General features: G+C 43.1%; 3 protein-coding genes and 1 long non-coding RNA gene across 5 annotated transcripts; all 4 read left to right on the forward strand.

The window, feature by feature from the left end:
* Positions 1-9,852: 9,852 nt before the first annotated feature.
* Positions 9,853-70,610, forward strand: SMG1 (SMG1 nonsense mediated mRNA decay associated PI3K related kinase). The gene is made up of 63 exons (XM_059484143.1): positions 9,853-10,072; positions 18,896-19,059; positions 22,018-22,173; positions 24,687-24,823; positions 27,061-27,119; positions 27,820-28,033; positions 28,770-28,895; positions 28,990-29,062; positions 29,740-29,837; positions 31,304-31,477; positions 32,457-32,681; positions 32,793-32,894; positions 33,336-33,605; positions 34,152-34,282; positions 34,977-35,138; positions 35,572-35,690; positions 36,107-36,194; positions 36,277-36,378; positions 36,885-37,025; positions 37,318-37,517; positions 37,761-37,957; positions 38,613-38,780; positions 39,549-39,703; positions 40,157-40,302; positions 40,970-41,171; positions 42,100-42,209; positions 42,600-42,747; positions 43,114-43,273; positions 43,839-43,959; positions 44,594-44,842; positions 45,127-45,411; positions 46,410-46,554; positions 46,826-46,964; positions 47,256-47,486; positions 47,579-47,756; positions 48,375-48,536; positions 48,816-49,033; positions 49,208-49,362; positions 50,260-50,482; positions 51,191-51,437; positions 52,018-52,247; positions 52,797-53,045; positions 53,427-53,565; positions 53,653-53,762; positions 54,368-54,586; positions 55,017-55,207; positions 55,811-55,983; positions 56,358-56,637; positions 58,212-58,484; positions 59,045-59,279; positions 60,758-60,984; positions 61,652-61,802; positions 61,895-62,084; positions 62,305-62,774; positions 63,729-63,863; positions 64,647-64,799; positions 65,131-65,310; positions 65,513-65,740; positions 66,170-66,381; positions 66,583-66,689; positions 67,014-67,193; positions 67,325-67,431; positions 68,102-70,610. The coding sequence occupies exons 1-63, from the start codon at positions 9,984-9,986 to the stop codon at positions 68,177-68,179; spliced, it is 10,986 nt and encodes a 3,661-aa protein (XP_059340126.1). The 5' UTR covers positions 9,853-9,983; the 3' UTR covers positions 68,180-70,610.
* Positions 70,611-74,465: 3,855 nt separating this feature from the next.
* ARL6IP1 (ADP ribosylation factor like GTPase 6 interacting protein 1) lies at positions 74,466-80,860 on the forward strand. 2 transcript variants are annotated; one of them, XM_059484405.1, is made up of 6 exons: positions 74,466-74,525; positions 76,031-76,164; positions 77,819-77,938; positions 78,753-78,870; positions 79,504-79,588; positions 79,807-80,860. In XM_059484405.1, the coding sequence occupies exons 1-6, from the start codon at positions 74,490-74,492 to the stop codon at positions 79,923-79,925; spliced, it is 612 nt and encodes a 203-aa protein (XP_059340388.1). In that variant the 5' UTR covers positions 74,466-74,489; the 3' UTR covers positions 79,926-80,860. The 2 variants fall into 2 exon arrangements, with proteins under 2 accessions (XP_059340388.1, XP_059340390.1); XM_059484407.1 differs by having other exon boundaries at positions 77,819-77,935.
* Positions 80,861-81,421: 561 nt separating this feature from the next.
* On the forward strand, positions 81,422-85,722 carry RPS15A (ribosomal protein S15a). Its single transcript, XM_059484419.1, has 5 exons — positions 81,422-81,471; positions 82,528-82,665; positions 82,821-82,900; positions 84,364-84,449; positions 85,586-85,722. Exons 2-5 carry the CDS (start codon positions 82,533-82,535, stop codon positions 85,677-85,679), a joined length of 393 nt encoding a protein of 130 aa, XP_059340402.1. The 5' UTR covers positions 81,422-81,471; positions 82,528-82,532; the 3' UTR covers positions 85,680-85,722.
* A 21,624-nt stretch (positions 85,723-107,346) lies between these two features.
* Positions 107,347-118,176, forward strand: LOC132081187 (uncharacterized). Its single transcript, XR_009419644.1, has 3 exons — positions 107,347-107,404; positions 116,640-116,825; positions 118,058-118,176. It is a non-coding gene; the product is annotated as an uncharacterized LOC132081187 (long non-coding RNA).
* Positions 118,177-141,723: the final 23,547 nt, after the last annotated feature.

Here is a 141,723-nt window from a genome sequence, read left to right on the forward strand (position 1 = left end):
TGGCTACTTGGCATGGCTCTCCAGGTCCAAACCCCTCTCATTCTCCAGATCTCCAGCTGGCATTCTGCTGGATTCTGAACAGAGGTGAAACCAAGAAAAGTGCCTCCCTCTAATAGTGCAAAGGAGAGGGAAACAGAACCACTCTGCTGCAGGGCAGGAGGGAGGGAGCAGTGCAGCAGGGCTAGCAGGGGCAGGGAAGCTGGGAGAGAGGATCCCTGGCTGGTTTTGTCAGCCTCCTGCTGCTGCAGATGGGCTGCACCCCCTCGGGGCAGCCCCGGAGTTGGTGACAGTCACACGGTGGCACTTAGGGAGCTGGGGCACAGCTGCACTGCAGACAGCAGCAGCCCAGCTGTAGAAGTGGCACCAGCAGCCTGGAGGAGCCCAGGTGTATGCACTCAAACCACTTTGGCCAGCGCAGAAGTGTAGGCTTTAATGAGAAAAGCAAGGCGTAAGAGAAGTTATCACTTGGGATTTACAGCAGCTGCTGCCCAGGAAAGCTGAGGAGCCTGCAGCAGTGGGTTGGAGCACACCAGAGTATCTTCCTTCTGGGACACAAGGGGAGAAGGATCCTGGCAAAATGGTCCCACAGGGACTTAATGCCATGGAAAGATCCCTTCTGAAGCTGATGCAAGTGAGCAGGAGAAAATAAATGGGGCAGCCTATGAAATAATCAAGTCCCCTGTTCAAGGTGGGAATTACAGCTCTGTGGTGAGACACTGAGGTGGCAGCTGAGGCTGAGGTTCCCTGCTCCCTGCCCTGTTTCCCCACACCAGTGCACAATCTGATATATTAGCATAATCCTCAATTCCAGCTTGCATTAATGTGTCACTCCATGCCCTGCAGTACCTCAGCAGCACACAGATTCTCATTTGCCTACTGGGGCAGGAAGGCTAGTGTAGGAAATGAAAAACATGGCAGGGCTGAGATGGGGACAGTGACTCTGTTACCTTCCCTGGGTAAGTCAGGGTCCATCTGTACCCCAAAGTCTGTAAGTAGCCAGAGAGCCTCCAAATCTCCACCTTAGTGCTACACAGGGCCATAAATATTCAACAGGTACTAGGAACAGCTGAACGCAGCTAACAGAATATAAATAAAATGAAGTAATTAATCAATGTAGTCATTTAACAAAAATGTACAAATTAACATATTTTACAAAGGCATGTGATTTCTAATGAAGTAGGGTTTGGGAAACCCAAAGGATTCACATACACCCTGTCACTTATGCAAATCACTCTCTGTTCACTGATTTATAGCATCAGTTGGCTGCACATGAAATTGCTTTAAAATGCTGATGTGCATCTCCCTGATGTGTATTGGGCTGTTTCCATGAGCTGCACTGAGGCTGGCTCAGCACAACCTGGAGCTGGGCTGGTGTAGGATGTGCACCCCAAAATCTCCCTCTGCATTACAGAGCCAGCACACTCACAGGCAGTGCAGAAGGAAAACAGGAGGGAAATGCACTAGAAATCTACCCTGGGCAGTTAATTTCAGTGTCTCTCAGCAGTGATGGGCTGCTTTGTAATTTGCTTCAGTGCTATTTTTAATCTTGTGAAGTTCAAAAGGTAAAGGATATATTTCACTCAAACTTAGATTTGTTGTTTTCAACTTGGATCCCAGATTTGAAATTCCAATTAGTATCCATAGAAATGTGTGTATGTACACACTACACATGGGATTGCATTTCAGGGAGGTAGCTATGCCCAAGCAGCAATTCCATGTGCAGCTCTGGTTCATATGGCTACCTTTCTCAGACACACTTTTTTTGGTCTCATCATGGGTTTTCTTCTGGGTGTTTAAAGGCTTGGCTTGCTCTTCAGCTGTGTGTTGGTGAAAGCTTACAGCCAGGATTTATGGATTTGCAAACATGTCATTAAGGGGTTGGTGGATTGGGTCGGCATGCTTGGAGCTAAATTCCATTTATCTGGAGAGTAGGTGTTTAACTAATGGCACATCAGACATGAAATAAATGCAGGGCAGCTTCTAGTGTCAGTATTTTACAAAAACATCTGAATGAATGAGCTGAGAGAATAAAACATCGACTGTTTTTATATTCAGTGAACAGAAATAACAAGAAAAAGCACCATGATGAAGCACTATCTTTGTGCATTAGTGATTATTGCAAAGTTAATTTTATTCATTCTGAAGGATCACTGTATCTGTAAGACTGTGGAACAGCAAGTTCAAGAAACTGAAAGAACCAAATAATTGCAAACCATATACAACCTAATTAATATCTCAAATAAGAATTTAAAGGAACTTGTGCAAAAGAAAACAGTAAGTTTATGTAACATTTCTAGCTGAATGAAAGGCTGACTGTGTTTGTTAACAGGGCTGTAATGCTCTGTGTGCATTGGTGCACAGGCTGTGGGTAAGAAGGATGGTCGTGCTACAGCGAGCTGGGAAAAAGTGTAGCATAAATGTGATCTAGGAGAACAATGAGAAAGAGACAGAGAGAGATGTCCTCTGTTTAAGGCCTCATTCTGCTTCAGATGATGAAGCTGTCTTCTATAGCAGAATTATTAGACAATATTATGTTATGTTATGCTTCAAGATGCCAACCTGATCGTCTGATTATTCTAAACATTTAAAAAAATGCAATTTCTGCCTAGAAAGCTTTAAGATACACAGCAGTTTATAGAATACCATATTTTTAAGTGAGCAGTCACAAGTACTGAGGACTAAGGAGTATGACAAAATAAAAATTTGAAAGAACATGTCAATAGGGCTTTATGAGATATGCTGTCTTTCTTTTGCTTATTTCTGAGTAAATCCTTGTAGTTTGCTCTAACATGCAAAAATTGAATTAAAATAATTTTATCAAGGCTGAAAAAAAGCAAAACTTGAAAATCGGAGAAAAGTCAGAAATAGGGTTGACTGGGAATAATGTGTGCTTTTCATGTACAAAAATGAAATGCTATTTTTTCACCCTGGCCTGGGGATGAATCAAAGTTGCTTTTGAAGGAAGCTGTGGTTTGCAAGGCTGTTGTTAGAGAAGCTGCAAATTGTAGTGATTTATACAAGGCGCTATGGGAAGATGATTTGCTGGTTACAATGCGTGTATGTTATTTGGGAAATCAGATTCCCTTTTACATAATGCTAGACAGCTCTCCCACACCAAGCTTTTCATAGGCTCAAAGGAATTCTGAGTCCTTGCACTGCATGTATCAGGCAGTAAAAGGCAATTTATCCTCCTTTGATTCAGACTAAATTGTGTCATTATTGAGCCATGGACACAGCCTTTCTCACAAAAGTAGCATGCAATAACAACTATGCAGGTGAGATTTCAACCAAGCAGTGCCTGGGGCCTCAATCCCCCTTGTGGAGACTTTGAACCCTCCTGGGTTTGCTCTAGATAGTGCCAGTGACTGCTGTCACAGGGATGCCCATCCTCTGCAGTGCCCTCCTTGCAGAGGAACCAGGGGAACTGCTGTTGCTCCCTGTGTTTACCCTGATTTTATCCATATGCCACTATCCAAGTCAATTTGTTTTCTGCTGATGAGTGTTTTCCCACCCTGTTAGCGTGTTATCATGCAAACATCCAGAGATGTGAAAGATTTTGTCTTTTTACCTGGTTTTGTATGAAAGAAGAGCTTACATGGTCCATTGGCCAGCAGATGAACCATAGGCCCTCTAGGAATTCCTCTAGAAATTACTTTTGGTTCCATTGCCAGCTTTGTGGTTGGACACCTCAACTTGTGAGTTTCCACAAAAATGCTCTAGAAAGGTTGTGGGAAAACCTGAGTGGTACTTGAGAAATGTGTGCAAAACTGACAGAAAATTTGGTTGTACATCACATAAAATTAGTCCTACAGAACACTGTCTGGGTCAGAGCACTGAACTTTAAGAGATAAGGACTTGCTGTTTAAATCTCTCTTTCTGGACCCAGGGCTCCTCTCTTTCATGCTCTGATACCGTGTTTTTTCTCACAAAGGCTGGTTATTGAGCTGTCTCACGAAGTATGACTCACGAAGTATGACATCTCTACTGATCTCATCAAAGTCTTTTCCAGAGGCTTCAAGGAAAGATTGAGAGATAAGGACTTGGTAATGTTGAGATCTGGAACACATTAACTAAAACAGGTAGGAAAATGAGCCTAGAAAAAGCAATTAAAGTTAGAGAAGATTAAAGGATAAATACCTTGGGGGAGTTTACTGTATGTTTCACTTCTGTTTGTGCTGCACCTTTTAGACCAATTTTTCTTTTCATTTTCATAGCACTCCACTATCAACATAAGCACCAAACTGATCTAAATTAACAAGTTGGATTCATTACACCATTCAAACAAATTTCCCTGGGCTTATTACACCTAAAGGCTTGATACTTTCCTGCCAGCCTCTTTCAAATTACCCTTTCAACAAACATGACATAAACTTGGGTCTGCAGAGCATGAACATTTATATGCAAGATCAGTTATTTTAACAGGTGGAAATTCTCAGATTCACCAGAAAGGTGAAGCATCAAGTACACCATTAATTTTTCAAAAGGGCTTCAGAGTGTAATAGTCTTTTACTATTGGCATCCATGGTGAGAGCTAACTGCTTCTTGCTGCAACTCTGCCTTTCTCTGCAGTGCAGCACGGAGCACGCCAGCTCTGCTCCACCACTGTGCAGCATTTCATCATGTGCAATTGCTCGTGAGCCCCGATTCAGCTTTTCCCTCCTGCAGCATGCAGTGCTTCTCAGGCTTCTGCCCAGGCTCTCAGGGATCATGCAAGCAGCACAAATCTCCCCACAGCCCCTGAAGAGCCAGCTCTTGCAGCACCATGAACTGATCTGCAGCCAGGCTTGGCTTGCAGGGGACAGAAATCTCGGGCAGGACAGCAGTGAAGCTGAGCAGAGGAGAGGGAGCTGCTGCTCGTGGAGCACCTTGCAGTTGCTGTGAGTAAAAGCACATTTGATTCTCAGCCAGCACTGTCTACACATCTGACATTCAGCTGTTCCACGAAGTTTGATTTTCAGAGACGTTGAAAAAATTTTGTAACGGAGTTGTTACAATGCTGTCAATTTAACTACGTAACACACTGCAGGCAGACTATGACTTTCCTCTAAGGAGCTTTATGTGGATTCCAAAACTCAGAAAAGGATTGCTGCAGTTCCCACTCTCCTGAAACCAACATGGACACTACTGCTTTGGGTTATCTCATCCTTTTTACCCTGGCTGAAATTTAATACATATAATATGACTGCATGTATCCACAAAAAAAAATTACTCTCCTACTATTTTTCCTTGGCTTTCAGGACCTAAAGTTTTAAAGAACTGAAACTGGTTTAAGTTATGTATTTATCAAGTCAAAATTACTGCAACAACTACTTGTTTAGAAACCTGTCACTTAAATGGAAGTGCTCAGTTTTTATGTTATGTATGACTGTTGCTGCTAATATGTAATAATATCTAGGACATTTAAGGAAGTATACACTTAAACAGAAAAACATACTGTTAATAAACAGAATATGAAGAAACAGCTTATATGCACAAACAAGGACTAATGTAGCCCACGATGTAATAAATCTGTGACAGGATGATGTCTGTGACAGGAACTCAGATATTTACTCATATACTGTACATAATGCTAGGGGATGTATATCTCACCTAGGAGATGTAAAATACCTCAAAGATGTAATAATCATAAATAAATTCAGGAGAGCAAGTTCTAAGAAATTTAATGTCTTATATTTGTTGCTCTGTTGTAGAGGAATACTGTTCAGGAAAAGATATCCTCTAAAAGACCTTGAGGAAATGGAGCAGATGGTTGTATGTGCTATCCCACTTAGATTCAAAGTGGCTTTATAAATACTCAGAAAAAATAAAGCAATGTTTCCCCAGTCTTTTATACAAGTAAAAGAAGCTAAAAGTTGTTTTTTTGTTGATATTCAAATTGGAATTCCAAAACAAAAGATTGACTTTTTACACTAAAATGATTTTCAACTCCAAACTGGTGGTGAACTAATAGTTCAATATACATTGTTATTAGAATTATTTGTACGTTGGATTGCTGTATCAATACACCTTATAGGATAAGGAAACATTCCAGTTTGGGATGAGACAAGGTAGGCCTCAACAGGGGCTGCAGCATCAGTTACTGATGGACAGTGTCCCTGCTGGGCAGAGATCTCTGTGGATCCCTGCACCTGCACAGGTTTTTAATGAGAGCACAGTGGGAGTCCTGGGGGAGCTCCACTGCACGCCTGGGGGCTGTGCCTGAGCCGCCAGCACAACGTGTTCTGGACACCCTGTGCTCTCATGCCTGCACAGACTGGCCACACACCATGTGTGCTCTGAGACTGCGCTGCCCAGAATAGTCTGTGGGGCCAGTCAACTGAAAATTTGGGTGGTTGTTGCTAGAAACTGGGTTCTGCCATTAAAACAGTAGAATTGGCAGGTATAGGGAGTAAATCCTCTAAGAATCCTTTCTAATTTTTAAGAGGCATCTATCTGAAATACACAGACTACAGGATCTTGGCGACTGGTGCTTCTCTGCTCTGGTAAAATACTGTTTTGCTCCTTGGCTTCTGTCCTGTTTCCACAAGAGGAAATAGCATCTCTTTCCCTCTCATGGCTGGTGATTGTTTTTCTCTCAATCTGTAGCTTTATTATGAATCAGAGGGAGCCAAGGGCCAGGAGTGACTTGCAATCCTCAGCACATGCTGGTTTCTCCAGACACACTGCTTAGTAAGGAAATAAATTAGTGAGGGGTAAAAGACGCAATATGGTGCTTACCACCCAATTTCAGCACATTAAATATATACAATCTGCACTTCATTCCCACTAAAAATAACACTCAGATTAATGCAGCTTCCTTTGATATATTAAATAGAGAAATCATTAGCATGAATTACAAAGCAGGGAAAGTGTAGTTCACGGTGTCTGTCACTCCAGAGCTGTGCATTAGGATGGATGTGGGCAGTTTGATGGAGCAGAGTGAGCATACACCCAGGAGTGAGACAGGGCACGTATCTCCACAAGTGTCATCGACTCCTTCTGGAATTTAAGGCAGGTCTTTTAAGTACATATATTTCTATTTTGAGAGAGTCCATATTTAAACATTTTAATTTTTAGCAAGACTTCAGAATGTACAGCTCCAGCTGATGTCTGTGCTGGCTACTCAGTATCCGAGTTCCAAACCTGAGGACTGAAATTTAGAAGGCAGTTTTGAAAATCCTGGCCTCAGCTTCCCTGGGTTTCTTAATTCCTAGTGTGATATCTGAATGGCCTTATCCATCTTTGGCTGATTGAAATCTGCTGAGAAAATGCTGTAGGAATAATTATTACTCTATCTCACAAATCTTGATGAGCTTTTTAACTAATATCTTTAATACCATTCAAATTTCATAATATAATAATCTTTGTAGAAACAAATCTAGAATATCTTTTATTTTGGTAGCTATATAATATCTTACAGTGTTAAGGCTGTGCACAAAAGCAGTTTAGAAAGCTGAACATCTCTGATACATTTTCCAAATGGAGACAACTGCACTCTGAAGAGGGATCTGCATTAGACCACACAGACTGCAGCAAATTCGCCACTAGAATACAGGATTTCTGATACAAAATTTACTTTACTGAACACTAAATCAGCCGTTCTTAAACTCCTGGTGGATACAGGCAGTTGTTTGTCATAGTATCCAGGTTGGTTTCTTGCCTCCCTTGGGAAAATTAATTGGAAGTGTAGTTAAAAATAAGTCGCTACTATTGCCTTTTCCCTTAAGTGATTCATGTTTGTTACCACTGGGATGCTACTCAGTAATGAAACGAAAAGAATCACTTGCTGCATCACTGGGGCAGAGAATATGCTTGACTTAATTGGGAAGGGTCAGCAAATTTGCAGCAAGTACTGTTGTTATACTTACAGAAAATAATTTTGTGGTGTATTGTGTAATTTTGGATGTCTATCTCAATTTTGAAGGACAGGAAAAAATCTGTCATGGCTCACGGAATTGATTGGTTTTGCAAAATTAATTCACTTAAGATACACAAATGTACATCAGTTGAAAGTCAGACTGATGGCCAGGGGTCATTGCATAGAAGTGGCATTTTATTGTGATGAAGCCTTGTGATGCATTTTTTTCTTTTTGTCCTGAAATTGATCTTGAAATCGCTGTGTCTTGCAGGCATTGCTAAGTGAGTGCAAGGCAATAGGAGTGTATCAGCAGGGTGAGGGCTGCCCAGCAGAGTCCGAGGGAGGCGGCAGGATGCCATCTGTCTGAGGGAAGACTCCAACAGAACCCTGGCATAGTACAAGGATTTCTAATATGGAAATAGGCACAGGAGATTTTCAGAAGTCTCCTCAGGTCTTGCAGTGGTCTCCAGCCTCAGATATTGCAATTAAAAAAAGATTTTGTCTACTCATGTCTCTTTGCTGAATATCTAACTAAACTATTGTGATTTTTCATAACTAAGGAATAGTCTGCTGTCAGGAATTGGACTTAATGAATCAGCTAATGTAAGTTTCCAGACCTTGCAGGAAAAATAAAAATATGCCAGAGACAGTGTACACACCTTTTTTTGGGAAACGTCCTTAGAATATCTACCAAATGGAGATGACCTTTTTTCTCTTCTCGGAATTGTGTGCCTCCCTGGTAAGAGACAGACTTTGCCAACAGTGGGCACCAAATGCCCTTCCGGCAGCTGTGAAGATAGCTTTGGAGGACAGCACGGACAGCCATGGAGATACATGGATGTGCATCCGGGCTTAGAAGGACACTATTTGGCTTTTGAAATGCATTTTAAAAGGTTCCTGTAAGGAAGATGGGGAAACCTTAGGGATTCAGTGTTTAATGTGGGCCTGGTCAGCTTTCTGCTGATGGCTGCTGAACATTAGACTCCCCGCTATTCATGGACGGGCGGTGTGCCCTAATGGAAGAAGCGTGGGGATGTTCCATCCGGAGGGACACAGCTCCCCACAGACTCCAGCCGGGCGTGGGGCAGCACGGACAGACCCGTGCGGAGGGAAGGGGGGATGGCAGCAGGGCAGGATCCGCCCCCCAGCCCCGCTCCGGTCCTGTCAGCCCCGGCTGCTCCCGGATCTCAGGGGCCCCAGGCCCCCCTCACGCCTGGGAAACCTCGGAGCGCCGGGGGTCCCCTGAGGACTCGGGGCGTGAGATCCCCTGGCTCCCCTCAGGACTCGGGGTCTGGAATCCCCGGGCTCCCCTCACAGCTGGGGACTGGGAGCCGCCGCCTCCCTCTGTGTCGCGGGCACACCGGGGCTCCTCAGGCGCCAGGGTGCCCTCGAGGCCCGGGGTACCCTGACCCTCAGGATATCGTCTTAAACTGCGCCCAGGGGGGGTTTAGGTTGGATATTAGGAAGAAGTTCACAAGAAGGATTAGACACTGAAATGGGCGGCACAGGGAGGTGGTGGAGTCACCGTCCCCGGAGGAAAGACTGGACGTGGCACTCGGTGTCATGGTACAGTTGACGTGGTGATGTTCGCAGAGAGGTTGAACCCGATGATCTCAGAGGTCTTTCCCAACCCCAGGGATTCCGGGATCCCTTCACGCTGCTGGCGTTGGGACGCCCCGGCTGCCCTCCCGCCCGGGCTCCCCCGGCAGCTGAGGGCTGTCACCGGCTCCCCGCAGGGCCGGGGGCTGACACCCCTGTGACCGCCCGGGGCGGCGCCGCCGCCGGCCAGCCGCTCCCGGGGGAGGCGCGGGCGGAGAGCAGCGGGGACCCCCGGGCGGGGATCCCGTCCCGCGGCTGCCGGAGGCGGAGCCGCCGCCCCCGCGCCCCGTGCCCGCCCTCCCGGCGTGCCCCGCGGAGGGGCGGGCGGCTCATGTCCGCCATCCCGGCGTGCTGCGCGCCCGGGCAGCAGCCGGAGCAGCCGCGGCGGCCGCGTCCCCTCCCTGCGCTGTGAGACAGCAGCACCGCCCGCGGAGCGCGAGTGAGGAGCCGCCGCCCGCGCCTCTCCCCCCGCGTCCTCCTGCTCCTGCTGCTCCTCCGCCCTGTCCCGCGCCGCTGCCCGGCCGGCCATGCCGTCTCGGGCAAGGTAATGAGCCGCAGAGCCCCGGGGTCTCGGCTGAGCGGCACCGGCAGCAGGCAGCACTACCACCCGCGGGGCTGGAATGACTGGCAACCCAGGTGGGCAGGGCTGGGGCCGGGGGCGCGGGCTCGGCGCTGTGAGAGCGGGGCGGGCGGCTCGGCCGGGCCCCACCGCCGGGCCTGGGGGAGCGGGGCGGCGGCGGAGCCACTTCCTGGCGGCCGGGCCTAGCGCGGGAGGGCGGGCGGGCCCAGGCGGCGGGACGGGGCCGCGTCTGCCGGAGGCGGGACGGGGCCGGTGTGTCAGCGCTCGGCGGGGTGGGAGCTCCCGCGGCCTGTAACGAGTGCGGCCGGTGGCCGGTGTGTGCCTGCGGGCAGCGCGTCCCTGCCTGGCGGCCGCGGCGCGGGGGAGCGGGGGTGGGCTCGGGTCCCGTATTCTCAGCCTGGTTTTCAGCTGGAGCACAGCCAGGGAAGAGCTGAGGCTGCAGGAGTACTCGTGGTTTTTTGAAGGTTAACACCATACTACATAGGTTTATTTTGGATTTTTTTTAAACAATCTGGGTAGAACAGTTGATCTATATAAGCTCTCAACCCAGCCTAGTAAAAATGTGTTGTAAGGCTTTAGGTGTGTTTACATCTGGCACGTTTTAGTAAAATTCAAAATCTGTTCATTTCTTTAGTTAGATGTAGAGAGTGTCTTTCAGCTCCTTATTATTTCTAATCTATCTCATGCTAGTGTATTTGCTCTGCTCCTCAGTCTTGCTGTTTTCAGCGTCAAAATTGTCTTGTAGAAATCCTAAAAAAAATTGGTGTTTCTTAGGTTCTTTAAAAATATATGTTTTTAGAGTTTTTGAAAGTTTTACACAACATGGGACCCTACTTACAAACTTTGCAGTAGAGACCAGAGTGGCACATGCTTGGGAATGTATTGACAGGTGATGGTTCCAGTCTCATGTAGTTTGGACTAGAAAAATTGGGTAAATGAGAAGGTCACTTCAGCATTTACTGTGAAAGAAGCTTTCCTTTTGCTTGAACAGCAAACAGGCTAACAGCTCAGACTCTAGGGCCAGTGCTAGAGGGTGTTCAATTCTTAATGGTATATGGGGCATGGTTATTTAAATTCTAATTTCTTCTGTGATTGAGATACTTGGTCACATAACTTACTCTTTTTTCCTCACTTAAGAACTTATGAACATTATTGGTGACATTTTCTTAGTGCATCTAGATTTTTTTGGGAGAGAATTAAGAAGACTGATCTCTTACTCTTTACCTACTTCTTCACTTCAGTTTTCTTGGCTGCAGTCTGTAATTCTGGGCCCTAACTCATGACCTTTCCACCTGGAAGAAATTGGATGTGTCTTTGCAGTGGATGACTTCTATAAATGGATTTTTCATGAGTTCTGTCTTTTTATCTAAAAAAATACATCTTCTGAGGGCTAGGAAGCTGATTTTATCCAATGTAGTATTGCCTACAGAGGCTTCAGAAGAGTTAAGGGTGACAGTAAGAATGTAGCTGCAGAAATGCTTTGCCTGGTGGAAAGGTTTGAGAAGTTACCTCCATGTGTGGCTCTGGTGTGTCCCCTGTAGTCTGGTGCCTCTGTAGCTCTCAAGTGCAGCTGTGTGACCTGGGCTGCTGAAATAATTGTCACAAATTGCCTCAAAGCCACAGCAGAGCCAAAGCTCTGAGAGCACCAGGGGAAGTGTGGCAGCCTAAGGGAGCCTCAGCATGGATGGGGCCTTGTTCTGTTTCCATCACACTGTGTGAGCAACAGCTTCTGCTAAGAAATTGCCAACACCTCTGTGCTGGTCCTGACACTTCTCAGAACTTAACTGTATAATTTCCTTTAAATTTATTATTATTATTATTATTATTATTATTATTATTATTATTATTATTATTATTATGGATACCAGGAATCAGAAACATTGACACAATCCCAAGCACAGCACATTTTCATCTATGTGCAGTGCTCCATTTTTTTTTTACATCTCAGAAAGATTGGTGATGGGAAACCTGAGTCTACACTATGAATTTAAGGACAGTGCAGAGATTAAATCAGTCTGTCTATTTGGTGCTAACTAATTTTTAAAAGTGATTCACATGCACGGTTGAAAGGAGATCTGTTATATAAAACTGACAGTCTTTGTTTCTTTCATAATTTGAAATATGATCTTGGACAAACCCCACAACACAAATATACCCACATATTCTTTCCTTCTCCTTTCTGCTGGCTGTTTGTTCCATTTACTTCAGGTGATACTGGTGAATGCTTTCTTGCAGGGTGTGGAAGAGGTGAAGGAAGTGGCCCAAGCAGTGAAAGCTGTAATAATTGTAGCTGTCTCAAGTTCCTAAGGGTAAAAAAAGGAACTGCTGATACATGGGTGTATCATCAGATGGATTGTTTTCAAATGCACTTTTTTGTGTGTGTAAAAGTGACTTTTTGTGTGTGTAAAAGTGACTAGATTGATTTTCATTAGTAGGTCCAGATTTCCTCTCAGTTTTTAGTAATGCTGATCAGCACTGGAGCTTGTGGTGAACAGTGTGAAACTGAAAGTTGGAGTGCACAGCTTTTTTTAAAGAAAAAGTAGTTTTTAATGAAAATGAGATTTCTTTTGTGTATGTGTGGATGCAGTCATACATCATGGACTGGTTTTCCAGCAGTGTGTGTGCAGATAGAGCTGCCTGTGTTACAGAGGAAGAAGCTGTCCTGATGTACAGGGGGTATCACTTTGTGCACTGCTGTGTGCCAGACTCAGTTAATAGCAACACAAAAACTTTGTAGGCAGATATTGGATGGATGTGACAGAGAACACTGAAGGATTTCTTGAGAAGACTTGATAAGATTTTGTTCCCCCTTCTCCTAATCTTTGCAGCTGTCTAGACCTTTGCTTCTTTCTTTCTTTTCTCTTTGTTCAGCAGATCTCACTGCGTTTTCCCTGTTACAACTCTTGGGGCAAAAAATTAAATTATTTCAGTGTGCAGGCCTTGTGTGTGAGCAGAGTTCACTTGTTAGAGTGCTGAGGGCTAATTATGGACTGAAACAAGCAGTCCTGCTCTTTGGGAGGAAATGCAGGAGTGTGAGTGCAGGGTAGCAGGTTAGCAAGTGCAGGGTGCACCATGGCATGCTTGGGTGAAAGTGTGAAAAGGAAGACAATATTTTAATTAACAGGACCTCTCTCTCTCCCTCACCTATCATAAATGTAGGTTAACAGGAGAGGATGTGAAAATGTGTAAAATAACATCTTTTACATCTGAGCAATTTTCCAGAAGTGTCCTATTAGGTTTTAGTACTGAAATAATGAAAATGGCATGTGTCCTCTCCTACAGCATAAGTCAGTGTTACAAGTTACTATTTCTGTTAGCATGGTGCTTGCCAAATCAAGTTACTGCCTGGTCCTCATGGGTTTAAATCCAATGAGACAAGACAGTAAAATATGGTCTCCTTCCAGGTAGATTGTGGCCCAAGCAGCCCTTCCAGCAAATTGTCTGGAAGTTTGTAACTGAGGACAAGTAAGTACCCTGTCTTTAATTCAGACAGGTTGGGAGATACTGGCAGGGAGCAAAAAAACTCATTAGACCAAATGGCCCAGGAAAGTGCTGCTCAGAGCAGTGCTTTGCACATGGCTGTGAGGGGCAGAGCAAGCACTCACTGTGGAAATTGTCTGGTCATAATGCTGCATCCAGGCAGTGAATGACAAACAGGTGATGGTAGCAGTGCTGGGTAGAAGGAAAGTTGAGACAGAGACTCTGTTTCTTCTGTGCTTGCATGTACAACAAAGTACCTGTAAAATTTGTTAGCAATAGGCTGAAACTGTTGTTTGCATAGGTGGGAGACCTGAAAGTTGGCAGCATAGAGGTGTTTGAGGATGTTGCTGTGATTACCTAAGAATGGGTGTAGAGTCATGCAGGGTGAAAGTGGATATGACTTCTGCCCCTTCAGGGGTAGCTGAGAGAGAGGAGAGCAAAGGCTGAGATAGGGCAGGACGGAGAAAAGTTGTCAGTGATGTTAAGGCAGCTTAAAGAATGAGATGTAGGATCAGTTGTAAGGTTCCATTGTGAAAACATCAATGGAAGCCTTGGGAGGAGATTCAGTGGGCTGCATGTGGGAGATGCTGGACAGGAATGGGTTCAGTTCTGGAGTTGCCGCCATAATTCTTGATCTCCTTTCACATTTGTGTTAAGTGTGATGATAACTCTTTGATCTCACACCTTCCCAAGCTTATTTTGGGTTTTGGTAAAATGGAGGAGCTGAAATTTGTAATGTAAGAACCTTTGTTTTTAATGTGAAGTCAGAGGAGAATGAGATGTGAGAAAGATTAAAGAAGATGAAAGTGTGTCAGTGGGAAGCAGAAGAAACTTGGAATGTGGGTTGTTTTCCATTCAAGAACAGCCATACTAAATCAGCCCAAGGGTTCAGCTAGTTCAACATCCTGTACCCCAAAATGTCTGTTGGAATTCACCTGTGGAAAAAGAAGAGGATGTGTAAATGTGATACCCTTCCCTGACATTCCCTTCTCATAATGCCCAGTGTGGAACAGAATGAAATTGGTGAGAAATTACTGTCTAAGAAGAGAGGGACACAGAATCAGAGGTGATTTGAAATGCTGCTGTGATGGCAGGTAATTGTCCAGCAATGGAGCTGGCAGAATTGCAGTAGGAAGATAGTTAATTAGTTATTTCATGAATAGAAAACACAGCCACTTGTATTTTCTCAGCACAGAGAAGAAGCAGAAGTTGGCTTTGGGGTGGGCTCTGGCTTGGCAGGATGGACCAAGTGATGAGAAGATCATGGCAAAAGGAAGCTCTGCATGCCAGTGGCAGAACAGGCAGAAACTTGGTGGGAAGCTGTTAATTTGGGTGAATACAGTGACTCTTTATAGTTTTAAATATTTTACTGATAAAGAATTTCAGTAATGAAGAATTTATCGACATTACTTCAAATAAACTTGGCAAATAGAGCAAGTAAGCAAATGACATCAACTGACTTGGGTAATAATAGAGCTCACTCAGTGGAGTTGCCTTGGAATAAATCTTTCATGTAGGTTCTGTACTTGGAAATAAAATCAAATAGAATAATTAAGTGATTTTTGTCTCAAAATATTGTCCATATGGCAGGATTGTTCTGAAAAAGCTACACATAATGAACAGTATACACTAGATTGTAGCAAGTTTCTTGGACAAAAATTATTAAGGCTTCCATATAACAAAAATAACAACATATTTTTGATCTATTTTTCTTTTTTTTTTTTCTGGGTAAGTTAAACTAGTTGCTTTTAGCTGTGCTCTCTTCAGTCAGACAAAATGGTAAGTCAAATTATATTTATATTTTTGATGAAATAAGATCGTAGACTTATTTTTGAAAAGTCTGTTTCCTTTTGTATGCCAGTGGAAAAAAAAATAAGCAGCCTTTTTGGAGAGGGAGGACACACTAGTGGCTATTTCTGCTTATTCATGTGGGTGAACTATTTTCTTTTCCTGTTGGACAAAGGCAGGTTTAAAATCACCCTGCAGAAAACTGGATGCAGTATCTTCTGTTTAAAGATATTGCTAAAACAGTGTCTGCAGCCACTTGGTGGTGATGGGCAATCTTCCTCCACAACCAGACACAGATGAAAACTCTCATGTGAGCTCTTGTAGTGCTTTGTTTACTCTCCAGCAGTGGGCTCTTCAGGTAGAAGTAATGCAGTGTAGGCTCTCATAAAGTGCCAAATAAACTTTGGAAGCTACAGTATAAGGTAATCATAGTCATGTTCATTCTTGTAGTTTCCCATTTTGATTTCATCTAATATAGCATTTGTATTTTTGCTTTTGCTTATCTGTTGCTAACATTGTACATTGAGACTATCAATATATGATGTTTGTTAGATGTGTGGCAATGTCAATGTATTTAACTTAAATTTGTTGTTACATAGGATAATGCTGAGCATTAGGTCTGTCGTGTAACCTGCCATCTGCTTGGTGCAATTTCAGTGTAAATATCACCATGTGAGCAGAACTGTGCCCTCCTGAAATGCAGGCATGGGCTGAGGTGACCAGCCCTACAGTCCTGCCCATTGCCTGGGGGAATGGCTGGAGGGAGGCAGAAAATGTAATTATTTTAAAACTTTGGCAAGTACCTTCACACAGAGTGCCTGCCTTTGAGTTGTGAGGGGCTGTCTTTCAAAATAGCAACCACATTCCTGTCATGAGAAATGGGTTTGGAAATGGAGTGTGTCTGCCTGTGAGTGTGCACAGCAGTGTCACCCAGGTGTCTGGAGCACAGGGGCACGTGGCAGGTGCTGGGACACAGCCCCAGCTCTTGATGAGCCCTTGCCACAAGTGCCCAGAGTGGTGTTGCAGGAGCCCACAGTGCAGCTCTGGAGTTCCCTTCCCCCTGAGGAGTGGTGAGTGCCCCTGGGCAGCTGGAAATGCACAGGTCTGTCAGTCCTCTGCTCTGCCTCTGCTGTGCAGCTCCTTATGAGCTCCTTCCCATTGGAAATCCCCTTTCCAGGCAATACAGGCCACAGCAGTTGGTTGGTCACAGGATACCAGCATCTTTCTAGGATGATTTTTGTCTCTGCCTCATAAAGATAGCCAGGAGTTTCTATCCTATTGAAGCTAAGCATTTATTGTAGTGGGAACAGTGTTGTCAGTGGGCATTATTGTCTCTTAAATTGATATATAGGAGAACAATTACGTATTTTTTACTAAAATTGGACTCGCCTTTTAGTTGGTGATAAAGTGTGAGCAGGTTGGCTTGCAGTTGGCTGTTCCAGAAGCCAGAATGAAATGAGTGTGTGGGTTTTCCTGGGGAAACAATAGGCTCACGTATTTTACCACAATGGAAAATTTTACAAAGTGTTCACAGGCTGTCCTGTGGGAAGTGGGGTTAGCTGAGAACATGTGTAGTCCTTCAGCTGATAGGGATGTACAGAACAGTGTTAAAAATTGTACATTTAATCAGCTTTTCTACAGATGTAGGAATTTCAGTGTTAATGGCTGACAATTAGAGATGATTCAGTTTACAGCACATTGCCTAAAAAAAAGCGATGCCCTTTGGGAAGGTAAAGGTAAGAAGCCATCAGTACTTCAATTTGTCAGCTGAAAATTTGTCAGCCTGTTTCATTGAAAGGCTAATGTAATTGCTCAAAGTGAACTGGGAGGTTTTAGGGCAGGGAGATCTGGGGTCTCTGTGTATGTCTGTACATGATTTGGTCACATTTGAAGTTCATACCATGTGAAGTGCAGAACTTTCCCTTTCAGCATAGCTTAGGTGAATGATGGTGGAACAATTGAATAAAGATTTTTACAATCCTAGTTAACTGTCATGAATAAAGACTTTTACTAAGGCTTTGCCTCTAGAGTAGCATAGCCTATTTTTGAAATAGTCCAAGCAAGTGCCCAACAAAGCAGTAGATGTGATGGCACAGTGGATACTGAGTGAGAAAAAGTGTCTTACTGTGTATGTCTAAAAATGAACTTGCTTACAGTGCAAAAGTGAATAATACCTGCCAAGCAAATATAATATCAACCTGCACTGTGAGAACATGGAAAAAGTACAGTTTTCTTATTTTTCCAAACTGATAATGTCTTTTAACATTCTCAGGAGAATAAAATGGGTGTCTTTAATTCCAGTTAGTTTTGCAAGTGTCAGTGCTCATGGTATTCCTCTTCCAGTTGTACTGAGGCTGAGCTGTGTTGGACAGTAGCAAGGCTTTAGTACTGCTTAAGTAACAACTGCTTATCAAAAAGTTTACCTGTGCTTTTCCCTTTTGGCCTTGAGATGTATTTCCCTTTTTCCTGAATTTGTCTACCAGTTCTAATTACAGTGTTGTCTTGCAAAGGAAAAATGAAAGAAATTTTCTTTAAGGACATGTGGTGTTTATCCTTACACAAATTGTAGTTAATTTACAGAAGTGATCTGTCCTGCTTTTTTGTTAAATAATTAAATGAACTATCCAAAACTTTAAGTAAAAATAGTAGATCTTTAGAGTAGGGAAAGCTTGTTGTGAGTAATCTGAATAGTCTGATTCTAAATACACTGGAGTTGAGTGAAATTTTGCTGACTCTCCCTTTGGATGGGTATTGCTTTATTTGTTTTAATGTCATCCCCCCATCATTGCTTGTAAGAGTGCATTTGAAGTGATTGGTTGAGTTTGTGTTCTGAAGTCTCATGCACACATGTTTATTATTAAAGTCCTGTATGTTTAAAAATTAAACCACTTAGTGTGTCCAGGGAGAAGAGTTGATTTCATAATTCTAATATTTTCCCTTAAAAGTTTAGTCTGGTCTATATCAGTTTTCTGATATGAGAGTGGTTCAAACCTAATGCAGATTTCTTTTTAAGTTGCCTTTTATCTGCAGACATTTACACTTAAGGATCACAGCTCTTAATTTACCTTTCAGTATTTTCACAGTGAAGTCTGCTTCCTTCTTTTTTTATTTTGTAAAAACTTCAGATGTGATTTTTGTGCTGATCATCAGTTACATTCTTCCATCTAATAAGAGGGTTTATGTTGCTGAGTAAGGCCCATGGCATATTACATAAAAGTTCATCTGTAGATCAGTGATGACTTTCACAAATGGTAGGCTGTGTCATCCAGCTGTGATGCATACCTGGACCTGGTTGTGTTTTATTTGTCACCTCTGGGAAGTAATGTTTTCCTTGTACAGACATGCAACTGGAAAGAGACTTGAGAAGGTCATAAGAAAAGGCACTGGCACACTAGAATGCATTTCCTTTGCATGTTGCTGTGATAATTAGTCAATTCCTGTCCCAATGTGAATTTAAGGTAATTTTTTAAGCAACAGGTTAGACAAACAACTTTTTTGACATAGTGAAATACATTTGGGATTGTCATTTAAATATGCTGCATTTATAAGTGAATGTGAATCCCACTCCTGTTATATCCCTACATAAAAAAAAAATATTTTTCTCTTTGTAGAACTGACAGTGCATCAGCTGACCAGGACAATTTAAAATATTCTTCATCCAGAGATCGGGGCAGTTCTGCCTCCTATGGATTACAACCCTCAAATTCAGCTGTGGTGTCTCGGCAAAGACACGATGATATCAGAGTCCACACTGACATACAGAATGAAGAAAAAGGTACCCAGATTGCTGTTTCGTGTGTGATTGTGAGGGGATGAGCAGGGAAAGGCAGGAAACTGAAATGGTGGAGAAACTCTTGTTTTGTTTTGTTTTTTTTTTCCCTTCCCCCCAAAAAAGGCTGTGAACTGATTTGTCTCATTGCCACAGTATCAGTGTTTGGGAGATTTGTCAGGCCTCAAAGAATTGCTGTGGTTGTTGTGAATACTGAGAGAAACATGCAGTTGTGTTAGGAGAAGAATGCAAGAAGAGCTTGATGTGTTAACAGAATTAGTATTTTTTTCTGAAGAGTGATATTCTGGATGTGTCTGGTCTTCAGGCTGTAATTTCTTCCTGATTGGTCTCCAGTACTTCTGGTATTGGATTAAATGGACTACAAGGCTGATCTATTGCCTGTTGCAGCTTTTCTGCACCAAACTGGAATCTTTATTCAACAATCAGTTCTATATTCTTGTAATTAATGTCAGTTTCTACTTTCATGTACCTCAGTCTGACTTCATGTAAATCATGTGATGTGTGATTCATACATTTTTACTGGTTTTGGTTTTTTTTTATCCTTAGGATGTAAATACTATCTCTAGGAAATAACTAAACAGTCAGAATCATATCTTTTCTGTAATTATGAAAAGTCTGTATTCTGATTTTTTTCCTTTCTTTAATTGCCAAATACAGATATCAAATTGGAGGATTTCTTACTTGTAGAGTCAGTTTTGACTATGTAAATCCTCAGGCAGGCCAGACTCAAGAACCAATCTCACAGGAATAGTAGTGTGGGAGTTTTTGTTCAGGAACCTAAAAGGTATTTGAACTCCCCCCACTTCTCTGGCCTGTAACTGACTCTAAATAATTGCTGTATCGTAGGGGAAATTACAGCTGGATGCAAATTAATATTTTATAAGTAGAAGGTAGTGTTAGTAGGTGGGAGAAGCATGAAGCATGTTTATCTGCATAGTTTGAGAACCTTAAGATTTGTTTTACTTCAGTTGAGAAACTGCTTAGGAGGTGAGTGTATTTGTCTGTCTGCTAATGTGGAATGTTGTACTGTGTTTAACACAGACTGGCATAGGGGGTTGTTCTTGTAATTTGAAGGGTGCTGGTATTTAAAGAATGTACTGGCAGTGCAATGAAATAGTAAGTTTTGGACAAATTCAGAAAGGTAGTTTGTGAAGTTGCTGGGGAAGTGCCATTTGAGAAGAAAAATGTACCTGGCTCTCCCTCCAGTGCTGTGTCTTGCAGGGCATGTCTCTGCTAGCTCAGCACTTTGTGCTGTTCTGTTCAGGTGTGACTTGAAAAGAAGTGATTGGGATATTCTAACTATAAAACCAAGTTCCAGGTGTATCTAGTTCATTTTTGTTATTGGAGAAATTTGTAAGCATAAAGATGCAGAATAGTTTCTCTGTTTACTAAGATTTTTCAGTTCATCTGTTGGAGTCTGTCAGCATGGAATTTTCATTTGAGATTTTCTGTCCTGGCTTCCATACGCCCCCTACCCACCTCCCCCCAGTTTCTGGTGTTAATAATAAAAATCACTTACAAATTGATGATTTTTGGACGTTTTTCAGGTTTGAAAACCTCCAAGGATGTGACTCTTATGTTTAGGCTCAAATGCATTATTGCTGTTGGAAGTTACTTCCTTCATAGGACAGTGTGGTTTGTTCCGACAAAATAAAGTGAAAATGGCACACTTGTTAGTTTCTGTTTAAAAACTGAGCTGTAAAAAATAATGTTGTAAATCTAAATGGATACAAACTATCTTTGCTGTAATTGTAGTTAACCAATTACAAGTGAGACCTTGCACAGGGTTTTCTGTAATGGTAGGGCAGCCCCACGGGTATAGGGATGCACAAATGTATACTGGTAGTTAATATCTGCATTTTATCAAATGTTTTGCCTTAAAGAAACATTTGTTAAATCTACTAAGGTCCAGGTTCACCTCAATGTTTGAACTCTACTTTTTTATCAATCCTTTAGTCTCAGTAGGCAGCCTCTTATGGGGAGCCACCTCTCCTTTTCGCCAGACCTTTTATACATTGAAGCAGGTGGACTTGTGGGAATATCTTTTCTAAAGGAAACCTTGCATGTTTTTTAATGTTCTAGATTTAATTTTATTGGCTGATTCTTCTCTGTCTTGGACAGGGAAGGCACTTCAGAAATGTTCCTTGGAGCTCTAATACATTGAGTGAAGGATTGGGCAGGCTCAGGGAACAGTTTCACTTCTCTGCAGTGTTGAGGGGAAGAACCTGCTCCTCAAAGTGGTGTGGCAGGCTGGAAAATTTCCAGTCTCAGCATTTGAGTAGGTTTATTCTGGTGGATCTAGGAGTAAGATCAACTGAATTAGTCAAAATTATGCTTTTATTTTCATTTTCTATTGTTACCAAAGATGTATCTTAAGTGGGAGAATGTAGAATATAGACTCCTTGATTGAGAATGATACCAGTATTACTGAAAATGTCGACCTTTATGTTTAAGGAGAGTTGTTCCATCTGTGCAAGCAGATCATATTTGTCTTTTCAAAAACTGTATTTTTTGGCCATTTTACTTAGCTTGTGTGGTGGATTCATAGGAAAAGCAGAATGAAGATTTCATGTACATAAAGGAGCAAGTAAATTAAAATACCTAGCCATGTGTACTGGCAGTTTGACCTTGTATTTTACAAGGCCTTTCATGTCAAAGTAATAATAAGAAAACATTAAATGCAACAAAATTGATATTAAACTTTATGACAATAGTGGGTTTTTTTCATGTTCAGAAGAAAAAGATGAGATTCTTAATGTGTGACCTGGAAATTTTCAGGAAATAACAAAACATTGATGCATGTGGAAGTGAAGAAGGAAGCTAAAGGAGATGGTAGAAGATAGAGCTGCTAATTTGCATATGAATTGAATAACTCGCAGCTCAGCACCCTGGGAAATGTGTGTTCTGAGAGCCTGATCTAATGTCACATTGGTTTGTCCACAGGTGGCTACAGTGTCAATGGAGGATCTGGGGAAAATACTTATGGTCGGAAGTCGTTGGGGCAAGAGCTGAGAGTTAACAATGTGACCAATCCTGATTTTACCAGTGTTCCGCATGGGAATCGTGCTTTAGCCACAAAAGACATGAGGAAATCACAGGGTAAGGACATGGCTGATTTTCAGGAAGAGGATATCTCTTTTGGCAATATTTCTCACGTTCAGAATGTGAAAAGAAGTTCTGTGGTTATGCAGTCTGTATGGATTTTATTTTTTGTGATACATGATTAGATGGTGTTGATGGAAACTTGTTTTGCTCGTTTTTTGTCTTGTTTTATGCTGAGGCTTCCTCCATAGGTTTGGCAGATCTCTCAATGACCTGGCTTAGGCTGTAAATCTTTCAATTTCCTTTAGATGGCTTTTGAACTCTTGCTTAGATTAGCCAGATTTGGCAGAGACATCTCCAAGAAGGAGAACTTGCTTTGGATTTGTCGCAAATGGATGCCTGAGTAAAAAGTTGTAATTAATGAACCCCAGTGTGGGAAGAGCAGCTCAGCTGTTCCTGTTCTCCCTGGGCTGCAGGATAAGCAGTGGTCACGTCCTGTCACTGTGTCCTGAGCCTGCCACTGCTCCTGCTCGCTCTTGCTGAGGAACAGAGGCCAGGGAGGAGCTGGAAGCATCCTAAGAATGTGGGCAAGGTCTGGGGAGATGCAGCAAGAACAAATTTGGAGTTTCAAGAGGGTGCAGGAATGCTGGGCTTGTGTTTTTGAGGAAGAAGGCTTCATTCTTCCCACTATTTGAGGTTTGAGTCATAGTTAAAAAAAAAAAAAAGTTATTCTAAGCATTTTTTGAATGGAAATAGAAACTTTATGACTAAGCACTGTCACTTATTGCATCACTTAGTATAAGTAGTAGTTGAGCCACTGGTAAAATCTGCCTGCTTTATGCCAGGCACATTATAAACATGAGGACAGGCTGTTTCTTCTCAAGAATTAATATTTCAGAGGAGAAAAAAGAATATTCAGTGTACTTTGCAGTGGAAGAGCTGAGGTGTAAGTGGTGCCATGACTGTTTCAAAAATGTGATTTTTAGGAATGGATTAAACTCAGACTTTAGAATCCCATTCTGGTGTCTTGGTCTAAAGTTATGTAGTCCTTTTAGTGTCTTTTTATGTTTATGTAGAGGAAATAGAACACTCTTCAAATGAAAAAACTTTCTGCCAGTACTAAATAATAGTTAATTCAGACTGTTTTCCTGGGTATGTGAGCATCTCTTTAATACTTAAAAGGTTAGGATATATAATTTTGGATTCCTGAAGTTGCTGCCTATGACTTGCATATTTTCTCTCCTTGAAATGTCAGATTTCAAGAGTTTGTCCTTTTGAACGTGGCTGTCTTTGATTGTTGTAGGTTTCAGCAAGTCATTTTGGTTTTTTGTGTCTTTAAAATACAATGGGATTATGCTGCAACAAGATTTTGGGTTTTAAGTTCTTTGATGTTTTCTTGTTAGTGTATTCTTTAAACTATTTTTAAAATAGTCTGTTGTGAATTAGTGTGTGGCTGAGACCTTGCTGAATTTTCACAAAGTGGATGTCACAGGTATTTGTTACCTAGTGCTTTGATTAGTGTAGCTTCATTTGTGTTCTTGGTTAATATTTTTTGCTTCTTTTTTTTTTCTTAAAGTTGTAATTGTGACTTAACAATTACCTGACACTATTGGGGAGTAATGCCAATGTAGATTAGCTATGAACTGAATAAAGAGAAAGCTGCTTTAGTCACACCAGATGAGTGATGTCTAGCAGAGTAGAGCAGAAAGCTCTGTAGCTGTCTTGGATTTTCTCATTAGTCATGTTGACTAAGAATGCCTCATCATACTCCATGAATCCTCTGATTTGAACCACCATGAAACATCTAATGTTAAATTTATTGAAAGAAATTTTGCTTCCTTTTTTCAAATGAGGGCAATTAATTATTTGTATGAATTCATAGGCAATTTGTCCCTGAGGCAGGTGAGCTGCATTGTGACCATCTCTGGTATTGTGTTGGCCAGGTTTGATGAGGTGTTGCCTTAGGAAGGTTCATTCTCCCCCATCGTGATCTGCTTAAGTGAGCAGCCAGGTCCCTCTTCATGCTGGGGCCTTCTGTTCCTCAGTAAAGGAAGAGCAGATCTGTTTTCCTGTTTGAAACAGAACCCTGCTGCCTATCAAGAGAGAAAATATTGTTTGTTTGTAGTTGCCTGAACTTAAATCTGGTTCTTTGCTTCGGGAAGCAGCTTGTTTTTTCCACAGGGTTTTCTCAAAGTATTGTTTGTTGAATTATTTTTGTTTATTCTACAATAAGTCTGGTTTAATCTTACCCCACACCATTTTTTTTAGTTCCATTTATGTAGAAGGAAACTAAGTCCAGATTTTTTGTGTAGAAGTAAGACACTTCTGCTTAGTTCTGAATGAGTTCAACAGGTACTGGGCTGTGCACATGAGGAAATGAAATATTTTGGTGGCTAAATTGGATTTTACATTTAACTTCCTTTTATGAAAGTTTAAAACCAATCAGATTTTATTTTTAATTATTTTCTTAAATGACTATTATGACTTATTGATTCCACTCATACATGTATTGGACAACACAGTACTGTTGATAAATGCTGTAGGAACAAATAAAGAATTTCTTTTTCCAGAGCGACCGTTGTCTTATTCTGACGAGTCTCGACTGTCAAATCTTCTTCGGAGGATTACTCGGGAAGACGACAGAGACCGAAGACTGGCTACTGTAAAGCAACTGAAAGAATTCATTCAGCAACCAGAAAACAAACTGGTCAGCAATTCTTCCTTTTCCATTGCATTGGGTAGTTCTTGTTTTATAAAATTGTCTTTTTCAAATCTGAGTATTGGCATGTGTCTGCAGGAATTATCTTGTATACAAAGAATTTCATTCCACACGAAAGGAGAGTGTATTCCTGGATTGTCTGTCTTGTTTCCATAATTCAGGAAATGTTTGATTAGGATGTATTGCCTTAAGCTAAACTGATGAATGCCTAAACTAATGTAGATTAGCTGTTATAGGAATTTACATGGCATGTGTGTGGCTTTGTTTGACTGCTTTAGGAATAGCCTCTGGATCCCTCAGAAAGGAAACAGTGAGAAAGGAAAGTGTTGTTGTCTTTTTCAAGAACTGCTTCTGTATTTTAAATCAAAAATTTATTCTTTTTTTTATTCTTGTGAACAGCTCATCTTAGAGCTACTCAGCTTTCTAACTAAACATCTCTGTATGTGGGAAGAGAACCAAGTAAATCTTTGTTTTCATTACATCTTGAGGAGTTCTGGTGGTTTGCTGAAGTCTCTAATGTCCTCAAGTGTTTTTTAGGGATATGGGGATGGGAAGGGAAGTATCCCACTGTGGGTATAAATTTTTAATATTACGTATTTTGAAATGAAATATTAAAGAGCATATTGTCTGGCACATCTCCCCCACTGTTTTGGAAAGCTTAAGAGTTCTCCAAGTACTGAAAAAGCAGGAAGTGATGCTTTATTATCCTGCCACTCATTTGCAAGCAGTGCTCTGATACTTTAGCTGTGGGATCTGTGTCTGTCCTTACTCATAAGAAATTGGTTCATTTTCTCATTGTATGTTAATTAACCAGTGATAATTGTGCTCTTTTCCAAAGGACATGAGACTTGAATATGGGGAATATTCTGGTCTGTGCACCTAGGTGTAAGCAGCCCTTGTGCAAGCCTGGTTAACACTTCAGCTTTCCTCTTGTTGCTACAAGGGTTTAGGAAGTAAATGCTTTCCACAGTTATTCTGTGGTTACTTTTAGTTACTTCCATTATTCTCCATGAGGTTTTCCCCATTTTAAAATTTTATTTTGTAGCTGCATTTATTTAGGTTTATTGGTATCTCAGAATGTACTGAAATTGCCATTGTAATGTGTAAGTCAGCAATGACAAACTTTGTTAGTGGTCAGAATATTAGAAGTTTGTCACTTAGAAGCTCCTCTGAGCTCACTAATGAGAATAAGATCAGATGTCAAGTGATATCAAGGCCAAAACTTCATAATGGACGGTGTTTAACCTAGCAGTAGTTCCTGCAGGTCTTGACACTACACAGTGTACTTTAACTTTGGAGTTCTTTTCATCTTCAGTGCTGAAATATGAGTTCAGAGTCAAGTGGTAGAAGTCAGTAGTCTCTTGTTATCTAATGGAGTCCAGCTTTAGCTTCTAAATTATAGAGATGTCTTTTTCTTCTTAGCCTGTCTTGCAGGTACCAGACACATTTTCAAAATGCCCTTATGAGTTCTGAGGGGTCAAGCATGTGGATCTCTGTCCCTCCAGCCTCAAAAGCATGATGTTGCTCAAAACTTTTAAACAAAAACTGGCTACCATCCACAGTGTTAAAGAGGAATGTCTTTCTGAAGAAAAGAGAATGAACCTTTTTATTAACTTGTCAAGAAAACTTCCTGTTAATATGTTACACAGTTGCAGCTAATGTGTGATTTTTCAATGAGATCACTAAAGTGGCAGGGGTTTAGTGCATGTTAGGAAAACAGGTCTTTCTGATTATGGTTACTGAGAAGCACTAGTTCATCAATAATGCTTCACCTCCAAAATTGTATTCCATTTCACTAAAATGCAGGGTTGCCTAAATAGAAACTTTAATACTTCAGGTTATGACTTCCATAAAATTTTCTAGTGATACAATTGATTTATTAGTGTTAGAAATTTGGGCTTTAGTAGATGCTACTCATGAACTGTGTGATGTGTCTTCCATGGTGATGTAATGTTATCAGCAAGAACTAAACATGGAACAGACCTTGATAGCAGGCTGCCAGTATTTTCATGGCTACTGTAAATAAATATCAAATATAACATCTAGGATAATATTGCAGTGTTGCTTAATATAGTTGATGCTAGTCTGCAGTGGCCATGGAAAGCATAATGGCATTCAGAGAGAACTGGGAGTGTTGTGTTTAATGTGGGTGTAAGCAGGACCTATTGTGCAGGCAGTATTGGGCAATTGCTGTGCTTATGCCTTTTATGTATCTTATATTACAGGTACTTGTTAAACAACTGGATAATATCCTGACTGCCATTCATGATGTGCTCAGTGAAAGGTAAATTGAAAAAATACTCTAAAGGGGAAAAATAATGTCAGTATTAGTTTGAAATAGAGAGGGAAAAGTTTGAGAGAAAGTGATTTGCTAGTTTTGCATGGGTGTCCCATGCAGGAACAGAATGAAATTGGGGGAAATAAAGGCTCTTAGGCATATCAACAGTTCTGTTGGGCTGTCTAGAGTACATCTCCCTTGGACAGAATGTGGAGGCACAAGTGTGGCTTTGGTGCTGTGGGTAGTGTGGAGTCTGTCTCAGGTGTGTTCACTCAGCTGGTGGAGCTGTGCACTGCTGTGCTGGGGTGGCTTCCAAAGTGAAATGAGTTTTTTTACAAGCTGAGTCATTTACATCTAATGAAGAATGTGTGTAGAGGATGCTGAGGTTTGTGTGGGCTTTTAGGTGCTTAGGTCAGTGTTATTTCCCTGACTCAGCTGCATATTAAGAACTATTTCTATTGGGTAGTGTGTTGCTAATAAAACAGCACATTTGTGTACTTTTATTCCAGTTGATTTACTCCATAGAATTAATATTTCTTAGAATTTTACCTTAGCTTTGCCACTGCTGCCGTTAAGTAGGAGAGAAGCAGCTTCATTTCTGCATCTATTTTCTTTTGCTTTAGAAAATGCATAATTCTGTTCATGCTTCTGTTTTGCTGCCATGGCTGGAGATCCCAAGTTTCTTTTTTTCTCTCCAAAATTACAGTAGCAAATTGCTTCAGGAATTGAGACAGGAAGGAGCTTGCTGTCTTGGCCTTCTTTGTGCTTCTCTGAGCTACGAGGCTGAGAAGATCTTTAAATGGATTTTTAGCAAATTCAGTTCATCCACAAAAGATGAAGTTAAACTTCTTTATTTGTGTGCAACCTACAAAGCACTAGAGACTGTAGGAGAAAAGAAAGCATTTTCATCTTTAATGCAGGTAAGACTACAAGTTAAAACATGATTATTAATGATTTTCTCAGTGCAATGCTTGAATGAAGTTTTTAAACTGGAATGAACAGTAAGTAATGCTATATTGACATAATAAATAAATATCATTACAACTGGGATGCAACTTTCTGAATGGGATTATTTGATTCTGGTTAAATTAGAAAAGAATGACAAGTCACATACTTTGATGCAACTTTCTAGTATTTATAGCAAATCCAAGAAGAATCTTTTTGAAACAAAAAGATAAACTTATGTGGAATGGTACACAAAACCCAACCTTTTGATTGTTATATGCCACCTCCTATTTACAATTTCTAACTGGAATTGTGGGCAGATCTGAGAAGGAGTAGGATGTGTGCAGACAAGGTGATGTCCCTTTGTACAAGTTTTAGGGTTTCTTATTTTGGGTGTAGAAGAGCTATGGCCAGGTCTGTGCTCCAATTTAATAGTTACTTTACAGAGCCAGAAAGCTTTGACAGAAGAAGTAGGGCTTAAAATTACACAGTTGTTCTGTGGCTAAAGAGCTAAAGAAAAGTGTTCCCTGGCCCTGCCATATATCAAGCAAATGCCCCCTTGAAGTGATTATTTTCATGCAGTGCATGTGATGCCTTTTACATTTTGTTCCTGCAGAAGGAGTAGAGTTTTGTTGATTGAATCAAAGCAGTTTGTTAGAGTGTGTTGTCTCTCATGTTTAATGTGAAATATCTGGTGCCTTTGCTTTTCAGCTTGTAATGACCAGCCTGCAGTCCATCCTAGAGAATGTTGATACACCAGAGTTACTGTGCAAGTGTGTCAAGTGCATCCTTCTGGTGTCTCGATGCTACCCACACATTTTCAGCACCAATTTTAGGGTAAGCTTTCTCTGTGCTTTGTGTTTTCTTTCTACAATGGAAATGTTGGTGCATTAAGTTGGGTAATGACTCTGCTTTCACAATTGCTTTGCAGGACACAGTGGACATCCTGGTTGGGTGGCACATAGATCATACCCAGAAACCTTCTTTGACACAACAGGTCTCTGGTAAGTTTGGCCAGAGGAGCTCATGGAGGGTCTCACAGCCTGCTCTGGCTTGCAGATGTTGGGGGTTTATTTACACCAGTTTGGGTCTTCTGACACGGAAGTTGACACAAAACCAAACTGAGTTTTTGGCTGTGTAGCATGATACTTTGTTCCTAACTTTTTAGCAAATTTACATTTTCCATTTTTTGCTGATTCTGGAAAAATGGGATGCTTTATTCAGGGTACATTTAAACACCAATTGCTTTGTGCAGTCTTATAACAATCTTAAATTTATAGGTCTTAATATATCCTCCGTGAAAGGATATATTTTCTCCATATGTACTTTTAGAAAATCTTCCTCATAAAGATACTGTACTGGCATTTAAAAAATGGGGAGAGTTTTTCCAATAGCTTTATCATTTTTCTATGATTTATTCACAGCAAGTTTATTATTCTTGTGTCATAGCCCTAGATTCTATCCTTGGTGTTTACTGATGTGGGGCGGAACTGAACCTTAAAAGGATTTTTGCAAAAGGACAGAAGAGAGAGATACAATTTGTATTTCTTTTAAAACATCTGGTATTAGTATTTTCATGTGGATGACCTCTTAGTTCAGCAACTTTTCCCTCAGAAATATGCAACTAAAATTTAATGATTGTATGTCACCCTGTATTAATTGGCTTGGTATTTTTGTACAGGATGGCTGCAGAGCTTGGAGCCCTTTTGGGTGGCTGATCTAACTTTTTCTACCACACTTTTGGGTCAGTTTTTGGAAGATATGGAAGCTTATGCTGAGGTAAACAAGACTTTATGGTATATAACAGAGTTAATTGTTATGGTTTTATTAATAAACCCACAGCTGTGATTTTTATGGCTGTATTAGGCTTTCCTGGGGAAAAGAGGACCAAATTATGGAGTATAATTCAGTCATGTACAATGACCAGCTGCACAAATACTCATGAATTATTTAATTAGTATCACAACCAGGTTTTTAGCCATTGTTGATTGACAATATAGTGTTGTAGTAAAACTATAAACAATTGACCAAGCAGGAATGCCTTTATTTTTCAGGAGCTGATGTGAAGACAGCTCATGACTTTTCCTTGGTGCTTTCTCTAATTGTCCAACCTCTGAGTGTTTCAGAACTAGTAACTGTTGGGGAGAGAGAGGAAATCTTAATTCTTCAAAAGACTAATGATAAATCTGTCTTTTTAAAATAATGCAGCAGATTACATTGTGCAGGAAATAATACAGCAGGAATTGATGGAAAATGAGATTAAATTAATTTAATGTACTTCATTTTGACTTTGTAACCTTTGCTTAGTTAACAGGGCATAGAGTTTGTCTGATGCTGTCATTAAAGGAAGAGCTTTCGGGCTGGGGGGGAGTGCTGTCTTGTAAGGTGTATGTGCTCATATGAATATGTACCTACAGGTCAATTATACTGCATTGTCTATGTTAATATACAGGCCCTGTAGGTAAAATTGTACTTGCAGCATAATTTGTGTCACTCAAAGCAGAGTCAATAATTTGGTCAGTGCCCTTCTCTGTGCAGCAGGGCCTTTGCTGGGGCAGCTTTAGGATTCTCAGGGCAGAGCAGTAAATCACTGCTTATCAGGCTGGCTGCTGCTCTGCTCAATGTGTGTATTCTTAGTCACGGAAGAGTTTCAAGATAACGTGTGCTAATGTGGAGGAGGTGCTTCCAGCCAGTGTGTTTATCTCACAGTGGGGTAGAGCAAGGCTACAGCTCTGCTAATGAGATCAGCACTTCTGGGAATGTTCCCAGGCACTGGTGCCAGCTGGCATGGGGTAGGCTGTTAGTGAACTCTTGGTCTCCAGATTAACATAGTTCACGTATGTGATGGGAATGGCCAAACACCTCCACTCCAGTTTGGGGATGGGAATTTTTTGGAAGAGTGGTAAAAGTGTTCAGAAAACTGTTGTAACAGTGCAGCAATACAGATGATCATGTTCCAGAGACCAGGAACTTCATAAGCCTAAGGTTTAATTTACAAGATATAGTCTGAGTACTTTGTTTCAGTGGCTAAACTCAGTGCTACTCTGACTTCTTGTTGTCATTGTGTGCTTATATTCCACCTTCATGTGTGTGTAGTTAAGAGATACTGGATAAATACACCTGTAATTGGAATGTACAGTTTAATGTCTGGAAAAGAGATGAAGTACTTTCAGTCTCACATTTGGATATTTTACCCATGTGTAAGTTAATGGTGTGTGCTGATACACAACCCTTGTGTGCTGCAGGACCTGAGCCACGTGGCGTCAGGGGAATCGGTAGATGAGGACATTCCTCCCCCGTCGGTGTCGCTGCCCAAGCTGGCCGCCCTGCTGAGGGTGTTCAGCACCGTGGTGAGGAGCATCGGGGAGCGCTTCAGCCCCATCAGGGGACCACCCATCACAGAAGCTTATGTAACTGATGTAAGAGCTCCATTGCTGTGCCTTTCTTGGTTACTCAAATGTTTTGTCACCATCCAGCAATGCATGCCATTGACTGAGCTCGTTTAGGCTTTTTGAACGTTACATGAATGTGTATATTCTCAACTTTGAGTAAATCTATTTTTTCCAAGAAATATGCTACAATACTTTAATAAAAGTATAGATTGTGATAGTGGCACATGAAAATCGTATCAGAAATTAACTTTTTTAGACATTTTAACTTCATGTGGCTGGGTTTGCTTGTTATCTTTGAGACCATGTTATTGTTTATTCAGATAACTATGCCACTATGGAAACTTGAATTCTACTTATGAGTTTGATTTTATAAAATGTGATGGTTTTTATTTGTGTTGAAATTTTATCTATTGAATCTGATAGCAAACTTTTCTAGCTTTATAGTATAGGATGGTGGAAACTCAGAATAAATATTATATAATATGCTAAGTAGCTGATGTGGTTGTGTAATGGGTGAGGAGATAAGATAAAAATACCTGCACTCGAACTCTTGTGGCTGCTGGATGACCTGCCCAGCTGGAATTTATGTCCTTGAGAATTTTGTGAGAGACACAACTTCTTGGGTAAATAAGTGTATGGATTTCCCAGTTGAAGACAAGACAGTTATGTAACTTCTGCATTAATCTGCAGGGGATTCTCGTGACAAAAGTTCAAGAAAACTCATCTGTCTTTTTCAAGGGGAGTTCTGTTGATGTTAGTTGGAGCTGAACAGAACTGTGAGTCATAAATTAGGTTTTGTAGATCTCTAACTGAATTGGAAACCAAGCAGTTGAAAGTTTGTTTTTTCTTACACTTCTAAAGTGTAATGTCAAGATGACATTTTTCAGAATAGAATCGAACAAGCTGCAGAGCAGGTGATGGGACAGGATATCAAATGGGTGTGAATACAATTAATTAGCATCTCTCTTTAATGGAGTTTAACTCAGTTGTGTTTTTGATTTTGCAGGTTCTGTACAGAGTAATGAGATGTGTGACTGCAGCAAACCAAGTGTTCTTTTCTGAAGCTGTGCTTACAGCTGCCAATGAGTGTGTTGGGGTTTTACTTGGCAGCCTGGATCCCAGTATGACCATACACTGTGACATGGTCATCACCTATGGATTAGATCAGATGGAAAATTGTCAGACTTGTGGCACTGACTACGTCATTTCAGTCCTGAATCTGTTGACACTGGTTTGTACATGTTTTTATTCTTGTAAGGGACTAGAAAAACAATATTTTGATCAATCTTTAATAATTAGTAAAAATTCAGGTAAAGTTACTTATTTTTGTGTTTATCCCCAGATTGTTGAACAAATAAATACAAAACTACCATCATCATTTGTAGAGAAATTATTTATACCAGAGTCTAAACTACTTGTTCTTCGTTATCATAAGGAGAAAGAGGTAAGAGGAAGTAACTTCTACAGGTGTGTTCCAACAGCCTTCATGCACTTCCTAGAATTAAGCTGTAAAACTTAAGCTGTAAAGCTCATCTTAAATACATTTTTTAGTCTTAACTGAATATCTGAAACTTCTGGAAAGGCGGATATAGCTACTTCTTTGTTTTAGCATTTAGATTTGATAAGAAATTGGAAAGTTTTTGTTATTATGCCAGGTAGAGAAGCCTTAGTTCATCTGGCTTTGATACTCAGTGTGTTGGGTGGATGATCTAGAAAATAATTAGTAGAGTCTGTAAGTAAGAGGTACAGAAAACTGAAGATAGGTATCTGTATCAGATTAAGCTATTCATAGATAAAGAAGAGTGATCTTAAAGTCTTTGTTGCTGATTAGTGTGTTTTATGATTGTTTGTTTTAATCAGTTATTGCTGTAATTATGTTCTCAAGGTCGTTGCAGCAGCCCTTGCTGTATACCAAGCTGTATTGAGCCTGAAGAACATTCCTGTTCTGGAGACTGCTTACAGGTTGATTCTAGGAGAAATGACCTGTGCTTTAAATAGTCTACTCCATAGTTTACATCTTCCTGAGGCCTGTTCTGAAATCCAGCATGACTCTTTCAAGAAGCTTATATCCAATGTGGATAATGCCAAGTTTGTTGTTATATTTGACCTCAGTGCTCTAAGTACGATTGGAAATGCTAAAAACTCATTAATTGGGGTGAGTAAAAACTCAACAGACAGTTCATGCAATAAGTGTAAAAAATACTTCTTTACTTAAAATTAATGTATTACACCAGTAGGGCACATATGTATGACTAAAATGATCATATTTGTCTCTCAACTTCCTAAGTTTTAGAAAAACTCCCAATGTTACAACTCAGGGGAAACAGTGGGTGGATTGTATCTCCAGTTGTTGCATAATGAAAAGCAGTTTCTAGGGAAGAGCATCTTATCAGGGTTATTAAGGGTTTAATGCCAAGATCATCATAGTAATTGCTTTTGAAACTCAAGACAGATAAAAGCAGCTGTAAAGTGTCCTTTGGTAGTATATCAGACATATGAAAAAGCTTTCCAGATCTTTCCATATAAAAACATTAACTACTTTTAACAGACTTCTAAAAATGGGAAAGAAAATAGTTACAGTCAGAAAATAATAGAGTTAAATTATTTCCTGTGGGGAAAAAGGGAAAGATATTATATGATGCTATGAAAATTACAGTTAAAAGTAGATCCTAGTTTTTATGTTTCTGTGATTGTTTTATAGATGTGGGCCCTTTCACCAACTGTGTTTGCACTGCTGAGTAAAAACCTGATGATTGTTCATGGTGACATAGCAGTTCACTTCCCTGCTGTCCAGTATGCAGTGCTCTACACACTGTACTCACACTGCTCCAGGTATGGGGTTTGATAATTCAGCATATTTTAAGAGCACTAGGATGGACTGATGTGAATAGAATATATTGTTGGAGGGGTGAAATGGAATAGGCTGTTACAATCAAGCTTTTGCCCAAACTTCCTTAATTAATTTTTACTTTCATTAGTTGCAGGGAAGCTGTATCTCAGCCAGGAAAGCCTATCCTGCCTTCTTAAAGTTGGCCTTTTATTCAAAGGCAGATTAGAAATCTTGTTTGAATAGAGAAAACTGAGGGAGAACTCCTCTGAAAGTAAATTGTGACAGATTATTTACTATTTTGCCTTAATGAGAGTTCTGGGAGGGGTAATGAGATGTAAACAACAGATGTAAATACATTTTAGACCTTATTAATACAAACTGTTGTTAAAGTAAGGGAATATACAATTTTAACTCTTACTCTACGTTCTTAGCTGTGGTGATTTTTCACTAAGCTTTGGATACCAGATGCAGTTGAGAACGTGTTACTGACCTGCATGGACTGATAGCAAATTGTAGCTTTTTCTTTTAGGCTAGGGACCAAAATATTTAGGTTTTGAGCGAGTATAGTGTGTGTGTGTGCATGTGTTCATTTAACTTTCTTGCTGAGTGTTGATGTTTTTTTTCCTCCTGTAAACTTCAGGGAAGTATCTCAAATCTTGGGGTGGTTTTACAGTTTGTTTTTCCTTGCCTTTCCAGGCACGACCATTTCATATCCAGTAGCCTCAGTTCTTCCTCTCCCTCTCTGTTTGATGGAGCAGTTATAAGTACTGTAACTACAGCAACAAAAAAACATTTCTCAATCATACTGAACCTTTTGGGGCTACTGCTTAAGAAGGATAACCTTACTCAAGATACCAGGTAAGGAAAATATTCTTAGAAATTGGGAAATTTTTTTTTGCCCAGTAGAATACATTAATTCAGAAACCAGGGTAATTTGAATTTGTAAAACTTGGGGTAAATTTAACCTGTCAAATGTTTGAGTTTTTTATACGCTATTAGTGAAATTGTGGAAAAAAGTAGCTGCTTGTTTTATATATGAAAACTAGAGAAGTTGAAGCCTTTCTATGATCTATCCAGTAGAAGCAGAACTATCAAAATTCACTGAAAGAAAGGGTTTGCTCACTGAAAGTATCCTTACCAAAATGCTGTGAAAGCTGGGGACATCTTTAAAGTTAAGAAATAACTTGTTTAGAAAGTGTGAGCTATGGTGTGATACTGATGTACAACGTGAAGTAGTTTAAAAGAACCTTTCTGTAACTCTGTAGAGTGACTAAACTCTTGGTTTTTGAAGGAAACTACTTACAACATGGGCTTTGGAAGTGGCTCTTCTGATGAAGAAGTCAGAAACATATACACCGTTATTTTCTCTCCCATCTTTTCATAACTTTTGCAAAGGACTTTTAGCAAACAGTAAGATATTGCATATTTTTACTTAACTGTCTTTTACATTTCAAAATTAAGTGCATAAATAGCCTTGTCCCACTGATAGTAGCAACTGTACTTGTTTCATTTACTTTAAGGATGCTTCAAGGTTGTATTGTGCAAGAACTTAGACTCTTTTAATGATTCTTTTTTTAAAGTAACTCCCTGTTACTTAATTAATTTTCTTAAGCTAAATTGCAATCTTAAGAGATTTGACACATCACTGACATTTTTGATAGATCAATTTCCCAGTCACAAACCATTTATCAAAAGCACTGGAACAGTTCTGTGATGTATTCAATTCCAAGATCTGTAAATAATATGGGAACAAATGCAGAGCAGTGCAGAAGTTACCTAATTCCAGCAAGAATGACTTTTTTTCTCCTTTCAACTCCTTAATTCAGCACTTCTGGAAGATGTGAACATTTGTCTTCAAGCATGTAGTAGCCTCCATGCCCTGTCTTCCTCCCTTCCAGATGACCTTTTACAGAGGTACTTGCACAGAGTTCTGTAAGTTATTAGAATTCTGCTGATGATGGGGATATTCACCCTTCTTTCCTTCTTGGTGCTGCAGGTGTGTTGATGTGTGTCGTGTTCAGCTTGTCCACAGTGGTGCTCGTGTGAGACAAGCTTTTGGAAAGCTGCTGAAGTCAATTCGTTTGGATGTTGTGTTGAGGTGAGTTGCTCAGACCAACTTCAGTGTAAATAATGGTTTAGTTTCTTCAGAGAGACTTAACCTGAAAAATAATGCCAGCGGACTTAGTTCAAAATCAAAAAGCATGAGCTTACAAAGGTAGTTCTGGGTTGATGGTTGGGCTTGATGATCTTAAAGGTCTCATCCAACCCTCTATGATTCTAGGGTTATCTCTCCTATGCTTTTACTGGTCTAAGAACAGTATGTAGTACACAAAGTAATTAATAAATTTGATTAGTTCTGCATCACTTCTTGAAGTAAACTCTGAGTGTCTGTAAGGTCCCTTTTGTCCAGAGCTTCAGCAGTATTATGTCCTGTAATTTGCCTTGAAGACCTGAACTCTGAAAGAACTTGGTATTAATACCAAGGCACGTAATTACTTGTAGTCATTACCTATAGATATAATGTGTGTGTAACTCTGTTACAAACCTTGTTTTGGTTTATTCAAGTACATTACAGCGTGGGTTGTTTTCCCTCTCTTCTTGCAGTAACCGTACCCACACTGAAATACAAGAAATTTCTTTGGCTATAAGAAGTCACATGAGCAAAGCTCCAAGTAACACATTCCACCCACAGGATTTCTCTGATGTCATCAGTTTTATTTTGTATGGAAACCTCCACCGAACTGGGTAAGAACTCCTTGTAGAACTGAAATCTATCAATGCTGAATTTATAGTAAATAAGTCTAAGTTACATTTAAAATCTGTATTTGTTACAAACTACGTTGCTTTACTTTCAAACTTTTTTTATACTTTTTGTACTTTTAAATATTTGTAAACATCTTACATACACACCTTTTGGCATATTTTCCTATGTACATTGCTGCTTGGAAGTTAATTTTGTGAGGGATCTGTTTGTGAACAATAGGGAGATGAAGTGTGTACAGTATGAACTTATCAATGCACTGATGTTTCCTTTCAGGAAGGATAACTGGTTAGAAAGGTTATTCTATAGCTGTCAAAGGCTGGATAAGAGAGATCAGCCCACCATCCCTCGGAACCTGCTGAAGACTGATGCTGTGCTGTGGCAATGGGCTGTCTGGGAAGCAGCTCAGTTCACTGTGCTCTCAAAGCTAAGAACTCCTCTGGGGAGAGCCCAAGATACATTTCAAACAATTGAAGGTAAAGTAAGAAATATACTTTATTTTGATGAGATTTTTTGGTAAGGTTGTGAGGCAAAGGTGTTCATGTCTAAGGCAAGAGGCACAATGGATTTATTTTTCAGTGCATAGAGATTTTAAAGATTCTGCATAATTACTGTTAACTTGTGGTAGATTTTGAGAGCTAGCATTGCTATCCCTTTGCACATTTAAATACAATACCCTTTGGTAACTCTTTTTTCCCATGTTTTGGTAAAATGTGCAGGTATTATTAGGAGCCTTGCAGCCCACACATTAAACCCTGATCAAGATGTCAGCCAGTGGACTACTGCAGACAATGATGAAGGACACAGTAGCAACCAGCTCAGGCTTGTTCTCCTTCTGCAGTATTTGGAGAACTTGGAAAAACTGATGTACAATGCGTATGAAGGATGTGCCAATGCCCTTACCTCTCCACCCAAGGTTTGTTTATCTTGCAGTGCTGATGTTGCTTGGAACAGTCTGGTGAATGAACAGTGTCTTCAGGATTGTTCAGTTCTTAGCCATGGAATTCCAGAAAAACTTCTTAACGTTTGAGGCTCCTAAAACACTTTGGCTTTAACTTTGGCATATTCCTACAGAGCATGTTAAACCAGGCTTTGTTTCTGGAGTACCAGCTTGCATAGTGGTACAAATCCAGCAAGACTGTAGTACCTCTGATTTGTACCAGTCACTTATTTGTAGATCGTCAGCAGCCCTATTATACAGTAACACAGTTATTTAAGGCTTTAATTGCTTTTTGGGGACTGTAGTAATTATTTATAAGCAACATACCCCGTTGTGTATTTCTAAGTGCAAAGCATTCTTCACTGTAGAAACAAGCTGTTTAATTACCAGACTTTGATGTGACAGTAATACATGATTTATAGTCAGTGCATATTAAGACTTCTGGCCTGCCAGTGTTCCTGGCCAGTTGCATTCTACATGTGATTTCACACAACTTACATTAATAAAATTAATGATTAATTGAAGACTGGAGAAAACAAACCTTCCTGCCTTTGATATCAATCTTAAGTACTTAACTGTTTAGGTTTGTGCAGAGGAATGTTGTTGTGAAACTTCTTTCCTGTCTCTGAAGGTTATCAGGACGTTCTTTTACACCAACCGCCAGACGTGCCAGGACTGGCTGACACGGATTAGACTGTCCATCATGAGAGTGGGACTGCTGGCTGGCCAGCCTGCTGTCACAGTCAGGCATGGATTTGATTTACTCACAGAAATGAAAACTAATAATAGTATCTCTCAGGTACTCTCTTTTCAACCTCTGTGGACTACTGCAGAAATATTCACAATGATATTCTAAAAGAAGTAAGCTAAGGCAACCAATAGTTACTAAACCAAGTGGTATGTAAAAGAATGAGTTATTTAAAGCCACATTTTTAATTTGTATGTTTTTATTGTGGTTGTGATACTGTGGATTGGAGGTTAAGATGTACTGAACACATGTGGTCAAATACTACACAGGAACGAATGCTAGAGTTAATTCACAGTTTTAATTGAGCAATTTCTAATTTAGTGGAAACCTTGTGAAACTGGTGCTGCATTTGTGTGAGGCCATACCAAGCTTGTGGTAGTGTGATGTTTTTGTGTCATGGGAGTACCCTTCCTCTAACTAGCAGCAGCCAAGTTCAAGGGTGGGATGGAAGGATAAAGTAGTTAAAGCCTTCTTGAAAGGGTTGAATAGTTTCTTCAGTACTTGATTTGATTTGCTTAAATGTTTTACCAGAGGAGGTTTGCTAGTTCTTTGTTACTTTGTGCTCCCTTAAAATTCTCATGCAGGTACAAAGCCACCACACAGTGATTGCTCACCATTGGTGTTCAGGCTGTGGGTTCACAGCACAAACTCTTCCCTTGGCTCCCCTGCTCTTCCAAAAGCAGTGCAGTGGATGGGATCAGGAGCACTTGTAGATGTGCATAGTGAAATACTGCTTCACCATTTCTGAGCATTCACCCACAGACAGGGGGCTCTTGCATTAGATGAGTTTGTTAAATAATGCTTTTGGTTTGCATTTAGGGAAATGAATTGGAAGTGACAATTATGATGCTGGTAGAAGCATTATGTGAGCTTCACTGTCCTGAAGCTATTCAGGGGATTGCTGTCTGGTCTTCTGCTGTAGTTGGGAAGAGCCTCTCCTGGATCAATTCTGTAGCTCAGCAAGCAGAAGGACGGTAAGCTTTCACAAATTATTGGATGCTACAAACTTGGATGTTTTTTCCTTCTAGGAAAAGTTCTGCTTCTGAGTCTTTTAAACTGTGGCATGAGTCAAGGCTGCTGATGAACTTCCATGTCAATTATACTCAGTGAATCTTTTCAGAGATGTTATATGTATTTAATCAGTATTCAGATTAAAATTGTGACAGGCAAATATAAAACTCATTTATTTCTTTCTTTTTCTACTTGATTTGAAGTTTACATTGAAAGTTTCATGGACAAGCTTTTATCAAATGCTATAACCTGGAAATTCAGCCAGCAACCTCATATCCTATCCTAATCCCTTTCTTTTGCTGAAGGTGATATGAGTATTGGAGTAAAATAATGCTCAAAATCTAGTTTATTTACAAAAAAACCAAAAACCCAGCCTCGTTCTTTAAGATGCTGACTGAAATATTGAATTGTTTTAGGTTTGAAAAAGCAACTGCAGAATACCAGGAGCACCTCTGCTCCATGACTGGAGTGGATTGCTGTATAACAGGCTTTGACAAGACTGTTCTGAAGTTGGCCAATTCCAACAGTGTGAACAATGCCAGCCCAAAGCATTCCCTGAATGGTCAGTGTTTGTTTTCTTTTTAAGAGAAATACAACTGTGTAAATGTGTACATAAAATAAGAACATTCAGTGATACAGCTATGGTGATGTCTGACTCTGAAATCTGAAAACCTGTTTCTGTCTGCAGTTAAACTGAACCACTTAATGCCCTTGAAACCAGTATTATATGTAGATAGGAGGGTTTACAGTACTGAGGTCTAGCTGAATGAAACTAAAGGTAATAGGTAAAATATTTTGTAACTTACTAATTTAAATCTAGTTTATTTTAGATCATCATAACGTAAACCTTAGTGTTTATGATATAATTGTATCATAAACGCACTAATTACTCAGGGATTTTTAACTTCTAAGACTTGGTTGCAGTATTCTGTTTCATCTTTGAAAATGAACATCCTTTGTTCCTAATTTAGTAGTTCTGTTTTTCTGTTTTGATGTTCCTTTACAGATATAAACTAAATTTTTTCAAAACCTCATCTGAAAAGATTCTCTTTTCCCTTAGAAAAAGTGTCAGTGGAAGAATCCTGTAAAAGTTGTGTATCTTTGATTTTTTTTTTTTAAATTAATAGTTTTTCTTGACAAAAGACACAGAAATAATGTTTCAGTAATAGAACTGCTGTTTGAAAAAATATATATAATGTGTGTTTATATAAAATTTTTTCATTCCATAGGAGAAACTAGAAAAACTGTTCTGACTAAGCCAAGTGAGTCTTCACCTGAAGTGATAAACTACCTGGGTAACAAGGCATGTGAATGTTACATTTCCATTGCTGACTGGTCTGCTGTTCAGGAGTGGCAAAACATGGTCCATGAACTGAAGAAAAGCAATAGTAATACCTCAATCAACCTGAAAGCAGATTTTAACTACATAAAGTAAGGTTATAATTCATTTTTTCCACAGTACCTAAGAGTTCATTGTTTTGCAGCTGAAATATTAAAGTTTTAATGGATTTTAAAAATTGGATGTCAGTTTCTAAGTAGAGGCATAGAAAGAAGAGAGGGGTGTTCTTGGGAGGGTGAAAACTTGGCCATGGCATTTACAGATGAAGAGATAACATCATTCTAAATAGCTACTGTAGCTTTCTGGCTGCTGAGGCTGCTTAGTATTCAAGAGATAAATCTTTCATTGAAGGAAAAAAGATGCCAAATTTATTCTGCTTTACTCAGCAAAAGATGAATCCTTTTGCACAACTTAAATAAAATGTATCTCAGTGGTTCTTAAAAATATCTTAATATACTAATTAATGGAAAAAGTGGCCAAGACCACTTGTTTCCTATGAGTTTTTTAGTTTTGTTTTTTTTTAAATGAAATTTAGAATTGTAGCTTGTGCATTTATTTCCTGATCTTTGATATTTTTCTAGTTAATGAAAAAATACTTGTGACATTGATTAGACCTTCAAAGTTTAAGGATAGTCGCTTTTTATTTGACAATTTGATTGCTTTCCATTCCTGCATGATTGTGGTAAACATAGTAAAATCCGTTTGGCTGAAATTTCTTGACTTGAAAATAAAAAGCACAGAAGGAAGCAGTGAAATAAAATCTGCAGATCTGAAAAGATGACTGCTTCTGTCAGAGAAAGGAGCTTTTCTTTCCCTTTGGTACTGGATTCTTTCATTTGTTGCAGAACTAGTGCCTGTTATTGATGTGTGTGATAATTGAGATTTTTGCTTAGAATTAGTCATAAGTGCTCTGTAGGATTTGGAGTTAGTCTTGAGTCTTTTCTTTTTGCTGTGTAATAAACTTGGCAACTGGAGTGAAGTAAAAAATACGAAAATAAAACTATAAATGTTAAATTGCAGATCTTTGAGCAGCTTTGAATCTGGACAACTTACTGAATGCACTGAACAACTAGAATTATTACCAGGAGAAAATATCAACCTGCTTGCAGGGGGATCCAAAGAAAAAATAGGTATAAATGCATAAATTAACATTTACATCAAATGCAAAATAAGTAATTCTTTGTGCATCTCTATAAATGACAGACTGAAACATTGAATGCAGTTTGCTGTGTTCAGTGGACTGACCATAACCCTTAATAATCAAGCTTCAAAATGTTTGGCAATGGTCATCCTAAATGTTGATGCAAATGTGTTTTCTGGAGTTAATGTGACTGTTTATAAGTAAACTATGATGAATATTCAGAATATAATATTATGAATACATACACATATAAAAAGATATGTTTTTAAAAGAGGGTTTTTTTGCTAACTTCCTTACTGAGAAAAATGCATTATCAGATGGTGAAACATGATAAAATTTGGCAGTTCTAGTTGGTTTCAATTGTTTAATCTCCATGTAGACATGAAGAAGCTCCTTCCTAATATGCTAAGTCCTGATCCAAGAGAACTTCAAAAAGCAGTTGAAGTACAGCTTTTGAGAAGTTCAGTATGTCTGGCAACAGCTGTAAACCACATAGAACAGGAGCAAAAGTGGCAGTCAATATCTGAGTAAGTTGAAATGTGCTATGAATTAATGTGAAAACTGTGAAAACCTGTTCTAGTTTGTTAAACATAACTTTGTGTAAAGCTTCAGCATCCATGGCAGTTCTAGCTGTTGTGAGTTATAAGCTTACTGAGGAAAAATAAGATTGCTTAACATGGAATTCATGTAGTTTATAAAGTACTTGAGTTGATAAAGTACTTCTGTGTCAGTGTAATAATAAAGTATTGTAACATAGCATGTATGATATTGCAACACTTTCTCACCATCCTTTTAAAGATACTGATTTTGTTTTTTCTTCAGTAATTTTGATATCACTATTTACTCTTACAGTCTAGCTAAGAAAAATGACTGTCCTGACCCTTTAATTTCAGAAATCTTATCAAGTACCTGAAGCAAACCTCCCGCATTGCCATTGGGCCTTTGAGGCTTTCCACGCTCACCGTGTCTCAGTCTTTACCAGTGTTGAGCACTCTTCAGTTGTACTGTTCTTCTGCTTTGGAAAACACTGTATGCAACAGGCTGACATCAGAGGTAATTCTTTGTGTTTAAAACCTAAATTGGGAAAATGTCTTTTGCCATGTCATATTGTGGAGTATTGAATATAAAACATAGATTAATTGTTTTGATTGTTAATCGTATTGTAAAAAGACCACATTTAGTTTTCTAATGTGCCTTGACCCTAGTTTTTATAAGTTTACATCTTAATTGGACTTCTCTCTGTAGTTATAAATATACCTCTCTTTGAATTATACTTACAGTATTTTTGAGGTGTTATTGATAGTTGCCTTTTAGAGTGTTGCTATTTCTTCTCTGAATACATTGTAACATGCACTTAATTTACTTTCAAAACAACTTAAAAATATTCTAATAAAAAAATCACTTCAGCAATTAAGAACTGAATGTCAGACTTCAACCACTATGAATGTTCTGGATGTAATTTCTAATCCCATTGTTCAGAAGACAACAGTTCTTAGTGTTGTCCTCTCAAAATCAAACATAAAACATATCTCTTAGTGATAAAGTGTGGTCTTTGGTTTTAATTAATGGAAATGCATGGTAGTAAAGTTGTCTCTCAAGACAATTGTGCCTCTTGCAGGACTGTCTGATACCTCTCTTCAATGAAGCGTTGAGGTCATGCAAGCAGCACGATGTAAGGCCATGGATGCATGCCCTGAGGTACACGGTGTACCAGAATCAACTGATGGAAAAGCTTAAAGGTGTGTGAGCTCTCAGTATGGTGCTGTGAAAAGCAAATGCAGAATTTGAATTTAAGTTTTCTGCTGAAAGCAGCAGCTGTCTTTTTCTAGTATTGTAGATGAAGTACTTTTTAAAAGCCAAGGTTTTTTTCCTTCAGGTGTCTTGTTTTACTAGTCATACATGTCTTGATTAGTCCTGTGATGTAGACAGTGTCAACAAGAAAAACAACATTCTGAAGTGTTTATACTCCTCTCCTAATAACCCCTTAATTGCTCATCACTTCATACTTTAACTGCTTTCACTTTTGAACATTTCAACATAATGAATAATGGGTCTTCACAAACAGTCATGAAAGCCCTTTAAATGTGCAGTATGAAAAGAAGTAATGGGAGAAAAAAAGTTCTGTCAGAGGAAAAGTAGGCTTATTAGCTAAGAAGAATGATTACAGTAGAAAAAAAATCTTTTGCCTAGCAGATAATCTATGGATAGAATTTTGGTTTCAGATGGGGTATATAAATATTCTAGACATAAGTCATCTAAATCTCTGAAGCAATTTTTACTGATGCCCATGTACACAATACATTGGACAGAAATTTCTGTGTGCCAGACAGTGGTTTAATACTTTTGTTTACCATGTCTTGCTCCCTTCTTTAGAACCAACAGTCCCAATTAAAAGCCATCTCATGGAACTGGGCTTAACAGCAGCGAAGTTTGCACGGAAGCGAGGAAACATCGCCCTGGCCACGCGGCTGCTGGCGCAGTGCAGCGAGGTGCAGCTGGGGAAAACCACCACTGCACAGGACCTCGTCCAGCACTTTAAAAAACTGTCTGCACCAGGTCAGATAGATGAAAAATGGGGTCCTGAACTTGATATTGAGAAAACAAAGTTGTTATACACAGCAGGTGAGCGTTATGTTGTAGGGAATTGTGGGTTTTTTTCCTTATAACCAGGCTGGTTCCCCTCACCTTGAAGTCACAATAGGGCAGTATCACTAGGAACTGATTTCATCCCATTAGCCGTTGTCTGTCTGAACGTGTTTTCATAAGTTTTTTCATGCTTATCATTCTTCAAAAGAGAATTTTCTGTGTAAAAATGTATTGCTACAAGTTTTATATGAATGTGCTGACTTTCAGAACAGTTTTAAATAATAGCAGTGTACTGAACATCTGCTTTCCATGATATGCAGGTCAGTCAACACATGCCATGGAAATGCTGAGTTCTTGTGCCATATCTTTCTGCAAATCTGCCAAAGCTGAGTATGCAGTTGCTAAATCTATTCTCACACTGGCTAAATGGATTCAAGCAGAATGGAAAGAGATCTCAGGACAGTTGAAACAAGTATATAGAGCTCAACAGCAGCAGAATCACAGTGGCCTGACCACCTTGTCTAAAAACATATACAGTCTGATTGAGCTGCCAGCTGTTAATACACTGGAAGATGAATATCCTAGGATTGAAAGTGAATCTACAGGTATGTTTGTTCTCATTGTTCTTAAAAATAGTTACTGATAAATACAGTGAGGGATATAACATCAGTTATATTGATGAAGACTAAGTGCTCCATCACTCATGTATTTGTTTTCCTAATACATGTGTCAAGGGTGTGTATTTTGTGCAAAAGGTAGCTATACACAGTTTAAAAACCTAAACTTCTTAATACTGATATTTCATATTTCTGTCACATTTTTCCCATTCAAGTAATGGTGGCCGGAGGAAGAAACTGGGATATGTTTATTTTGTATTGAGGATATCAGTTACTGTCCTGTATGTGTTTGCTTTCAGCTTGTGTATCTGCTAAAGTCTGAGTTAGATCTTTGAGGTTTAAGCATGGAGAGGATTTGTTATGAAGGCCCCCATAAGTGTGAAAAGTACTTCAGGATTTTTCATTATCTTTAATCTGTAATTAATCTGAACACTTCTGCTGTTACTGCAGAATGTGTTCTCAAATTCCTAATTTCCAGCATTTTCTTTAAATGTTAAGATAAATTCTGTGTTTCTTTAAACTTGGATTTCATAAATAACTTCATTCCTCTCATGCAAAGTCAGAATTATTGTGGAGCTGTTTGTGGATGTTAAACAGTAGGTGCTTTCTGACTTGATGGTAAAGAACATAAATACATACACAAATAAATACAACCACAGTGCCCTGGGTACTTTATAAAGTCTTCTCTCTGAAGCACTGCTCCTCTGGAGGTCATGAGTTCCTTCCTTCAATTCCACCTCTCTGTGAGAGAGGAAGGAATTTTAGAGTGTCAGCAGTGGTTGTTGGCAAATGGAAACTAAACTTTATTTTGAAGCTGTGTCAGAACTGAAAAATAATTGCATTTTGGAAAATTTTGCACTGTTGGGTATTAATTTTACTAAAAAAATACTGTATGCCCATAATGTTTTAGTGTTATTTTCTGTGCTAAGGAAGGCCTAAGTAGGTTTTACACTGTAACACATATTACTCTATTTCTCCCATCACAGTAAACATTGGAGTTGGAGAACCAGACTTTATCTTGGGCCAGCTGTATCACTTGTCTTCAGTGCAGGCACCTGAAGTAGCCAAGTCTTGGGCAGCCCTGGCTAGCTGGGCTTACAGATGGGGCCGCAAAGTGGTTGATAATGCCAGGTAAATACAGCCTAGTGCTTGAATTTGTGCAGTACAATTGCTTTTCTTAAGATAAACTTACCTGTGTATTTATGATTGCTGTTGTATGTGGTCTGAAGTTTGATGTGAGCAGAGAAATGAGTTTTCTCCTGGTTGGTTGCCTCTGTAAAACAAAGCAAACTTAATTCTGAGATAAAGATGATTTCTTCCTTCAAAAAGTTTTATAGATAGACTTGCAGTAGCTCCACAAATACTCATGTAATGGGGATCAATAATTCATTGACTGTTACAGTCAGGGAGAAGGTGTTCGGCTGCTGCCCCGGGAGAAGTCCGAGGTTCAGAACTTGCTCCCAGACAACATTGCAGAGGAGGACAAAGAGAAAATCTATGGCATTCTTGGGCAGGCAGTGTGTCGGCCTGCTGGCATCCAAGTAAGTGTAGATTTGTTTGTGTGAAAAAATGTTCAGCTTCAGCATGAACTTTATTTTCTTCTTCTTGCAGTTCATGTTAACTCTTGTAAATGTCTTAAAGTTAAAATTCATACAGCACAAGAAACTATCTGTTAGCTATATGGTAACCACCTGTTGGATGAACTATGGTAATGTGATCAAGTAATGCAGTTGCATGAGCTGCTAGGCAAAAAACTGACTTAGGAGCTAAGACTGCTTGTAGAAATTATTGGAGGACTTAATCAAACCTGCTTTCCCTTTATTTGCATTTAGGATGAAGATATGACTCTACAAATCACTGAAAATGAGGACAATGAAGAAGATGATATGGTGGATGTGATATGGCGTCAGTTATTAACAAGTTGTCCCTGGCTTTCAGATCTTGATGAAAATGCAACAGAAGGATTAATTAAAGTCTGGAGGAAAGTTGTAGACAGAATCTTCAGTCTCTATAAACTGTCCTGCAGTGCATACTTTACATTCCTCAAACTCAATGCGGGGCAGGTTAGTGTTGATGTGGAAGCCAAGTTACAAAGTTTTTTAAATGAGGATATGATCTATATACTTAATTTAGAGGAGTATTTCTGTTTTTCAAGGTTCCACTTGATGAAGAAGATCCCAGACTGCACTTAAGAAACACCTCTGAACAAAGCACGGATGATGTAATCGTGATGGCAACGCTGAGACTGTTACGGTTGCTTGTGAAGCATGCTGGAGAGCTTAGACAGTATCTAGAGCATGGGCTAGAAACTACACCTACTGCTCCTTGGAGAGGTAAACATATGTTATCTAGCTGTTAAAATTATTTTGAGACATTTTCTCTAAATGCAGAAAGCTCTTTATTGCACATTGATAAAATTTTTATTTAAGTGTGAGACAGGAGACCCTGTCTTTCAGTAAATGATGTCACTGAAGATGCTAAAGTGTGCCACACGCCCTGATTGTGAAGTAGATAAGTAGCACAGATTTTGATCCCCTCCTTCCCCCACCTGAAGACATAGAAAAGAGAAAGGGGATGTGGTTTGTGAAGTATTACATCACATGGCCACTCTATAAAACAAACGAGGTGGGTTTTTTCTAGTTACATTTGAGAAAGATGTGTGACTAAAGCCACACGTTTCAGAAGTAGTTGTTTGTCATTACACTGCAGGTTCTGGTTGTTCAGGGACTTTCCCTCAAAGGTTATAGTGTTACTGTGGGAGGCAAAGAAGAGGAGGCCACCTATTGTAAAGTTGCACTTTGTTTTGGGCTTTTTTGTAAATTGGTAAATTTGTACTTCTTTGATTTACATTCTCCCTATGCAAAAATAATGGCATGCTTTTAAAATAAAATTCTATCTCATTTGAAGAGAAATGAAGTGAATTAGCACATTTCCCTTTCCTCTTTCTGCAGGAATTATTCCCCAGCTTTTCTCCCGCCTCAATCACCCAGAGGTGTATGTTCGACAGAGCATTTGCAACTTGCTCTGTCGAGTTGCTCAGGATTCTCCTCACCTCATCCTCTATCCTGCAATAGTGGGAACCATTTCACTGAGCAGTGAATCCCAGACTTCAGGTATGGAGAAAAGGAAAAAAGTATTCAAATAAACTTTAGCTACTATATTTTTATATACTGGGTAGGATGATGCTGAGGTGTGTTTTTCTTTTCTCAGTTTTGATCTTAAGAATATTTTTGTTATGGGAACTCAGTGATATCCTTAATCTGATTGACCAGATTTTGCAAATTTTTCTTATACTTCACCAGTACTTAATGGGGACCTTATGCTGAATAAACTGTGGTGTGGAGTGGTACATCTTACTGTAGCTAATATTTTATCATCTGATTTTAATTCAGGAAACAAGCTGCCTTCTGCCATCCCTACTTTGCTTGGTAATATACAAGGAGAAGAACTGTTGGGTGGTGAATGTGATGAAGGGAGTGCTCCAGCTTCCCAGGAAAGCAGTAAAGATGATACAAAAGCTGGATTAAATGAAGACCAAGCAATGATGCAAGATTGCTACAGCAAAATTGTGGAGAAACTCTCTGCTGCAAATCCAACAATGGTATTGCAGGTAAATAATTCAAATGTATTGCTTGGGTGCTTGAACCACAAATATGTAATTTATGTGTCTTGGGTGTTGGCCTACTGAAAGTTTGCTGTGTCTCTGTCTTTCTTCCAACTTGTTCATGTACTGAAACAAATCTGAATTTTAGTTCTTTTGAAAAGTGACCCTTGCTTTCTGCAGGTTCAGATGCTTGTGGCTGAGCTGCGCAGGGTCACAGTTCTCTGGGATGAGCTGTGGTTGGGAGTTCTCCTGCAGCAGCACATGTACGTCCTCAGACGGATTCAGCAGCTGGAAGATGAAGTCAAGAGGGTCCAAAACAACAACACTCTACGGAAGTATGTCTGTTTCAGTAACACAGGGGATAATCATTTTCTGGGGAAGTAAACAGTCAAATGAATCAGCAGTGGTGTTGTTTCTGAATCCAATACTATCCCAGCTGCATCTTTGTAAGCCTGGGACCTTATTTCAGGAACATTTTATGCTACAGCTACTTCTCCAGTCAAATAGGTGAAACAGTCTACCTGTGAATCCATGTTGTGATTTTTTTAGCAATAACATGTTAAAACCCAATGTATATTGTACTGTGGATGATGAGATCCTATAGTTCTCCATTTCCAAGTCAGATGAAATGAGCATACACCATTCAACATGCTTAATCTATTTAGACATCACTGTAAATGCAGATATTTGGAGTAAACAAGAATATCTTAATCTGATTTTAGTTTTCAGTGTTGAGCAAGTCTGTCTTTTTCCCTGGGTTCTCCTGTGAGCAGAGTAGTGGAAGAGCAGATCCATTCACTGGGCACCTGGCTAAGCTTAAGAATGCCTCTTGTATTCTGTAGTCAGGACTGACATGGAATGGGGGAACAGAATGATCTGAATGTCTCTTCTTTATAGTGTGGTGCATCCTCAACAGGTAGTAGTGAAAAGGTCCTCAAATGAAAAGGAAATCATTTGCTTAAAGTGATTTCTTCTCAGAGCTTCTAATCAGGGTTCCTGGTAGTGAACAATGCATTTTTAATGTTTTTATTGAAACATGTGTGGTTCAGAGGAACACTTACTCAATATGGAATGAAATACTCTTCATTTTAATATGATCATAACTGAAGACCTCATTTTAGAGAAGTAATAATTTTTGTGCGTTCTTCAATGTCTGTTATTGTTTAATGCTGTCCTTATGAGAACTTGGTTTTATGGCATCAAGAAGAGTTTTTTGTGTTTTTTTGTAACAGGGAGGAGAAAATAGCAATCATGCGTGAGAAGCACACAGCTCTGATGAAGCCCATTGTGTTTGCCCTGGAGCACGTGAGGAGCATCACTGCAGCTCCTGCAGAAACTCCTCATGAGAAATGGTTTCAGGATAACTATGGAGATGCAATTGAAAATGCACTAGAGAAGCTTAAGAATCCTTTGAATCCTGCTAAACCTGGAAGCAGCTGGCTCCCATTTAAAGAGGTATCACATGCAAGAGGAAGAGTACAATGTGGGATGCTGTCAGTTTTGGGAGCAGAGGGCTTTCTTTTAAATACTGTCTTTCTGAAACTCTGGTATTTGTGTTTAGTTAATTCAAGTTTTAACAAGTTAATTCTGTTTATCTAAGCATAGTCCTTGGGCTGTGCAGCAACCTTCAAATGATCAACCCTTCCCAGAGGTCCTTTGTCAATGATGTCATCTTCTCTTAGTTTATGGATCTGAAGAGAAACTAAATATTCACTTGTCTCTCCAGAGCCAGCCTGGTGTTTTTAAAACCAGAACAGAGGTTTTACAGGCAAATTGACCTTTTTTGCTTGTTCTTCCTCTTCTGCTTTGCAGAACAGACAAGCATTCAGCTATATAAACAGGAGGTTGCTGAATGCTGCTGCATTTAACTACAGCTCAGATATTTATAAATACAGGAGCAGACCTCTTGAGGAGCATGATTTGTTGTGATTTTACTCTTGTCACTGCACAGGGTATATTTGCTGCATAGAGGATGTTTAGTTTTTGTAATCTTCATCCTAAACTTTGGATTAGCAGCATGGCAAGGGTGCCAAGGAGTTTAGGAAAAACCTTTGTTTTCTAGAAGATGACCATCATTAAGTCTGGTTTGATGGTGTTTTTGTTCTTACTTCTAACTGTTAAGGTGAATGTCAGCCTAAAAGGAAAAAACTTTCTTTGGAATAGGTAATGCTGAGCTTGCAGCAAAGAGCACAGAAACGGGCCAGCTATCTCTTAAGGCTTGAAGAAATCAGTCCTTGGCTGGCTGCCATGATGAACACTGAGATAGCACTTCCTGGAGAGGTGTCCACCAGGGACACAGTCACCATCCACAGTGTGGGCAGCACCATCACCATCCTGCCCACCAAAACCAAACCTAAAAAGCTGCTCTTCCTGGGTTCAGATGGGAAGAACTATCCCTACCTGTTCAAAGGTAAGTAATAGAACTTTTCTCATACCAGCTACTGTCTGTTGTTATAAATTGGACTGTATTAAAGCTAGGAAGATTGCGTGGTGCAACTCTAGTTTTATTTGCCTGAATGATAAAGAGGAGTTTGAAGCATTTGCTCTCTCTCTTCCCTACCTCCCAACTTCTCCAGATATTTTTCAAGGAATTTTGCCATGTGAAACTGTAAGTCAAATCTCTTCTTTACAAGGCTTTCATCAGAAGCAATGCTCTGCTTGGATGTTGATAGGATTAGCTGGATGCAATTTTCCAGAAGCTTAATGTAGCCCCTAAAAGACAACTTTAGAGACTTGTTTTGCCTGCAAGGGAAAGGCCTGTTTGTTATGTTGGAATGATTGTGTGTGCTGCTCACACAGCAAGCTGGCATAAACTGGTAGGTAAATGCCATGTAAACACTTTGCTTTAGGCCAAACAACTCATCCTTAATCTACATATTATGAAGATATTCACAGTCTGAAATGTAGTAGGTTTAAAAAAAACCACTAAATTTTGGGCTTTAGGAGAATTCTTTTATCTAGATGCTAAATTTTAAACAAATTTCTTGCAGGTTTGGAAGACTTGCACCTAGATGAGAGGATCATGCAGTTCTTATCCATTGTGAACACCATGTTTGCCACGATCAACCGGCAAGAGACGCCGCGGTTCCACGCGCGGCACTACTCGGTGACACCCCTGGGGACAAGGTCAGGCCTCATCCAGTGGGTGGATGGAGCCACGCCTCTGTTTGGGCTGTACAAGCGCTGGCAGCAGCGGGAAGCTGCTCTGCAGGCACAAAAGGTAACACCTCTGTTCTGTGCTAAGTGGAGCAAGGCAGAGGAGAAATGCTTGTTTTGATTTGCTTTGTGATTCTAAGTCACGTGGTCTCACAAGGGTTTTGTTCATAATAATGCAGGAGGGTTCTGTGTGTTCGTGTATCTTGGGACTTCACCTGAAGTCAATAAAATTGCATGTCTATTATTTAAATATAATCACAGTATGTAACATAAAAATGCTCTTCTGGCATGATAATTCAAGAGAACTGTTTTTTACAAATAGAATTAACCTTGATTGAAATCATTTTAGTTCTATATCTTGTTTACTCATTTCATTCTAAATGCAGTCTTTGCAGTTATATTTATGAGATCTATTTATTTTGAGAGTAGAATTAGGCCAAAACAATGTGTTTTCAATCTATTTAGACCTTAACTACTGAATTTTGAAAGCAGTCTTTGAGCTGAAGAAGTCATGCTCAGTCAAAGCATTGATTTCATATTTAATTCTCACCAAAACTGAATTTGGGTTATATTTCTGTACTAATACATCAACTACCATTTTTATCTCTTCTAGGCCCAGGACTCTTACCAGACCCCTCAGAACCCTGGAATAGTTCCTAGACCCAGTGAACTTTACTACAGTAAAATTGGACCTGCTCTAAAGGCAGTTGGGCTTAGTCTCGATGTGTCACGTCGTGACTGGCCCTTGAATGTCATGAGGGCTGTTCTGGAGGAGCTGATGGAAGCAACTCCCCCGAATCTCCTTGCCAAGGAGCTCTGGTCATCCTGTACCACACCAGATGAGTGGTGGAGAGTTACACAGGTGAGTTACAACAGCTGTATTTTACATAGGAGAGGCTGTGGTTTTAATGGGATGAGGGGCACCAACTGCCTGAGGTGTGGTACTTGTGAGTTTGGAGAACTGGTGCTGCTGTGAGTTTGAGGAAATGTTGGCAGTTGTGCCATTGAATTTAAACATGGGTATAGACCAGATAAGTCTATGTTATTATACTAGAGTTACCAGCCAAAAAAAATGAGGACTCTTGTAAGATACCATCAAACAACAAATAGAAAACTGCTTGGAATAAGTTGGGCTTGATTTGTTTTACACTTTAACTTAAAATAATGTTTTAAGATGGTAGTCAGTCCAATGTGTTGGCAGAGGATTCCCACAAATAATTTTTTCCTGAAACTCTCTTTTAAGTCGTATGCAAGATCCACTGCAGTTATGTCCATGGTTGGCTACATCATTGGTCTTGGAGACAGACATCTGGATAATGTTCTTATAGATATGACTACAGGAGAAGTTGTCCACATAGATTATAATGTTTGCTTTGAAAAAGGTAATTTAAAAAATGCTCTATGTTATTCAAATAAAAGGTTTTCTTTCTTGGCAATTAAAAGAAACAACCTAATTTTTTATCTTGAAGGGAAGAGCCTTAGGGTGCCAGAGAAGGTTCCGTTCCGGATGACGCACAACATTGAAACAGCGCTGGGAGTGACAGGAGTGGAGGGGGTGTTCAGGCTTTCTTGTGAGCAGGTATGGTTGGAGATCTGAAAACTGAGGGCCATCACTGGCCAAATACTGGCTTAGAACTTTGCTACATTTTGCTGCTGGTTTATAGAGCCTTCACCTTTCTGCTGTGATTTTAATTGGCCTTACTTTAGCTATATCCTGTGGTAGGTATTTAAGAAACATGAGATTGTCTGATAAATGCCCATGCAAGTAGTGGTACAACTAAAATTTAGGGTGAAAGGGGGACTCCTAGATATAGATTAAAATGTTATGGTTTTCCTGAATTTTTTTTGAGATGTTTTGCTTGCCCTCTTCCTTTGGAACTCATTCTGTAAAAACATGACAGATATGTTTTTAAAAAGAAAAATGCTCTGAAGAAGGGAGATTTTTCCTCCTTAAGCGTCTGTGGCTTGTGCATAGAGTTTGTGTGGAAGGCTAGATCTTCTACAGGCTTAGCTGCATTTGTACCTCCTGTGGTGTTCTTCCTGTCTCTGTAGTAGTTAGGCATAACTACTACTATCCATGATGGATTTCTGTACCTACTCAAGTACAGTATTTTGCCTCTGAGTTTCCACTACTCTGCAAGGATAGCGCAGAATCACAACGAGTCTGTTTAAAATACGATGCAGGTCCTTCATATAATGCGGCGTGGGAGAGAGACTTTGCTTACACTGCTGGAGGCTTTTGTTTATGATCCACTGGTGGACTGGACAGCTGGAGGAGAGGCAGGATTTGCTGGGGCTGTCTATGGTGGTGGTGGCCAGCAGGCTGAAAACAAACAGAGCAAAAGGGAAATGGAAAGGGATATTACACGGAGTCTCTTTTCCTCGAGGGTGGCAGAGATAAAGGTGAGTTTACTGCAGGAATTTTCTATTTTTAATCCAAAGTAGACTCTGCACTTTCATTTTGTTTATTTGCATTTTGGGAATGGGGGAAGATGAGATCATATATCAGCAATGGTTAATGAATTTTATTGTGATGAATTCAGTTTATGTGAAGGGAGGTATTTACATTGAACTTGCAAGTATTTAATTTTCAGTTTCTGCATGCTTAATTCTAAAATATGTTTTAGTGCTTTGCTTGAATCTGGGCTAGGGAATAACAATAGAGGTTTAGAGAGCAGTTTAAATAAAGAATGTCTGTTAAGATTTGGCAGTTGTAGCACTGGAAGCAGTGCTAGATGAATGGCATTGTTGAAGGGTTAAGTTCTGCCATATCCTTACCTTCTGCTGCCAGTTGGATTTAGTGCAGTTGGTAACATCTGTGTCTTGATTGCAGGTTAACTGGTTTAAGAACAGAGATGAAATGCTTGCTGTGCTGCCAAAACTGGACAGTAGTTTAGAAGAGTACCTGAACCTGCAGGAGCAGTTAACAGATGTAGAAAAGTTGCAAGGCAAACTACTGGAAGAGATAGAATTTCTGGAAGGTGCAGAAGGAGTGGATCATCCCTCCCACACACTTCAGCACAGGTATGGAGGAGCCAGGGATTCTGCCAGAAATCTCACAGTTCAATACAGATGGTGTTTTAGCAGTGTGCTTATGGGTTAAATGTTAGAAATCTGTACATGAGTGAATAGCTGGGTAAAAGCTATTGCAGTAAGCAGGTCTCTCCTGGTACAGAACTACTGAAACCTTTTCCTACTGAATAACCTTATTTATGTCCTGCACCTCATACTCCATCAATATAACTTGTGCTAGTCCAAGTTCCCCACTTGATCCTCAAGACAAGAGAGAGAATGTTCTGAAAGTGGTGTCTCATCAATATAATTCACTTAAGGGAGCGATTGATAAATAGCATAAAAATATTTTCTTGTAGGTTTCTAATTATTTTTTTGAAGATTATTTTAAATGAATCAAGTACTTCAGAATTGCATGAATAGGCACAGGCATGAATTAGTTTGTAGGAAAACAGAATTAATTAATAATGCAACACTGTTATTTTAATGTGATTGATGAGAACATGTTCATTTCCTAGTTAACAGTTGCATTGTTCAATATTCTTCTGTATTCTATAGTGTTAAGTATTTTCTTTCTCATAGTACTTACTTGATTCTGTGGCTTCAATAATTCAGGTATTCTGAGCACACTCAGTTGCAGTCTCAACAAAGAGCTGTCCAGGAAGCCATCCAGGTGAAGCTGAATGAGTTTGAGCAGTGGATAACCCATTACCAAACTGCCTTCAGTAATTTAGAGGCAACACAACTTGCAAGTCTGCTCCAAGAAATCAGCACACAAATGGACCTAGGTACAAAATAGTATTTCTGGGGGTGGTTTTAATGGTTTGAAAATAACTTGAGTTTAATATCAGGTGGCATTATGAGTATCCTCTAACTTAAAGGCAATGATCTGTATGTAATAAGTTCAAAGAAAGGGGCTTCTTCAAAGGGTGATTGAGAACACTTCAAGGTCTCAGTGCCAAGCTGTCTGAAGGAACTTGTCTGTCTTATCCTACCTGGGCATTACATTCTCTTACCTTGTGCTCAAAATTCTCAATATGAATTCTCTATGCTTCCTTTATCACAAGTTAAAAAAAATTGAAAAGGTGTTAATGCTCAGTATTTGTATGGTATAAAACGTGTTTTCAGACATATCTTTATTCATAACCTTCTTTCTTAAAAGGTCCTCCAAGTTATGTCCCAGCAACAGCATTTCTGCAAAATGCAGGCCAGGCACATCTAATCAGCCAGTGTGAGCAGCTGGAAGGAGAGGTTGGTGCTTTTCTGCAGCAGAGAAGATCTGTGTTACGTGGCTGCCTGGAACAACTGCACAACTATGCAACAGTGGCTCTGCAGTACCCAAAGGCTGTGTTCCAGAAGCACCGAATAGAGCAGTGGAAAACCTGGATGGAAGAACTCATCTGTAACATGACAATAGAGAGATGTCAGGATATCTTTAGGAAGTAAGTTGGCAGAATAATGGCTTGTTCAAAGAACATAATTTTCAAGCTACTACCCTAATTTTGTCATTTAAATAAATACTTTTGCAAGGACCTATCTAATTGTAAAGCAAACCAGCATTAAATTGTAATTCTAGAAATTTGGAGTAAATATGTAAAACTGCTTTAAAAATACCATTCCAGAATTTAATCTATGTACTTCAACAAGAAAATCAAGTAACGTTGTCCTGTAACGATCAAATGGAGCATTCATGTGGCTTCAGAGTAGTGATATTTTGAGTTTTAGAAACTTGTAATATTTAAAAATCAATATGGAAAGGTTTTGTTTAATCTAGTAGATTTTCAAGCAGCTTCTGGTTCTTTTTTTCATCTTGAATCAAGTTGTTTCAACATTATTATGGCTTGGCTTAAGAGATCTAGATTATATTTGAGCATTTCCTCTAAAATCTTTTTCCTTTCTTTTTATCTTCTATTCATTCTTTGCTTCAAGGACAGCTGTCTTATGTCCTTGCAAATAGGTGTGGAATATGGTGCATTTTAGGACCTTCCAAAAGCATTGTTAGGGAAGTTATCAACCTCTTGCAGTATTTAGAGTTAAGAATCACAGAATAATGAGGTTGGAAGAGACCTCTAAGATCAGAGTCCAACCTATGCCCGCCCCAACACCTCAAGTAGCCTATAGCACCAAGTGCCATGTCCAGTCTTTCTTTAAACACATCCAGAGATGGTGATTCTACCACCTCCCTGGCAAGAGCATTCCAATACTTTATTATTCTTTTGGTGAAAAAATTTTCCCTAATATCCAACCTATCCCTTCCCTGATGTAGCTGGATACTGTGTCCTCTTGTTCTGTCAGTGCTGCCTGGTGGAAGAGACTGACCCCACCTGTGTGCAGCCTCCCTTCAGGAAGGTGTAGAGAGCAATGAGGTCACCTCTGAGCCTCCTCCAGGCTAAACCACCCCAGCTCCTTCAACGTTCCTCATAGGGCTTGTGTTCCAAGCTCCTCACCAGCCTTGTTGCCCTCCTCTGGATGTGCTCAAGCATCTCAACATCCTTTCCAAACTGAGGGGCCAGAACTGGGCACAGTAGGTGATTTAGGAATGGTTCAAATGTGGTGTTTCCAGGGGTCCCAGGACGAGCGAAGAGACGAAAATCTTGACTCCATGTTTCAGAAGGCTGATTTATTATTTTATGATATATTTATTATATTAAAACTATACTAAAAGAATAGAAGAAAGTATTTCATCAGAAGGCTTGAAAGGAAAGGAATGGAATGATAATAAAATGTTGTGACTGACCAGACAGTCTGAGACAGCTGGGCTGTGATTGGCCATCAATTAGAAACAACCACATCAGACCAATCAAAGATGCACCTGTTGTATTCCACAGCAGCAGATAATTATTGTTGTTCTTTTCCTCTGAGGCGTCTCAGCTTCTCAGGAGAAAAATCCTGGCAAAGGGATTTTTCAGAAAATATCATGGCTGCAGAACAGGGAGTGTTTTTCCTACCTGCAGAGCAGAAAGCAGTCTGTTACCCCCGAGAAGGGCAGCGTGGTCAGTGTGTGTGTGTTGCACAGGTACGAGATGCAGTACGCGCCCCAGCCCGCGCCCAGCGTGTGCCAGTTCATCACGGCCACGGAGATGACGCTGCAGCGCTACGCAGCCGACATCAACAGCCGCCTGATCCGGCAGGTGGAGCGCCTCAAGCAGGAGGCCGTCACCGTGCCCGTGTGCGAGGAGCAGCTCAAGGAGATCGAGCGCTGCATCAAAGTGTTCCTGCACGAGAACGGCGAGGAGGGCTCGCTCAGCCTGGCCAGCGTCATCATCTCCGCGCTGTGCGCCCTCACCAGGTGAGTTCCCTGGGGAGAGTTCCTGCTGGAGGCCTGTTGTATTGCACTAAAAGTTTGTTTAGTCGTTGTTTTGCACTGGGTGATTGGAAATTTGTACTGAGTATGTTATGTCACATAGATTGTTATTTCTCTTCTCCCATCGCATGGTCTTTCCCTCTGCTATACCTACCCCCTGGTGGTTTGGGCTCTGGTTACCCCTCCCTTCGCCCCTCCTCAGTCGTATCCCACTGGATATGGTTCTCTTCCCCTGCCCCCATTGCCTCAGGTATAAAGGTCCCCTGCAAGAAGGTCACACCCTCTTTTCCACCTGGGAGGTCACCAGGGCCTGAAGTGTCCCTTCCCAGGCCAATAAACGGGACACTTGTCCCCACATGGAGAAGAGCGTTTCTCTTTGTCCACGTAAGACCGTGTGGGCCAGGGTCCATAGCTAGCCAGAGTGGACTCCAACAACAGCCCAAGAGACAGTTTCTTACAGAGGCCACATCACAGGACCAGTCAGTGATGGATTCTGTGAGGAGAGCAGCAGCAGGCACCGTGTCTAAGTGTCTCTGTTCATCCAGGCGAAACCTGATGATGGAAGGTGCAGCATCCAGTGCTGGGGAGCAGCTGGTTGATTTGACATCCAGAGATGGAGCCTGGTTCCTGGAGGAGCTTTGCAGCATGAGTGGCAATGTCACGTGCCTCGTGCAGCTGCTGAAGCAGTGCCATCTTGTACCCCAGGACTTGGACATTCCCAACCCCATGGAAGCATCAGAAGCTGTTCACTTAGCCAATGGAGTATATATCTCACTTCAGGTGAGTCTTTTGTTATTTTTTCCCCCATCCTTCAAGGCTTCAGTGAAGTCATTCTTAATAGATTCTTCCTTAGTGGGCTAAATGTTTGTCTATGATGCTGCTGAGATTTTTTTCACAAGTCTTGCTCCTGATTGCTGTATTTGATTGAGCTGAACAGGCATTTGCTTCTGTTATTTACATTTTTATTGGTTATAAGAAACTGTTTAGATCTATACATGACAAATTACAAAAAACTGCTGTCAAATAAGTAACCATGAGGAAGATGTTGGTATCAGCTTTATAGGCACACCAGCTTCATGTCTCCTTTTCATTTTTCTGTTCTGTTGCTGGCAGTCCAGATCTACTTCCAAACTCTTCAAAATGTGTTCTTTCTGTTTTCTGCTCCTGCTAAACTTTACTTATTTTCACCTCAATCAAATAGTTTCAAATAAACTCAGAAAAGCTGTTGTACAGGCCCCTGTCTCCAATATTGGGTAGGAGAAAAATGCATTTATAATTTTGTGATTCGGAAATGTTTCCACATTAATAAAACATAAAAAACCTATGAAGGGCAGTCTGAGTGAAATATCTGCTGAAAACTAATGTGCTTTATACACTCTGGCTGGTTAAATAGATTTGTGAGGCTTTTGGTTCCATTGTATTGATTTAAGAAATATTTTCCTCTTAAACTGCATAAGTGCATTTGGATTTTCATCACTTTTTTTTCCTCTCTTTGAAGTTGTAACATTTCAGAACTGTTTCAGAAATGTGCATGGCAGCAGTTTCACTGCATTGCAGTGGGGATCTTTCACCCACACATTGTTGTCCTCCCTGTGAGCTCTTAGATAAGATGTACTCACTGAGCTCCCTGCTTACTTGGCAGTCAAGATAACCAGTCCTTTTGGTGTGTTTCATCTCCTCTTGGAGACAGAGCACATTGGTTCTTTCTATAGCTGCCTTTAGCCCTCTGCTGCATTCTTCCTGGGGGGAATTGCTCTGTGCCACTTAAGGTACTGTTTTTCTTCCTTGCATTGATTTCTGTGGCAAAATTATCACTCCCTGGCAAGTTTCTCTATTTTTTTTTCTAGTCCAATCAGTTTAAGAAATCATAAATTCAGTAAATAATTTAATTTGCTCATAGTTATGTAATGGAAAAGAAAAGCCTACATTGATGAAACCCAATTCACAAATTATGAACTCTGTGTCCCCCAGCCTCTGCTGAGGATAACTGCCAGGTATTGCTGCTGGTGCTGTGGAGATGGTTGTTGCTGTGTTGCTGCAGATATCAGACCTTTTGCTTTGTACAGGATTTAATATATTCTTAATTTATTCAAAGTTGATCCAAGAGCAGACTTTTGACTCTTGGCTGACCACCATCATGTTATATTTAGATGATGTCTGCTGCATGGTAGTGTAGTACTAAAATGACAAAAGATGTTGCACGTGATATTTTTTTGAGGGGGAAAAGTTCTTACTTTTTCATACCTACTTCCCAACAGGAATTGAACTCCAACTTCAGGCAGATCATTTTCCCTGAAGCACTGAGGTGCTTAATGAAAGGAGAGTACACTTTAGAAAGTATGCTCCATGAGCTGGATAATCTCATAGAGCAAACAACTGATGGAGTCCCTTTGCAAACGTTGGTTGAATCTCTTCAAGCCTACCTAAGAAATGCTGCTATGGGTATAGAGGAGGAGACACACACTCATTACATTGATGTTGCAAGGTAAATCACTTATTTTTCAGTTCAGATATGAGAGAGTGAAGACTGAAGAACATTAGTTTGTATAAAATTATTTTTTGAGATACAGGCTTTTCTTGCCCAAGAATGCATCGATTGTACAGTATAAAGTGTGCACTTGTTTCCTTCTCTGTGTTTGTGTGTTTATCCACGTGCATACACAGAAATATGGAGCTGTGGCAATTTACACTTACATCTGCTTAAAACTGACTTTTGGTAGTCAACTTCTTCCAAATATGTAATTGTGATTTTATATTTGAAGTGAAAGGATACTAAAAATAGGAACTTGTTTATTAGTTTGTGGGAGGAACCTGTGAAAGGGAGAGCTTGTAACCATGGCACTGCTCATCAGGAGTGTTTGATGAGCAGCTTTTGCTTAATGAGTCAGTGACTTGATTAAAAAAGCAAAATGAGACAAAACACTGAGCAAACGAAGACTTGTGCATCTTGTAACGTGGGACAGTAAATTTTGGGTAGGTGCTTGGTACACAACAAACCAATTCAAAATCTGCAAGTGGTGTTCCCCTTGAGCCAGTTGTGGTGGGTCCATCAGTGGTACAGTGAATCTGTGGAATCAGTCAGTTTAAGAAAATTCTGTTTATTGTGGACTAAGCGAAACCATGTAAATTTTCTTTCTTTTTTTCCTGTTAAGAGTACTTCATGCTCAGTATGGTGAACTGATTCAGCCCAGAAATGGTTCAGTTGATGAAACTCCCAAAATGTCAGCTGGTCAGATGCTTTTGGTAGCTTTTGATGGAATGTTTGCTCAAGTGGAAACTGCCTTTGGTTTATTGATTGAAAAGGTATGGATTTGTTCTTTTTGGAGCACTGTTTGAGTCAGCATTAGGAAACCTCCAAAAAAGCCAAACTAATTAATTTCCTTTACATTGCTCAGCTAAACAAGATGGAGATACCTCTTGCTTGGCGTAAGATTGACATAATCAGGGAAGCCCGCAGCACCCAGGTTAACTTCTTTGATGATGACAACAATCGGCAGGTGCTGGAGGAGATATTCTTTCTGAAGAGACTGCAAACAATTAAAGAATTTTTCAGGCTCTGTGGTACCTTTTCTAAGACACTGTCAGGTAAATAAATGTCATTATCAAATATTCAGTGTGCCTTTATCCACTTGTCATCCTGTTCAGGAGAACATAAAGTAGTAACTTACCCTAAATATGGGGTAAGGAAGCAGCAACTAAAAATGAATTCCTGTGCTTTTGCTGTGTTTGTAATTTGGGTATTATTCTTCTAGATGCATCAAATGTGTCATTTATAACAAAAGTACTATTTCTTTCCCTTTAAAAGGAATCAGTTCAATTGAAGATCAGAATGCTGTAAATGGACCTGTTCAAATTGTCAATGTGAAAGCCCTTTACAGGAACTCTTGTTTTAGTGAAGATCAAATGGCCAAGCCAATTAAGGCTTTTACAGCAGACTTTGTGAGGCAGCTTTTAATTGGCCTTCCAAATCAAGCTTTGGGACTGACCTTGTGCAGTTTCATCAGCGCTCTGGGTGTCGATATCATTGCTCAGGTAGAGGCTAAAGACTTTGGAGCAGAAAGCAAAGTTTCTGTGGATGACCTGTGCAAGAAAGCCGTGGAGCACAACATCCAGATTGGCAAGTTCTCCCAGCTGGTGATGAACAGGGCCACAGTCCTGGCCAGCTCCTACGACACGGCCTGGAAGAAGCACGACCTGGTGCGCAGGCTGGAAACCAGCATCTCCTCGTGCAAGACCAGCCTGCAGAGAGTGCAGCTGCACATTGCCATGTTCCAGGTGAGAGCCCAGCACAGCTGGGGCTGGGCAAAATCAGCCTGAGTTACAGTGTCAGAGCACAACAAACATGCTATTTTCTTGAATAAGTTCTAAGGTATTTTAGTGGGCTTTATAAGGTATTCTGGTTATAATATATGAGGAACAGTGTTACTGCTGGCTTTTCTGGAAGACCGTCTGCTTTACAGAAGCAAATTCTGCAACGTATAAATTTTTTTTGAATCAATACATGTAAATTTTTTCAATAGCTATTAAGTTGTTTTTTAGAAAATAGGTCATTCTCTGGCTTTTTTACCAGCAATGCTGTCCTGTTCTCCCCCTTTTTCTCAGATTATGATTTTAAGGGAGGAGATGGCTTAGAACAGAGGGTATGAGGTGCTGAATGTCATTTTGTACCTTTCCTTCAAAGTTTTAATGCATTGACTGTCCCCTTGCTCCACTCTTTATTTCATTAAAAATACAAATAGCAGCAGTATCAGTCCTGAAAAATGCTCCTCTGAGGCTTTAGATAAATGCTATTGTGTACCTTTACACAGGTATCCAGTTGTGTTGTACTATCAGAGATCTTAATTTTATAAGGGACAAGGCTTTCTCCTGGTCAGTTGTTAAACCATTTCATAGACCAATAAGCAAAATTGTCTTGGTTTTAAGGTATCACAAGTGAATTGTTTCTGAATATTGATGGCTTTTCCTTTAGATTAAAAAGATGTGTGTAAATCACATCTGATTAATGGTATAAACATCTAAGCCAGCAAAACATAATTTACAACTACTTGTATAATTTAATACTCTTGAATGATTTAGGACTTTGAGATGTTCTGGTACTGTCTGATGTGCAGCCCTTTTAAGTGCCCTTATTGATAAAGGGTACCAGAGCACTGGAATTGCTGTTTATGATGTAAAGTATTTTGTGCTGAGCAATATTGATAATCAAGTGTTGCTGTTGCTTTCTTAAAGTGGCAGCATGAAGATCTGCTCATCAGTCGTCCCCAGGCTATTTCTGTCACTCCACCTCGTTCTGCAATTTTAGCCAACATGAAAAAGAAACTTCACACGCTCAGTCAGATTGAAGCTTCCATTGCCACGGTCCAGGTATGGCTGTTTGGGGAGGGTTGTCCAGCAGCACATTGAAATGTGGCAAACACAAACTGCAAAATCATCTGCCACATTCGAATTATGGCTTGCTGTCTTACACAAATATGGGGGTGTTGTCGTTGATCTCTTTCAGTTTGTGTGATGGATACTGTTACATTGTTTGATTTTGCTGTCTCATCCAAAATGTTCTTTGGAATAGCAGTAAATGTCTTTCACAGATTTGTATTTTTCTGCAAAGTACCTTTCTTTCTGAAGGCTACTAATGCTCCTTTTCTTTAAGTTTGTGTGCCTTAGATCATCCTTACTGTCATTTTTCATAGCTAAATGTCAGAAGTTCCCTTTGTAGAAATGGGCAGATTTATTCTTCTGTGTGTTAAGGTTTGTATGCTGTGGCTTTGCTCAGTATTTTAGATTCCTTTGGTGCCAGTAATAGAGAATGTTTAATTGTTTGTTAAATACTGCTTAGCTTCCTGAATTTTAATGTCCTTTTTTAGTTGTGAAGGTACTGTTTATAATAATTTCTTGAATTATTTGCAAAATAATGGAGGGACTCTTTGATGTTATATAATTCTTAGTCTAGAAATCTGATTACTTTCGCTTTTTTTTTGGTGAGTTAAAGTCTACCAACATTTGTCAATTGTGAATGCCACAGTATTTTACATATACGGCATAAGAAAATGTCTGCATGTGTTATGTATGCATAATTTATTTAAAGCCAGGCTTAGAATGCTGTATATCACTGTGAATTATCTATATGGGCTTTTTTCTTCCCCAATGCAGGAGAAACTAGCAGCACTTGAAGCAAGTATTGAGCAGCGTTTAAAATGGGCAGGAGGTGCTAATCCTGCACTGGCCCCAGTCTTGCAAGATTTTGATGCCACTATTGCTGAAAGAAGAAACCTTGTACTGAAAGAAAGTCAAAGAGCAAGTCAGGTACTATGGATAAGTACAGTACTCTTGATTCCATGAGTGTATTCACTCTTCATTTCCTACTCGAGGTTTCTGTAGAAGATGTGTTTCTGCTCTGCATCTAAAGAGCAAGCATAGATAATCAAATACTTCTGGGAATCCCACTTGAAAGCAACAGGAATAATCTTTGTGAGAATTGCTGCAGGGTTGGATGACCCTGGGATGATACTGCTACTGTAACAGAGCAGTTTCTGTCTGTTTAAAATCCTCACTTCAAAGCACATGAAAAAAACAGTGTTTGTCTAATAGGCAGTTGAAGTGAAATAATTTTTCTCACTGTGGCTTTGCTTTCCAGGTCACTTTCCTTTGCAGTAATATCATCCATTTTGAGAGTTTGCGCACCAGAACAGCAGAAGCCCTGAACCTGGATGCTGCCCTGTTTGACCTCCTCAAGCGCTGCCAGCAGATGTGCTCCTTCGCATCCCAGTTCAACAGCTCTGTGTCCGAGCTGGAGCTGCGCCTGCTGCAGAGGGTGGTGAGCACAGGGCAGGGCCTGAAACCCCTCAGAGTCACTGCAGGGAGCTCTCAGCTCTGCCTTCATTCTCTGGGTTATGTACCTGCAGATGGAGTGTGGCTGCAGAATTCATGCTGTCAGTTAAACACTTGGCAGTGCTGTCTACACAGCAAGTGCATTTTATCTCTGGGTACAGATAAAGAAATGTTTCTGTTATTTTTAGGGCACTGGTCTTGAACATCCTATTGGCAGCTCTGAATGGCTTCACTCAGCTCACAAGCAGTTGACCCAGGAGATATCCACACAGAGAACAGTACAAACAGAAAGAGAACAGCAAATAGAAACAGTTTGTGAAACAATTCAGAATTTGGTGGATAGTATTAAAACTGTGCTCACGGGTCATAACAGACAGCTTGGCGATGTCAAACATCTACTGAAAGCTATGGCAAAGGTATGCCTGAAACATCCTTAAATTTATTCCTCAAACCTGTGTCAGTACAGTTTAAGAAAAATAACAGTTGTAGTTTGTGCTTTGTAAAGTATCTAGAAACAGTAAAATGTTTGTGTATATGGCGTTCAAGACATAAAGTTCATGTTCAAGAATTCATAAAACTTTCTAGCATTAGCTTTAGCAGGCTTTGGTTGAACTGAACCTTTTCTCTCTCTTGGCAGTTGAAACATTGTGTTTATAAATCCTTTTGGTTCTAAATCTGAAAAAAATGTTATCATTTAAAAATTTATTTATTTATACATAACTACTGAACGTTATAGTTATTTGTAATCAGATGACAAATTGAAGGATTGAAAGGGCTTAGAAATCTCCACTTTATTCTCTTAGCCAAAATATGGCAGTTGACGTTTTTGCACATCTTGGTTACAGGATGAAGAAGCGGCTCTGGCAGATGGTGAAGATGTTCCCTATGAGAACAGTGTTAGGCAGTTCCTGGGTGAATATAAATCATGGCAAGATAATATTCAGACAGTTCTGTTTACATTAGTTCAGGTTATGGGTCAAGTCCGCAGTCAGGAACATGTTGAAATGCTGCAGGAGATAACTCCCACCTTGAAAGAACTTAAAACACAGAGCCAAAGGTAAGAGTTAACTTGTCTCAGGTGACAAAAGGCATTTTGCAGACCTGCTTTCATGTAGCAGGAACATATCATGGAGCACATGCTTGATGATTTTCGTAGAACTCAGAAATCTTCTTGCAAAATTTGAATTAATTGAATTTTTGGGTTTTCAGTAAGTCAAGTAGTTGCATGAGTATTTACCAACTGTGTTATGTTTCCCAGTGTCTACAATAATCTGGTGGGGTTTGCATCACCCTTAGTCACGGATACAGCAAATGAATGCTCCAGCCCAACTTCAGCTGCTACATATCAGCCAACCTTTGCTGCAGGTAATACTTGCACAAGTATGAACATGAAACCACCAGGAATTGATATTAGAGAGGGAATCATAGCTCTTACTGAACATTGAAATACAGACAATTTGCTTAATATAAATAAATTCTTAGCAGTGGAGTAGAACTTGTTTATGAAACTAAAGAAATTAGAAAATTGAAAGATTGAAAACCGGTGCAGAATTTAAAATGCAAATTTAAAATGCATTTTTTCTGAAAAACGGATAGGTCTACTTGCTATGCATTTAATTGTGCTTTTTCTTGCTTCTATAAAATGCTATTATTTTGAAGACTTTAAGCACTTTTAAATTTTCTTTACAGCTGTACGTAGCAATACAGGGCAGAAAACTCAGCCAGAGGTGATGTCACAGAATGCAAGAAAGCTAATTCAGAAAAATCTTGCAACATCAGCGGATACTCCTCCAAACACAGTCCCAGGAACTGGCAAAAGTGTTGCTTGTAGTCCCAAAAAGACAGCCAGGGACCCTAAAACAGGAAAAGGTAAATACAAACCTTAAAAAAAACTACTAGGAAAAAACCAACAACCCTACCACTGACAGCAACAAAAAAATACCTCTGTGAGTTTCTGTGCAGGAGTGTCAAGTTGCATTAACTTTGTTTTGTACCTGTAGCTGTGCAGGAGAGGAATTCCTACGCAGTTAGCGTGTGGAAGCGGGTCAAAGCCAAGTTAGAGGGCCGAGATGTGGATCCCAACAGGAGAATGTCTGTGGCTGAACAGGTGAGTTAAAAATAAAGTTTCAGTAGTGGTCCTTGCTTTAAATACATGCTAATTAGCAGGTGTGTGTGCTGAATTGTGCCTTCAGGGCTGAAATCCTGGTGTGAATGGGGATTCCTTTGGGGATGGGAGCTATTGCAGTGCAAATCAACGTTGCTGCTACTGCCTTGTATTGCTGCATTTTTTTTTTTAACTGTCATATGCTTTTTTTTTTTTTTTTGTATGGGAGGTTTATGTGGAGCCATGAATCAGATAAAATTGTCTTTTGTCTGTCACTAAGCTAACATTTATTCCACAGCTGCTGGTAGCCAGGGAGAACACGAGATCTGTACAGCTGCCCAAGGGACAGAACTTGTCTGTGTTCACTAACACAACACACAGCTCTTGTCTCTGGGCAGCGGAGTCAGGGGACACACAGAGTCAGTTGTCCAGTATTTGAGAATGGTATGGCTACTTCCAAGATAGGGGCTGTGAATGGGATGATAATGTGATTTTTTTTGCAGTATAGCTTCCTGTTTCTTATGTGGACTGCACAAAGTTATGTCTACAGTTACTTCAGGTTTTTTTCAGTGAAATATTTACAGGTGGCATTCAACAGTAAATTCTAAGAATTCACTTAAACTCTTTTAAAATTCTAGCTTATTTTTAATTCCTTGTTTGACCTTTTTAATAGGTTGACTTTGTGATTAAGGAAGCAACTAATCTAGATAACTTGGCTCAGCTGTATGAAGGTTGGACTGCCTGGGTATGAGTAGGGAGACAGCAGCTCGGTCTGGTTCAGCGAGGTCAGACATCCACCAGAATCAACTCGGCCTCAGGCATCCGTAGCCGCACCACAGTCGGTGGTGATGCATACTGGGGCTTAATCTGAGGAAACCTAGGAAATCTCGGTGCACTGGGAAGTGAATCCTGCAGGATAGCTGCACTCAGGGATACGCTAAACACAATGGTCTGCAACCCCCACGGTCAAGGGTGAACGCTCACCGCTTGAGCAACACGGTTTGTCTTTCTGCTACGGAAGAACTGCAAACGTGTCTGGGGGTCAGCTGCAGAAAGAAATCAGGATGCTACAAACGGCAGAGTGATTTGGAACTCAATTCCACCTGACCCTGTGAACAATTCAGGAAACACCGAACCCTGTTCAAAGAAAAACAGAAAAATGGGGCCATGAAGAAGTCACAGCAAGGGCAGATTTGAGGCGTTCAGATCCTCGTTCCTCTTGTTCTGTGGCAGCAGTGCTGGTTGAGTTGACCAGTTAGTACGGGAAAAGGCTACAAAATGTAAACTTCAGAAATGGACTGAAAGCAAAGAGCTGTACATCAGATACACACTGCATTGGAAGAACTTCTGAGATAGAAGAAAAAGCCTTTGTTCTCTTCTCCCTTTCCTCTTTCCTTTCACTCCTCCCTCCCAGCCTCTCCTCGCATACACCCCTCTTGGCTTATTCTTGTAGGTTAGGCGTACTTCCAATATACTTTTTATTTCAATCCTTCTACTTCACAGTTTAGTCAAATTAACAACTTAAATTCTGTTTGGTAAACAATTTCTCCAAAAGCACTGAAAATATAGAACATCAACGATTACTTATGAGTTGGATGGTCAAATGCAAAATGTAATTTTGGTTATTTTAAAGTCATTTTTGTGATTCTATTATGTACAGTTTCTCAAAATTGTCACTGTGCATTTAAAAGTAATGATTCCTACAGGCATTTGATTTAATGTGCACTTCCCTCTGCTTGCAGTGTACACTTTTTTGTAATTCAAATTGTCCCTCCAATCTCATTCTACTGTGATTGCTGTAGTTTCTTTCGTACTACGTAGCTAATCCAATGTAATCTTTACCTTTTTAAAAACCAGGATAGAGTATCTAGTAGAGTTTTACATTGTTGATGACAGATAAACAATAAAGTGATGTTCTGGTGGAGGTAGAGTGATATGCTTTTTACTTCATTTTCCTAATCCTTTTAGTTCACACTTGTGAATTCCAGTGCTTCACTTCACAGGGGTATACATATAATCCAAGAAATGAAGGACTCTCAAATTTTTGTTCGACTAGATCTGTAAAGATTTCTGCAAAGTAGTTTTTCCTTTGCCATATTTCTTCTATTGATGGCTATTCAGTAATGCATCCATAAGGAATCTTCCACCAAGGTTTTTTTTAATCAGTTCTCAAAGTGTGATTATGGTCAGAAAAGTCTCTCTAAAAATGGCATCATCTTCCTTGGATCAAGGTCCTGCTTGTCTGCTGGTTGTCTGAAAGCCTTCTTGCTTTATTTTTTAAGCAGGACACGTTTAGGAAAAGGCAACTTCCTTTTAGAGAAACAAACCTAACAAAATTCAGCTACAACTGCAGCATTGTAAATGTGCTGATAGCTAAAGCAGAAATGCACTCTGGCATTCTGAACCCAGATAAATTCGCTGAAAATTGTGGGAAGATCCTTAATGCCATTTTAGTCACTTTTCAGAGTAAAACCACACTTTCAATACAGCATTTTTCAGTCAAAATCCAAGTATTAAAAGATTTGAGCCAAGCCCACTACTGGCATAAAATTAATTTAATTGAAAGGGTTTGCAGCAGTTCATCTGAGTAGGAAGCTTGGCTGGTGATTTTTGGACAATGCCAGCAAACTTCTCTTCCTTTCGGTATTTGCACTATGCTGACTGCTCTGCCTCCGCAGTAGGTCTTAGAATTCACTTTCTTCTCTGTTGCCAACTTTTTGTGGACATGCACTTTGAAGTGTAACAGTTTTCAACAGTCATATGGCCTTCCTTGCACTCTGATTGCCTGATTACCTCTAGGGAAGTCGCAGGCTTTGCATCTACCAGTCCCCGTGCAAACGCATTCCACTGCCGCCGCTTCCTGACCCTCTGCCACGCTCGCCGCGGGAGCGCTGCTGGAATGCTGCAGTGAAGAACGTTCATGTGCACAACAGGACGCTTGGCACTGTTGGTCCTTTCCATTTTTCTCCAGTTCAACATGACCTTATGAACAATCTGTTGGAGAAGTGTAGTGACAGGAGTGTGTTGTAGCTGCTGTTTTGTTTCTTGGAAGCTGGGGGGAAGGGAGGGGTAATGCACTCACCTGTGGCTCATGTATTATACCTCTGCCATCCAGAAATGAAACACTTGTGTGGAGATGGGTTCTTACTGCGTAATTTAATAAAGTTTTAAAAAATAAAAAAGGATACGTGTTTCTAATTTCCTTCTGTGCAACACTGTGTGGGTTGTGAAAATTAACAGGGAGGAATAAAAGTGCCTGATACAAACAAATAACAAACCAAACCCCAAATTAGAACAGGATTCTCTAGAGATTTAAATTTGCATAACTAATGCAAGGGAGACAGCTCAGATGTGCTGGAGCTAGTGGGACTTGCACTGTTCACATGTGTGCTGACACATTTTTCTTGGAAATGTTGACAGTATGGGAGGTTGGAACAGTCTTGATGAAACCTAAAATTCAGGTTCTGCTCACACACCCTGCATAGTAAATAAGACTGCATTAGTTACATTCTCTTAAAAAATGCTTCTTACAAAGACATAAGGGTCCTTCCTTTATTTTCAGTAGAACTGGTGTTTATTTTCTGTGCAGTGAGCCACACCTAGAATAATGCAATTCTAGAATCACCTCTCTAAATACAAACCAGCTGAAGCTATAGAAGTGAAACAATTCAACTAAGGGCAATTTTGTACCTGCAGCTTACCTGCAGTAAATATTAACCAAGGGACCATGCTATAAAGTGATTTCTCAAAGCCAAATTCCACATATGTTCAGCAGTTTTGTTACCCACTCACAATTCTATAGGCTCATGGTTGAGATGAAAATTTGAAAATGGAGTTGGTTGTTTGCCTCTCTTCCTTCTCCCCTTTTGGAAAGCCATGATGTGAGCATGGCTCTGCCAAATGGGTTGCTGGGGTGTGTTAAACTAGAATTATTAGTGGTGTCCTAGGTTATTTTGGTAGGACAATGGCACAGACAATACAACAAATGGAAAAGGCAACAGATCTATACAGTTAACAGAAATTAGTTTTGTACTTTTTAGGGACTTCATGGTCTGGTTTTGCTTTGCAACAATTGGTTTTGCCCTCAAGGATTATCCTATTTAAATAGAATAATGTTTTGTCTAATTTTTCAAATGTGTGTAAAAGACTCAAGTCCCTCAAGCTGAAGCTCTGTTTTTCTAAGTGCTGTAGTCTTTAAGGTTAATTTACTTCAATTATTCATCATTGTTCTGTGCCTGGTACATTAGCCATTCTGTTTTAGTGCACTCAAGTACTTCAAAGGTTTCTTTGCTTTCTTTTTTTCCTTTTTTCTTTTTTGTCAAGCTTTTCCTAAAATTAGCAGACACGCTTTATACGTTAAAGAATTTGACTAGGAAAAATAGTTCAGAGGACCTGCCATCTGTGTGTTTGTTAATGTGGTCCCAAATTATAAAATGCATTTTTTCTTTAGTGAAGTTGCGAGCATACTGTTAACATTTTAGCTGAAGGATTTCACAGAAATTACAGATATTAGCTACAAACTACTGCTGTGTACATAAATACATAGCTGATTAGAGCAATTCTGCCATTCATCAGGCTAATTTTTTATTAATAGCATAATAAATGTATATTAGGTATGCTGAAAGGGTGGAGGCTTGACATGTAAACTTTGTGTGCCTGTTCTAAGTGCACAGAGCAATTGCACTGCCCCTTTTAAAGGTGCTTTGAAGCCAGCTTGGGGATTTAATGTTCTGTGCATCTGCTAAGAGAGAATCTTGGTGCAGGAAGAATGGATCCCATTGCAGCATGGTCTGTGCCATGCATCCAGGCAAGCAAAACAGCTGGGTGTAGCTCAGGTAGGAGGTGCTGAGCTGCTGCTGATCCTGCACCATGGCTCAGATTTAACAATGGAATTTATGAATACTTCTACATTATGCACACATTTTTTAATGTGACCTGGTGCCTCTCCAGGCCTGGCTGCTCAGCGAGGGAGGGGTGGGCAGGTGGCAGGTGCCCTGTGCTGTGTGCCATGGCCTCTCTGGCATTGCTGGGCCTGAGGGCACTCAGACCTGTCCCTCTGCCCCTCTGAGGCACGGAGCAACACCTAATAGGAGGGAAAGGCACCTCCACGGGCCCCCTGGATGGAGGAATGCTGCAGTGCCACCTGGCTGGGGTGAAAGACTGGCTGGAGATGATGGCAGTGCCTGCTTTTCCACTGGTAAGTACTTGGGTCTTTTGTGGTGAGAATCACATAAATGGATGAAACCAGGAGCTGGCTGATGGTATCTCATAGCCAGAGCAGTGTTGCTGCAGGGCACTGCAAATATCTGTAGAAATTGTAATGCATGATAGAATCACACAACGGTGAGGGGTTGGAATGGACCTTAAACACCATCTGGTCCCAACACCCTTGCCATGGGCAGGGACATCTCCCAGCACTGAATCTCCCTGGGCAAACCTGTTCTCACCACCCTCAGTAAAGAATCCCCCCTAAGGTCTAACCCAAATTTCTCCTCTTTCAGTTTGTACCCTTTACTCCTTGTTCTGTCACTACAGTTCCTGATGAACCATCCCTCTCCTTGTAGGCCCCTTCAGACACTGGAAGGTTGCTATGAGGTCATGCCTCTGTATGGCTCCATGCTCTTTTAAAAGACTAATAAAATTATTGCTGCCATCATCACTTACTTATGAAATCACCTTTTGTGTGAGTTTGCTGTGGTAAAATTACAGATTTTGAGAGTGAACTCCACAATTTATAAGTGTAAAATGTTACATGAAAATACTGTTAGCTTTTAGTGGCATGTGAACAAATTTGAAAGTTATTCAGTATAGCATCTGTTCTTTACATATGTTCTAGAATGAGTGAGAAGCACCCTGTGAAAGACCAAACCATTCAGGACAGACATGAGTTCGCTTTTACGCTATCTTCCTTAGTCCTCTTTTTTGGCTCCCTCAAGCTGGTGCCAGAGCAGTTTTGGTGCCCGAGATGTTTTCTTTGCTCTCATTATAGCCTTGCATTGCATCCTGGGCACGGTGATTACGCTCATTAACTCACGTGCCTGAAGCATTTAGAGAGCTGAGTCAGAAACAATATTTATATCCCAGTGCCTTTCTCCTGTATTTATTTCCATGCTGCCACAAGTTCTGAAGGAAATAAAACACCTTGCTGGGCTTTGATGTTACTAAGAGAATTGGCCCAGTGCTGGGCACTGTTGAGGCCGCACCTCAGGTGGTGTGACCAGGTCAGGGTCCCTCGGTTCAGAGCGGACACTGAGGGGCTGGAGCGAGCTCAGAGCTGGGGAAGGGGCTGGGGAAAGGGCTGGAGCAGCAGCTGAGGGTGTTGTTCACTGGGGACACAGTTCAGAGCAGGGCACGGAGCTGGGGAAGGGGCTGGAGCAGCTGAGGGAGCCGAGGGTGTTCACTGGGACACAGGGGGCTCAGAGCAGGACACGGGGCTGGGGAAGGGGCTGGAGCAGCTGAGGGAGCTTAGGGTGTTCGTGGGGACACAGGGAGGCTCAGGGTGACCTCAGGAAGGTGGTCAAAATGGGACTGGAGCCAGCTGGGCGTAGGGCTCTGCTCCCAGGAAACAAGGGACGCGACAAGGGGACAGAGTCTTAAGCTGAGCCTGGGGAGGTTTAGGTCGGACATTAGGAAAAATTTCTTCACAGAGTGATTAGGTATTGGAACGGGCGGCACAGGGAGGTGGTAGAGTCACCGTCCCTGGAGGTGTTTTAAGGAAAGATCCGATGTGTGTCACTCAGTGCCGTGGCGCAGTTGACAAAGTTCACCCGCAGAGCTGGAATCAGAACTCTTTTTCCAGCGTGACTTTTCGGTGGGGGTGCCGCCGCTCCCCGGAGCCCAGCAGCTCTCCCCGCGCGGGCCCGGCGCCGCCTCAGCCGCACTGCGGCGCGCAGGGGGGCACGCGCACGCCCCGCGCGGTTCGAATCCCAGCAGCCAACCAGCGGCCGGCAGGGCTCAGGGACTGGCCAATCACAGCGCTCAGTAGGCCGGCGGAGGCTATAAAAGGCGGCTGCGCGGCGGGCGGAGGGAGGGCGTGGCCGGCGGTGCGGGAGCGGCGCAAGATGGCGGAGGGGGACAACAACAGCGTCTACCAGCTGGTGAGGGCGGGCGGGCTGGCGGCCGCTCGGGCCTGCTGGGGGCGGCGGCAGAGCCGGAGCCAGGCCCGCTGTGCCCTGCCCTGCCCGCAGTGCCCTGCCCTGCCCGCAGTGGGGGCTGGCGGGGGCGCTGTGTGTGCCGCGGTTCGACGCTGGGGGTTCGGTGTGGGGTGGGCTCGGGGCCCGCGGCGAGTGCGGGCCCGGGGCGCGGGAGCGGCGGCTGCGCTGCTGCTCGCGGGCCGGAGCCCCCAGCAGCGCTCGGCGTTGCGTGATCTGCGGCGGTTACAGCCTGTGTCCGTCTGTCAGTCCGCGTCCGTGTGTGTCTGTTTGTGTGCGTGCTGCCTCCCGCTGCGCCGCAGCGATCCCGGAGAGCGGCAGGCGTTGGGTGATTCAGCTTAACTAAACGTGCCAAGATATGCTGGAATAGTTAAATAAACACAAGGCTATATATATAGTGATGCCTCAGTTGGTAAGCGGCTGCCGTGGGAAATGGCAGTAAAAAGCTGTGCAGGGGCAGAGGCTGGAGGCGTTCGAGCGCTCGGTGCTGCACACCCAGCCTGGGCACAGGGAACAGCTCCAGGAGCTCGGAGCTTGGGGGGAGGCTCCGGAATTTGTAGAAAATCCACGAGCTGCGTTGTGCTTGTTATTCTAGTGCCGTCGGAGTTCTCATTGGAATTAAGTGTAGCGCATAGCTGGGAGTGAAACCTGTTCTGTTAGCTCTGCGCGGCCGACGTGCGAGTCTTCATGGCTTGTCGCCTCTCACTGCTCGGGCAGCAGTCGGTTCTGCTCACGGTTTACCTCAGTTTTGTAATCTCTGAGATGCCATCTCGCACTGAGGGGACACTGTTAAGCTCTGTTAAATGTGGAACACCTCAGGTGAACTGCTTAGCAAGCTGGTGGCAGCACAGGTGGGGCCTCATTGCTGGAGGAATGTAGGAATCACATAGGAACTGGAGTTGAAAGGTTGTCTTGGGCAGCTTGTGGGAGAACTTGCTGTCCAGATGTCATCAGTTGGGTTACTGTACTGTGGATTCTGAGTCTTTATCCATCTTCCTCATAATAAACTAGCATTGGACAGCAGCTAGAAAGCTTCAATTTAATGTGGTAGAGTTGTCTTGGAAAATACATTTATTTTTAAACAGTTCTCACATTACAGTTTTCCAGTCATTGACACTGAAAACTTGAGAGGCTTTAAAACTTGACATTCTGGGGGGGAATGGGTAAGGTAAATGGGGTATGGTAAATTAGGGGAAAACACCTTGGCAAAATCTGGGAGGAGGTATTGTTTGGCCTATACATGCTGCTAGGATCTTAACTATATAAAGGCATCACTGCTACAATGTCATAACTTAGTACAAAACTCACAATATTATTACTAATTTAATTACTCAAAAAAATTTGTGTCTGGGATCTTTAATTATTACACTGTTTTTTTTTTAGCAACTTCAGAGCGGGAATTAATTTGATAATCTGGTTAGTTAAAGGATTTTTCTTCTCTTTTTGTGTAGGCAGCTGAAACTGCAAGCTTGGAAGAGCAGTTGCAAGGATGGGGAGAAGTGATTCTGATGACAGATAAAGTTCTGCGCTGGGAGCGAGCCTGGTTTCCCCTGGCACTGATGAGTGTTGTTTCCTTCTCCTTCCTGTGAGTACCTGCAGGAGGGAGCTGCAGCATCATTGCATCTTCATGGCTCTGACCAAGCCTATTAAGAAAATTAGTGAGACACCTGGAGAAGTGTAATAGGAATGGTTTTACTCTAGGTTCTTTTTCTTAAAACGTGTGAACTTTGTTGGAAATTAAAAACAAAAGTAGTGAAAGCAGGAAGTCACATGATTCATATCCTGCTCAGAATGGTTTCTGCAAAAGCTGTTTGCCAGCAGTAGTTGCTGGGGTTTTTCCTGTGCTCAGCTGAATGTTCTTCAGTGCTGCATTCATGTTCTGCCCTCGTTCTTTGTCCCCTGCTTCTTGGTCAGATCTCATGATCTCCCTTGGTTCCCCCCACAGCACCAGCAGTATCCTTACAGAAAGCTTGTTTCCACAGAGCACAATATCCTACTCTCCCTCTTTGCTGTGGGTTCAGGATAAGTTCAGGGGTTTTTTCCACAGCTAGGGTTTTTTAATAGTCTCTGTCATGTCTTGTGAGAAAGGAGAAAAGGGAAGACTGCAGGTAACTTCAATCAGCAGGGTGGAAAGATGTTGCCTGTCTGATTGGAGGTGCTGGAGGCACTTGGATGTGCTTTTATGTAACATGGTAGTAAAGATGACCTGACAGCCTTGCTCAGACAGCTGTTTGTGCCAGCTCTGCAGTTTGCCAGCTCTGTCTGTTCCTGCAGTAAGGAGAGAAATTACAAAAATAAATGTTCAGCCAGGTGAGGCAGGGATAATTGGTCTTTTGGCTAATATAATTTTTTTTCCTTTTAGGGGAGATGATGATGGAAATCAAATGGAAACTGAGAAGTAACTTTTAAAAGAAGTAATTGTGTGAAGTTGAGGATATTCTGTTATAAATTCTGTGATTATAGCAGGGAAGATCTTGTGCTGAGAAATACTTTATGGAAATGCAGACCTACTTGAGGTTCTGAACTCACCACAATGACCTTGAGCACCCAGCACAGTGTCAGTGTGCAGATGTACAGAGCACATGGCCCTGCAGTGGCACTCTGCAGATGTACAGAACAGCCCCACCATGGACTGGGTCATTTCTTTGCTTTTACTGTTTCAGTTTTCAGCAAGTTCTGTGAAGTGCAGTTGGATAGCAGAGGGCCCAGCTGGTGTTATCAGACACTTGGGAGATCAGCTGCTTCTTATCCAGTTGCCCTTCTGCTGTGTTTGAGTGATGGCAGACTGAATATGGAGAATGCAGCACTGCTTTAAGTGGAGATTGATGGCCAGAACAGGTTTGGCTGGCTCTCCCAGGAGAGACAGAGCAAATGACAGCCTCTAGTGGATCCTAATTCTGTGACTTGAGCAACAAAATAAGAGCTTTTACTCTGCCTGGTTATTTCATTTGTTGACTCATCACCATCATCCCTCAGTCAGTGTTAAGTTCACTGTTGGTCAGTTTCTGAGAGAATAATAACAATGAAATTTTACTTCTACTGAACTTTGTACCTTATTTGCTTGTAGCATATTCTTATCTGGTCTATTAAGAGAAAATGGCGTTATTTGTAATTTTGTTTGAGGTTAGGCAAGAGAGAGCTATGGTGTAGGAAGCTCTGAGCCAGTCTGAAGAAGTGACCAAGCATGTCTAGTATTGAGCAGTTGGAGCACTCAGAAATAATTTCTCTTCTTTCTGCAGGATGATCTACTATTTGGACCCTTCAGTTCTCTCAGGTGTCTCCTGTTTGGTCATGTTCCTCTGTTTGGCTGATTACCTGGTTCCTGCTCTTGCTCCTCGGATCTTTGGCTCTAATAAGTGGTGAGGAAAGCTTCAATTGAAAGTTTACTGAGTGTAATTATGATCTTTATCAAAATGGATATCTGATTTGTGGATATCAAATAGTTACTTTGTAGAGTCATTGTAGAGAGAAATCAGCAATCTCTATAATACATGAAGTGAAGACAGTAGCAACATGTTCTTCATTCTTTTTCTGGAAGAGAACTACTACTACTTACTTGTTCTTTTTCTTCTGGAAAAATCAGATTGTTTTTTTTAAGAAGTAGGCACATTCTTTACTCTCCATTAAGCATGCTAGTTAGTTCTGCTAGACTAGTTTTTAGTAATAGATAATATATACTGAAAAGTGAAATTATGTGGAAGAGTACTGATTTCATGTTTGGAAAAAAGCAGTAGTAAATGTGATAAAAAAGAGAATAATGCAGAGAGAGTATGAATGTGATTGTGAGCGAAACAGATTTGAAAAAGGCAAGCCTTGTATAAAAGAAATAACTTGAAGAAGAACCTAATTTGAACAACATTTTGAGTTAAAGGTGAAGTTTAGTGTATCTGCTTTAGGATAAATGTTCTTATGTAGATAAGCATTATTTGTGTGTCTCTCACACTGGTATCAGATTAAGGTCAGGGAGTCAATTTAATTAACATTCAGCATGCAGGAAAATTACGTGGGCACTTCCTTGCAGTGCTCACTAAGGTTCAAGCTAAGCAAAGCAAGTGCCAGGATAAGCACTGGGTACTTCTTTACTGCTGGAAAAATGCCATGGAGGATTTTTTAAAATTTAAAATTGAATCTTGAATTCTTATTCTGGCTTTTTCCCCCTCCCTTTAATAAAAGGACCACGGAGCAGCAGCAAAGGTTTCACGAGATTTGTGGCAATTTGGTGAAGTGTCGCCGCCGGATTGTTGGCTGGTGGAAGCGTCTCTTCACTCTGAAGGAAGAAAAGCCTAAAATGGTACTGAGTTCTAGGGGTTAATCCTTGTTTTCTTAAAATTTTGTGTGATTTAGCTTTGTCTGAAGTATTTTAGCAAGGCCTGAATGAACTGGTGTTCCAAACCAGCAGCTGGTGCTTCTGGCTGTGACTTGGTCACACATTTATTCAGACCTGGAGTGGTAAGATACAAAACTTAAAAACTTGCACTTCTATGTATTTTATGAGCAAACCCTTGATAATTAGATAAAGGAAGACTGGATTTCTCTGGATAGGTAAATTTTTGGAAAAAAGCTGTTTCCAGTGTGCACAAACTCCAAAAACCTGGATCTTCAATAGTGTGTCAGCTGGTGCATGAGCTAATGAGCCCCTGTCCCAAACCAGCTGTGGGTGCAACACTGGGGATGGCACAGTCTGGCATTAAGGGATACCTGGGCAAAAAAGAACATGCACTGTTCAGCTGATGGTCTGAAAATAAGTGAGAATGGCCAATTACAGATCCTGTAATCTCAGTTTGAACATGGCTGTGCATAGGTATCATGGGTGGAAGAGCCAGAGAGCTTCATGTTAGTTTGAAATGTTGAAGTTCTGCCAAATACTGAAGGGAAGGCAGAATCCCCAGCAGCTCTGTGGTAACTCTTCCCTTTTCACTTCTAGTACTTCATGACCATGGTCTTCACTCTTGCTGTGGTTGCCTGGATTGGACAGCAGGTTCACAATCTTTTTCTGACCTATCTTATTGGTAAGTGTGGGCATGCAAAACACAAGGAACTCTCTTGTTAGCTGCCTGAAATGGATTGAGACTGGTAGAAGTAATTTTTGATTAAGTGTGGTGGGGTGTTTTTGTTTTTCTCTTTTCAAGCAATTAATGGGGCTTAAGGGAAGCAAAGAATTGCAGAGTGACAGAAGCTTGTTAAGAGAGTATTAATTGTTTATTTTTTTCCTCCTTCTCCTCTTTAGTAAGCTTCTTGTTGCTGTTTCCTGGACTAAACCAGCATGGGATCATCACAAAGTACATTGGAATGGCAAAAAGGGAGATCAACAAACTTCTCAAGCACAAGGAAAAGAAAAATGAATGAAGGCTTAAGTGCTGTTCACTCTAGTAGAAGGTTTTCTTGGGAACAGTTTTGAGAATTAATGTATAATTAAGACAATAGAAGTTGTATTGCTCACTGACTTTTTTTTTTTTTAATTGGCTCCCTGATGAAGTGAAAAAGTCATTCCAGCAGCTGCTGTGGGTTTGTCTCTTCCTGTGCTGTGTAGGGCTCTGCAGCCTGGAGCTGATCCTGTCTGAGACATCCTCTTTGATGTATGGAGCTTGTTAAGTGTCTTCATCAAACACCCTGGGCATAAGCACCCCAACAGCAGAGCTGTAATGCCTTGATAGTGTTTCTGTGACTGTGTTAGATTTGCTGATCATTAATTGTGGCTGCAGCAAGTGTGAGAGGCAGTTCTGAAGGCTGATGCTTCTTGGAGACTTGTTACTACTGATCCTTGTGGCAGGAGGACAATTAGCAGAGTGAGAATGGTCATGGCTGAGGGTGCACATCCAAAATGGGGCAGAAGGTTCCATTGTCTCACTGAACCTGTTTGGCTGCGTGTACCTGAGAATGTGTGGAGTAGGGGTCTGGAATATATAAATTTGTACTTCAGTTATTAGCTGTAGTGTAAACTCATTGCACTGAGACTGTAGAAAATGAGTGAGGGTGTGTGTAACTTTAAAAGCTGATTGTTCTGGGAACTGCTGTTGTCATGGAGCCTTTGTAGCACGTTTGGTTTTATGAATGTTTGTCTGTATACAAAATCACTCTGAATATGCTGAGTTTGACTCTGTAAATAAGCCTGAATTGTTTGTGCTTTTCTATGATCTCTCCCTCCTTTTTTAAAACTGAACTGTTTTTCTTTAAAAAGCTAAAACCTGTGTTAATGTTTTAAAAGTTTACTGTTTTAAATGAACTCTCTTCAGTGTCTATTGTAACTGTTGAATAGGTAAATACAGACTAAAGAGAAACTACTTGAAGACTTGCTCCTTGTCCCTGTCCAGAGAAGGGTGTCAGTGCACTTTTCAGTGTATCAGGAGGTCTGGGAAGGGTTGAGGGAGTGCTGAAGGGCACAGCCAGTCGGTGGGGAGACCCTGGCTGTGTGCAGCCGGGCGGTGACACGGCGCGGTGTCCCCAGCTGTGCGAGAGTGGAGAATGCGCTGACACTGGCTTGGCTGCTGCCCGGCTGCTGGCACAGTGCAAGTGCCCTGTGCTCCTTTGGAGTGCGAGCGCACTACAGACACAGCCCATGCATCGGCGGGGGCTGTGCTCACCGCAGCCCCGTGTCCCCGTTGTCGCGGTGTCCCCGTGTCCCTGCTCCGCTGTCCCGGCCCGTGGGCTCACCTGCGCGCTCTGCCCGGCGGAGCGCAGCTTTTTGTCCTTCGCGCCCCGCCGGACGCGAGCGAAGCGTCGCCGTTGCCATGGCAGCCGGGCGGCGGCGTCGCTCAGGAAGTGCGGCGCGCGGTCTCAGCCAATGGGGAGGGCCAGGCTTGAGGGGCGAAGTCTCGCGATATTTCCGCCCGCCGCTGGCCCTCCCATCAGCCCGCGCGGCCCGGGCTCTTCCTTTTCCGCCATCGCGCTCTCGGTGAGTGGGGCCGGAGCCGCGGGCGCGCAGCATCCGCCCCGTCCCGCCGCCATCCGCGCCCCGCGCCCGCCCCGCCCGCGCCGCCGCGGGCAGCGGGCACCGCGCCACCCTCCTGGCCCGGTTTGAGCCGCCGGTACCGGCCCTGGCGCCGTCCGGAGCCGCCGGAACGCGGGGTGGGGGGCGGCTCCTCCCGCCGGTGGCCCCGCGCTCTTCAGCGATGCGCGGCGGGAAGCGGGAGCGGCGGCCGGGCCCGGGCCGGAGCTGTGGGGAGCGGGGCCGGACCGGGCGCGGGGCAGCAGCGGAGCCGGTGCGCTGAGGGGCCGGGCGGAGCGCGGGCAGCGGGCGCGGTCGGGCCCCGGAGGAGGCGGCCCCGGCGCGCGGGGCTGGCGGCTCTCACCGCGGGCGGGAGTTGGCTGCGCGGGGCTGGTGTCCCGGTGGTGAAAGTCCCCGTGTGCCACAGGAGCTGCCCCGGTGTCCGGGCAGGGACAGCTCGGGCGGCGGCCCGGCTCTGTCGGAGCGGTGGCCGTGCCAAGTCATCCCCGCCGGGCTGGGGCTGCTCCGAGGCTCCTCCTGCGAGCCTCTGAGAGCTGCTGCCGGGCTTCCTTTGCGAAGCGCTGTGTTTGTGCATCCTGCAGGGTTTTTGCACATCAGTGAGCCGAGCAGCATCTGCTGATTTAATACCACGTAGGATGTAGTTATTGCACAGGATCGGTACTGTGCAGTTGGGTGTTAATTGGGTTTTAAGGGCAAACTGATTTACCTGCGGAGCTGTCACACTGCTGACAGCTGTCTGGATGGTGCTTTTGAAATCCTGTGTGTGCTTTGATAGAGCCAAATTTAACCGTGTCAGGTTTCCTGACGTGTTATGGTAGTGGTGACTCTTATTGATCACAGTTGAGCGTGTGATCGCTTCTTTAGCTTGAGACTGCTTTTCGAGGTTTAATACAACTTTCTGTCAGTGTTGGATGTTTTCGGTGTAAAACCAGCCCTGACAGGGGCGCTGCTCGGCGTTTCCGTGCCGAGGAGCCGGTGCAGTAGCTGCTGCCGTCCCTGCAGGCACCATGGTGCGGATGAACGTGCTGGCCGATGCTCTCAAAAGCATCAACAACGCAGAGAAGCGCGGCAAGCGCCAGGTGCTCATCCGGCCGTGCTCCAAGGTGATCGTCCGCTTCCTCACCGTCATGATGAAGCACGGTGAGTGCCGGCCCTGCTTCCCCGGGTGTCCGTGGGTGCTGCTGGGGTAAAAGATGGAAATCGAGGTGCTTGAAGTAGCTTCGTGTAACACAGTTAAATAGATGTGTTATTGTAGCTAAGTGTTGTGTGTGTCTCTGTCTGCTGGTCTCCTGCAGGTTACATTGGTGAATTCGAGATAATTGATGATCACAGAGCTGGGAAGATTGTTGTCAACCTCACAGGCAGACTCAACAAGGTAGGATTTGTCTTCCTGAATTCAGTTCTCTAAAGAAGTGTTTAAATAAGACTTTTTTTAAATTTTATGTTTGTCTGCTCTATTTCTAAAAGAACTTGTTGTAAAGGAGGTGGTATTAGTTGAATCCATGTAAAGAAGAGCAGCATGGATGTAATCAGTTAAAAGGGTGGTTAATTTGGGATGTTATCAGTTAAAAGGGTGGTTAATTTGTCTGGATTCAAAGTGGTGTGGGTCACTAATTACATTTCTTTTAAACTCTGACTGTGTAAGATACGCTCTCAGGGAAGTCTGCTTGCAAGTGCTGTGTACTTCTCTCTGTTCAAAGGCTTTCTGGCCATGTGGTGCTTTCTCAGTTTATTTGATATTTAAGCTGTCTGGAAGACTTGTCTTAGAGATAGGGGCTGAGTTGGTTTCCAGTTGATGTTTGATAGCTGCAGTTGTGAAGACAAACCTTTCTCCTGCTGCCAGCTGGGCTTTGCTTGCAGTGAGGAGAAGTTGAATGTTACATTAATTGGTGCCTGTGAGGTTCCTGGGGCATATGAGGCATTTGTGTGTGTTTTGGAAGTTCTTAAATGCTTATGTCTCAAACTACTGAGCTGTGTGGTTCTGTGTGACTTGCTGTGCATCCTTGTTTACAGCTGAGCTCTTCCAGTCAGAGTTGGCTTTTCAGTAAAGAAATAAAAAATATTTCTTGGTCAGAATATGTTGGGGCTGTCCTCATGATGAAGATGCCATGTGAAAATTGCAGAGTGTATAAGGCAGATAATGCTGACACCCCCAAATTACTGCAGTAGTTACAGTAATTACAGTAGACGCAGTGTTATGTGTCTGTAATAAAAGTGATGTGGGTCAGGTTTGAGGGTAGTGTTCCTTGAACTCTTCCAGGATGATACGGATCTTCCAGGCTCATGGATATAATGTTTCTCCCAATCATAGCAGTAAGGGAACAATTGTTTAGTTCAGAGAAGTGCATAGTGCAGGAAGGTGTGCTTCTGGTTTGGGGTTGGATAGTTGTTAAAATGATTGGAGCCAGTGAGGTAACTGGTCGTGGTGCTGGTGGTCTTGGTCAGTGATACAATTACCTTGAAAATTCCAGTAGCATGGTAATTCCTTCCTGGTTAAAATCCACTTTTTTTTTTTGCTAACTTTGTATAATGGTTAGGGGTGGAATATCCCTGAGCAATCCCAGGAATGTTGCTGATGTTACAGCCTGCTTTAGTGCTTGCCCCAGGTGTGGGCATTATGTGAGTGGTGTGGCTTCAGCAGCAGTTTAGGCTGTGCAGGTGAGGAGGAGGAGTGAGGCTGAGGCAGGAGCGGGTCTGGAATTGCTGGGTGTGAGGTCCTGGTGTAACAGAGTGTGTGTGACAGCACTTGGTGAGGCCCTGCAGGCAGGGAGCTGGGATCACACATCTGTAAATCCATGAAGTTCTTCAGTTTATAATGGAATCCTCTTTTACTTACAGTGTGGTGTAATCAGTCCCAGATTTGATGTGCAGCTGAAGGATTTGGAAAAGTGGCAGAACAACCTGCTGCCTTCCCGTCAGTTTGGGTGAGTATGAGGAAGGGTCAGATGTGTGTTGTTTGTAAAAATGTTACACTGACAAACTGCCTGGGTTACACTCACCTGGCAGCTTTTCCTCTGATAGCCTGGAGTTAAATTCCAGTGTCAAAATCCATCCTCCATATAAATGCCCTTTTAAACCAGTTTTACAGGGGCACTGCTAAGCAAGGATATGTTTGTTTGGCTTTGGTAAATCCTTGTTTGACCATTTCACAGTTTAATGGAAAGCAGGACTTGTCTCATGTTTATTTTGGTTTTGTGAATGGCTGTTTTTAAGTGGGGAAGGAGTTATGTAAGTTACCAGGTCAGTGAAAGTAAATTGTACTACTTGAATTCACACATCCTGTGTGAAAGTTAATCAGATATGAAGTGATGAGGAACTTGGAGTCTCTGTTAAACAAACCTCCACAACACAGGAAATCTTACTATTACACAATGTACCTTTCCTTCACAAAGTGTGAGGAATTGAGAGCTGTAATTCCCAGTGCACCAGGATGGCAGAGCTGGAGGAGTCTCCAGGGCCTCAGCCAGTCTGTCCCATCAAAGGAAGGATTGATTAAAACAGTTCTGTGCTGTTTCTGTTCTTAAGGCTCCAGCAGTAACTCCTGCTTCAGCTGGCCCTGTGTAGCTACTCTGTCATTGGGAGCTTTAAGAGCATTTACAGTGAAGGGACAGGAGGTTCTGGGGCTGTGGGTGAGTGTGTTGGTACTGCAGATGTTGGCTTTAGCAGTGGCAGCTGCTGCAGGTGCAGATCCTGCCCTGCACCAGGCAGAGATCCCAGCTGAGGAGCTCTGGCACTGTGGCACCTGTGCCTGCAGCAGCATCTGTGGGGATAGAAGTGAAGCTGGGCTAGAAACCTGTCCAGCAGCTGGACAGGGAGTGCCCAGTGGGAATGTGCAGGGAAAGAGGCAATAGTTGGAGAGCAGAAGTCTGTTACTGCCCTGTGTGTGCTGCAGGGCTGTGCTCCTGAGAGGAGCTGCTGTGCACTGTTGGTAGTCAGGCTCACTGTGCTGGGCCTGTTACAGGGACAGGCCCTGCTGCTTGTGACAGATGGAGGTGGTGCTCTCAGCTCTGCAGCAGCCTGGAGCAGGGAGATAACCTGAACATTTGCTCTCTCTTGGCAGGTATATTGTCCTGACAACCTCAGCTGGCATCATGGACCATGAGGAGGCGAGACGAAAACACACAGGAGGCAAAATCCTGGGATTCTTTTTCTAAAACTTGTAAAAAAAAGAGGATACTAATAAATTGTTCAAATGGACTCTGGTGTTTCCAGTGGGTATTTCAATGACTTCAAACACTGCCTGTGACAGTGCTTGTAACAGCTCTTCAGTAGTGCTGGAGGTCCAGCTTCACTTCAAATGATGTTTGGGTACCACACCATCCCTGGTCACAATTCAGTTTCTGTTAATGATATAATGTACTTGTGAAAGTTACCACTGGAGTGGCATTTGGGGGTCACTGTACAGGAGAGCCTCAGCAGGGGAGCTCTAATGCTAAACTAATGCTCATCCCAGTTGTCCTGCTTGGGCTCACCTCCCAGGTGTTCAGTACATGTGTCTGCAGTTAGTTACCTGTGTGTGATTCTAGAGTTTCACCGTTTGCCTCAATAATAGAAGATTGATAATAATAGAAGATTGATAATAATAGAAATAGCCTTGCCAGAAGCTATTTCCTGTTTATGGTTAGAAAAGTTGTGGGATGTGGGATTCTGGAATAATTAAAATGGTTGGAGTTTAGATTTCAGATCACAAACTTGTTCCACATCATATGGTGAAAGGAGTAACTGAGGTTGGGAGGTGAATCATTCTTTTCCTTCAAATTTCTCCTTTGAAAGTGTTTTGAAACCCCAGAATTTCGGGTAGAGTAGTTGCTCTGCAGCTGCTTTGTATGTTGGCACACAGAAACAACTGTTTGGGATTTCTTTACATTTTCAGAGTGAGGAAATAAGGTGGTCTGAACCTATAGATAGGGAATATTTAGTATTGAATGAGTTGGTGTTTTCTTCAGGCACATGACAGCACAGTGTCCTTGATGCAGAGAAATCAGATGTATTGCAAGGCAGTACCTGGAGCAGTACAACTTGGTAGAGGATGGGCAGCAAGCTGGGCTGGTGGCATTGTCCAACAGCAGCTGGACCTGCCCTGCCCTGGTTTGGAGTCAGTCTTACCAGGAGGGAGCCTTTGGAGATGTAGCAAGTGTTCCATCACACTCTAAACCAGCTGCTGAAATTTGTGATTCTGATACAAACAGGTGGAACCCAAGTTTTCCTGATTGGTGATACACCTCCATGCCCTCCATGTACAGTTGCTTGCCTTGAAGGTGATACTTCATCACAGACCTTGCTATGGAAGGGGCTCTTCAGGCACTGGGTCTGAGCTCAATAACTCTGTAGCCTCTCTTGGTTCAGTCTGTTACTCTTTATGGAGAAAAGGACAAGGTGTTACTGTTAAGCAGGTTTCACTCTGGGCAGACACTGCAGTGTCGCTGATGTGGTTGGTGCTCCCCAAGGAACATGAGAGCCGGCAGAGCTCTGAGAGTGCTCACAGGGGGTGTGGTGGCAGCAGCACCCTGACCTGGGCCTGGCTGAGAAGAGCAGGGGCACAGGATGAAACTGGTCTAGCTGCTGGGTCACAGCTCTGATGGACTGGAGACAAAACATTCAAATGGCATCACTGGTTCTCAGTTTGGCTGGAAACAAATCTGCTCAGCTGCAGGTCTGTACACTGAATTAGAGTAGTTACAAAGTCGAGGCTGTTTCAAACTGTTTGTTGTCAAATGGAGCTATTTAGTGACAGGTGGGTTTTTCCTATCCTTACTGGGTTTCATTCTGCAGTACCAGGCAATGACAGCTCAGATTTTGTTCTTGCTCAGAGTAACCCTGAAGATTGTATCAAGATTCACTATTGTTTTTATAAAACCTTGATTTTCTCAAGTCTAGAATAGAACACGTTTCTCATACCTAGTAGAAGAAGGCCAATGACAGTTTCAAAGCTTCCTTTGGATGAATTAACTATGGCAAGTTTCCTGCTAGTTTGACATTTGTTTTAAATCAGTTTTACACAGGACATACATGGCAGTTTTCCTGACCTAGCTTAGCTGTGTGTCCTTTACTCCCACAGAGACTCCTGAGGTAACAATTTCTGGTGTTCTCCGTTGACAGATCAATTGGGAATGAACTGTAAATTTATTCCAGCAGCCTGCCCAGTGACTTTTATAGACTTATTAAATGGAAATTAGAGCTGTGATGTAACAGGAATGACTTGGAGGAAAGGAAGCAGCAGCAGAAGCACCTTTTCCACAGCATATCTACAGAAGTGACTGCATCCAGGCTTACCACATGTGGAAGCTGATGTGGCTGATTGGGGTTCATGAGATGATCTGTGACCTTGACCCTCACTGGTGAGAGCTTTGCTGCTGGCTGAGAGCCATGAACTCTGGAAGGTGGCCTTGGGAGCTGACAGGAGAGATCATGACAACACAACAGCTTTGAATGGGTTTGCAGGAATTCTTACTCCCAGATATGTTTAAAATCTGAAAGTGGTGTAATTTTTTAAACCTCAGTGATGTTTAGTGGGCTAAGGGCATTTATATGCCTTGGGCAAGCAGTCTGGAGGTAAAAGCATTTTGGGTAAAAAAAGGATTGCTAGAGATGGGAGGGAAAATGGCACAAAGCTGAAGGTGCAGTGTGGATTGCAACAGGTGATCAGGGGCAGGTGAGAGTTCAGAGAAGGGTTTTGGTACCTGTGGGCAGAGGGAACATCAGGATGGAGGAGCTGAGGGACAGAGCAGCTGACAGGGCAGGGTGGGAATCCCTGAGGAATTCCTGAGTTACCAGCTTTGCCCTGGGGCTGTCCTGGGTCCCCTGTGGTCTAACACTGAAGGTGATGGTGTCACCTCTGTGCCCTGCACACCCATCTGAGCCGTCTGTCCATGCCTGGAGCAGCCCAGAGCTCACCCTGAGCCCGTGCTGGAGCTGCCCTGCCTGCAGCCCCATCCTGCTGTCCCCTGCTCACAGCCACGTGTCAGCATCACAGTCCAGCCCCAGGGGCACAATGGATCAGAACTGAATTTGGATGTGAAAATGAGTAAATTGGATGCAGCTGGGGGAGGGTTGGTGATGCCCCTGTGAGGTACAGCCCATTCTCCCCTTGCAGTCAGATCAGTATTTTGGGGTGCCCCTGCTCCTCATGCCGTGCCTAAAGAAGAGGATGAAGGATGCTCAAACTGGCTGGGTGCTGCGGATCCAAACAGCGATTTACTGGTGCCTGAGGAGGTGTCAGCAGAGGGCAGCAGCCGGCCTCAGTCACTGGAGATGGAAAGGAGGATCCTGCTTCCTGTGCCCTGGTCCACAGTGAGAGTTTTCTCTGTCCTTGATGCTTTGAGCCTACTATAAGGTAATATTGGAGGTGAGAATAAGTGTGGATCTGCAAAATACTGCAGCAGGCTCAGGAGCCTGGTGTGTGACTGGAAATGCACCTTTTCCTCCTCACCCTTTTGTCTAATGTTATTTAGCTAATTTAGATTTACGACAAAGCTATGTCTTAACTGCCTATTAATGTAAGTGTCCTGCTCTCAGTAAATATCTGGGTGGATTTAACCACAGTTTGGTCTGGGGAACTGTTCTAGTGAAGTTGGAGGGTGCAGAGGCTGGTGGCCTCCATTCTTGTTCGTGCCTCTGATGTTTTCTCTGCTCAGGTGCTGCTCTTGTGTCATTAATGCAGTAATGGGCTGTGATTATCCTCATCCTCAGGACAGCCCATCTGATCAGGGATGTGATGGAGTTGGGACACTGATTCTGTTGGTACATTTGTGCTGGGGCAGGATTCAAGTTCCTAGTCTGGTTTTATTTATATTTTATGAGGCTTTTATCTGCTGGTGGTGCACTGAATCATTGTGTGTGCATTCCTGTGGCATTGTCTGCTTTTGGACAAGATGCTCTAGCAGGCTATGTGACTCCCTCCCTCCCCTTTCAGACTACTTTTTTAACAGATTGGGGATAACTCAGTGTGAGGGCCATGGAAATAGAGAGCATTCCTACCACTCTGTAATCCATTGCTATTTCCTCTTGGACTTTTATAATTTATGACTAGGTGTTGATTTTTTTCATATTTAATTCACTTGATTTATTGTTCTCACTCTGTGAACAAACCATGCTACACATTCTCCAGAAACTCTTTCTCCAGGAACTTGCAATCCCCTGCCTGCCATCTCTAGATGTCTCTCTTGCCTTAATGTAAGAAAATATGAAAAAGACAGAAGTACCAAAATACTTGGTATGTGATCCTGGATAGAAATGTGTATGTGCAGCACTCCTCCATCTTCAGCTCCCCATTAGATCAGAGTGGGATTGGCCCCTTCATTTGTGGGGAAGAAATGTGGCACAGCCATTCTTGTCTTCCCCTGATGCAAGTTGACTCTGCTTTCAGCTAGACCAGGCTGTAGGCAGGAAGAGGCAAGGATTATACCTGGGAGTAGGGGAAGAGTAGGTGATGGATGAGGTTAGAGAGAAGCTGCAGCTGCAGCCACCTCTGGGCACTGTCTGAGGTTCATTAGATCCATGGATGGAGCTCAGTTTGTGTATGGTCCACTGCTGTTTGTGCCAGTTTAAAAAGCAAAGTCCAGGAACATCAATGACAACTTTAGGTTTTTGGTATCTTTACAAATCAGGCCTTTAACCATAAGAATGAAAATAAGGGGAGAAATTAAAGGTTATTTTTTCCTTTTCTCCCTACCCCTCTGCAATGCACATGGGTGCTTGTCTCCTCACTTGCAGTAACATGCCCAGGTGTATTCTTGCACAACAGGATCCTCAGCACATGATCCCTGTGTCTGTGTGAGCAGGAAATCAGCTCTGGCCTTTCTTCAGTCCCCGGGGTTCCTTCCTTAGGGCAGCAGCATTAGCCCCTCAGTTATCACCTGCCCTCCTCATGTTTGAAACCATTTCCACCTCACTGGGGAGGCTGTGGGTGTCAGAGCTGACTGCACACCTGTGGTGTTTGTGCTGGGACCCGTGCTCTGTCCAGGATGGGCTCATGGGTCTGTCCCTCTTGGGCAGAAGCCAAAGCCTTGCTTGATTTCCATGACTGGTGGTGATTTCTGGTTCTATTTCCAGTTTATAGTCCAGCTCAGGCAGCAGGAGTTGGGGTTTTATGTGAAGCCTTGTGCAGTGTGTGTTACATCAGGGGAAAGAGGAGATGTGTGCATAGGACCACTGAATTCATCTGCAGGCAGGTGTTTTCTCTGGGAAGGAAGCAAAAATCAGGAGACTATTTTTAGCTCTGAAATACTTTTATTGAATGACATTCAGTCCTTGCCAGCCTTTGATGAGCAGAGAAATAATCCCTGAAGGGAAGAGCCAGAGGTGCCTGGATCTGTGCTGGGCTGCTGGCAGCTCCCAGTGTGGCTAGGACAGCTCCTGGGACAGCTGCAGGGACAGCAGCCACCTGCAGCCACCACCTACCCAGGCATGGGCTGAGAGAGAAGTGCTGGAGTGCAGGAAGGCATCTGAGCATGAACAGAAATGATTCTGAGCCCATTTCCCTGAGAGAGAGCCTGTCCTATGGAGCAGGATGTGGGGCTGAGAGCCACAAGCCCGTGGCACATCAGGAGCCAGCCCCAGCCCCAGGCCAGAGAGCCCATCTTGCAAATTGCTGAATTACAAAGCCAGTGCTGGTAGGTGGTGGCTCCAGAAATAGATACAGAGATAGCACATAACACTCCCTGATAGCTGAAATAAAAAGAATTAAACTGTACAAAAGTGTGCTTTAATTGCTAACTCTCTCCTGTCTGCTTAAATCACTAGAAATAAAGGTCTCCTCCTTAGTGATGAGCAGTTCCAGGCAGAACAGACGTGATGGGGGAAACATGTTTGGAATAAATACTGATGTGAATGACACTTATTAGCTACAGTGTGGCATATTTATTTCTCTGTAGTTAGCATAATAGCACAGCTTGAAACGAGAAGGGTTCTTTACTTGTGTCTGTGTGTGCGTGCATAAAAATAACAATGCCTTGTTTTGGGCAGAATGCAGATGATTCTGCTGTCTCTGCAATTAGCTCTGGTGTTTGGGTGGTGCCAGCTGCTGTGGCACTGAGAGAGGGGCCCAGGCATGGCTGAGCTTTGGGCAAACCTTCCTTTCCTGAGCTTTGGGGAAACCCTCCCTCTCTTTGCTTTGGGCAAACCTTCCTTTTCAGAGCTTTGGGCAAACCTTTCCTGTGACAGTGTTCACAGGGGTCTGAGGATGAGGGAAGAGACGAGGATCTGACTCCATGTTTCAGAAGGCTTGATTTATTATTTTATGATATATATTATATTTAAACGATACTAAAAGAATAGAAGAAAGGATTTCATCAGAAGGCTAGCTGAGAATAGAAAAAGAAAGAATCATAACAATGGCTTCTGTCTCGGAGAGAGAGTCTGAGCCAGCTGACTGTGATTGGCCATTAATCAGAAACAACCACATGAGACCAATCAGAGATGCACCTGTTGCATTCCACAGCAGCAGATAATCAATGTTTACATTTTGTTCCTGAGGCCTCTCAGCTTCTCAAGAGAAAAAATCCTAAGGAAAGGATTTTTCATAAAAGATGTCTGTGACACTTCCCAGCCTGTGCTTTGGGCAAACCTTTCCTTGCTGTGGCAGGCAGGACTACTGTGGATATTTTTGCCCTAATGAGGGGGAGAGTATTATGCATTGACTCCATCTTCTCAAGAAGGCTAATTAATTACTTTATTATACTATATTATTCTATACTATATTACATTGCATCTAAACTGAATCTGCCAAACATTCAACTCTGCACACCCTGCCCAGAATCTCGTGACTGTCAGCGACAGTCCCGACACACACACACTTACACACACACACACACACCTGGCCCTGACAGGCCAAGAAGACAAAACACAATCACTGTGGGTAAACAATCTCCACACTGCATTCTACTTTGGCACAAACACAGGCACAGTAAATGATAAGAATCGTTTTTCCTTTCTCTGAGGTTCAGAGAACGTGAAACCCAGAAATATTCTTGGGAAGAACTGTGCCTTGCTTTTCTCTGTGAAGGGAAATGTGGTGACACAGGACAGAAAGCAGAGCAGTACAGCTGGCTCCTGTACCCCCTCAGTGCCTGCCCCTGGGGGCTCTGCTCTTCTTTGGGTGCTGCAGGGCTCCTGTAAGGGCAAAGCAGCCCCTGCCAGCTCCCCAGGGCTCCTGGCAGGGAGACCACAGCCAGCAGGCTCAGCTGGAACTGTGCCTGGATTGGGAAACATTCTGATTATCTCACAGGAATCAGCCCCAGGTGTGAGGGTGACTTGCTGAAGGCTTTCTTGTCTCCTGAGGAGCCAGGTGGGGACAAGTTTGGCTGCTGGGATGTGCAGGTTACCTTCCCTCCTGCTCCTGGGAACCTCAGTCTTGTCCTGCTGCCCTGTTCCTGGTGCTGGTGCTGGGGGTGCTGCCAGTGCCAGGGTCTGGCTGCCCTGCCCCTTCTCCTTCCACAGGTTTGGCATTTCTCACCCCCATGGATTTCTCACCCTGCAGGGATTTAAAAAACATTGAGCAGTTCAGTGAGGGCATCAGACACTGTTGCTGCCATATCCTCTCTCCCCAAGGTCCTGGAGCAAGGAGGGAGGGAAAGCTTTGCTGGGAGTCTGTGCTGGGCAGACACTGCCAGCCAGCACAGGGAAGAGCTTGCAAGAGCTCTTGGAGCTCCTTGCAAGAGCTTCCAGACAAATCTGGCATGTGAGTGGTTCAGTGAGCATCACCTTTGTGTTGTTGCTTTGAGACAGCAATTTCTGCTCTCTTCTGCATTTTAATGTCAGAATGTGTGGATATGGACAGTACTGGACCTCTGCTGTCCTGCTCCAGCTTGGAGTGAAGGGGTCTGGTGGATTGCACAGCTCTTGGTGAAGGGGAGACAGCAGGGTGGACAAAGGGACTGCTAGAGCCCTGTTTCCTTAGAGGCATTTCAAATAAGAAGCCAAGGTGCTCTCAGGTGGGCTGTGAGCGCTGAGCACTGTCTCAGGAGCCATCTCACAAGTCTTTTTGTTGAGGGGAATAATTATACTGTGGTAAAAGTATTTACTTCCTAGGTATTTCCCTGCCTTATTGTACTGTACTCTTCCATTGCTGAAATGTGAGATGAAAAATCTGGGAGTAACAAACTTTCTGTTTTAAGCCCACTTGATTGAGTGCTTGGTTCAGAAATACCATAAAAGTGCCAGACCAGAGCTTGAAATATCACATTACCAGGTGTCAGGCTGCTTATAACTTCCACTCTGGGATTGTTGAGGAATTTTTTTCCTGTTGGTCTTTTAATGAAAATGCCAAAGGGGGAAAAACTATTACACAAAAATAAAAAATGCTGCTTTGATTGAAAATAAAAATGCTGAGGCAGCAGCAACTTTCAGTAGCACTTCCTCTGTTGCACTGCCCTGACAAAGATTATTTCCCAAGCCTGGGGGGTGCTGTGAGGGTCTGCTCTGGGCACAGCCCTGCTGGCTTTGGTTTTGCAGGGAGGGAAAGGTTACAGTGCTGGCTTGGCTGGAGTCACAGAGTGTCCCCTGCAGAGCAAGGGCAGTGTGACAGCTGAGGGAGCCTGGCTGGATCTTTGGTGGCTGCTGGTGACCTGTGACAAGGTGGGGACACTGCTTTCCTGCTTGTGCTTCCCTTACAGGGCTGCTCTCCCAGCTGTGCCAGTGCAGGGATGTGAGAGAGCTCCTGGCACTGCCAGCCTCTGTGCCAGGGCTGGGACAGAGCAGGGAGGGACTTCCACTGCTGGAGGCTCTTGGAGGCTCTGAAATGTGGCTGGGGAGCAGCTTTCAGCTCTGAAAGGTGGCTGTGGAGCAGCTCTCACCTGTGAAAGGTGGCTGTGGAGCAGCTCTCACCTGTGAAAGGTGGCTGGGGAAGGAGATTTCACCTGTGAAGGGTGGCTGGGGAGCACCTGAGTGCTCTGGAGCACAAGCACCCAACATTGGTGCTGGGAAAGAAGGGTGGGCAAGGCTAACACAGAGCGCTGCTGGAGAGGTGGGGAGGCCGTCTCTGACTGAAAGGAGGAGGAAGATGCTTAGTCAGAGTTGGAGATCCATGTGGCAGCTCAATAGCCCCCCTGGGGTGGAGAAAATGATGCTCTAGGGAGATGGCCTTGGCCAGGTCCAGCTCATGGTGACTTTGTGTGGCATCAGTGCCTTCAGTCCTGACCTTCAGCAGTGTGTCCCTGCTGCCTGGGCATTTTCCCAGTAGGGTGGAGTGTTGGGGAAGATGAAACAGGAAAGCCTTATAAATATGATTGCTTGGCAAAAGATTTTGAGAATATAGAAACTATAAGTGAGATTGAAATGAAAGCAAGCTTTGAGATACTTTAGCTACTGAACAACTGGAAAACAATGGTGTGGCCAGCTGAAAGTCATCTCTTTTTGATGAAACAATACCCTCTGCTTGCAGACAGGTCCAAAGATCAGAGCAGACTTTGTTAGCTTAGCAGAAGGGGTCTAAAGAGTAGTTTTTAGGGTGTAAAATGTAACACAGTAGGGTAATGTAATGATTCTTCTAACCTGTATGTAAATGCTGTAAGATTTGTATCTTGTATTGGATTGGTTATTTTGTGCTGTCAAGGATGGAGGTGTCCCTGCCTGTACCCCAGCACTGGGACAGGCTCCTGCTGGGAGCTGTGGTCCCCTGGCTGTCCTGTGCCAGGACCTGTGCATGGCACAGGAAGGTCCCTCCTGCCTGGGACACACACAGAGGTGCTTGGGGACACCAGGAAACCACCTGGGGAGGGCATGGTGCCCCAGAGCAGCCTGGATTTGTGGGGGTTCTGTGCTCCTCTCCAGCTAAGCAGCCTGCATTTGTTCCTGTGGCCCTCTCCAAGTGAGCAGATTGCTCCTCTGGGGCTCCAGAGGCTGCAATCCCTCCTGCAGGAATGCTGGCACCTTGCACAGCAGGAGAGGGAAACTCCCAGACGTGGCAAACAATCTGCAGCAGCTAAAGCTATACCAAAAGCATCTTGCATGGAAAATCAGACAGAGCAGGAAAAACAGCGCTTACCATCAATATAACACAGCTGAAATCTCTTTCTTGGAGATAATCATCTCTGACTCCAGCAGTAAAAATAAAGGACAGAAACTGGAAGAAGCCAGAAAACGTGGTCGTGGGAGTGAATCTCAGTGAAGTGAAAATTAAAAACACAATGAAAAGCATGGAACTGCCTTGAGTGAAACCAGCTGGCTGCCCAGAACTGCACCCAGATCCTGTGGGAGGCACAGGGGGTGTGGGGAGCAGCAGGGCTGGGCTGTGCCAGTGCTCAGCTGGGAGGGCACAGAGGGGGCACAGAGAAAGATCAGGGTCTCAGGGTTCCCTTGCAGCCTGGGGGACATCCAGGTGCTTGTCTTTGGCACCCAGTGTGAAAGGATAAAGGGATTTCTTCTGTCTGAGGGACAAGGCTGATCCTGGCTCCTGCCTGAGATCTGCCTTGAGCTGAGCTGTCCTTCCTCAGCAATCTCCCACATTTAGGGCTGTGCAGGCCAGGCCCCTTGCAGGGCTCCAGCAGTGGAAGGAAAGATTTCTGCTGGCCCAGAGAGGCAGCACTGCCAGCTGGGCTGACCTCAGAGCAGCCATAGCCTCCTTATTGTCCCTGCAAGGTGGGACCTATGCAAATCAGAGCCACAAACCTGGGCTCCTCATGCTGTTTCCTCCTTAATTTTTAAGTGCTACAGGAGATGTGCAGCCTTTTATCAAAGGATGTCAGTGTCGGGTGTGAATATGTATGTCTTTTGACTATTCCAGGCTGACCTTGATGTGTTTGTTATGCTAAATGTCATAAAAATCAAACTGCTAAATTAACTGGCTGCTATTTCCACAACACCAAGGAAGCACCTGGGGCCCTTTTGCTCCCTGCAGACAATGGCTGAGGGAGGATTATGCAACTCCTGCTCTGCTGGTGGCTGCTCTCTTCCAGAGCTGCCATGGTATTTTTAGATGCAAAGGAGAAGTGTCTCCTAACTATATGCTAATCACATTTTCAAAGCTTCAGCTGATATTAAAATGATTCAGCCGTGTCCTGAATTCACTCACTTTTGTTTGTTGCCTTTTGTATGCTCTGTGTAGCTTTTCATACAACTCTGCCTATTTTCTACCAAAATCATGGCTTGGGAGCTGTTGTATGACAAAGGATGTTTTTATCCTTTTTTGAAGATCTTTGGAGTTTTCCTTAGCCCCAGCTATTAGAAATACAGACTCATGCATATATATTCTCTCTGCAGGCAAAGAACAGAGGCAGGAGCAGACTTTACAGCTGTGATTCTCAAATTTTATTAAAGGGCTGCCTGACCTTCAGGGGAAAGGAAAGTATTTGAGAGCCATCATATCTGATGCTGCCACCCTGATGTTCATTTATGGCCAAATAACTTTTTGATGGGATTTTTTCATTAGTTTTTCTTGCCCTTTTGTGTACTCTCTTGCCTGGTGGAGAATGTGCTCAATAAATGCCTTTGTGTGTGTCTCCCACAGCACCCTCAGGCCTGTGCTGAACTCGGGCCTGCAGCCCTTGTGGCCTCTGCCCCCTCAGCCTGATGTGCTGTGTGCCAAGCTGAGGAAAAAAGTCACTTTACTGAACATAGTTTGCTGAAATTAGTCCTTTTCTTAGCAAAAAGGTGCCACATAGTCCAGGCCATTGTCTGGTGCTCAGGAAGTGTCCCCAAATCCAGTGCAGCACACCATGCAGTGCTGATACAAGCTGGGAACACAGCAAGGGAGGGTTACAGCTTCTCCTGGTGAGAATGGCAGCTCAGAGCAGGGCCCATGCTGGGGGTGAGGGGGAGTGATGGAAGACTCAGCTGGGCTTTACTGGTGTTCACTGGTGTCCCTGAGCCCAGCTGGGCCTTACTGGTGTCCCTGAGCCCAGCCTGGCTTTGCTGGTGCTTCCAGGCCCAGCTGTGGGGCAGAGGAGAACCATGAGCAGCTCTTCACAGAGGTAGGTGATGCTCTGGGGATCCCTACATGGGATGGTGCTTCCAAAACCATGAAAATGGCCTTTCTTTCTGTGGCCATGAAGCACCTGGGTTTGCTGTTCCCTCCCGGGCCACCTCTGCCTGTGGCTGAGGGGACACTGGGCCCCTCTCCCAGGGATTTTGGGGTCTTTGCCCTTTCCAGGCTGCTCTCCTGGTGCTGAGCCCAGCCTGGGGGCTCAGATGGGCCAGGCACCTCTGGAGGCCCTCAGTGCCCCTGAGGAGGATGAGCTGATGGCCCAGCACAGCTCCTGGCCCACACAAGGTTTAAGGGGCTGCAGGCAGGACCCCTCAGCCCTGCCTAGCTGGAGCTCCCTCATTGCTGCTCTCCCATCTCCCCCATTCCCCCTGTCCCATCTCCCCCATTCCCCCTGTCCTATCTCCCCCATTCCCCTGTCCCATCTCCCCCATTCCCCCTGTCCCATCTCCCCCATTCCCCCTGTCCCATCTCCCCATTCCCTGTCCCACTCCTGCTGTCCCTGTAGCTGAGTGCTGCTGGAGGATCTGTGCTGTCCCCCCTCTCTTCCCTGCTCTTCTCTTTTTCCCCTCCTCCTCTTTTAATCCCTGTCTTGCTTGGATTCAACTTTTTTATCCTGATCTTCAAGGACCAAAGCAAAATGCTTCCAACAGCTCAGGAAGCTGGTCAGATTTGCATTTAGCACATTTAAATATTTAAATGTGTAACATATTTAAGGTTGAATTAAAGCAAAGGCAGACAAAATTGGGAGCAGACTGAAGAATGAGTGTGTGTGTGCATGTAGGGAGGAATAAAGGCAATGTGTGCAGATACACAGGGAAAATAAAACATGGGAAAGGAGACAGAGAGAGCCTGGTCCCTCTTTGTTGTTGTATCAAGCACACTGTGACTAATGGTGATAATTTCCCATACCCCCCAGTACCATAACAGAAGAAAAAACCTAATTGTCATCTGCCACCCACTGCTTGTAAAGCAGCTTCTCTTAAATAGTTCTTATGTATTGAGTTCAGCTGTCAAAAGGAGCAGCTTTTTTTCATGGTCTGCAGAATGCATTTCAGTTTGAACACAGCTCCATGCAAAGGTCACCCCATCAAAAACGTTTCCCTCAGCAGTGAGCATAATGGCAAAGCCCAGCATTTTGCAGTCTACTCTCACAATTTTACTTGATATTTTTAAAATGTTAGACAGCTGGAGATTAAATTCCCTTTGATGGGCAGGATTTGAGGGAGAATGTTTTGTAGAATACTTTGGGTTTCCCCCTCCTCTCTGCCATGCTGTGGTATGGGCTCCTTAGTAGCTACTTATGACAGGTAGTATGAGCCATAAAAAGAGCAGGAGACAGAGGAAAATTGCCCATTGTTCTTCAGATTGGCTGCAGTTCCTTAGGATATCAGTATGTGCTCCTGTGTGTGCCAGTGTTTTAATGGTACTTTGGATTCTGGATGCTTAAATTACTCTCCCTGTCAGTGTTTCCATTTACTTGACACGTTCCAAAACGAAAAGACTTTGGGAGTCAGCCTACAGTGAGAGGGACCACAGGAGTGAATGTCACTGCAGGCAGTGGGCAGGGGTCACACAGCAGCAAGAGGAGGTTTTCTGCTGCCATTTCCCCAGGAGCTGGGGCTGGGCATACGAAAGTGGTAATTACAGGGGTGCCTGCTCTGTGTGTATGCCCTCCCACATAACCTGGCAAGGGAAAACAAGGCATGGTCAGGCTGGTTTCTGCTGGGCATTTGAGGGTGGCTGCTGCATCTTCAAGGGTATAACTTGCATGTTTCATCCACATTTTTACAAAAACTTTGCTATGTTGTTGGGCTGTGGAGGGGAAGGTTGGAAAAGGTTTTATTTGCCCCTAGAGGAAATGTTTTGTGCTGTTGTGCTGCCTGGGTTAACCTGTGGTGACTCTTGCCCAAAGGACTGTGTGTAGACCATGAAAACTGTGCTCTGCATCAGCTCCTACCACATATGTGCTGAGTGAACTTCTGAGACAGCAGGGCAGCTGGGACAATGCCAACAGCACCTTAACTGCAGGAGATGCTGCCCAATACACCCTGAACAAGTTCTCTAGTGGTACAGGTGTTGCATTTTCTCAGCATGCATCAGGACTGAAAACTTCGTGTCTCTCCAGGCCTTATTCTTCTTGTAAATGTTAAAGTTCCCTTTTTTAAAGGGCAACTGTACCACAGGTAAAAAAATCTTAGTTACAAGTGTGCTTTTAAGGCAGCAGAACCTGCTTTGTTCTGTTGTACTGGTAAAAATGTCTGGACAGGCACCGGCATCAAAGTCCTGGCCTGAATAAACTGGCCTGGAATTAGGCAGGGGATGTTTTGCAAGGGTGCTCCAGCTGGGGAAAACTACACAGTCTGATCTCTTCTTGCTCCTATGCCACTGTGCAGCCCAGAGAGCTCCTTGGTTTTTGCAGTGTTGTTCATGGCTCAGTGACAGGAGGATCCTTTACTTGGGCCCCTCTGCAAGTGACAGTGCCACGAGGTGGCAGTGGCCACCAAATAATGTCTGGCCACAAGCAGGGTGTCCAGGAGTGCATTTGTTGAGCTCTTTGCTCAATGTTTTAAGAGTGGGAGCACAAGCCAGCCCCCAAATACCAGCTGAAGTGCTGCTCTACCTTATAGCTGTCCTTTGACTTTCAAGTAGACCCAAAAATTCCAATTTTGCCATTTTTTTGAGCACCTCATCAAAGTCAGGGTGAAAGGAGACCACACTCTTGCTGAGCTGTGCCTTGCTGTTCTGTGTGCACCCTCAGAGCCTTGCTGCCCCTGGAGAGCTTGATCTTGTTTAGGCTGCACATTCCCTGCAGGATTTTTTTGGTGTTGTGCTGCTATCCCTTTTCCAAGATATCTCGTTTTCCATTTCTGGGTGACATTTTGTTCTCCTGTGCCTGGGCTGCCTGGGATGGATGGTGGGAATTGCAGAGCAGATAAAATCTACATTGCTTGAGTGATGGTGGCTCCACTGCCTTCTCACAGCTCTCTGTGACTGAAGGGGCAGAGCTTTCCTGCGGTTTGCTGGGACAGAATTTTAGAGTAGTAGAATCTTTCAGATAATTGGACAGAATCTTTAAGATAATTGAGTCCAACCATTAACCCAGCACTGCTAAGTCCACCATTAAACCTTATCTCCCACACATCTTTTAAATAACTCCAGCATGATGACTCCACCATTTTCATGGCATCCTGTTCCAATGCTTGACAACTCTTTCAGTGAAGAGATTTTTCCTAATGTTGAACCTAAAACTCCCTTGGTGCAACTTGATAGAGACATCTTTACCATGCTTTGATATTTTTTGCCATCTTTGATGTGACCAGTGTAAAGCAAGAACCAGTCTAAGAGAGAAAGGATTTTGCATTCTGCAGTCCAGTTACTGAATAATCTGAAGGCAGGCCAGGAGGGTGGAAAGAAGGCAGGAATCACCTCTATTCTCTTTTTGTTGGTGATAAATCAAGAACAACAGCAAGACCTTAATAAAACAGTGTGACATTTTAGGTAGAATGTTGCACATGGCTTAAATGAGTTGCCCAGCTGTGATGGGAGGCCTCACTTTCCAACAGGGCTCTGCTGCTGTGACATCAGATTCTGTGTGTCATGGATTTCTGCAGGCACAGACCCCATTTCATGCTCCTCTCTGTAAAATGGATTTTGTTTCACCCAGCAGAGGTGATGTGAGGAAATGTTTGTTGATGTTTTTGGGGTCCTTGTCTATTTTTGGGAGAGTGCCATGAAGGGCTTGAATGGCAAATTCTTTCTGTCAGAGCACACCTGTAATTAAACAGGTCTGCTTATCCGTGAGACAGGCTTATTATTGCTTTTTCTAGCCTTGATCTAACAAGTTGTGCAATGTGCTCTGGCACACATCTGCTGCTCTGTGCCTGCTGGGGAGGGTGGACACCTGGTGCCGGCGCAGGAAGAGCAGTGGAGTGGAAGCAGTGGCCTCAGTGGGAATTTCCTTTGAAGGTAAAAGCCCTGCATGGCTGTTTGTGAAACCCTGCAGCAGGGGTAGGTTTGTTGTCAAGCAAGAGACACTGTGAAAGCAAATAACTGCAAATTGGCCAAGTGCTGGCTGAGGATCTGAGAGCTGTGACAGGTGAGCTCAGCTGGCAGCAGCCTGGCTGTGTCACACGCTGGTGGCTGCTTGGCACAGACACGTTTGTGCAGGGCACCTGCTGCACGTGCTGCTGCTGCTGCCCAGGGCCAGACTGGGCTCTTTGTCACACTGTGTGCTGGGCTGTGGCATTCACATTCTCTGGAAAAATCCCAGGATTTTTCTCCTGGGAAGCTGAGAAGCCTCAGAGAAAAAGAAAACAATTCTTATCTCATTTGCTTCTCCTCTGTTTTGCTCATGTGGAATGTGTTTGGAGATTGTTTACCCACAGGTGATTGTTTCATTGGGTTCTGCTGTGAGTTGTTTTCACTTTTTGGCCAATCAGTGGCAAGCTGTGTCAGGACTCTGGAAAGAGTCACGAGGTGTCATTATTATCTTTTTAGCATTTTAGTAAGTGTCCTTTCTGTATTCTTTATAATAGAATTAGAAATTCTTTATTCTATTATATTATATAAATATAATATAGTATAGTATACTATACTACATTGTATTTAGTATAATATAGTATAGTATTCTTTAATATAATATTATAAAGTAATAAATGAGCCTTCTGAAAACATGGAGTCAGATTCATCATTCCTGCCTTTGTCAGGGCATTTCCCAGCAAATACAATAGTGGGCCAGACAGGAAAATGACATACACCATCATGTGCCTGGTTCTGCTCTCCTGAAGCTGAAGGGAGAAAGGGGAATATCCCCTTGTTGGGAGAAAGGGGAAGCAACTGGTTGGAAGAAGGGTGGATGCCAGAGTGCTGCATCTGCCAGCGTGGACACTCCAGCCTTTGTAATACATAAATCATGGAAAATGTGTGTGCTTTTCTCATTGTATCAGTCAGAAAGCCCTGACCCAGCTGGAGGAAAATAACAATTTAAACAGAGATGTCATCAAGCAGGATGTTCCAGCTCGTTAGAAAACAACTTACAGTATGCTTGAAAGGCAATGCATAAAAAGCAACAGCTCACTCCTGCACTGGAAAATCTAAAGCAGAATAGGCAGATATGACCTCATCTCTTCATGATGGAAAACTACTGCTTCTTAACCTGATGTTCTTGCCATTCTAAAGCAGTTAGTGGGAAATCTGTGATTTAGGAGCAAGTGTAAATGTGGCTCAGCTGCTTATCTAGTTGGAGCAGTCTCTTGGATCTAATGGAAAAACAGTTGAACAAGCAATATTGTCCCCCTCTTTTTGCTGGCTCTTTCAGGTGTCTAAGGAGCTTGGAAGGGAAGAATTTGAAGTGAACTGTGTTGCCGAACCCTTGCATTGAAGGCAACTCTGGTCTAGCTAGCCAGAGTACACACTTGTGCTGGGTGCCCTAGCAGTGCACTTGGGAAGCACATTCCAGTGCAGGCACTGCCTCAGTGTTTGGGAAAATGAGCCAGTTCCATGATGCAGGCACAGTGCACAGTTTGGGGATCATCTAAGTGGTCTAGCAGCAGATGGCACAGATGGCTGTGTCTGTCTGTCCTCCCCTGTGCCAGTGCAGAGTCCCAGCCTTTTGCTTTCACTGCAGAGCTGGGGCAGACTTGCAGGTGTGCTCAGCTCAGGCTGTGTGCTGCTGGCAGGGGACATCACCTCTCTGTGCTGGGCTGTCATTCTGGGAGCTTTTGGCTGGAATATGACCTTTGGGAGAAGACCCTTTTATGAGGAAAGACAGCAAAGTCCAACATCTCTGGGACCACAGCCACTTCCAGAGAGTACACCTACTGAGAGAGTCCTAAGGAAGGGGAGAGTGGTGGCATGGCTGAGGGACCTGCAATCTGTCATGTGATTCACTTATAAGTGCTTGGATATAACTTTTTATTCAGCATAGTTCATAGTTCTAAAAACCCCAAACAGGATGTGTCTGTGAGTGTAAAAGCTCAGGAGCTCCAAGCCTGGAGGTCCCCAGGTTCCCCCTGGCTCAGCCAGGGCAGTGGGGGCTAAGCCCTGCCTAGGGAAGGTACCCCTGGGCTTCACATTGTTGGTTCACTGCAGGACCCAGGTAAGCCCTCAGCCCTGGGCCAGGCCATGTGGGATGGGACCAGTGAACAATGTCTGTTTGGCGTGCTTGGATGTGCAGGGATAGGTGAAACAGACCAAAGGATAGGAGGGAAACACTTTCCAGTATGCCACTTCCCAGAGAAGCTACAGTTTAATTACTCTCAGTGCTGGGAAACAAGCTTTTATTTTAAAGCTGGATTTCTTTTCTGCCCATCAGGCCCTGTTTGCTGAGGCTCACTCTTGGCTCTTCCCTGTGCAAGCACTGGTGAGTATCATTTGAGTTGTGCCTTTGTTTTACTCAGACACATTAAATTCCTTATGTCTGTCTGCAGGAATGGTTCTCCACGTTCTTCTTTCATGCTGCCTGGCTCTTCAGTCATGCAAAAATGACACAGCATTGCAGAGACCATTACTTTCTTCTCTGAATCCTCGTTTTCTGTCTTGTAAAGAAAACATTGAATTTTTGGATCCCAAATCTACAGCCTTGTGTTGTACTCTGCAGAGGAAATCCAGCAATGCCTGAGCCCACCTCTGCAGACAGCACAGCAGGGCTGGCTGGAGCTGGGGTGTGTGGCTCTCATGGGTCTGGCACAGCCTGCCAGGCTGCTGCTTTCCACCAGCTCTGTTGTCTGGCACTCCTGGAAATGGGCAAGTTCTCCCTGTGGCCTCCATTCCACAACAATTTGCTTTGCAACAGAATTGGTGTTTGTCAGTGTTAGAAAATTCCCAGCTAGAAAATGTCTTCAGGCTTGGAGAGGTTTCAGCAAAGGGGGAGCAGGAGCTGCTCTCTCTCCTTTGACTGGGCTTTGGGGGAAAGTGGGATGGGAAAGAGGAGGGGGAGCTGTGTCTGAGACCCGCCATGGAGCACGAGGGCACTGCTGGGCTTTGGTTTGGGCGTGAGAGGTTTTACAGGCACCTCCAGGGAACAGCTACAGAGTGTGGCTCAAAGCAAATCTGCCATGGGCAGGCTGTGCTGGGGTCAGGGGAGCCACCTGTGCTTTTGGTGAATAATTTTCCTTTGCTAGAAACTCTCTTTTATTTGGCACCTTACAGCAAGAATTGGTGAGCCTCTTGGAAGCTCTCAGAAGATGAGTGGCACACCCAGGAGCTGATGTTTAAGGAAAAGTTAAATTGATGTGTCTGCTCCCTTTACAGTGAGCAAAATCCAGGGGCACTGGAGAAGGCCAGGTATGTCCTGCAAGACCCAGTTTGCAGATGAGAAGAGTAAATGTCTGAAGAAATCAAACAGGGAGGGGATGAAATGTAGGTCTTGTTCCTCCCACCTGTTCTACATCTCCACTGTCTGCAGGGTCTGAGGCTCACTAAAGCTGCTGGGATTTCAATGCAGCTCTTGGCCATATGCAGAGCTTCTGATTTCTCAGATTTAGGAGGGACTTGTGAGATTTAGTAGGGAATGTGAGATCTTTCAGCAGGAGGAAAAGGTACAGAGATCCAAACCAGAAGGCAGGTATCTTATATATAGCTTATATTTTCCTGTTTAAATGCAAATATTTGTCCTTGACACCCTGCTTGAGGACAAACAAAGTGATTGCTCCTTGTGACTGTGCTGTGGATTTTCTCATTTGAGTCTGCTGCTATAATGGCAGTCAGATTAAGAAAAAATAATAATAAAAAAAAAAGGCAGAGGATTGGGCAGAGATGGGATGTTAAATGTTGTGGAGAGCATGGAAACCCTATGTCAGCCCAGAACTTGTAAAGGGAAAACCATTCTTGGCAGAGACAGCTTAATAGGCTTGTAAAGTGTGGCACCATCAAAACCACAATTTGGGTTTTATCAAAGCATGGCAGTGGAGCCTTGAGAAATTACAGCTGTATTATCTGTCTCCAGATCATTCTGAGAGCAACATCAGGAACAGGCTGGGAACAGTTCAGGAAATCATTTTGTACTGAGGGTTTGCTGGGGGCAGAAATGTATAGGGGAAATTGAAATGAAAGAATTAATAACAGTATCAATAACCTTCCTACCACAGCTATCAGACATGACATGAAAATTACTTGAAAGTTGTCATCTACTGTGTATTTTACTCCCATCAGGAAGATTTGAGGCATGAGAGGAGAATCCAAACAAGGCAATTAGAAGACTGGAGCATGTTGAGAAAGGAAGAAATGACTAGTGTGGAGAACCTTTGAATGCAAATTTCCCTGCCAGACACAGAGGCTGGGCCAGATTCTGATGTGTGGAGCCAGCATTGGAGCCTGCAGATTCACAGAGCGGCAGCAGGGCCTGCAGTGTCAGCTGTGTGCACAAGGGTGGTCTGTGCAGGATGCTGATTGTTGCAGCAGAAGATAAAATGCAGCTTATCCTGGAGGTGGATCCTAGGGGCTGGAGATCCCAGCTAGGGTTTCTCACTCACCACCAAAGTGATTTAAAATCACTGGAGTCATTGCCAATATTTCCAGTACTTTTTCTGGGCTGTGGACCAATCCTGCTTAGTGCAGTCCAGTTTGTGTGAGTGCAGGGGATGGTAAAATGTCCTACTTTTTTCTATCCCTGTTTGTTGACTCTGAGCCATTTGTACTCATTCTCTTGCTCCAAGATGATTGACTCCCAGCCAGGAGCTCAGTGTGCTTGTCCAGAGCTTTGGGACTCTGGACCCAGGCTAGAATTGTCCATAGCTACTGGGAAAGAGAGCCCAGCACGTAGGTTAAACCACTTATAAATGATGGCATCACAGAGGCAGCCAAGCTCTATTTCTGCAAGTGACATAGTCACCTAAGCACTGAAACCACACTGGGAACACTCCCCTTCCTGTGGAGCAGATGCTTTTCAGACATTACCTAAGCCCTGAAGCTGGGATGGGACAGACTGCTGGGATCCCATGTGCCAGTTCCAGGTCATTAATGTGCACAGGAGAAGGGATTCAATTTTCAGACTTTCCCAGAGACAGCAAGTTTCTACTGGAGTTTATCTTCAAGCTTAACCAGTAAATCACCCAGAATCAATGTTGTTTTTTGACCTCTATTTAGGTATATTTTTTGCCACATAGCTGGCCAAACTTGTGGTGCTACCAAGGGAAAAGGGAAGAGGTGAAGCTTGCAGTCTGCATTTTCTGAATTAGCAATTGTATGTCTGAAAGGAGCCAGTGAAGAAGAGAAACCACTTGCAGGAATGATGGTGAATGCCAGGGCACAGGCTCAGTTGCACAAGGCTGAAAATACAACAATCTTTATGTACAGAAGAGAAAAATTGTAGCTTGCTTGTCACTTTAGGAAGCTGGTCATTACTTTCTTTTTGGTTCCCAGAGCAGTCTCTCTACAATTAATTGGTTGAGACAAATAAGAGTTTTATGCTATCAGGTGGAGCACAGGCACTGAGCTGAAGAGCAGGTCCTGTCTGTGCTGCAGGAGATGGGCTGAGGGCTGCCCAGGAGGTCACTGGGGAAGTTTGACAGCTGGAGGGAGGTGGGACACCTGTCTGCAGCTCAGTCCTGGGCTGGTGACAGCACCCTGGGCTGCCCTGGTGGCTGTAGGCACACAGTTTGGGGTAATTGGGAATGTGGCTGTGGCTGAACCTCATCCACAATGGGCTACAGCTGTGAGAAGCAGGTGAGCAGCATTGACAGCAACGAGCCATGGAGTGCCCAGGTGTGTAATCACTGAGCAACCACCCTAGGGAGCAGAGGGCACACAGGTGCAGGGCATGAGCCATGAGGGGCACACAGGTGCAGGGCATGAGCCATGAGGGGCACACAGGTGCAATGCATTAACATGAGAGGCACACAGGTGCAATGCATCAACAGGAGGGTATAAAAGGCTGGGCTGAAGGACAAGTAGGGCAGATGCTTGCAGCCTTCCAAAGGGATGTTGCTCTGTGTGGGCAGATGCCTGAAACCTTCAGATGAGGTAAGGTGTTTCTGTGTTTGGGGGAATGCTAAAAGCCTTCTGAAACTGTGTGGTGATACTCTGTATATTGTGACCATCTCAGCTGTGATATGTGCTGCCCTGGTGACATGGTTAGCCCTGGCCCAGGTGTAGCAGCCTCAGATGTGCTGGTGCCCAGAGCTCTGATGGGCACAGACATTCCTGGGGGATGTTTGTGCTACTTGGGAGCTGGAGTGGCTCACAGGGAGACTGGGATGTTCTAAAGCAGAATGGGCCTTTCTCCGTGTCTGTTCCTGAAAGCCTGGCAAAGAAGAGAAAATGCCATTGCAAGGGAAAGTACTCAGTGTATTCACTGGTTACAGCATTTGGTGGGCTCATTTGCTAAAGTAATCCGTGCATGCCCAGAGTAAGAAAAGACTGCTGTGGCACTGAGTCTGTGATTCTGGGTCCTTTCTCCCTTTGAACATTTGCTTTTCTTCTGCAATCTGTAGTTGGTTGGGACTTATTCAAAGGTAGCTTCAAAAGATCAAAGGCAGATGCAGTCTTTATAGCATTCATGGCTCTGCCATTCAGTTCATGCAGATATTAATGAGGTGTGTTTTATATGGCCTGACAGTCATGTCTTTCTGCTCACCCTAATGAGATTGTTCTGCTGTTCCTCTTGTTCTAATAAGCAACAGAGTCTCCAAGATCAATTTCTAAAGAGATATTTTTCCACTTAAATATTATCAAGAACAAAACTAGGAATGATAATTTTAAAAGACATAAGGCACCAGGATCTTCGTCTGATGCCTTCAAAGCAGTGCATTCTCCTCTGCCTAGCCTACTCTGAATTATCAGAGGTTTCAGGCTAACACATAAATTTCTTGGCCTTTTATCTCTCTAATTGTTTTCACAAGTTCATTAATGATTTTGCAAAAGCTGCAGTGAAACGAAATGACATGCTCATAAACCTTTAAAGGAGAATATACCCATCTGCTGATGGGAAAAGTCTCATTAGTCTTTTCAAATTGCTCCCAGCAGGTTCAAACTTGTTAGGTGCAGATTCAGATTCAACTTGTTAGGTGCATAAATATGCTTCTCTAATTCAATTGGCTGTGCTGATTGTGTGACAATTGGAGTTTGCTCTGCTTTCAAGTAGCCACAAAAATCACCTTTGTGAGGCAGATGTTTTGAGAGCCAAAGCTGTTCTGAAATCTGAGGGGTTCTTAAAAAATCTGTGGAAGTTCTTGGGCTACTGATGTCACCTGTTCTTTTGTTACAAGAAAATCCTGTGCTGGCTTTTTGGAAGAACACTGGGTTTCTAACTGAGCTGGGAATATTTAGGTGATGATGATAAAGCTTTTGCAAGGTATTTTCAGGGCTGCAGATGGTGTGGGATTTTTGCTGGGACAAGGACTAAATGCTGTGTTATTAATCACCAAGTGATTTGGGGTCTCTGACACCTGTGGCAGGGAGGGGAGCAGAGCTGGGTGTGGATCCAGGCAGCTGCACCTGTGGGAAAGGTGCAGGGTGTCCCAGGGGACACAGCCCAAACCCCAAGGAGATAAGGGAAATTAAAGGTGTTTCTTAGAGGTGTTCCTCAGCAGGGCTTGGGGCATTATCAGTGGGAGGAGAGCCTGGTGCAGCAGTTTCAGCACAGCAGGACATGGGAGAAGGAGAGGAGCTGAGGGCAGCCAGGGCCAGAAGGTTCAGTGCTTCTGCAAAGCACTGGGGACACCCTGAACTGCTGGAGCAGCACATCCCCAACCTCCCTCAACTCAAATCCATTCTCTCTGTGCTGAGATAAAGAATGAAAATGATTTTTGAGTCTTGAGAGTGCTTTCCTTTGAGCTCATTTAGATGAGGATATTTCTATCACACAAACCTTAATTAAGTATTTGATTTCACTTTTGTATGTGGAGTTAATTTATATGACATGATTAAAATACATGTTATTTATACAATAGGAACTTAGAACTGGAGTAGATGATTAAAACAACTGAACAGCCTCTTCTGAAATTCTAACTTTGCTTTATCCTTTGACAGGATATTCTAGCTGAGCATTTTTGAAAGTTAAGTTAAATATAAGGGTGCATTTTAGATAAGTACATCACCATGCAAGATCCATTTTATGGCTGACACTAGAGGTCTCAAATTTTGACTGGTTTAAGCAGAGGATACTGATACACATTTTGGGCCCTACTGCTCCCAGCTGCCTGAATGAAGCTGAGCTGTCTGGTAGTGTTACTTCAAAGGGGTGAAACCCCTCTGGCTGCGTCCTTGTGTGCTGTGCTGTCACCTCTCTGTGTGAAGCCTCTCAGCACCACCCTGGCATTCTCACTCTAGAAGGTGAGGAGACCTTGGTGACACAAAGGAAAACAAACCTCTCTCCTCCAGGAGGGAAAACAGACACATCCAAGTGTCCATCAAAGCTAGAAACCAGAATGCACTGAGTCAGGTTTGTGTCATTGCCAGTGGCAGAGTGCTCAGCACAGAGCTGAGAAATCAGTTTTCAGTGAAGGGGAGCACAGCTGTGACTGTACCTGTATCCCTTAGAAAGGGAATTCAGCTGTAGCTCCATGTCTAAGGCCTCACTTTGTGTGAGCCTTTGCTGGAGTGTAAAGGCCATTTTTGGTGGCTGAAACCAGCAGCTGCTCTCACCTGCACTCTCACACAGAGCTCTGGATCTCAGTGACGTGCAGCCATCAGCCTGGGCTGGCCCAGGAACACACACAGCCACTCATGTTTAACTTCACTATCCTGCAAAGAGCAAAGCCTTTCCTGGGGGTAGCTGCTCAGCTGAGGTGCCTTGGGCTGGGTGCTGCCTGCGCAGGGCTGTGCTGGCCATGGTGAGCTGAGCAGTGGGGCTGCAGGTGACCTGAGTGTGCCTGGCACCTTCTGCAGGAGGGCTGTGCTGGGCTGGCTGCTCTCTGAGCACACCTGGGCTTCTCCTCCTCCTCAGGGCCCCCTATGCTGCTGTCCCCCACCCTGTGCTGCTCTCCTCCCCTGTCCCAGGAGGGTCAGAGAGCTCTGGCCATGCTCATCCCCCTGCATCCCAGCTCAGTTTTATCAGCTGGCTGCTTCTGATTGTTCTAATTCTCTGGAATTAGAGTAGGAACTGTAATGTTTTACATTAGAGTGAAAAACACTCTAGTGTTTTTCAGAAAGGGCAGTCCTGGGGTAGTACTGGTTCCTGCAAGTCTCCCAAACCAGATTTTGCTGGGGACTGTCTGAAACTGCAGAAACAGGGTTCAAAGTTCTGTTTTTAAAATAGGTTTGGCAAATCTGCTTGATTCTGCAATAGAGCATCCAGGATAGTTGATGACACTTCTCAAAGCTTATTGGTTTTTTTTTGTTTGTCTGTGAAGATGTTGAAGTCTTGACCTTACTTTTGTGATTAACTATGGAAGGGGAAATGTCTTTTTTTTTTTTTCCCCTTGCAGGATGACAACTGTTTCCCCCCCCCCAAATTTTTTGAGCCTTCATTTTCTGAAAGTCCTAATTTCCAGTTTCTCTTTTCTTTGGGTATTTTAGCTGCTTTTTAGTGCCTAGCTTTGGTCCATTGTTTTCAGTTTCTATAACAGAGCAAGATTCTCCTTTCTTAGTGTAGTTGTGCTGCATTGCTGTGTGCAAAGTGTTCTGAAACTTTTGCATAGGAGGTACAGCTCAGTGGAAAGTCCTTCTGTTACACATGAGAAATTAATTTGCAATTATTAAGTTGGATGACTTCCTCCTTTGTTCTGTCTGAAAATGGCCTGTGAGCAGATTGCTAAAGTCTCAAAAAATTCATTGCAGCAAATTCTGAATTTCTTCCCTAAGTAATTCCTAGTCTGACCAGAACAAGCTGTTCATGATGTGCAAGTGGAATTCATTAGTTTATTGAGTGGCTAATATATGGATTGAGGTTCCCCAGTCAGTGTGAAGTGCAGGTAGCACAAAACTTGCTTTTAATCTGTGCTTAAAACTGAGATGTTGGTTTGTGACCTGAGTTTTGATTAACTTGAGGGACTGAGCCCAAAGAATAGAGGGGTGTGGTGTTCAGAACCTGCCTTCAGGTGGATATTTGCAGAGGGCAGGCGGCTGCCTGCACAGAGGGCCCATGCATGGGAGTTTTAGCGGGATGGGATCAGTCTCTGGCAACAGATATTTTTTTTCTTTTCACTGGTAATATTTAAAATTATGGACATATTCTTTGGTGGAGGAGAGGAAAAGAGCAAATAAGAAGTGCTGCGTGGCTGGGAGCTGAGGAAGAGGCAGCCTCAGGATGGGAAGCCAGGACAGCCTGGCCACGTCGCCTGTGTCTGGTGGTGCTGCTGTGGCTCAGCACTCCAGTGCCAAGCCACCACCCAGCCTGTCCAGCTAGCAAATGTTAGAGGAGCTGAAAATATTGATGGGAGCCTAACAGCAAATGTCACCAGCTGTGCCAGCAGCTGAAAAGGGCTGGGCTCAGGGCTGTGATGCTGGCAGCCCTTTCTGCCCCTGCTGCAGCCTCAGCTCCTCTGTGCTCCTTGCAGGCAGCTGTCAGAGAGCTCCATCTGCATTCCTTCGCCCCTGGGGTTTGCAAACACCACGGGATGGTAAAAAGGAGACGCCACTTTTTCCTGTATTGCACTGTGCTGCTTTCTGCCTGTGGAGGTTTTGTTGCCTAGCTTGGTATGAAGGTTGGTGTGACCATTTTCTCCGCTGTACTCTAAATTTTGTTTCACAGCACTCTTCCTCTCACCAAGAGTTGCATGTGGGCCCACTGCAGCCTGCCTGGCTCAGGATGGGCTGTTCACACAAAGGCAGAGCTGCTGGTGAGGATGGAAGTGCTGGCATTCACACTGCTGCTGCTTTACTGCTCTCCTGCCCCTGTCCCCATCCAAACCAGCTCAGTGGCAAGTGTCACATTGCTCACTTTGTGAACCTTGGCTGTCCTAGGTTAATGCAGCTCCTAGACCAACTGCACTGGCATCAACAATTAGTTCATTCTGCCTCTGTTAGTTTAAAATAAGTTAAGACTATTGCATGTTATTGTGGCTTTTAAAAGCATGAGGACATACTTGTGTCTGTCAGCCTGTCCCCAAGCTGAGCCCTGCTGAGTGATTTGTGCTGCATCTGTGCGATGGTTGCTGATCTGGAGAGAGACAGGAGTAACAATTAGTGAAACCCCAAAGGTTCCTGCTCCTGATCTGTCCTGGCTGGGTGCAGGGAGGTGCATCACCCCTGTCTGTGCTGTGCAGCTCTGGAATTGGGGAGCAGTGTCCCTGTGCCCGGGGCAGGGTCAGCAGATGGCACTGTCACACCTGCGGTGCGGCACAGCTCGGGAAGGGTTCCGTGCTCGGCCTTGGCTTCTCTCCTGGCCAGATCTGCTGTCAATGACAGGGGGACCTTTTGTCGCCTTAATCTCTGCTGCCAGGGCCCCGTGGTCAGGCTGGGGCTGTGTGACCCGTGTTTGACAGGGATCCCGCGGGAAGGTTCCAGTCCCGGAGTGCTCAGTGTCACCTCTGCCCAGCGCTGGGGCTGCTGCTGCCTGCAGACACCTTCCCCAGGCACTGAAGGGTGTCCCCATCCCTGTGCTGGGAGTGCCCAGACACCTTCTCCAGGCAGTGAAGGATGTCCCCCTCCCTGGGCTGCTGGCACCAGGCACTGAAGGGTGTCCCCATCCCTGTGATGGAAGTGCCCTGATGGGCTCTGCAAGGGGAGAGCTGATGTTCCAGTTCTGGTTTCTGTGAAAGTCACAGGGTGTTTCCAAGGGGCAGGGGCCAGCACAGAGTCCATGTGCCATGGAGAGCAGAACTGCCTTTCCTGGGTGAGCCTGGCATGCCCTGGACTCTCCAGTGGCTCTCCAGGACTTCAGAACTGCAATGTGGCTTTGCAGAGCAGCCAGTTCTGCACTGCTGATAAGAGTTTTCTAGGAATCATCCCTTAGGAGATGAGGCTATCTAGCAGCGCTGTGAAATGAGGATTTGTGGTGTGAGAGTTATCATGAGAGCAGCTCCAGGAATCCCTCTGCAGCACAGCTACCATCCTGCTCAGGCTGCTGTTCTCCACACAGAGCTTTTCTTCCAGCTTCTGGAGCAGACATGGAGCTTGACATCATGTTCATCTGTCCATGTACCATAATATTGCCAGTGACATTCAGTACTTCAGGGATTTTTGGCTGCTGACTTTCAATGACATTAGGAGCAGTCTCCATAGCAAGTGTGAGATCCTCCTCTGTGCTGAAGAATATAAAAGAGACTATTGCATTTAATATATTGGAGTACATGAGACACAGCAGCAGTTTGTATGATTAACTGGGGAGACAAAAATGCACCATGGCATGTTCTGTAAATATAAGCACAAACATATCGTGCTGCATCCCACTGTAAATTTCCTTTACTGCTAAAGTGTCCAAATTAATGAATGCAGGAATAATGGGTTATTTCAAACAATAGGTTCTGTCTCAAGTTACTTGGTCATTAACATGGGAGCACACTCAACTGTCCTGACAAGGATTCAGGGGAGGGTGACCTGGAACAAAGCAGCATGTTCCTTAGGGTATGGCCTGATGCCCTTGAGGTGGTTAGCCCTGAGAAAGAGCTGCCTTGGGTCCTGTGCTGCAAACCACCCTCTCTGTTCTGCATCTTACAGGACAGACTGATCTGCATCTCTTACAGGACACCCTCCCTTCACCTCACACTTTTAATGTGTATCACACACAAGACAATGATTCCTGTGCTGTAAGGTCTGAGTCCCTCTCATGCTGCATTCTTAAGTGCTTCTGATCTCTTTTAATCTGGGGCTTGGGAAAAGGGAGAATTGCTTTCAGTTTCTTTGGACAGATTCCCAAAAAGGAGGAAGAAAATAGATAAATACATAATTTTTTAAAAACAGCAATAATTTCTGCTTGTGATGAGGCTGACGGGAGCTGGCTGATGGGAGGCAGTGTGGCATGTCTGTTATCACATCTCATGAAGTTTGATGGAGCCAGCTGGCAAATACCAGCAACTCTCCTGAGTTCATAGCTCACCCTGTTTGTGTTGACATTTCTGGCAAGGAAAGGTAAAGAGCTGTCCCAGCTGCAATAACCTGGGAGCTCTCCCTGTGCATTTCTCTTCATTTGACTGCAATGAGAGTCTCCCTGGGCAGGAGTGAATCAAGGGCCAGCATTTGCCATTGTGGCTGCTTGGCTGGGGGTGCTGTGGGAGATGGCTCTTGGGGACATCCAGACCCAGAACTGCACACCAGTGGCCTCACAGCTCTCACCTTCCCTTCCTCCCTCCTAAAACCCAACTTTGCTGTCACCTGGCTGCCTCCCAGCACAGCACAGGGCTGGTGTGAGGTGCTGCAGCCCCAAGGGAGCTCAGGCTGAGCCCTGCCTGCTGCTGGAAAGGAGAGGAAATTAAAAAAACTAAAGGAAACCCAAATGATCTGACTCTCGTGCCAGCATCCTATGTTTCCTTGGGCTGTGCTCCAGTGTTTGCTGTGTCTGCACTGTTAATAACACTGTGTTTCCCTGGAAGTTGGCTAATTTTTTATTCTTGCCTATTTTTAAAAAAAATGACCTTTAGCATTTGAGCTTTCATAATTGCTGTTAATCTGTTCAATAAGGAAAAATAATAGAGAAGGCAAAAATCATAACCTGGTCTGTCTGTGTTCAGTCTTTGAGCACTGTTTTCTCTTTCAGACATATTCCCCCTCCCTTGGGAATGCTGAACACTGCTGGGAGCTCCTCCTGTCTGCATCCAGTGCAGCCTTGTGTGGAGGCAAACTCTGCCTCTTGCTTTGCACTAGTCCTGCCCTTCCCTGCCTTTCTGACCTGGTGTTTGTGTTCAGCAGCCTCTGTCATCCAGCTCACCCTCCCCAACCCAAGGCACCTCTGTGTCACACCTTTCCTGGGGTGCAGTTTTCTTATTCAGAACCTCAGGTGCAAGGTGATCTTCCTGTGATCCAAGCTGGCCTTTAACTACCTTGTACTTTGTTATACGCTTTGTAACTTCAGAGTTTTAAAGCCCCAGGTATTTGAGTGATGGGAAGTTGTTTATTGCAACTCTTTTCAAGTCGTCTCCCTCTGTCATTGGGCTTTTCCTGGGCTGGATCCAGACCAGTCCCTGCCCGCTGAGTGTCCTCTTCAGAAACACCTCACATGCTACAAAGTGCACAAATGTTGAGGGGAAAGCTGGAGGCCAGAAGATAATTCCTTTCCTCTCATTTTATCCATGTGTAAGATGAGAGAATCTTTCCAGCACCTGATGCTTGAATAATTCTCCTCTTTAATGCCTGAAAGCTCTGCTCACCTCTGCCTTGCTGGCTGGCTGAACTCACACTGCTTGCATCTCCTTCCAGGATGACAGCCAGGAAATCCTTACAGTGCAATTTAAAGACCATAAAGTGCAGGATGAGCAGATGGCAGGTCACATCTCCCCCTGTGAGCAGCCCATGTCACCGTGGCACTGCTTCAGCCTTGCTGAGCTGCTCTCACTGAGTCCAAACAAGGAGCAGCTCCAGTGGAGGTGATGTCTGTCAGGGCAGCATCCCAGCAGCACAGACCTTGCACTGTGGCAAAGAATCTGGGCATTGGCAAGGAGCTTTAGTGACAATGAGCTTTAAATACCTGCTGTTAAGATAATCACAATAATCTGTCTGCCAGCTTTTTCCTAATGTGCATTTTCTAATTCATTGTGGGAGGCAAAATTCTTAGACTGGTGGAATGAAGACATGGCACTGTGACTATAATTTACATTGTTAAATAAGTGGAAGGAGCAGCTATCAAAAGCTGAAATCCTACCCAAAGCAGGATAGCTGCCTTCACAGACTAATTTTTTTTTAAAAGACAAGAAATTAGTGTTTTCATAGAGAGGAATTCTTGATGGGAGGAATCCTCAGTTCTCTGAAAGGGATTCAAAAAGTGAATACTGCTCTTGCAGGATTTGCTGAGGTCCTGATCTCTTACAGTCTGCCCTTGGAGCTGGGTATCTTACCCTCTGCTTCTCATTTACTGCTCTGTGGACTGCTGTGCTGCTTTGGAGAGGCTGAAATAGCCATTATGGTCATCCCTGTCATCCCAAAGAGGATGTTTCTGAGAAAATTAATTTCTCTTCTATCTAATTGGGAACCTCAAGCAGAGATCTGTCATGTACTGGCCCTTGGTGCAGCAGTGAGGTTGATCCCCCTTATCCTTTCAGCATTAATTCCAACCCCCTGTGCAGCCCTCTGCCCAAGGGGCTGTGTCACCATTAGTCACAGCACAGCTGGGGCTGTTTGGGGCACAGGGACACTCCACAGAGTCACCATCATCCTTCCTTTGCAGCTCGTGGGGCTGGAACAAAGGACGCATCTGGGATCTGCTGAGGATGGAGCAGAGTGGAGTTAGAAGGGAAGAATCTTCTCAAAAAATAGGGAAGATAGGGAAGAATCTTCTCAAAAAACCCCCACAAACAGTTGAGGAAAGCATTACGTCTAATTGAAGCACTGAGCTGAACAGCGGGGCCAGCAGGTAAAAAATGTGTACTGAGAGAGGCACAACCACCCAGAAATCATTCCTTACACAATCTATTCTCAGTTAATGGAGGTGATTCTTCATTTTCTAGCTTTCACACTCAAAGGCCCCTCTTTTTCCCTCCCCATGAGGTGAGCGAGGAACAACTTGTCCCCCTGATGCCCTGGTGGCAGCTCAGATCTTTGGTCCACCAGCAGTGCTTAGCTTGCATGAGATCTCCTCATGCAGATTTGGATGGACAGAGCCTGAAAAACACCTTTACTTTGTTCCCCTTCAGGTGAAATCTGCTGTACCCTCCCCCTGTTCCCTGGTGAGGAATTCCCTCCCATCTGTGCCCTGCAGAGGCTGTGTTTGACACTCCTGCAGGCAAAACCCTGTGAGATGCAGATGTTTGTGGAGCTGGGACTTGCAGCTCCCTGGCCACCTCTGGGAATGGCTCTTTCAAGGACGTTTTTCAAAGCATGTTTGCAGAGGCTTGCATTGCTGCTGCTCTGCTCATGCTGAGGAATAAATTGGATTTGACTATCTGCAGCTGCTTTTGGCACCTTTCACTAGTGCAGAAATTCCTGTTGTGATCTGTGAAAAAACAACCACCAAAAATCCTTAATTTTACAAGAGGTATTCCTGGGAAAAAATGTCATTTTTCATATAGGCTGGCTAAAGGTAGCCAGTTATGCTGTTTATCCAACAGGGAGCATTATAGTTTGCATTTTGCATTTCTAAGAACTGAATTTGCTAAATGGAGCACTTCCCACTGACAGACCCAGCTTGGGCTCTGCTCTTTTTTTTTCCTTTCCTTGCAACTGGAAACCATTTTTGTTTGTATCAGAGAGCTTCTTAGTCCTGTTGAATCTGGCTTAGTGTTTCTCAGGGGACAAGGCAGGATTACTAATAGCTTTTTTCCAACCCACTTTAGTCTCTTCCTTCATAACACAACTCTCAGCAAAACTGGCTCCAGCAAGGTCTTTGTCCTGGATGACTTTTTGCTAAATAAGTTAGCAATGCTCTACTTAGCAAAATCTCTTCTCCCCCATGGGTGGTTCAGACTTCCTGGGAGCCTGAAGCAGGGCTGGGAGAAAAGCTGTGTTTGAGCCTTAATGCAGCCAATTCCCCACGTGTGGCCTCAGACCTGCTGGGCAGATACAGAAATGTTTTGATCTGAATCAGAAAAATCTGTCATTTGCTCACAGAGAATCTGAAACAGGTCCCTCTTTTTCTCTCTTTCACAGATGAACAGACAGAATAAGCTGTCCACCTTCAGAGTATGGGTTGACTTTACATTTCAAGAAGAACATTTGTTTCTTCTACATGAAATTTGTTAATAAATGTGGTTTTCACAGCAATCTTAGTTCCTAAAAATATGTATCCTAGGGTTTGTTAGATTTTTCTAAATACTTCTATGGAAGTAGGACCATGCAAAAAGGAGCAAGTATATGTGAAGCATATTGTAAATGCTTCCAGATTCTTTTATTAAAAAAAGAAAAAGGCTTTTTCTTATTCCCATCATTCAGTGAAATGAATCTTTAGATGACAGATACTGGACTCTGACAGGCATCTCATCTTGTATGGAGGCTAGTGACAGTCTGAAAGGAATTGCTCATCTGAGTGAGCAGCCAGCTTCTCCAACTGTTTGTCTTTGGTGCTAATTTCATTTCTTTGCTCTGTTTTCCTGGAACCTGGGCAGGCACACTGACCTGATAAATAACTGGAGCCCGCAATAAAGATAAAGGAAAGCTCTACACTTCAGAGGTCAAGCTAGCCTCCAAATCATATTTGCCCTAATGGAGAACAAATTCAACACTACCAAAAGTCAAATGAATGTTTAGTCACCTGAGAAAATACCATTATAAGCTGAAATGAGCTCTCATTATTTTTTCCATTTTATTTCTTTAATTTCTCCTTGGCTTTTGCTACAAAACTAAAAATAGGGGCATTAGTCACAGGGTACTTCAGAGGCACCCTCAAGGCAGAAGCAAGGTTCTAAGGTAAATCATAGCTGGTGACTCTTAAAATGGATGAAATCACTTGCATTAGGCCTTCAGGATGCATATTTTCATTTACTTGATTTATTCCTATTGTTTAAGCTGTGATGTGAAGTGGCACAGGCACGATGGAGCCAGGCTGATGAGGAACTTTATAGTGAGCTGTCAGGGCAGAAAATCCCATTGCAAAGAGATCCTTTCCTCAGGGCTGCTTGTGAGGATGGTGCAGCAGAAAGCTGAGAGAATTATTTAAAAGGGGGGGGGAAGAACAGAAGATGGGGAAATGTAAGAAATAGGCAGGTGAATTACCTGACATGCTGCTGGCACCAAGGCACTGGGCCACCCTGGTGGAACCAGCTGCAGAGCTGGGCAGATCAGACCAGGTTATCCCCTCCAGGAGGTGAATAAGGTGTCTCAGCCCCTCACCCTGCTCAGGTTATCCCCTCCAGGAGGTGAATAAGGTGTCTCAGCCCCTCATCCTGCTCCTCACAGGAGATAATTTGTCTCCAGAGGTTCCCCATGAGCTGGCCCCTTCCTTCCCTGCCCAGCCTGGGAGTTGCTGGTGGTTTGTTTCCCAGTTATACCTCCAAGCCTCCCTCTGCCTCCTTGCACCCCCTGAGTGTGTGACTAGAAAGGACCTAGGAAGGGTGAGGCATCTTGGCAATAATGAAGTCTTTTATCAATAAATATGCTTCTTCTGGAGAAATAATTGAGCCAGTAGGGCCAAACAGAACCTTAATGGCACGTCCAAGACATCCTCTTACAATTTATATGTTGGAAATTTGTTAAACCACGTTTATTTTGTGAAACATTGAGAGAGAGTAAGGAGTTACTGTGGAAGCAGATATTAGTAGGGTCTGGGGGAAAGCAGAGAACCTTTTATGTGTCCCACTGTACCCCTGTGAAATCCCAGCACTGTCTTACCTCACTTGATATTTATTTTGTGGGCATGCAAATCTTCATTGGTTATGAGAACTTTTCTACTCAGTTTAAGTGCAGTTGTGAAATTCATCAGGGGCACTTGCAGAGCTTAAGTCTGTACACAAAGGATGGAATATTTTGGGTTCTGTGGTTGTCAATTATTTATTATAGAAATATCTTTGTCATGGAACTTCATCTGATTTGTTTGTGATGGCAAAAGTGACTCTGGATGATCGATTGTGTGTTGCTGTGGGACATGGAGGTGTGGACACATCAGCAATGTTTGAGTTTCTGTGCCACAAAACATATGTACAGCACATTAGAGCTGTCAGCAAGTTGTAATGAAGCTGATTTTACTGAAGCTGATCTTTTTCACCTATGCAAGATAGTGTGTGTGTTTTATAGGAAGTTACATTGGATCAGCTGTGTGAGGGCTGTCTTACTGTGTTTTGTGGATTTTATTTATTAATTTGTGCTGATTTTGTAATAGGAATTCATTTGGTAGAACTTTCCTGTAGATTGCAAATGCAAAATCCTCAAACTAAATGCCCAAGCAACCCCTTGCTCCTGCTTCCTCAAAATAAAAATAAATTTGGAGGAAAATTTTTATTTTAGTAAAAAATTATTTTCTCTTTAGGGAGGAAAATCCAGGGGATATCATGGTTTGTTTCAATAGAAACAGGTATTGATCTATCTCAGTGTTTGGCCAGCTGTATACAGAGGTCGGCAAGAGTTTTGGGGATTTTCCTATTTTCCCCATGTAGGGGTCAAAGACAGCTCCGTGAAGGCATGTGACCTTCTAACAAAATGTATCCTTAAGGACAAAAGGACAAATTCCTTTCTGGACAGGAAAAGCTTGATGATTTTTAGTTGTAATGACACATTTATTTCAGGGCTAAATTTGGCCAAGTGTTCATAAGTGCACACAACATCACAGATATAAATGCAATGTATCTTATTTGATAAAAACAACCAAGGGGAGTTAACTTGCTATCCTGGGCACTTCTCCATATATCAGTAGAAGGAAGAGCACTAAAAAGGCTGCTTCTCAGATTTTAATAAGAAGCTCTGTGAAGATTGCATTTCAGCTTATGGCACAATATTTCATTTTCCTCAATTCTTCAGAATATTTTCTAACAATGCATCCATGTGCACATTTAGTGGTGGCAGACATGTTTTAGGTCACTCAGTCAAATGACATTTAAAAAAAATTGCTAACAAGGAAATCTGAAATGTTGCTGGTAGATGGGTGCAATAGCTCATGTGCTAAACAAGCTGTTAGTGGACAAATGTTACTGGTACTGTGGATGACAGTCACGGCAACTGGAAGTGTTGGTTCAGCTCCATGTCTGCAGATGGCTTTGAGGTGAGCTCAGACTGACTGGACACATTCTCCAACAGCAAAGATAAAGTTGTTTTTCCTGCCCCTGTGTTTAGCATAGCCACACCAATCCAACAGCCTGTTGATAACTGGCAATAAATCTCAAAAACTCAACCATTCAAAGCAAGTCCTTAACTCTCTCACCCAGCTCTCCTTCTTGATCTTAGCATTTTCTTGAATCTTAGGATGGAGCTCTGTGAAGTGCTGGGCTCCTCTTCCAGCCATGCAGTAGAACAAAATTTCCTGGAAGCTGAAGGCAAGAGAAATTCCTAAGTGGTGTTGATTTGAATTTTCTTCCCAATATTCTGATCCTGGCTGATCAAGCATTCACCGCACCAGTGCCGTGTTTCCTGGGAAATATTTGCAGTGGTGGGAAATATTCTATCAGTACCTGAGCTTGGCAGCAGCACCTGTGTCAGCACTGCCAGCTGGGTGAGAGTGGTGCATTCTCTGCCACAGGACAGGCAGCCCAGCAGTGCAAACTGCACCCCTGAACATTTCTGTCTCTCTGTCTGGGGTGGCAAAGAGTGACCTTACTCCCCTGAGCTGAAAGCTCAGAGCTGGCCATTGCTGCTTTAACTCAGAGTGTGCAGAATTGAGTAGAAAATGTTATTACTTTTATGTTAAATGAGTAGAAAAGTGCAAATAACAGAATTTGCAGCAGTTTTTTAACTCTCTTGAGGAGAAAATAGATCTGTATAAGTTCTGCTGTAACTTATTTGCTCGTTCATCTTCCATTTTACTGTTCATGGACACCTCTATTGCACAGTTTAATTTAGGGAATTTTTCAAGGAAAGACAAACTCCTTCTGTGGGTCTGATAAAACAGAATATGTATCAAGAACAACCAAAAATTATTTTAGGATGAATCAGAAGTGTTCAATTCAGCTGGGAGAATTGACACCCAGTAGCCACTGGCACACAGAAGTAAATTCAGAGCAGCAAACACACCAACAGTTCAGGTTCTCTTTATATCCACCTTGGGAGCTGTCTACGCTCTTGAATATATTAAGCAGCTGTTAGTAATGAACAAACATGTAAAAATTAATCTGTTTTTGGAGGAACAGTTAATGAGCTGAAGAAGGGCTAAATTTCTTGAACAAGTAATTTATTTAATGAACAGTTTGACTTAAAAGTGTGATGCCTCTGTTGTAGCTGGACCTAAGGGGATTTTTTAATATTTGACTCTGGTATAAAGTGCCTCCTGTATATTTCAGTGCTGCAGCAGCCTTGTGGCCTTTTCAGCAGGCTGTGAACAGTGAGATAATGACAGCAAGCAGGGTGGGAACAGTGGGGTTAAGTTCTGGAGCAGCAGCACTGCAGCCAAGATGCAGAAAGAATAAAAAGGGGATTGAACTTGTAATTGCAGTAGCAAAAACATCCTGAAGGCTGATGGAAGGAACCTCATGTGCTGTCCTTCAGGCTGTGAATTAAACTTTACTGGTGGCTCAGGTGAAGCTTTTTTGGAATGAGAACAGATCTCCTGTGTCCTGCTGCAGCCTGTCCTAGAGCTGTCCTGTGGCTGGGTCTGTGCAAACCAGAGGCTTGGTCTGGTTTTTGGCAGCTCTCATGCACCTTTCACTCCTTGTATGCACTTCCAGAGCAGCCACGGTGCAGGCAGGGACAGCAGAGTGTGATGGAGAGGCAGATTGTCTGTTCTCATGACAGGCTGGTAATAATCAGCTTTTCCCAAGGTGTCTGGGACTGGTCAGTAAATGCTTGACTTGGCTGGTGAATCCCATACAGCAATTCCTGTTTCCAGCCTTCCTGTGCTTAAAGCTCAATCTTCTGGGAGAAAAATGCAGATTTCTGTCTATTTGCTGCTGCCTGCACTGGTGTTTGAGAGGGAATGGCTGACCACAACTCACACACAGAACCCAGGCAGAGCAAATCCCCAGTGAGCTGTGTGGGATTGTACCCCTCACTCTGCAGGGTGAGCACAGCACTGCCCTTTCCCAGCCAGGGGAATTCTTGCTCCAAGTCAGCACACAGGACTAATGAGGGATTGTTTTGTTGATTAAAACCACGTAGCATTTGTGGGCTCTTGAGAGAATCAGGTGCCAAGATGAAATTGTACTTACTTTGCTTTTAGTGCAGGCTTTGGAACTGGGAAAGGATGTGGTGAAGAGCAGAAAACAGATCAATGAGGGGTTCTTGGGGAGGAATGTTTGGTGCTGGTTAAATGGTCAGCCTGCAGGGAGCTAGAGAAGGAAAAGCTGTGAGCAGAAGGGTGAGGACAGCTGCTACAAGAAAAAGGGATTTAGCTGTTAAAAGCAGGACCATACCCAAATCAAATTTTTTTTCATTAAAAAAAAAAAGAAAACCCAGAGTGAATAAAGCATCAATTTTCCTACATTTTAAATGAGAGCTAAAAAAGAACTCAGTAATGGTATTGGTTGCCATGGTGTTTAAAGGTGCAGCTCCACAGACACTTCAAATAACAGGAGATGCTTTTATCTGCCTATGTGGCTGAGTTAATTTTCATCTGCTGGAATTATTCATTTAGTTTGCTTTAATTATTCTATATTGGCAGTACCATAAAAGGGCCTGATCCTGCCCCCCTAACACAGACAGTATTCTTGCTGACTGCAGAGGAGGAAAGGAGGGTTAGGTGCAAGCTGAACTACCCAGGAGATGCAGGTGGGAATGCTGTGACTCTGGGCTTGCAGAGGTGCCTCAGAGGTTTCTTGTACAGTGCTTAGGGCAGAACTGGGCAGGGGAACATTGTCCAGGCTCTGGGGGTGAAGGGCATGGAAAATCCAGAGAAGAGGGGCTGTGTCCTGCTAGCCACAGGCCCTGATGCTGTCCCAGCTCTGCTCAGGGGGACTGTTCAGCTTAGAGGATTCTCTCCTGTGTCCCACCAGGTTTTACCCCTGTTTTGCTCAAGTAGGACCATCCCCAGCTGGGCCAGGGGACTTTGGAGAAACTCACAAAACCAAACCTGTCCCTTGATTTGCTCCCCTCCAGCCCTGCCCCAGCCAGGCTTTTGAACTCACTCCTTTTGCGTGTCCTCTGTGGCACTGGCAGTGTTTATGAACTAAATAAAAAGGCTGTTAGTTAGATTGCCAAATTCCTGAATTGCTGTTAGATTGCCATATCCCTAGATTTTGGTTTGAGTTTTGAAGTGCCAAGCACTTGACTCCTCCCTTGGTACCTGCTGGGAGGTTGTTGATGGCACCACCACTTGGGTGAAGGCTGAAATCCCTGCCCCTGCAGTCCAGATTGAAGGTGCAGCAGCTCTGTGCCCACAAGGAGCCTGCAGCTTGTTTCTAATTGTTATTTGATATTGTTTCTAATTATTAATTGTTAATTGACCCTGGCTTATATACAAAGTGTGTTGCTCCTGTGCCTTACTACCTTTGTATCTCCTCAGTTTAGCTCCCTCTGCCCCTTGTCTTTTGGCTGAGAGCAGCCATCAGTACTGGCCCTGCATCTCTAAACCTAAATACTTTTCTCCTGTGCTTGGCTTTACTTAAAATAAAAGGAATGACCCAAAAGAGGAAGAGTTAGAAACTGATGGTGTGAGGTGATGCAGCCCTGTGCAACTCTAATATGGCTGTTGTTTGAAGCAGGATATCAATAAATACATTTATGGTGTTTTCTCTCTCAATATTGTCACATAATCTGCAATGAAATGGCATTCAGAGTCTCAAGATCTTTTCCAGCTCCCTGTCTATGCTTTCTTTTATTGATGTTTTTCCTTGTTCCCCTAGAAGCCTGAGTCAGGAACCCTGTGTTATTAAAAGCAGTCCCACTTGCACATACCTTTCATTTCCTTTGGATTACATTAATTGCCTGACAGCTAAAAGTGATCTGGGTTTTTCAGTCCTCAGCTCTGGACCACAAGAAATATTTACCAGCTACAGCAGATTTATAAAGATGCCACTGAGATGCCTTGAGACTAACAATCAGAAAACACAGCAGCAAAACAACACTATTTTTCAAGGTTAAATGCTCAGAATGCTAAAAAAGGAATTGCACATAATAAAGCCAAGCAAAGGTTTGGATTCAGCCCATATTTTCCTCTACTTTTGTCACATAAAAAAAAAAATGTGCCAGTGGTTTAAAAATGATTACACAGCATCACACGACAATTAGAAGTTTAATAAGGGAGATTTAATTTTAATTTAGTTTTGGTTTTGTGGTTCAGATGTCTGTTAGTGGCAGCCCCCTGCCTGCAGTGCACAGTCATTTCCTTGCCATGCATGGCTGGCTCTGTGTCTCTGTGAGGCTGAGAATGGCTGGATGGTGCTGAATAAAGCCCAGCTCAGTGCAGGGGGATTGCCCAGCTGATGGAGCAGTCTGGAGCTCAAACCTGTCCTGCAGGACTCTGAACAAACCATTTAATCTTTCTGCACCCCCTTTCCCAGGCACTGTGGCACTAGGGCCAGGAAAGGGGCTTGGACAGAGGAAATACCCAGCAGATATGTGCTGGGATATAAGGCAGTGATATCAAATTTGCTTCAGTTCATCATCAACCTTGCAGCTTTGCTTCAGTGACAAAATAATGGCCTGATTCTCATTCAGCCACAGCCACTGCTCCTTGTGCATGTCAAGACCCATCTTAAGGCCCTGCATCATGGCAGAGATGCTGCCCGTGGATGCATTTGGATGTTTTTCCCTCCCTCTGAGCAGGGACTGGGGTTCCCATATACACAATATGAAGATGTTCCCTGCCTTGAAGTGACTTTGTGTTTTTTCAAGTGAAAAAATGAAACTTTACCCTCAAGAAATAGAGGCTTACTGATCTTGGTGTAAGTTATAAGTCAAAATGCAATGCTCTGTGTACAAACTCTATAGAATTGAACCATTTAAAAGTGGTCTGCAAAGGCAGTAAGAGCCATTCTTTACTGATACCCAGTGAGAAGAGGTGATGTGAAGTATTATAAATTCTTGTCTGAGTGACCTTGTAGCAATTGTTTGTGTTTGCCAGTGCTCCAGATAAATGCTGCACACTTACATATTTATAAATTATTGTCCTTTGAAGGGACAGGGCTTGCTCACAGGGGATGACACTCGAAGCAGCACACCTGATCCCTCCTGCAGTGCTGAGAACCAGGGAGAAGTGAGGAACCTCCCAAGGGCAGTGGGGATTTTGAGCAGCAGAGGTTCCACACCCTGGCTGTGCTGCTCCTAGCTTGGAGGCCACCAGCATAGATGGGCAGCAGCAGGGAACATCTGGAACTGGGAATTTCTTCTTCCCATCAATGCCTCAGCCTGAGCCTGAGAGAGGCTCTTGTGGACTGCCAAGCAAGTGAGCCTTCTTCCTGGGGATGGGCAAAACTGCCCCCAAAGGCAGCTGAGCTTTCTCAGAGTGGGGAAATTGTTGAGCCCTTTGCTGGTGTCTGAACTACATCTTTGTAGCACCACAAGCCTGTGCTGGGAGCAGGTTTGGATACCACCCTCACAAGGAAAAGGGAGGTGAAAATTCCACAGTGCTTTTGCCTTCCACTAATAACAATTGAGACATCACTGACAGGCACTGCTGTCTTGCCAAGCCTTCCCTGAGATTTTCCTTTCCCTTAGGAGGGGGATTAGGCTGAGTCCATTTGCTGCTGGTTTTTCTGCAGGGTGCTGTGTCTGCAAACAAGGGAGCCCAGTTTGGGTGCCCTGTCCCCAGCAGCTCCTGGAATGGCTTTGCAGCAGGGAGGTGGTGCAGGTGCTCAGAACAGGGTCAGCCCTCACCCCTCTCACAGGACAGAGCAGTTTACAGGGAGATTTGCACTCTGGTTAACATCTATGCCACCTTACCCGTGTGTGTGTGAGAGAATGAGGTATACATCCCAAATATTTTAGGGAAGTACATGAGTGCTATGAATTAGAAATACCTAAAGGGGCTTGAAAATTTGGTTTAAACTCTTGTATAAACTGCAAATCTTATTAATTTCGTGTGGGTATATCATGTTGTGACTCCAGGTTTGTTCTTCTGTAATGAATGTGGAAAGCAGATTTTCAGTTCTCAATGCACTAGAACATCACACCTGTTATTTTCTTCTTTCCTCCCTCTGCCTTTCAAGTTGGAATGAAGCCCTCTACCTTGGAAATGTGTCTGTGTGGGCCTTCAAAGCCTCAGGCTGGCTGCAATAATCCTGCTAGATCCATTTTTTAACCCCTACAAAGAGCTGATCATGTGAATCATTGCTCATGTGAATCTACTGATTTTGTAATTGTTCTCAGTCCCAACTTTTTCTGCTTTTGATGATTCAACTCAAAGTCTTATCACATGTTCACATTTAGGGAAAGGCTTTGGGGGACTTAATTCTTCTTTAATCCTACCTGCAGCTAACAAAATACTCTGAACCTTTAGAACAGAGGAAGAGAGTGTGTGCGTGTGTGCATGTGTGTGTAGGCTGACCTGCTGGAGAGATCATTTCTTATCTGTTTACAGATTCACTAAGGCTAGGGAAGGATTATACCCAGTGATCTTGGGCTCCAAATGTTTAAGTCATCTCTAAAGTGGAGATGCCTCAGCAGTAGATGAGGAAATTGAACCATTGCTTTTGCAAATACACTTAAAATGGTATATTTTCTATATAATTGATTGTTAAATTGTTAAAACAAAATGCTTTGCAGATCCAGTGCTCAGGAAGAGTACTTGTGTTTGTGGGGGTCTGCCCATGGGCACTTTCATTTTGGTATTTTTTGTTCACCTGGACTGTTAACCTAAAATCATGAGCTAAATTGCTTAATCCCTGTGTATTGGGGGAGGAAATGGTCTCTAAGTTTTGCACAGTCAATCCAAAGTCCTCTGAGGCTTTGGAGAAATCCCCAACTTTGAGGCATCCTCCTCCCTCACCCTTTACACCAGCAGCAGAGCAGCCCAAGCAGTTCTGAGCCCCTTTGTGCCCCCAGCAGCAGATCCCAGCATCACCCCCTGCTCCTCATCTGTGCTGTGCAGGGAGGAGAGGGGAAATCATTAAAAGTGGGGGAGATGCCCAGGGACAGGGATTGTCACCTGTGGGACAACAATGGGTCCCAGATCAGTGAGGGGAAGAAGCAGCAGCACCCTTGGGGGGCTGGTAGGAGCTCCACAAGCAAAAAGCACCAGTTGTTTGTTCAATCCATTTCTTTACTTCAAGAAAATTAGGAAAATGTAGGACATTAACTTATTTCCTTGAGAGGAACAATGCTCCAGGGAGAAGAAACTTGGTCTCCAGAACAGCCCTGAGGTATGAGGGCTGGTTCTGATCTTCCTATTAGGAAGCAGAAATCATCCTTCCCATTCTGAAGCACAGCAAATGAGCATCTCACTGAACAATTTGAAGCAAATAGCTAATAAAATCTAAAATAAATGAGATTACTGAATCAAATCATAGAATGCAAAATATTTGTGTAATTCAAAGCTGTTGCAATATTAATGAATTTTATAATAGAATGATTAAACACAGGATTCATTTTCATTTTGCAAATGTGCTTAAGCCTTTAATCTAGCAGGGTATTACAGCATAGGTAAATTTTGTTAAACTTTTCTGTGAAAGTATTTCATTTAAAGAACCACAACAAACCTCTTCCTGTTCAAAGCCTCATCATCACTCATTGTTTCCTTTAGTCTCCTTGTCATTGTTTTCTTTATTCTGCTTCTTCCCATGGTTTCTGACTCACCTACTGAAGATAAAATGAGACAATATGCAGCTGACACACTGAGCAGTCCAAGGATATAGTTCAGCACAGCTGAAGTCCAGTTGCCTAAAGCCCCCTCTTATTCAAATCCTGACTTTCCCTTTAGTCTAATGTAGCCTCCTGTATAAAGAGTTTTTTCTCTGAATAATCTTGCTGTTCACCATGAACTGTTTCAGGAGCAAGGTCCTACTTAATGGCAGGAAGCATGGCAAAGAGTAGCCCCAGGAGAAACACAAAACTCTCAACTCAATCCTCATTTATCTCAACAACTATTTGTATAAATTTCATTTATACATGCTGAAAAGTCGCTATTTGTTTAAATTTCATTTATACATGCTGAAGAGCTGAGCAGAAGGGCAAGCTGTGGGGTTTTTTCCTATGATTTTTTTTTTTATCATCATCTCTTCAATAGGTTAAAAAATGATGCTCAAACACCTTTTTGTTTCTTCTGAACCTGAGGAAAGTTCCAGAACCTCAGTCCAGACTGAGCAAAATTGATTACTCCTATCTTCTGTCTGGTAACTAATGGAGCCTTGCTTTAAGTTGCTCTACGGAGCTTTTGTGCTGCTGTAAATCACTGCTGTTGTCAAGATGGAAAAGTTTTGAGCTTTCATGCTCAGCAGTGCAAGGCTGCAGGCGGAGCCCTGCCTGGCAGGGAGAGAGAGGCACAGGCTCCTGGGCTGCAGCTTTTGTGTTTGCACATTTCTAACCACAAGCTGGGTTTGTGCTCTGAGTACCCTCCCATTGTTTGTGTGTGTCTCTGCTCCTGGCCAGGCCACAAAACTAGAGCAGGGTGTGCAAACATCTCTTGGGTACTGGAGAACCAGTGAAGAAGGAACTGATGTATCGGGCCTAGAAATGTGTGAATGTTTTTGGTGCCAGAGGAATTAGTTATTTGAATAATTTACACTGGGTTGTGCTGGATTCATCGCTGTGTGTAGTCCCGGTGCTTTTTCTGGAAATAAGATCATTGCTGAGATGGTGTCTGGTGAAGGACTTACTAGGGGAAATCCTGTCACAGGCAAGGTGGAGAAATCAGTGACCATTCTGGTCCCTTTTAACACTAAAATTGATATAAATCAGTGCTAGGAGGGTGTGTGAACCTCTCCCAGCCCTGGGCCACCCAGAAATCCGCTGTGTGGTGTTACAGTGGAGGTGAGAGGTGTGTCTGTGCTTTTCACTCCCCACACCCATCCTGCACTGCTCCATCTCCACTCCTTTGTGTCTTCATACATCTGAAAAGAAGGGATTGGTTGTCCTTTTTATGCACAATTCCTACAAAAATACTGTATATCACAGAGATGACTAATATCATCCATTCCTCTTTATAACATTGCAGTCACTCCACCATCTTAGAAAGGTGTGGGCACCTGTATCCAAGACAGGTTAAATCATAACAATTCAAATAATGTGCTTTGATGCAGAGAATAAAACCCTTCCTATAGCAGCAGTGATACTTGCTGGGAATGTTTTTTGTCATAGTGGAAATACAGCCCATTGTTTTTAATACCAGTAAGATGATGTGGTGGGATCCATTCTCTGCAGGTTGATGAAAGGATCTGTAGAAATGCCTTGGTACCCAAAACAAATTGAGATATTTGTAGATCTAAGCTGTACATGGATCTGCAGCTCCCCTTTCACTGCTCACAGCAGCAGAGCAGAGGTAGCTGTCATTTCCTGTGGTACACAAACAGCCCTTTGTGCATCCATTTGTAAATATAAAACAGGATTTTAGTTCTTGGCTTCAAACCATGAACACACCAGCCTGAGGTTCCTTGAAAGACAGTGGGTGCCATAACGATGCTATTGCCTCTTACAAGGACAACATTTAAAAATTAATTCTGGGGGAAATGCAGGTAAAATGAAACCCAACATCATTCCAACCCAGATGTTTTATTCAGCTTGAAATGAATAAGTAATTTTATTTTCAAATGATCTAAGCCTTTTGCTTTTGCTGCAAAAAAGAAAAGAACAAAATTTCAGTGGAATGCAATATCAGTAATGAATCTTGAAAATATAAAGTAAGGCTAGTAGGCTTTCAGTGCTTCTCCTTCTTTGATTAAGTGCTGCCTGAATTCAATCCAAATTTAGAAAGCGTGAGTTTGCTGTTAATTCAGTTTTCTTTAGCCCAGCTTACAGCACTGAATTACAGGTGATAGTGCAGTGCTGGCTGCCAGCAGACAGGAGGTCAGGGAGGGTCTGGGGCTGCTCCTGGGCTGTGGGCACAGAATGCAGAGTGAGCCTGGCCCTGCAGAGTCCCTGACTGGGCAGTAACAGCATCGTGGGCAGCAGCTTTTGGGCTCAGCCTTGTGGTTTTGGGCAGGTTCATGTTCAACAATGCATGTAGGGACTGCCCAAGCTGCTGTGGGTAAGGTTTGACTGCACAGTGATGTTTGATTTCCCTGTCCCATCACTCAAGACTGTAGAAACAGCAAATCCTATCTCCTATGATTTTCTGAAATAATGATTTTCTGAAATAATTTTTCTTTTTTCCCCTCGAGCTCAGTTTTGCACTAGAAATTACACAAACCAGTAAACGAGTTGCAGGAACAGATGGGGCTAATTGCACCTGTCTGACAGTGCAAATTTTAGCTCTCTGAGCTTCACAAGGCTGTGGATCCAAATCACAGCCTGCAAAACAACTGATGGAAAGCCTCTCTGAAAGTCAGGTGTTTGCTGGCTATGACTGGGCTCTTCCTGAAGCTGTTCCATCAGTGACAGGTGATGAGCATTGCTGGAAATTAGGCTGGGAAAATTTATATGTCTTAGCTTTTGCATTAAAGAAGTATTTGAGCATTCCTGTCATTTTCCTGCACTTTTCCTCATTGTGTATGCCCACCTTGCCTCTGCCGTTCTGGCTGGGTGGGTTTTTTTGTTGTCATTCTCTCCCAAACCAACGAATCCCTTGGGTGGGCTGTGTGTCACTCTGAGCTGCAGAGGGGGAAAGGTGGGGTGGGAGAAGAAATTGTGGAATTTGCAGCCAGAGCATGGTCTGAGCAGACTCAGGGACCTGGGAATGGTCTGAAGGAGGCCAGAGCAGTCAGGCAGGGATTAGAAGAAACGGAATTGCAAGGAACAATTTGCATGTGATTCATTTCTCTTTGTGGCCAAAGTGCTTGTCCAGAGTGGCCCCATCAGTTTGGACAAAAAATGGGAGGATAAAGCCTTACCTTTAGGGGTGAAGGTGGGGCTGGGTGGACCCTGTGACAGCAGGACTGTCCCCAGACTGAGGAGATGTGGGGCTAGCCTGAAAGCTGGCAAGAGAGGAATGGTGTGGGAAGGCAGAGGTGAACAGGGCACTGAAGGTGCTGGGATGATGTATTTGTACCTGGGGATCTCAGGGGATGAAGAGGAAGAGTGATGTGGTCAAATCACCAGGCAGCTGATTATGAGGCCAAACTGAGAATATTTTTTCCCTGCATTGGCAATAACTAACCTATTTTATTGATGTTCTGTGCTTTCCTGGCAAGGGGATGTGTTTCTCTTTTGCCATGGTTTGTGTAATCCATGCTTAAGTACTCCTGGGCATCCTGCTTAGCTGACACTGTATTGTCACATCCTTGTGTGATCTCCCAGCTGGGAATACTGGGCACAAACCACTGGATCAGGGCTGGCTTTGTGTGTGGCACTGGCACCAAGTGAGGCTCAGCTGTGCCCAGGGTGAGGGGCTGAGGTGTGGCTGGGGCAGAGATGCAGTGAGGGAGAAAGGGCAGCTGCAAACATTCCTGCCCTGCCATGGAAGCTCCCCTGCAGGCTCTGAGGGATCCAAATCACCCATCCTGGGTCCTGCCATCTGACAGAGATTTACATTTTCTCAGCATTTTGAAGGCATGTGCTCCAAGGACAAATGCAGTTTCACTGTTGATATGGCCCAGCCACCTTCAGGAGGAATTGCATTCTGCTGCTCCACTGAGGTGTTGAACTGTTTGCTGAGTGTTTCAAAGCTGGATCTCTGCCATGATTGGTACCTCTGCACACAGATCATGTGGCTCTTCCACCTGAGACTCCTCAGCTCCCTACTTCTTCTTGGTTTGCTTAGACTTAAGCACCACTCTGCATTTGGGACTCTGCTGAGTTTTGAGATGGCCTCTCATGTTCAGACCCACATCCTAATGTATCTGTCCCCAAAGGATGTGGTCCCCTGGCTTCCTGGAGCTGGAGCTGTTAGAATTTCCCAAACCTGGGAAGATCTAAGCACACAAATCGCCTTGGAGAGCACAGGCTCTCATCCAGCTCTCCCTGCAGCCATGCTAGAACAACTAATTAGTATTTTTTCATCCCAAAGTTTTGAAAGAAGATGCAATTAGTTTAGGAGGACTGTGACTGTGCTGCCTGGTGTGAGGGAGGGATTGTTCCTGCCTGTGTTTTATCAGAGCTGGAATAGCCTCCAAGAGCTGACAGGTTTGGGCAGGAGAAGAAGTGCTTGGATTTTATTGACAGCACAGTGAGACCCAGCCTTACAAACACTCAGTGTGCCTCTCAGCCAGCATTCTCCTGTAGTGGAAGCAGGCATCTGTGCAACCACCAAAACCTGGCTGTGGAAACCGTGACCTCATTTGAGATGATTTCATTTCACAAAGCCTGTGCCTTTCTCCATGGCAGTGCTAATTCCCCTTGAAATCCTGTCCCTCACAGCTGGATTGCCTCTGCTCAGGCTGTGGGCTGCCTGTTACAGCTGGGTTTGCTGGGAGCATTTCTGTGATTGTTCCCTCATTTCCAGGCCCTGGCCCAAAGGCCATCTTTGTCATCCACAGTCTCATCTGGCAGGAAGATGTTTTCCTCTCAATTCCCTGGTCAGATATTTACCACTGTAACTCTGGCAGAATTAATGTTTCCCCTTGATGTTGCATCAGGGTATCACAGAGGAAGCTGAGAGGAAAAGGCTGGAAGGAGCCTCCAGAGGCTTTCTAGCCCAAGGTGCTGCTCTGCGGAAGGATCAAGTCAGCCCACACAGCTCCCATGACATATCACACTTTAACTGCTCTCCACAGCTGCACTGAGGGGATTTTTGCACATCCAAAGGCAGTGTATCTCAATCCCTACTACCTTAAGAAAATATTTTTCTTAGTATCCTAAAAGAGCCTTTGCTGCTAATAAAGCCCCTTTTTATTTCTTATTTTTTTTCCTGTTTTTTCAGCCACTAGGGCAGGATATAACCTAGAATTCATCATCCTTTAATAATGGTCTGTAATGTATAAAAAGACTATCAAGCTCTCCGATTGGCTTTCTTTTTTGTAGATCAAGCAAAGTGAAGCCACTCATTAGTGCTGATTTTTCCAACTCTTTCCCCCTTTTGGGCTTTCTTAAAAAGCCCAGATCTCAGAGGATGATGAAAGGTGAATGAAGCATCACTTCTCTTGGTTGCTGGGCCCCATTCATTTAAACTAAGACTTCTTTTCCTTTGCGTTTTGGGATTGTTGAACCTATAAATATAAAAGGAAAAATCTGGAAATGTAAAACTCTCACAAACTAAAATCTGCCTGAGTTCATCTGAATTTTTTGACAAGCAAAGTTTGAGCAGCTCCTCTTCCCATGCTTCAGCTCTCTTTCAGCCACTGCAAAAAAGTTACTTAAGGCAAGATCTATTTTCTCAGTCAGCTGGCTTCTTTCTTGGAGCCTCCACCTGCAGGCAGTGCTGTCTGCAGCCCTCATGTCTTCTTCAGCTTCACTCTTCATCCTCAGCCAGTTCTGGGCATTAACTGCCAGAACCACTTGTTTGTTTCTTCACATAATCCACACATGTTCTTTTCAGAATGGCAGTTTAGAAGCGAAGAACCAACCCCAGCTCTGATAAAGGCATGACTTTAGCATGATGGACACCATTTTTCATTCAGTGTGGTGACATTTCTTGAGCATCCTCACCTGCAGTGGGATCCTGAGATTGGCCAGTGTGCTGCAAACCTCTCTGCTTGTGAGTGCACTCTGGGGGTCCAATCCTTTTGAGTGACAGTGATGGATAGCCTGATCAGAAATCCTCCCACTGCATCCCCTGACTGTCTGAATGCACCACAGAGTAGTCAGAAAATTCTCTGCTGAAGAAAGAAAGAAACAATTAGAAAGCATTTTTAGAACAGCAAATGGAATGTTTTTCACAGCTGGCAGTTCTTATTTATGACAAGTAATGATTGCCTCAGCTGAAAAAAGGCTCTGAAAATGAAAAAAGAAGGTATTTTTAAAGGGAATTTGGTGCCCTTGGATTTGCAAGTGGGATTCTGTAGGTACTGGGTAGCTTCAAGCAAAAGGATGCTGAGGGGGAAGGATTGGGTGTGTAAGCAGGCACTGCCTCCCAGAGCTACAGACAGGGGCAGCCATACCCTCACCAGATGAGGATGGAGATAATTGGGAATTTTTGTGTTTGTGTTGGGTTTTTTGTTGTTGTTTTTCTGTGTTTTTTTTTTTTTTTTATTTTTTGTGGTGAGGCAGGGGTGAGAGTTCTCAGGGCTGGGTCTCTCAAAACATCCAGGCATGAAGGAGCACCTGCTACACACTGGTGTATAGATCACTGGGCTGCAGAGGATATAATTGCAGAAACTCCCTCTGAAATTGAAAGAACTAGACACTAACATGATGCACTAGCTTCCAGGCCTGTGGTTTCTGTTAAAGGAATTTATCAGGTGTATTTGCAGCTAATGGATACATCTCAGTCACTCACGTGTAAATATATGCTGGAATTCAAAAGAGGTGAGCTCCTGTGGCTTCACAGAGATTTTTTTCCCAGCATCACTCTTTTAAACTACAATTTTCCTTAAGAAATTATAAGACTTAAAATATATCTGTAATGCTGTGAGATTATAAATATCATGGCCTTTGAATCTGGACTCAGCAGAACAACTGTTTCTGTGTATTGTTTCTCAGTTGGGTGGGTTCTGTGAGTATTTAACACATTTTAAAGTGTCCTGGCAAATGCTCTTATCAAAAATTTTCCCAATGAATCACCTGACAGCATTGACAGCCAACAATGAGCAAACAGGGAGATTGCTTTTCAGGGTGGAGATGAACTTTCTCCAGTTCTTTCGTTGAGCTTCTTTTGGTGAGAAGAGAAATTCTACCAAGGCATGCTGTCGATAGTATCTCTGACTTGTAAAGATATTTTCCTTTTTCTTAAAGACTATTTTTGTGCAGAGAACGTTGCATAGCCCATTTTAAATGGAAATCATACTTTTTGTGTTTCTTTGCTGTATTGCAAGCATGGGTTGCACATAACCTTGGCTGAGAAGAAAGGTTCTCCAGCCCCTTGGCAAGGAAGGCAGAAAAGAGCTGCCAGGACAATCCTGCAAATGTCGGAAAGCTCAGGGGGTGCCTCTGCTCTGTGCTGGGTTTCCAGGCATCACAGCCTGACTCCTTCCAGTCTTTTCCCATGCACAGGCACAGAGAAAAGGAGAAGATCTGTGTTTCTTGCCCTGGTGTGGCATCTGCATTGATAACACCTGAGAAGTGGCTGGCAAAGTGTGAGCACCCAGAGGGGCTGGTCCTTTATTTATATTGCATTATTCTCTGTAGAGATCCTGCATCCCATCGTGACATGTGGCATTCTGGGCAGCATTTCAAGTTAAATAAATAAATAGAATTAGTAATAATTCCCTTGCACTTTTCTCTCAGCTGCAGGAGTTTGGGAACCCCCAGAACACATTTCTGCTTGGGCTTCACTTTTGAAAGTGCCTAGAACAGCGAGAAGAAAAACAAGCATTTGGCTCTAATAAAAAAATGGACAGTTAATCTTTCCATTAGATCTCACACAGACAAAGCCCAAAGCACCCCAATTTCACATCAGTGTTAACAAACCCATAACAGCAAGCAGTTTCCTGGAATCTAAAGCCTTTTGGGCTCTTTAGGGAGAAGTCAGCAGGACTTTCCACATGCTGCAACTTAATATGTTTTATGTGCTTTCTTGGACTGAGGAATCTCATCATTGTTTTCTGCTGGCACCTTGGAGATTTTCTGGATCTCTCTGCTCCATTGTACAACTGACTACTTCTGAAAAAGCCATTTTATTGACAGGCTAAAAGGGCCATTCCTGGAGGAGAAATAAGTAACATATTTGTGCACCCCTCTGTCTGTGGCGCTGTTTGTGGGGTCACACCTGACTTTGGGCTCCAGGGCTATCAGGACACATTTTCATCTGACACCTCGTGCAGGAGTCAAAGCAGAGCTGTGCCTGCTCACATCAGCTGAGGATTCAGCCTTTAGAGTGAGCACAAGAAATTATTTTAAATCCCATGCTGCTGCAGAAGTGGATCCAAACTGGTCAGGAATAATGCCCTGCTGCTTTTTGTCTTAGGCTGCACAGGTCTGGGGACTGGAGTCTCACACAAAAGAAACCCCCCTCTGATTCTCTCCCTAGAGCTGGATTTTCAGAGGCAAGACAATCCCAAAACAGTCAAAACTCTCTGGTGGAGGGAAGGAAAGATAAATGTGAGGGCCCAAAGTGTCTGAAACATTAATGTTTTTCTTTTTCTTTTTATTCTGTGAGAGAAATTTCTGTTAGAAAGGGCTCATAAAATAATGAAAGGTTCTCCAGTGTACTAGCATGTGATTTATTATGCCCAAGTGTGCTCTGTGTCTCCCTAAATGCAGCCAGGCAGCGGCTTCTGCTATTAGCATGTAAAGGTTTGAGCCTGAAAAAGAGAAGTCTGAGATGGATTTTGGAACCTGGAAAGCAAAATTTAACTCTGAAGGGGGTTGTGTGTTTTTGCTGGGAAGGTTGGCAAGGGTGGGGAGAGGAGGGGGCAATTGCCTGGCAGCAGAGGGGCAGCTCCTGCCCCTGCAGAGCTGACTCCAATCAGGTTTGCTGCTCACTGAGACCCGGCCTGGGGCTGCAGGGCTGTTGCAAAAGGAAGATAACAACCAGCTGTGGTAAGGATTGCCTTGCTGGAGGAGAAACTGTGAAATAGTTTTAATTATATCTCAGGAACCAGATATTATGTGATGGGTTTACCCTACTGCACTGGAATTTTCTTATTTTGCTTAATAAATGCTATTTTTCAACATGAGTTGCCATTTGGGAGTGGGGAAAGTAAGTCACTGAACATTGCAAAGAGTTTTTTACAACTCCACAGGTTTCTGGATAGAGACCTGAGCCAATGGTTTGCTTGCAACCTTTCTAAATACAACCTTTTGGCAGTCAGTCAGGCCTTGGCAGGAGACTTGCTGCTACTTATCACAAAAGTTTTCATGTGAGCATGTCAAATTTAACTACACTTTCATTTTTTTTTAATTTGGCCTTGATTTTGAATTTTCTCCAAGTAAGATTTTTTTTAACCTCTGGCTAACTAAGTCTCCTGGATAATTATTTCATTACTAGTTAAATATAGTTTCTCATGTAGAACACACACAGCTGGTTTGCACTTGATCTAAATATCTGTCATGTTTCTTTCTTGCTATACTTTTTGCTAGGGTTTGTATCTGCCACAATAGGATTGTGTCCTTTTCAGAGCCAGTACTAATAATTCATCAAGGATCCCAAAAACATCAATGCACAAGTGATGATGCTTGGCTCTTTGGTAAAAGGAGCATCTCCATGGGAAGGTCATGCTGAGCTTGGTGCTCTTTTTGCCTCTCTATTTGTTCTGTTTCAAGGGGAGGAACGTGCCCATGTGCTGGATCTGGTCCTCATTCAGGGGGTCATGCTGCTTTTGTGGGAGAATGTGAAATGGTTGGAGGAAGGGGGTATGTTTGTGTGTGTGTCCCTGCCTTGTGCCTGTCTGCATAACCCACCTGTAGCTGTTCCAAGGGAGAAAGTGTTGACAAATGCCAGCACTTTTTCAGAACACATTGTAATATAAAACCTGAAATATAATTGCTATTGTTTTCTGCTGCCCTGGGTATAGGTCTGTTCCTGGAATATGTATCAAGAGCAATCCCTCTGTTTACAGTTTAAACATGAGCTATAGACTATTTACTCCAACTGCCACTTTCCTGGGGAAAAATGTTTGCCATGGCCATCTATTATCTTGGCTGCAAGGAAAGTAAACTCTTAACTGAATATGAAATTAAGCAATTCTTTTCTAGCAATTGGAGTTTGGGTTTGGTGATAATAAGTGTGGGTTTGTGATTTAATAGGTCATTACCTACTTTGCCCATAATCACAAAGTAATAAATAACTATTGGCAAGATGGATAATAGCTGGGTCTGAGAGGCATGAAAAAGATAAAGCAATAGGTACAAAACGTAATTTATATTCATAGAAAATGGCCAAGAAATGCAATCTAAACTGATAGGAGAGCAGATTTTTATTAGATGTCTCTGATTTGGGGAATGGCTGAACACCTTCTTTCACAAGAGCTCATTGTCTTTCTGGTTTATAAAATGTGTTTTGGACATGTTATGTGGGGGTTTCCCTTTCTGAAGAGGAAATTCCATATCTGAAGGACCCAAACTCGTGATCCCATGGATCTAGACTCCCCCCTGGAAGATTACTCCAGGTTTTTGGGCCCAATTAACCAAAATCTGTCAATGCTTCACTGTTCATTTGCTGCCCCATTCAACATCTGTTGCAGCTGCTTAGAGTTGTTCTGACTTCTGGGGCACAAGGTGCAGTTCCTCATCCCTTCCTTTCTTGTGCTACCTTACTCAGTTCATGACAAACAAATAGTGATATAATTTATAGTTTTGTGTTTTCCCAGCCATTCTTGTTCCCTTCTGTGCAGTGTAATAGTCATTATTGCAGCATGTCAAATTACATCACTTGTGTCATAAACTCATCAGTTTTTTTATTATCTCTAGACATGCTGTGCAGACCTCCAGGCTTTCTCTGTAGTGTGCAAGAAAACACATGAGAAACTGAAATCCAAATGTGGCAATAAACAAAGCCTTCCCCAGGGCTGGGCAGGGAGGGTGGTGTGGCCATAGTGCCCATAACCAACTCTTGAGCTCACTGTTCTTTTCTTTTTTTCCACTTAATTGGTGCCAGAAAATGAAGATGCAGGCAATGTGTAGATGCCTTTGATGTGGTCTAGTTTTGAACATATGAAAATACAGTTGTTCAGTTCTGAGCCTGACACCAAGATCAGCTGTGGCTTTGTTCAAATTTTTGGATTAATCAAGAGGAAGTACCCACCCTTTTTCCTCTCAGAGAGGTTCAAAGAGAAGATGCCTTTGCATATTTTAAGGAGGTGAGGAGATGGGGGCAGGAGTGAGATGCCTGAAGAAGTGCCAGTGGATGTTTGTTCACTCTGGAAAAGGGAGAAACAAAAAAAACTCTTCCATATTTCTCACCAGCCTCCCCCATTTCCAATACGTTCGCTTTATATCAGTGAACTTTAAGAACAAAATGTGCTCAGGGAAAAGAAATTAAAATTGCAAAGCAGTTTCCTTTCCTATCAGCAGAACTGACAGAAAAAATGACAAAATGCTTGCGGGAATGATTAGAGAGAGTGAATGTTCTCATTCATGTCGTGTCGTATATTGCTAATTTATATGTATTTGTTTTTGAACCGATCTGGCAAATTTCAGGAAAGGATCTGCCAGGAATCAATGGGAAAAATAGGCCTGTATTCTTTTTGAAATTAATAATAAGTATTTGCTGTGTTTTCTTTGGATTTTAATGACATCTGTAATGAGTGATGGCTAGCAGGAATGGGAACAGCCAGGGAGGAGAGGGAGGGGCTCAGGCAGAGCTCTGCAGATTTGGGGCCTTTTGCTGTTTCTGCTGTTGGTCTCCTGGGTGCCCCCCATCACTCAGGGCACCCTCCCCCCTGCTCCATTTCTTCCTACAGGAAAATGAGGAGGGGTGAGACCTCCAAATACCTTTCAGGAGGGAGGAAGGCTCCAGGTTTTCCGTACCTGTTAAATGTGTTCTTGACTATTGACTTTTTGGGGTTCCTTACATCCTTTCCTCTCCTTCCTCCTTTCCCCTTTTCTGTCTCTCAAGAAATGGCTACTGAGTGATAAAGCAGTTAATAAATACAGAATTTAAATTGGGTATAAATATTTCTTCACTTGCTAGGGCAACACTGTCCTCACTCATCTTTTGGCCACTCCAATTTTCAATGTGTCACTGGTCTGCAAATACAGGATTTTCACTTTATACTTTGACCTTTTCCTTTCATTTTTACTCCATTATTTGGTAGCATTTCCATGGATCACTCTAAACATCCTCTAATTTCTTCAGCTGTAATTTTGTTGCTTTTTCTGTAACAAGTAGGGAGCTATTTAAGGTTCCAGTGACTCTGATGATTTCAATGACAGGAAGTTGAAATAAAATTCTCCTCAAAAGCCTGAGGAGAAAAAAAAAATTAATCTGGCATGTTCACCTGACTTCTCAGAACCATTCAGGGGCCCAAATCCTCTTGATTTCCATGTCTTTGGAGATTTGCCTTTAATGCTTCAATATTCTGTAAAGGTGCTGATTTAATTTAATTATCCTTCAGCCTGGTTATACAGATTATTTTTTTCAGTCTTTCCTGGAAAAGTAGCACCTACAACTCCTTAATCACTTCTGTTACTGATTTTATCTCCATTACATCCCAACCTGAATTTTTTTGGCAAGGTTGTTGCCTTCTAGGTTTTTTCAGCCTGATTGTCAGGAATATGTTATGGCCAAGAATAGACTGGAAAATATGGTTCTTGCTAGTCTGTTTCTACAGGGAGGAAATGAAATTCGGTGCAAAGAAGCACTTACTCTCTAGCAGAACTCGGTTAATGTCATGAAGAAGGGAGGAAAAAAGGGGGGGTTAGCAGTGAGGAAGTTAATGAGAACCCAATATGGGAACCCAAGAGAAACACCAGGCAGATGGCAAATCCTCCCAGCAAACACTTGGGCTATTTTCCTGTCTGAACCCACTGATCTGATCTGAGAAATGAGCTGTCTCTAATCTGTGCAGCTCTTTTTCAGAGATGCTTTGACAATGCCTCTCACCTCGTGGTTCCAATGGCATTTCCATCACCAGGGGCTGCCACAGGGCAGCTCTGCCTTCCTGCCCGGCCAGGCTCAGTCTCACAGAGCCCTCATGTCCTGTAGAGCCCCGTGTCCTGGATAAGCCATCTTTTTACTT

The sequence above is a fragment of the Ammospiza nelsoni genome, chromosome 17 (assembly GCF_027579445.1).
Source record: "Ammospiza nelsoni isolate bAmmNel1 chromosome 17, bAmmNel1.pri, whole genome shotgun sequence".
Lineage (NCBI taxonomy): Eukaryota > Metazoa > Chordata > Aves > Passeriformes > Passerellidae > Ammospiza > Ammospiza nelsoni.

What these genes read in the sequence shown, in the direction of transcription:
- SMG1 (XM_059484143.1), top strand. Translation starts at nt 9,984, where the DNA reads ATGAGCCGCAGAGCCCCGGGGTCTCGGCTGAGCGGCACCGGCAGCAGG. An exon ending in TTTTCAGCACCAATTTTAGG is followed by an intron (nt 28,896 to 28,989) that starts GTAAGCTTTCTC and finishes ATTGCTTTGCAG; the next exon opens with GACACAGTGGACATCCTGGT. An exon ending in AAGTGGCAGTCAATATCTGA is followed by an intron (nt 42,748 to 43,113) that starts GTAAGTTGAAAT and finishes CTTTAATTTCAG; the next exon opens with AAATCTTATCAAGTACCTGA.
- ARL6IP1 (XM_059484405.1), top strand. Translation starts at nt 74,490, where the DNA reads ATGGCGGAGGGGGACAACAACAGCGTCTACCAGCTG. An exon ending in AGGAAGAAAAGCCTAAAATG is followed by an intron (nt 78,871 to 79,503) that starts GTACTGAGTTCT and finishes TTTCACTTCTAG; the next exon opens with TACTTCATGACCATGGTCTT. An exon ending in TTTTCTGACCTATCTTATTG is followed by an intron (nt 79,589 to 79,806) that starts GTAAGTGTGGGC and finishes TCTCCTCTTTAG; the next exon opens with TAAGCTTCTTGTTGCTGTTT.
- RPS15A (XM_059484419.1), top strand. Translation starts at nt 82,533, where the DNA reads ATGGTGCGGATGAACGTGCTGGCCGATGCTCTCAAAAGCATCAACAAC. An exon ending in CACCGTCATGATGAAGCACG is followed by an intron (nt 82,666 to 82,820) that starts GTGAGTGCCGGC and finishes GGTCTCCTGCAG; the next exon opens with GTTACATTGGTGAATTCGAG. An exon ending in TCACAGGCAGACTCAACAAG is followed by an intron (nt 82,901 to 84,363) that starts GTAGGATTTGTC and finishes TTTTACTTACAG; the next exon opens with TGTGGTGTAATCAGTCCCAG.